This window comes from Balaenoptera acutorostrata, chromosome 10, assembly GCF_949987535.1.
Source record: "Balaenoptera acutorostrata chromosome 10, mBalAcu1.1, whole genome shotgun sequence".
NCBI classification, from domain to species: domain Eukaryota; kingdom Metazoa; phylum Chordata; class Mammalia; order Artiodactyla; family Balaenopteridae; genus Balaenoptera; species Balaenoptera acutorostrata.
In genome coordinates this window covers 64601664-64745842 of record NC_080073.1, presented here as the reverse complement: position 1 = coordinate 64745842, position 144179 = coordinate 64601664, and the positions used below count along the sequence as shown (strand labels likewise).

Sequence of the window (144179 nt, the reverse complement as noted above, 5' to 3'; positions counted from 1 at the left end):
ATAACTTGGGATGGACTCCTTTCCTGCTCTGCCAACATGGGCCTTGCTAGTGTGGCTGTTCACAATTACAGGGAATTTATTTTTTTCGCTCAATATATACTTTGAAATATCTACTATATGCCAGACGCTGAGCTATATCCTTGAGATATAGTCAAACAAGACAGGATCTGTTTTCTTGCAGATATACAATGGAGCAGAATATGAGATAGACTATTCTTCAGCTTCAGAATTAAACACCAATATATAAACATATTTATATTTAAAAATTATCTCTTGTTTCAGATTATCCATGCCATCATTTCCCTCCATTGGTGCAGAAAATTGATCAGAGTAATTGAGGAAGATAAAATCAATTAGATGTAATGCTAAATAGTATTAAATACAACTTAAAATCATTAAAATATTAATTTATCAGTTTATTCATTATTTATTCAGTAAAATATGTCTTTCCAGGAAATCCAAAGTCATGTATTGTAAACAAGCAGAATTACCTCACCTGTCAGTCAAATGCATTCAACTCAATGAAAAAATATGCCAACTGTCTTCCTATGTTCATCAGTCAATCAACCAAATGGAGAGTATTTGTGGGGGGCATGCAGTGTATATGAAATTTTGACACTTTCTTTTTTTTATTGGTACCACTGGAGGTATTTGAATTTTCCAAATAGAAAATAACTAGGATGTAACCCTTTTTTGGAACATCAGCCATCATGAAACAAAAATGGCATAAGAGCTAGAAAGGCCACGTTTTACCATAATCTCAATCATAAAAGTAAAATTATAATCCCCTCAACATTAACTTATATGACCTACACTAAGCAGACTCTAAGTCTTTTATAAAATATTTCATATATTCCAGGGTTTTGCTGAAAGCTTTGTAACCACTGATGCCAGATCCATCCTACCTTGAAAAAGTTAATTATGAAATTAAAGCTTAAGAAGCTAAGCCTGTCAGCATAGTCATAGTCATGTGGTATCATGATGTCACAAACGTGCAACTGAGCTTTGGTACTTATGACTCATGCTAATGTTCCATAATGAATCAGGCAGGCAGGGCTATTTCTAAAGTCATTTAGTCAAAAGGTTTTTTCCTTCATTGCTGAATGTTCCTGAAGAAAATACATCTCATATGTATTAGACATAGTTCACATGAATAAGGCTCACTTTTAAAATGTATGTTCCTAAGAGGAACGTTATAGTAATCAATGATTGATTGGGCTTGAAGGACCATATTTTTTTTTCTTTTAAATATATACAATAATTGAAAGTAATAATATTAGTCTCAGAAAAATTGATACCCCTTCCTTAAAATTGTGGATAACAATAAAAGTAACTATGGCTTATAAGAAGATGTAAAAGTTAATTTGAGTTAAAATGTGTCATTATACTCTGGAAATATATTATTCTGGAAGAAGAGGTCAATGGATCATTACAGGGACCTATAATGGCAAACTTAATACTTGGCAATGCTACTTCATTCAAGCACTCTGATTTCACATGCAGAGGTAAATTCTCTCCAAGTATTGACCTACCATGATTTAACAAAAGATTTATATCTATAATTTATTCAGAAAAAACATCATGACTATAAAGATTATGTTTAAGTTCTTCTAATTCTGCTGTTCTCCCTGGTCTTTCTGTAGGACTAAAGGATAAGCCAGTAAAGTCTGTCTTTGTTAAAATGAGGTTAGTAATATGGCGCTGCCTAAAAAGAGTGCTTGAGGATTAGCTAAGTACTTGTTTTAAGTGCACGAAATATTTCAAATAAAAGAGTCTAGACCTTCATGTAATTTAGAAACCACTGGAAAATTACTAGTTATATATATATTTACATATAATTTTTATATATAATTATAAAGACCAATATCTTCTACTCTGTCTTACTTGATAAGGGATTGAGAAGAAAGATTCTATCCTACTGTACATTTTGCATAGTATTAAAGCAGGAAAGTTCCAACACTGAAGCCAGGTCTTCCCTTGGTGCCTTTCTACCTCTTCCTTCACATCACCAATATTGCTGAGATTGGCTCTTGTTTCTCTGTTTACTATCAAAAGTCCTAAGACTAAGTCATTGCAGGTGGATCCTTGGCTGGGGCTGAATACAGTCTGCCCTCCGTATCCGTAGGTTCCCAATCTGCAGATTCAACCAAGCACAGAAGGTGCAGAATCCGCAGATACAGAATGCCCACAATGGACTAGAGCATCCGCGAATTTAGGTATCCATGGCAGGTCCTGGAACCAATTCCCCGCAGATACTAAATGTTTTTTGATTTAAAAGGATGGAACAGTCCTGCTGCCAGAAATACCTTTATGGTACTGGAAAGGCTAGCATTCAAGTCACGGTTTGGATCAAGCGCTCTTCTGGACTGGCTTCTAACACAGTGCAAGCAGGTTACGCGGTGAGGCAGAGGGGCCTGGGGAAGCGGCGCTCATTACCTCGCATTTTGACCACAACCTTGAAAGAAGAGCAGAGCTCTGGGTGAACATGACACAGAACCACAATTGGAGAGCCTGGTTCATCTAACTGTACTTGGGGAAGGCAAAGCTGCTAGAGGCAGGTAGAGGTTTGGCCACAGGCAAGCAGGAGGGTAACGTGGGAACTATGGGAGATAGAGCCAACCATGCAGAGAAGGCACTGGAAAGAGAATTAATTCCTTAGGAAGTCGTCTAAGAATTATGGGAAACTCACCATCCACATATCTGTGCCAATTCTCACTTTCTAAAGGGTGTAGATTTCATCTGGATTCAATCCCTTAATTAGAATGGATGTAATTAAATTCTAACAAAGGAAAGGAGATTGTTGACTAGGAATAGAGGTGTGACTTGACTTTGGGTAGTAAATGAGACAGTGCCCCTCAGGTTCTTTCAGACTTTTAAAATAGTGTTGAGTTTTGTATAGTTAAACTTCATACGTAAGTATTAACATGATGCTGATTTGCTGTAAATTATTATTTTACAAGTTAAATACGTTTCTCAAGTATAGCAAAGTTAAATAATAATACAAGCCAGTGCATGATTCAGGGCCAAGCAGACATAGAAGTAAGGTGACCTGATATTATACAGTCAGATAGACCAGAAATTGATCCTAATTCCACTCCTTAGTAGCTTTGTCATATGGGGCAAGTTGCTTAACCCGTTTGAGTCTCAGTTTCCTCTTCTGTAAAACAGGTAAAATAAGATCTACCCTCAGGGTTAACAATATATATGAATTGTCCAGAAGAGTGCTCAGTAAAATGGTAACTTATTAAACAGTGATTATTATTATTATTATTTTTAACATCTTTATTGGAGTATAATTGTTTTACAGTGTTGTGTTAGTTTCTGCTGTATAACAAAGTGAATCCACTATATGCATACATATATCCCCATATCCCCTCCCTCTTGTGTCTCATCCCCACCCTCCCTATGCCACCCCTCTAGGTGGTCACAAAGCACCAAGCTGATCTCCTTGTGCTATACAGCTGCTTCCCACTAGCTATCTATTTTACATTTGGTGGTGTGTATATGTCAATGTGACTCTCTCTCTTCATCCCAGCTTACCCTTCTCCCTCCCCGTGTCCTCAAGTCAATTCTCTACATCTGCGTCTTTATTCCTGTCCTGCCGCTAGGTTCATTAGAACCATTTTTCTTTTTCAGATTCCATATATATGTGTTAGCATACAGTATTTGTTTTTCTCTTTCTGACTTACTTCACTCTGTATGATAGACCCTATGTCCATCCACCTCACTTCAAATAACTCAATTTTGTTTCTTTTTTATGGCTGACTAATATTCCATTGTATATATGTGCTACATCTTCTTTATCCATTCATCTGTCAATGGACACTTAGGTTGCTTCCATGTCCTGGCTATTGTAAATAGTGCTGCAATGAACATTGTGGTACATGTCTCTTTTTGAATTATGGTTTTCTCAGGGTATATGCCCAGTAGTGGGATTGCTGGGTCATATGGTAGTTCTAGTTTTAGTTTTTTAAGGAACCTCCATATTGTTCTCCATAGTGGCTGTATCAATTTACACTCCCACCAAGAGTACAAGAGGGTTCCATTTTCTCCACACCCTCTCCAGCATTTATTCTTTGTAGATTTTTTGATGATGGCCATTCTGACTGGTGTGAGGTGATAGCTCATTGTAGTTTTGATTTGCATTTCTCTAATGATTAGTGATGTTGGGCATCCTTTCATGTGTTTGTTGGCAATCTGTATATCTTCTTTGGAAAAAGCTTTATTTAGGTCTTCTAAATATTTTTGGATTGGGTTGTTTATTTTTTTGATATTGAGCTTCATTAGCTGCTTGTATATTTTGGAGATTAATCCTTTGTCAGTTGATTCATTTGCAAATATTTTCTTCCATTCTGAGGGTTCTCTTTTCGTCTTGCTTATGGTTTTCTTTGCTGTGCAAAATCTTTTAAGTTTCATTAGGTCCCATTTGTTTATTTTTGTTCTTTTTTCCATTTCTCTAGAAGGGGGGTCAAAAAAGATCTTACTGTGGTTTATGTCAAAAAATGTTTTTCCTATGTTTTCCTCTAAGAGTTTTATAGTGTCTGGCCTTAAATTTAGGGCTTTAATCCATTTTGAGTTTATTTTTGTGTATGGTGTTAGGGGGGAGTGTTCTAACTTCATTATTTTACATGTAACTGTCCAGTTTTCTCAGCACCACTTATTGAAGAGACTGTCTTTTCTCCATTGTATATCCGTGCCTCATTTGTCATAGATCAGTTGACCATAGGTGCATGGTTTTATCTCTGAGCTTTCTATCCTCTTCCATTGATCCATATTTCTGTTTTTGTGCCAGTACCCTACTGTCTTGATTACTGTAGCTTTGTAGTATAGTCTGAAGTCAGGGAGCCTGATTCTTCCAACTCCGTTTTTCTTTCTCAAGACTGCTTTGGCTCTTCGGGGTCTTTTGTGTTGCCATACATATTGTGAAATATTTTGTCCTAGTTCTATGAAAAATGCAATTCATAGTTTGATAGGGATTGCATTGAATCTGTAGATTTCTTTGGGTAGTATAGTCATTTTCACAATGTTGATTCTTCCAATACAAGAACATGGTATATCTCTCCATCTGTTTTTATCATCTTTGATGTCTTTCATCAATGTCTTATAGTTTTCTGCATACAGGTCTTTTGTCTCCTTAGGTATGTTTATTCCTAGGTATTTTATGCTTTTTGTTGCAATGGTAAATGGGAGTGTTTTCTTAATTTCACTTTCAGATTTTTCATCATTAGTGTATAGGAATGCAAGAGACTTCTGTACATTAATTTTGTATCCTGCTACTCTTTCAAATTCATTGATTAGCTCTAGTAGTTTTCTGGTAGCATCTTTAGGATTCTCTATGTTTAGTATCATGTCATCTGCAAACAGTGACAGTTTTACTTCTTCTTTTCCTATTTGGATTCTTTTTATTTCTTTTTCTTCTCTGATTGCTGTGGCTAAAACTTCCAAAATTTTGTTGAATAATAGTGGTGAGAGTAGGAAACCTTGTCTTGTTCCTGATCTTAGGGGAAATGGTTTCAGTTTTTCACCGTTGAGAACGATGTTGGCTCTCGGTTTGTCATATATGGCCTTTATTATATATATGATTATTATTTTTGTTGCTATTACAACTGCCATTATAGACAATAAAGGCAACAGGTGTTCAAAGAAACTATAAGGTTCTGGGAACTTCAGCATTCTGGGACACTTTCATGAAAGAGACAGGTCTCGTGCTGATATTTAAATGTTGAGTAGATTACGTATAGGCAGAAAGGATTCTGTGAATGGCAGGAGGCTTCATTGCATTTCAGGGAGAATGGTATAGTTGTGCAGACAGAAATATCTCTGACATGATCTAGAGAGACAGTGAGTACACTGATGTAATAACGACTCCATTTTAGGGAGATATGGGTAATAAAGGAAGAAAGGTTAAATTGGGACCTAATTATAGATGATCTTGAATATCTGCCAGCCTTTGGGCTTTTTTCTGTGGATAACTGATAATAGGCTGGGTTATGATTAATGAACCAGTGTCAACCAGAAGAGAGATGTGTGGTCATAATCTGTAGGGCTGTCCTCATAGCTGACATTTTAAATGGGTTATCAAAGACCCAGCCTACATAATTAAGTCAGAGGCTTTCTCTGGAGCAAGGGAATTGAGGGTTCCATTCAATTCCTCACTAAGCAGACCACAGTTGAAATAGGAGGGCATCTCCATAAATAAGTAAACATAGTAACTAAGAGACTAGAAACCTTTGTCACTGAACAATAGAAAGGTCTATGTATCATCAAAGAAAAAGCTCATAGACATTTTTTGGTAGCTGAGTGAAGGTTTTTTTCTTCTTCTTATGACCATATAGCAAAACGCAGGGGAATCCAGCTTTCAAAATAACTGGGGTCCCAAAATAAAAAGAGAAATATTTAAAGTATTTTTACTATAATACAAAATATAAAGTATTTTGTATTTCCTACAGCTAATAGTATAGTATATTATAGTAAATCTGGTCTATATTTATTCTTCAAATGATTATTTAAAGTAAAATAAATCTAGTTGGTTAATGTTTCAGTCATTCTGATATAGGCCAGGCATTCCTGTGTTTGATAACAAAAAAAAAAAAGGAATTTTCTGGCTTGCAGCATCATCCAAAGCTGCCTGTAAACTGTGTCTTTCAGGAATGCAAGGCATTTAGAAATGTAAATCTATCTGATCTATGGAATGTAGCAAGCTCTCTGTCCAGCTAGGGATGGCCTAAGCTAACAGCAAAACATCAGTCTTACATTAAAAAAGAATTCTATATGTTTAGCTTGAGGAAAAAGAACACTCAGGAAGACCATGTTAGCAAATGTTCAAGTAATTAACAGGCTGTCATGTGGAAAAGGATAAATGTATTCTTTGTAGTGTCACAGCACAGAACTAGTTCTGTGGGTTAAAGATAAATAAAAGCCAGTTTTAGCTTTACATAAGAAATATTTTATAGAGTTGGCTGCAAATAGCATAGCCTCCTTCATGAAGATGGAAATATTCAAGTGAAACATGGATGATCGGTCGTTTGTGAGGCTAGCTATTAACTCAGAGATTTTCTTTCAGTCTTCATATTAGCATCACCTGACAGTTGTTTAAAGCTTCACTGACAACAGAACCCCAGCGCAGATCAATTCACCAGAAACTAGTGGTAAAGCCCATGGGCATTATTATTTTTAGGAAGCCGCAGAGTTGGGAGTCACTACATTAGCTAAGTTAAGTCTACATGGACCCACTGCATCCACCCTGTCTGTAACGTTAATTAGGAGAACGCCAGGAAGAATCCTCATTAGCGTGGCTGGTCAGGGGACAGTGTGCAGAATGGATTGAGGATGATCCAATTTATGGTCCAGCAGGATAAGTAAGGGGCTGCTATGGGTCCAGCTCAGATCATGAAGTCTTCTACAATGAATATGCAGTGCTTTTATAAACACAAAAGAAAGTTATTTTGAATTAGCAATAATATTAATCTTTAATACTATAAAGATTATATAATATTGTATTATATATTATATTATAAAGGTTATTATAAATATTATAAATAAATGAAAATTTGAAAGCATTTTCCAGCCTCATCTTCAGTTGCTCCTGTGCCCCCACCCCTACCCCCAACATATGTATATATACTTATGTTCTGGCTACAATCCATTCTCTCAAGATTCCAGGAACATGTTAAATAGTGTCCCACCTGCACAATTTTCAGTCATTGAGACCAATCTCCTAGAGTCACTTTCCTCTCTTCTCTGCTGGGTGGAATCATATTATCTCCAAGATCTTGTTCCACCATCACCTCCTCTGAAATTTCCCTGAATTTCTCCCAATTCATTATTTTCTCTATTCTATTTCTGTAGCATTCTGAACATAGTCCAAGAGCTGTATTTATCACATTGTATTTTAGTTGTTTTTACTGATGGTTGTCTCCCTAGATTTTCTGTTAGTTCCTCTGAGCAGCAAGGAGGAAAGAGAGATCAAAGAAAATTAAGGTTTTCTTCAGGAAACTGTAGTATTGCTGATGGAATCACAGAAGCTAATTGAGGCTATTTTAAGTTTGAAGTACGTGGGTAAGGACCATACCCATAATTTAGGGTAATTGACAGACTTTTATAATTCAAATAAAATCCAGAAAGATAAACTGACTACTTTAGGATAAAATCATTGGGTGAGAAGCTTGCCTTCTCACTGAGATGAAAGGACTGGTTTTATTGAGCTTCACTCTGAAGTTACTTTCTTTTGTATCTGGCATTCATCAGACATATTCACAGACCCTTCCACCTCCTTGGGGTAAAGTTTAAAGGAACTGAATAGTTTACATTCCAAGTGAAAGGTCTGCATTAGGACCAGAGAACAGCAAGTGTGTGGAGGCCAACAAGGTCATTTATGTGGGAGAAGAGGAAGTGTCACTACAAAAAGCCTTCCCAAAAGATCTGAAAAGGGACATTCAAACAAACTACTACTCCAAGTATCATAACAAAGGCTGTTCATGGAATGAGCATCACTCCTGATTCCCACTTAACGTGGACTCTCCATGGATCACAATAAAGGTTTTGATCTTGAAACAAAGAATGGTTTAGCACAGTTTTCTGGACTAAGTGTTTGGTCACCTAAGGGTGTTTTGGTTGTTTGGGGGTTTTTTTGTTTGTTTTTTAACCAATGCACAACATGATTTGGCCATATATGTTAAGGAAATAGTAAAGGGATAATACTTCTTATCAGGAGATACTGATTATCTAGCTTTTTAATTTAAGATCATTTCACAAAAATAGTAGTGGCAAATTGAGTAGTATTAATACTATTAAGATATTAATACAGTTTGGTATAAAAATTTTAAACTATTAGTAATTTCTAACTAAGGATCTGCTATTTATTCCTCATTAAATGAGTCATATTAAATCCAGTTACATTCAAATTAAGCATTTATGGCTTCTGGCCAGAGGAGCAATATAATATGATGTTATGTAAATCAAAAGTCCTAGATTTTAGCCCAAATTTCAGTCTTTTACTCTAATTAGCTGTGTGATCTTTGGCAAGGTATTTAATATTTCTTGAGATTTTGTTCCCTCGTGTGTAAAAAATAATATCTTTTTGCTCATTTTGCCAAAAATTTATGCAAAAATGTTATGTCAACTGTAGAGATCTCTAGAAATTTTATTATTTCTATTATTATAATAAGTAATGTAAACTATATATTAAAATATAGAATATTTTCATACATATTTTAAACTACTTATTCCAGAAAGATTTTCTATTTTAATGTGAAAAAGAAAAAAATTTGCCTTCTGATAAAAGCCTAGAGGGAGTTAAATGCTCAAAGATGGCTTCATTGGTTGCCTTAACCAGTTCACTTTTTAAACATAAATGCTTCATATACTGATTAGATAACCATCTGAAAATGAGGGTTTAATATCATTGATCTTGGAACTCAGGATTTTTCTCTTTCTAGATACACAAGATCAAATATACCTTTGGAAAACAAGTTTTATTTCCATCTATTCCCTTATTTATCTTTTACACTATTACAAAATTATATTACTTGTTCATAAACTAGTCCTTAAGTTTTCCTAAATGCACTTCATTCTCTATCTAATATCCTCTCCTTTTCTGCCTGTCAAAAGAACTATAAATTTAATCACTATGTTATTTTTTTTTAACATCTTTATTGAAGTATAATTGCTTTACAATGGTGTGTTAGTTTCTGCTTTAAAACAAAGTGAATCAGTTATATATATACATATGTTCCCATATCTCTTCCCTCTTGCATCTCCCTCCCTCCCACCCTCCCTATCCCACCCCTCCAGGTGGTCACAAAGCACCGAGCTGATCTTCCTGTGCTATGCGGCTGCTTCCCACTAGCTATCTATTTTACATTTGGTAGTGTATATATGTCCATGCCACTCTCTCACCCTGTCACATCTCACCCCTCCCCCTCCCCATATCCTCAAGTCCATTCTTTAGTAGGTCTGTGTCTTTATTCCCATCTTGCCACTAGGTTCTTCATGACCTTTTTTTTTCTTTTTTTTCTTAGATTCCATATATATGTGTTAGCATACTGTATTTGATTTTCTCTTTCTGACTTACTTCACTCTGTATGACAGACTCTAACTCCATCCACCTCATTACAAACACCTCCATTTCATTTCTTTTTATGGCTGAGTAATATTTCATTGTATATATGGGCCACATCTTCTTTATCCATTCATCCGATGATGGACACTTTGGTTGCTTCCGTGTCCTGGCTATTGTAAATAGAGCTGCAATGAACATTTTGGTACATGACACTTTTTGAATTATGGTTTTCTCAGGGTATATGCCCAGTAGTGGGATTGCTGGGTCGTATGGTAGTTCTAATTTTAGTTTTTTAAGGAACCTACATACTGTTCTCCATAGTGGCTGTATCAATTTACATTCCCACCAACAGTGCAAGAGGGTTCCCTTTTCTCCACACCCTTTCCAGCATTTATTGTTTCTAGATTTTTTGATGATGGCCATTCTGACCGGTGTGAGATGATATCTCACTGTAGTTTTGATTTGCATTTCTCTAATGATTAAGGATGTTGAGAATTCTTTCATGTGTCTGTTGGCCATCTTTATATCTTCTTTGGAGAAATGTCTATTTAGGTCTTCTGCCCATTTTTGGATTGGGTTGTTTGTTTTTTTGTTATTGAGCTGCATGAGCTGCTTGTAAATCTTGGAGATTAATCCTTTGTCAGTTGCTTCATTTGCAAATATTTTCTCCCATTCTGAGGGTTGTCTTTTGGTCTTGTTTCTGGTTTCCTTTGCTGTGCAAAAGCTTTTAAGTTTCATTAGGTCCCATTTGTTTATTTGTGTTTTTATTTCCATTTCTCTAGGAGGTGGGTCAAAAAGGATCTTGCTGTGATGTATGTCATTGAGTGTTCTGCCTATGTTTTCCTCTAAGAGTTTGATAGTGTCTGGCCTTACACTTAGGTCTTTAATCCATTTTGAGTTTATTTTTGTGTATGGTGTCAGAGAGTGTTCTAATTTCATACTTTTACATGTACCTGTCCAATTTTCCCAGCACCACTTATTGAAGAGGCTGTCTTTTCTCCACTGTATATGCTTGCCTCCTTTATCAAAGATAAGGTGACCATATGTGCGTGGGTTTATCTCTGGGCTTTCTATCCTGTTCCATTGATCTAAATTTCTGTTTTTGTGCCAGTACCAAACTGTCTTGATTACTGTAGCTTTGTAATATAGTCTGAAGTCAGGGAGCCTGATTCCTCCAGCTCCATTTTTCGTTCTCAAGATTGCTTTGGCTATTCAGGGTCTTCTGTGTCTCCATACAAATTGTGAAATTTTTTGTTCTAGTTCTGTGAAAAATGCCTGTGGTAGTTTGATAGGGATTGCATTGAATCTGTAGATTGCTTTGGGTAGTAGAGTCATTTTCACAATGTTGATTCTTCCAATCCAAGAACATGGTATATCTCTCCATCTATTTGTATCATCTTTAATTTCTTTCATCAGTGTCCTAAAATTTTCTGCATACAGTTCTTTTGTCTCCTTAGGTAGGTTTATTCCTAGATATTTTATTCTTTTTGTTGCAATGGTAAACGGGAGTGTTTTCTTAATTTCACTTTCAGATTTTTCATCATTGGTGTATAGGAATGCAAGAGATTTCTGTGCATTAATTTTGTATCCTGCTACTTTACCAAATTCATTGATTAGCTCTAGTAGTTTTCTGGTGGCAGTTTTAGGATTCTCTATGTATAGTATCATGTCATCTGCAAACAGTGACAGCTTTACTTCTTCTTTTCCAATTTGGATTCCTTTTATTTCTTTTTCTTCTCTGATTGCTGTGGCTAACACTTCCAAAACTATGTTGAATAATAGTGGTGAGAGTAGGAAACCTTGTCTTGTTCCTAATCTTAGTGGAAATGGTTTCAGTTTTTCACCATTGAGGACGATGTTGGCTTTGGGTTTGTCATATATGGACTTTATTATGTTGAGGAAAGTTCCCTCTATGCCTATATTCTTCAGGCCTTTTATCATAAATGGGTGTTGAATTTTGTCGAAAGCTTTCTCTGCATCTATTGAGATGATCATATGTTTTTTCTCCTTCAATTTGTTAATATGGTGTATCACGTTGATTGACTTGCATATATTGAAGAATCCTTGCATTCCTGGAATAAACCCCACTTGATCATGGTGTACAATCCTTTTAATGTGCTGTTGGATTCTGTTTGCTAATATTTTGTTGAGGATTTTTGCATCTATGTTCATGAGTGATATTGGCCTGTAGTTTTCTTTCTTTGTGACATCTTTGTCTGGTTTTGGTATCAGGGTGATGGTGGCCTCGTAGAATGAGTTGGGGAGTGTTCCTCCCTCTGCAATATTTTGGAAGAGTTTGAGAAGGTTAGGTGTTAGCTCTTCTCTAAATGTTTGATAGAATTCGCCTGTGAAGCCATCTGGTCCTCGGCTTTTGTTTTTTGGAAGATTTTTAATCACAGTTTCCATTTCAGTGCTTGTGATTGGTCTGTTCATATTTTCTATTTCTTCCTGGTTCAGTCTCGGTAGGTTGTGCATTTCTAAGAATCTGTCCATTTCTTCCAAGTTGTCCATTTTATTGGCATAGAGTTGCTTGTAGTAATCTCTCATGATCTTTTGTATTTCTGCAGTGTCAGTGGTTACTTCTCCTTTTTCATTTCTAATTCTATTGATCTGAGTCTTCTCCCTTTTTCTCTTGATGAGTCTGGCTAATGGTTTATCAATTTTGTTTATCTTCTCGAAGAACCAGCTTTTAGTTTCATTGATTTTTGCTATTGTTTCCCTCATTTCTTTTTCATTTATTTCTGATCTGATTTTTTTTTAATTTGAATGGTTCTTTATTTCAATAAATTTTAACAAACAATAATTTCTCCTCCTGAAAAAGCTCATTAAAAAATCATATAGGTGGGCTTCCTCCCCGTTGTATTTTAGTTAGGAAGGTAATCACAAAAAGAGGGAATATAAAATATCTTACAGTCATTCTGAGAACCTCTGGTTCCATGCTATAATCTTGATTTTTAAAGTTTCAGTATCTGAACTTTGTAAATTAGTAACTTTTAGCTGGGAAATTATAACTGATCTGATCTTTATGATTTCTTTCCTTCTGCTAGCTTTGGGGTTTTTTTGCTCTTCTTTCTCTAATTGCTTTAGGTGCAAGGTTAGGTTGTTTATTCGAGATGTTTCTTGTTTCTTGATGTAGGCTTGTATTGCTATAAAGTTCCCTCTTAGAACTGCTTTTGCTGTATCCCATAAGTTTTGGGTCGTCGTGTCTCCATTGTCATTTGTTTCTAGGTATTTTTTGATTTCCCCTTTGATTTCTTCAGTGATCACTTCGTTATTAAGTAGTGTATTGTGTAGCCTCCATGTGTTTGTATTTTTTACAGATCTTTTCCTGTAATTGATACCTAGTGTCATAGTGTTGTGGTCGGAAAAGATACTTGATACGATTTCAATTTTCTTAAATTAACCAAGGCTTGATTTGTGACCCAAGATATGATCTATCCTGGAGAATGTTCCATGAGCGCTTGAGAAAAATGTCTATTTTGTTGTTTTTGGGTGGAATGTCCTATAAATATCAATTAAGTCCATCTTGTTTAATGTATCATTTAAAGCTTGTGTTTTCTTATTTATTTTCATTTTGGATGATCTGTCCATTGGTGAAAATTGGGTGTTAAAGTCCCCTACTATGATTGTGTTGCTGTCGATTTCCCCTTTTATGGCTGTTAGTATTTGCCTTATGTATTGAGGTGCTCCTATGTTGGGTGCATAAATATTTACAATTGTTATACTTTCCTCTTGGATTGATCCCTTGATCATTATATAGTGTCCTTCTTTGTCTCTTGTAATAGTCTTTATTTTAAAGTCTATTTTGTCTGATATGAGAATTGCTACTCCAGCTTTCTTTTGATTTCCATTTGCATGGAATATCTTTTTCCATCCCCTCACTTTCAGTCTATATGTGTCTCTCGGTCTGAAGTGGGTCTCTTGTAGACAGCATATATATGGGTCTTGTTTTTGTATCCATTCAGCCAGTCTGTGTCTTTTGGTGGGAGCATTTAATCCATTTACATTTAAGGTAATTATTGATATGTACGTTCCTATTCCCATTTTCTTAAATGTTTTGTGTTTGTTATTGTAGGTGTTTTCCTTCTCTTGTGTTTCTTGGCTAGAGGAGTTCCTTTAGCATTTGTTGTAAAGCTTCTTTGGTGGTGCTGAACTCTCTCAGCTTTTGCTTGTCTGTAAAGGTTTTAATTTCTCCATCAAATCTGAATGAGATCCTTGCTGGGTAGAGTAACCTTGGTTGTAGGTTTTTCTCCTCCTTCATGACTTTAAGTATATCCTGCTAATGCCTTCTGGCTTGCAGAGTTTCTGCTGAAAGATCAGCTGTTAACCTTATGGGGATTCCCTTGTGTGTTATTTGTTGTTTTTCCCTTGCTGCTTTTAATATGTTTTCTTTATATTTAATTTTTGATAGTTTGATTAATATGTGTCTTGGCGTGTTTCTCCTTGGATTTATCCTGTATGGGACTCTCTGTGCTTCCAGGACTTGATTAACTATTTCCTTTCCCATATTAGGGAAGTTTTCAACTATAATATCTTCAAATATTTTCTCAGTCCCTTTCTTTTTCTCTTCTTCTTCTGGGACCCCTATAATTCGAATGTTGTTGTGTTTAATGTTGTCCCAGAGGTCTCTGAAACTGTCCTCAGTTCTTCTCATTCTTTTTTCTTTATCCTGCTCTGCAGTAGTTATTTCCACCATTTTATCTTGCAGGTCACTTATCCTTTCTTCTGCCTCAGTTATTCTGCTATTGATCCCATCTGGAGTATTTTTAATTTCATTTATTGTGTTTTTCATCGTTGCTTGGTTCCTCTTTTGTTCTTCTACGTCCTTGTTAAATGTTTCTTGCATTTTGTCTATTCTATTTCCAAGATTTTGGATCATCCTTACTATCATTATTCTGAATTCTTTTTCAGGTAGACTACCTATTTCTTCTTCATTTGTTACATCTGGTGTGTTTTGACCCTGCTCCTTCATCTGCTGTGTGTTTTTCTGTCATCTCATTTTGCTTATCTTACTGTGTTTGGGGTCTTCTTTTCACAGGCTGCAGGTTCGTAGTTCCTGTTGTTTTTGGTATCTGTCTCCAGTGGGTAAGGTTGGTTCAGTGGGTTGTGTAGGCTTCCTGGTGGAGGGAACTAGTGCCTGAGTTCTGGTGGATGAGGCCGGATCTTGTCTTTCTGGTGGGCATGTCCACGTCTGGTAGTGTATTTTGGGGTGTCTGTGGCCTTATTATGATTTTAAGCATCCTCTCTGCTAATGGATGGGGCTGTGTTCCTGTCTTGCGAGTTGTTTGGCATAGGGTGTCCTGCACTGTAGCTTGCTTGTCGTTGAGTGAAGCTGGGTCTTGATGTTGAGATGGAGATCTCTGAGAGATTTTTGCCGTTTGGTACTACGTGGAGCTGGGAGGTCTCTTGTGGACCAGTGTCCTGAAGTTGGCTCTCCCACCTCAGAGGCACAGCCCTGATGCCTGGCTGGAGCACCAAGAGCCTTTCATCCACACAGCTCAGAATACAAGGGAGAAAAAAATAGAAAGAAAGAGAGAAGGAAAATAAAATAAAATAAAATAAAGCTATTATAATAAAAAATAAGAAAAAAAATTATTAAGAGTAAATGTATTCAGAAAATTTTTTTAATTTTAAAAAATAGATTTATTAATTTTTTATAATAAAAAATAAGAAGAAAATTATTAAGAAAAAAATTTATTAAGAAAGAAATTTTAATTTTTTAAAATAAAAAATATGGAAAAACTTATTAAAAAAATTTTAAAAATTCTAAATATAGAAAATAAGGAAAACATTATTAAGAAAACATATATTAGGAAAAAAAATTTTTAATTAAAAAAAAAAAAAAGAAAACGGACGGACCTAACCCTAGGACAAATGGTGAAAGCAAAGCTATACACACAAACTCTACCCAGAAGCATACACATATACACTCACAAAAAAAGGAAAAGGGGAAAAATTAATATCTCCTGCTCCCAAAGTCCACCTCTTGAATTTTTTTTTTTTTTTTTAAGGATTTTCTTTTTAATTAATTAATTAATTTATTTTTGTCTGTATTGGGTCTTCGGTTCGTGTGAGGGCTTTCTCCAGTTGTGGCAAGCGGGGGCCACTCTTCATCGCGGTGCGGGGACCGCTCTTCATCGCGGTGCGCGGGCCTTTCTCCATCGCGGCCCCTCCCGTTGCGGGGCACAGGCTCCAGACGCGCAGGCTCAGCAATTGTGGCTCACGGGCCCAGCTGCTCCGTGGCATGTGGGATCTTCCCAGACCAGGGCTCGAACCCGTGTCCCCTGCATTAGCAGGCAGATTCTCAACCACTGCGCCACCAGGGAAGCCCCCACCTCTTGAATTTGGGATGATTCGTTGTCTATTCAGGTATTCAACAGATGCAGGCACATCAAGTTGTTTGTGGAGCTTTAATCCGCTGCTTCTGAGGCTGCTGGGAGAGCTTTCCCTTTCTCTTCTTTGCTCGTACAGCTCCCAGGGTTCAGCTTTTGATTTGGACCCGCCTCTGCATGTAGGTCGCCTGAGGGCGTCCGTTCCCCACCCAGACAGAACGGGGTTAAAGGAGCAGCTGCTTCGGGGGCTCTGGCTCACTCAGCCCGTGGGGAGGGAGCAGTACAGAGGAGGCGGGGTGAGCCTGTGGCGGCAGAGGCCGGCGTGACTTTGCAGCAGCCTGAGGCATGCCGTGTGTTCTCCCGGCGAAGTTGTCCCCGGATCACGGGACCCTGGCAGTGGCGAGCTGCACTGGCTCCCGGGAGGGGCGGTGAGGAGAGTGACCTGTGCTTGCACACAGGCTTCTTGGTGGCGGCAGCAGCAGCCTTAGCATCTCCTGCCCGTCTCTGGGGTCCGCACTGATAACCGCGGCTTGCGCCTGTCTTTGGGGTCCGCACTGTTAGCCGCAGCTCGCGCCCGCCTCTGGGGTCCACTCTGATAGCCGTGGCTCACGCCCGTCTCTAGAGTTTGTTTAGGCGGAACTCTGAATCCCCTCTCCTTGTGCGCCGCGAAACAAGGAGGCAAGAAAAAGTCTCTTGCCTCTTCGGCAGCTGCAGACTTTTTCCTGGACTCCCTCCCGGCTAGCACCGAATCCTGAGCCTCAGCTCCCAGCGCCCCCCCCCGCCCCGGCGGCTGAGCAGACAAGCCTCTCGGGCTGGTGAGTGCTACTCAGCACTGATCCTCCGTGCGGGAATCTCTCTGCTTTGCCCTCCGCACCCCTGTGGCTGCGCTCTCCTCTGTGGCTCCAAAGCTCCCCCCTCTGCCACCCGCAGTCTCTGCCCACGAAGGGACTCCTAGTGTGTGGACACCTTTCCTCCTTCATGGCTCCCTCCCACTGGTGCAGGTCCCATCCCTATTCTTTTGTCTCTGTTATTTCTTTTTTCTTTTACCCTACCCAAGTACGTGGGGATTTTCTTGCCTTTTGGGAGGTCTGACGTCTTCGGCCAGCGTTCAGTGGGTGTTCTGTAGGAGCAGTTCCACGTGTAGATATATTTCTACTGTATCTGTGGGAAGGAAGGTGATCTCTGCATCTTACTCTTCCTCCATCTTGCCCCTCCACTATGTTATTTATGTTACTAAAAGACTGAAAACAAAATAGGTGTCAATCACAGAGAATATAAATTATAGTGGGTTATTTTTTTCTCCACTTCTTCCTTGATAATGGAACCCTTAGTTTTTTGTTGGGTCTCAGTTGCCTGAATTGAAGGCTGCTTTGCTCAGATTCTCTTGTAAGTAGACATGGACATGTAACAAAGTTCTATGCTTTGGATATAAATAAGAATAGTAATGTGCAACATATGGGAAAGTTCTTCCCTTTGCTTAACTTTACTCCATCCTCCTGAAACTTGAGAAACAGATAGGGTCTGGGATTCTACATTATGTGGCTTCATCCCAGCTCAGAAGTTCTTTCATGCATGTAAGAAAAAATTCTGCCATGTTTAATCTACTCTTAGGCTTGGTTTTCTCTCATTTGCAGCCAAATCTAAAACTAACAAATACAGATTTTTACTTTGGGGAACTGGCTAAAAAACTATTCAGACATTAAAATGATGCAAAAGAATAGAAAGTTGATCACAATATATTGAGTGATAAAATCAGATTACAAAATAGCATTTACAGTATTATCTGAAAGCATAGCAAAGAATGTATTAACTATTGACAGCATTAAATGGAGGGGATAAAAAATTGTGACCAATAATTTAATCCTCTACAGTTGCAAAATTACTTTTGACTGACTGGCTTATGGGTAGTTTTATTCCCTTCTATTTGAAATGAATTTTTTTCTAATTTATATGAAATAAACAGTTTCAATATAGAATAAATTCATAAAGTTTATTTTAAAACATGATGTTCATGCATTAAGGCTCAACTTAAGGCCACATTCTCTTTGAAGACTTCTTGGAGACACCAACAAACACTTGTACTTTCCTCCTCTGAAGTACAAATTATTTATTTATATCTCTCATATCGACTTTCTCCTATATCTTTTTATTTTAATTATTGTTGTCTGTACTCATTTCCCATTAGACTGCAGAGCAGAGATTATACCTTGTTCATAAATGCATCTACTTAGCCCAAGTTTTGCACATAGAAGGTGTTCAAGAAATATTTAACAAATGAGTTGGTGAAGTACAATTGAATAAAAAATATAAGACATCTTTTATAGGAAAATATTTACAAATATTCACAAAACAGATGTTAACAGGTCACACACAAAATATATGAAACAAACAAAAAAACAATATTCATTAGGACAGACTCCCATGAGAGATGCTGTTTACTGGTTTGCACACTCTAATGACCTGCATCTTGACTCTTGTGGAGAGATAGGTTACATCCATTTTAGATAACCAATTTGTTAACTTAGGACCTTACACACATCACAAAAAGATTCAGTGAAAATGACTGAGAAGAATGTGAGCTACCCTCTGGGACCACTCCAGGAACTCCCGGTAATAACTTAGAGAGACTTAAAAGGTGGAATTGAGACCCTGCTCTCACATAGCTGGAGGCTACACTATTTTGAAAGTAATATTAATGGACCCTTGTTCATTTCCACTAGTTGGTAAGGAGAAGCTTATACACATATAGTAAATTCTACTGAATAAAGAATGATTACGTTTTCAATCTCTAGTGCTTCCTTATAGTAAAGCTTAAGAAAAGTCTCACCTAAAGTAATAGCCACATCCAACACAATTCCCTTTTCCAGATGTCTCATGTAATTCTTGTTCTATGCCACTTGGGCCTTTCAAGGTATGTCACCTCTTTCTTTTCAGACCTTTATGTCTAAATTATAAAACAGACTTAGTCAAAGTATTAGTGCTCATTAGCAGGTTTCTTCAGAAGTCTTTCCATCTCTCCAAAATCTGACACATGCTGTGTGTTACTGCAGCTCTCCGTATCTCTGAGAAGAGGGCTCTTGAGTTGTATTCCACAATGTAGGATAAGGAGGATACAGCACAAAAGAAACCCTAATCTCCCTTTGGCTGGGTGATTCACTTCCTGGTAGAGGTGTAATGGAGCAATCTTCCCATGAGAGACCCCCATGCCCCATGTCCTCCATCTGCCTCTTGTATGTAGAAAAACTTTACCCAAAGAATAAATTTAATCAGAGAAGTGAGAAAGTGCAGAAACAGAGGAAAGTAGTCAAACAAGACCAAATAATAATAGTTTAGTCATTAAGAAAAGTCAAGGACCTTTAGTTCCTCCTCAAGGGCTACAGCTAGTATTTTGAGCCATGTCTTTTGAGCTGTTTTGTAGACACTGAAGCTTCCACCAGGTGGAAGAAGTTAACTACATGATGACCAGACTGTAGCCTTGACATAAGCTGCCACAATTCCAAGAACTGGCCTCAAAGAAATGGTAACAAACCAACCATGGAACTGAAGATTAACTGTACTTAAAACAATCAAGATGACAGTGGTCAGGCCACTGCGTAACTAATTTCAAGATGATTGTCAGAACTGACTGTACTGTTTCTGCAAGTAGCCCTCTCCCTTCGCCTATACACCCCTGAACTCCCCTTTAAAAGTTCTTGCCCCTTGATTGGCAATGGGGAGTTTGTTCTTTGGGGCATGAGTCCACCTTCACCCCAGGATTGCTAGTTTTCTCAATAAACCTATCTTTCTTTTTATCCAACACTTGTCTCTCAGCATTGGATTCTTGAGCAATGAGCCTGCAAACTTGAGTTTGGTAACAGAAGTGGCACCTGAAAACAGGTGTGTCACTATGCGAGACCAGGACTCCACAGACACTGTATAAGACTATTAGAGCATGGTGATTCATTGTAGATTTAACATAGCAAGTTCATGTAATGAACCATTGAAAAATTAGCTTGGTTTTACTTTTCATTGCTATGTGCCCTTCAAGAAGGAATGACAGCTATTCTCCTTTACCTTCTCAAGAGGACAGACAGATCTTATTTGTAAAGTATAGATTCTCCTTCTTCACATGAAGATGTCAGGGAAAAAGAGACTTTTGTGTTTCATGACTGTGATGAAATTTCAAATGGGGATTGAAACCCTGATGACAACTCTTTATGACCTTTGGAGCAGGTAGGCATCCCAGAAGGAGAAAGTTATGGTAGCTTTGCATTTAGAGATGAGGTGTGTATGTGGGAAAGATCATAAGAAGAGGGGATACCCATGCAGGGACAGGGGAGAGTGTCAGGACTGAAAGTTTTGTGAGAGGTACAGGGGCCTGAGAAATCTTATTTGAAGTCTCTTTCTTAGGAATCAAGATCTGAAAAAAAAAACAAAAAATCCCAAAAGCACAGCTTTCTGGGTAGCTGTGAGCACCAAGGATGTGGTGGAGAGTGGAGGAGGGGGACACTAAGTAAGCAGCACAGCCTGAGAGCACAAGCAAGGGGCCCCCATGATAGAACTTGGACCTGAGGGAAAAGAGTCACAAGTGGAGCTGTCCAGCTGAAAGGGTTCCTCTGTTTTGGAAAGGAAACTGGGAAAGACCCCACATTGGATGATACTTCAGCATCAGACAGAGACAGCAGACCAGAGCCCACCAAGATATTCTACTTCCATTAGGAACTGAGGTTGCTGTGGAAACTGTGGAATTTTTTTCTGAACCAAATAAGCATATGAGCTTGCATAGGTGTTTGTATAAACTTAGGGATGGAGAAGGAGCTCCTGGAAAAACGTTGATAGAGGTAGTTGAAGCTGTATTAAACTTGATTTGGGCAATCCAAAAACTTGTGAACACCACTTTCATTATTATTATTATTATTATTATTATTATTATTATTATTATTATTATTATTATTAAGAGCACTTAACATGAGATCTACCTTCTTAAATTTTTAAGTGTCCAATGTAGTATTATTAACTGTAGACAATAAAGCAAAAGATAATAGGAGCAGCATTTATGCAATAGCCAAAATTCTCTTAAATTAATTACATTACTTAAAAGGAGTTTCAATTGCTGTATATAATCCATGCATTGCCTGTTGTGAGAGCCCTCCACAATTTTAGCAAAGCTAATCTGACTGATGACACAAATATTAAAATCTCCTTTCTCTTTATGATACACTTAGGTCTGACAGCAATAATCCTGGAAATGTTACACAGATGAGTAGCCTTTCCACAGACTGTTAAACACAGGCTAGGCTCTCTTGAGCATTTTCTATATGTTTTAGGACTTGGGATAGTATTGATTCTATTAGTAATATATTATATATACATTCATAAATAATATTATAATTTATTGATTATGTATCTATTGTCTAGTGGTATCAAATAGAGGTTAAAATGCTGGTAAGCAGATAGAAGTATAGCAAGTACAGCCCTGAGGGTCTTCCATCAGTGGGTAATTTATGGCTTTCTCTAGTCTAGTTAATCCCTTCTGCCTTTTTTCCCCTTGTAAATTTGAGATAATAATATTCATTAATGTCTATAGACTGTGCTTTGGGATCCTCAGTTGAAAGATGTTATTAGATGTATATTTTACAGACATAATTTAATTAACCATCACTTCACTTCTTGGGTTAAGTGTCTCTAATTATTTCTTTGTGAATGTGGAATCTAAGATATGATGAGGGCAAGTGATGTGCTGAAAGTAATATTGTAAATTAGGGACAGTGTTAGAAATATAGACTAATAATTATAAAACTAACTAGTATAAATCTGAATAGAATCAAATTCAAATCAGGGAAGTTCCCCAACTATATGTTTTATGTAGAATTTAATGACAAGTTTGGTAAATTTTAAAAAGAATGCCACTCATGTTTTAAAGAAGAGTATTATGAAACATTTTTTAATCTAAAGTTTTTGTATTTGATGTTCACTACTATAGGTGTGCCAAAATCTGGGAAAATTCTATAGATAGAATGAGACAGTGATCAGAGAATAAAGTTAAAATGAAAATGCTATAGATGCTAAATTGAGACTTGAGTATAAAATCTAACTTCACTTCCTTTGGTGAAAGATATTATGAGTTTTATAAATCCTGAATTAAAACATTTGTCTCCATTATTCTCATCTCCTGAACTTCCTGAAAGTCCAAAACTTTTTCTCAAACTTTATTCTGTACACATTTTGCAATATCTCTTTTAGGTGTTACATTAGTTTTCTATTGCTGTTGTAACAATTACCACAAGCTCAGTGGTTTAAAACAACACAACTTTACTGTCTTGCAGTTCTGGAGCTCAGGAGTCCAAAATGGGTCTCTTTGGCCTAAAATCAAGGTGTCAGCAGGCCTGTGTTCGCTCTGGAGTTTCTAGGCAGAGAATCCTGTTTTCTTGCCTTTTCCAGCTTCTAGAAACTACCCACTTTCCTTGGTCCATGGTCTACTCCCATCTTCCAGTCCAGCAATGGCCGGTCTAGTCTTTCTCACATTGCCATCTCTCTGCTTCTCCCTCTTTTCTCTCCCCCTTACATCTATCATAACCCTTGTGATTACATCCCCACGCACACACACAATAATCTAAGATAATCTCCCCATCTCAAGGGGAGATTATCACCCTCAATCCCATCTGCTACCTTAATACTTCTTTGTCATGTAATGTAGCATATTTTCAGGTTTGGGCGATTAGAACATGGACATCTTTGGAAGGTCATTATTATTCTGCCTACCACAGATGCTAAGAATTAAAGGCCCTCAAATGAGTAGTAGGTATAGGAATAGTTTTCAAAAATAACCATATTAATCTCAGAAGTTCCAACCTCTTTTCAGTATGCCTAAATGTCACCTTAATTACTTAGACAACTTTTTTTTGAAAATCAAAGCTTTTGCGTCTTCAATATTTTTCTTATCATTAAAGAAGATGAAAATATTCCTGGCTGATAGTTATTTGAAAACACACAACAAATTAAAACATGTAGTCATATATGATCAGTAACAACATCACCCAGTCAACATAAACACACACAATTTGTAAATCTGCATGGTAATAGAATAGAAACTCAATCCAGGAGAAATGCATTTGACCATTTTAAAATAGAAACACAACCTTATAATAATAGTGAATAGTTCCTTTCTCATAAATTTATATTTGGAAGTGATCACACATAGTTTATTCTCCTTGAGAATTTTGTTCTTCTTCTTTTTTCCCCTAATCAATAAATCTCTGCATTACAGCTAGAGAGAAACTTTGTGACAGGCAATTAGAGACTCATTTTTTGTTGTAAGTATAATTTGCATCATATGGTTTCCAAAAATATTGATTTAAATAAATACGTTTCCAAAAGAATTTGCCAACTTCCCCTTTTGAAATATGGGTTCTTTCCTCATTACTTGTTTAGGACACCACTCTTCCCCAGTCACTCAGCGTCATCATTTACACTTTTATTTCCTTTATCGAGATATCAAATTCTGCTATTCTTCTCTTGAAATAATACTCTCACTCTTGTCTACTGGAAATCCTAATCAATCCATACCAAGATTAGTATAAGAACATATCCTAAGGATTAGTCCACATTGATTTTTTTGAAAGGTAAAGAGAAAAATCAGCTCACATTTACTGTCCAAATGCTTTAAAATGTAAGGCTCATTTGGTTCCCACCTTGACCCTCTGAGTTGAGTACTATTTTAACCTTATTTCCCAATTAAGAAAACTGAGATGTGGGGAAGTTAAATAATTTGCCCAAAGTTAGGTAAATGGAAGTAATAAAGCCAGAATGCAAAATCAGATAGTCTGGGCTGAGTTTCCACAAACTTGCTCAGTGCACTGCCTGGAACGTTTTATGGGAGGCATGTGAACTCCCTTTGTGCCTGGGGGCTGTGTGACCCACCATACTAATTCTAACATGTTCTCACTCTGACAGATTCCACTGGGAACTGGAGGGCATATCTGATAGACAGATAGACAAGGAACCACTGGGTGTGAGAGCCTCCATTCCCAAAGGGAGAAGAGAAGGAACAAGTCTTACCAGCCTCAGACAGAAACTAGCACAGTCCTGTTTCCTTAGTCCTGCCTTCGTCAGCCTAGCTAGACAATGCTGCCAGTGCTCCAACAGCACCTCTTACATCATACTGCTCTCCTTCCCAAGGTCTTAAAGCAACTTTGTAATGCTTACAGGAGCAAGCCCAGACGACTCCATCTGGCACTGAAATGTTCTTTTATCCTACTTCATTGTGTCTATCTAATCTTCCACTTGTTCCAAATATAGATGTCCTAATTCCAAAATCTCAGACTCATCCTTGACTCCTCTCTTTCTCCAACAAGTTACAGCCAATCTATGAGCAAATTCCACTGACTCCAACTTCGAGACATACCCCAAATCCAACCATTTCTCAACAACTTTCAGGCCACCACCCTAGACCACGTAACCCTCATGCCTCATTTGGACCATTGACATAGCTGCATGACTGATCCAGCTGCTTCCACCCTTACCTTTCTACAGAATCTTCCAAACACTGCAGTCCAACCTTGGCTTTCGTATAAATTACTCCTCTGCTAAAATCCCTCTAGTGTCTCCCTGTATCACACTGGATAAAAATCCACAGGCTTCACCAGAATGTGCAGGGCCTTACATAACCTGGCCCCAGAAATCTCTCTGACTTTATCACTTTCCACTCTCACACATGATCACTTTGCACCAGCCACATGGGACATAGTACTGTTAGTAGGTGTGTATTTAGAGTAACTTCTAAAATTTTAGTATCACTCCCTGAGTGTTAAGTTAAAATAAGATGGAACCCTTGGATTTTATATAAAAATATTGGTTGAAATTCCTGGGGGAAAACAATCATCATTATAGTGGAAGTTGTAGTCTTTGAAGAAATACAGTTTATTTATTTGAAAAAAAATAAGCATTAAAGGTCACCCTTAAATTCTCATATGAGTTTTGAAAAAAATTCATTTTAACTAGATGTTAATGTACCGCTAATAAAACCATAACACCAGAGATGTTACTAAATTGACATTTTCTAAAGGGGGAGAACTTATGAAGATAAAAATCTGACCCTGACTTATCTTTTAGTATGATTATCCAATTTTAATTTTTGATAATACCTAGCAAAAAAATGAGCCTGCAAAATAGCCCCTCCTTTTCCTTTCTTGAAGTAGAACTAATAAAAGCAAGTTTTACTTTATCTTCTATTTAAGTATACATTTCAGGAAAGTCTCCATAATGTGGTTTTTATGAGCATTTAAAAAATAAATTCCATTTTAATAATAAACAAACTAGTATAAAACTGAATAAGTAAATGGCTTCCTATAAACTTTTCTTATTTAAAATTGACCTGGTTCTTGCAACCGGCGTCCAACATGAAGTGAAACTACAAAAGTATTAAATGACATAATGGAATATTTTTTTTTTTAAATTATGGTACAATATACATAACAAAAAATTTACCATTTTAACCATTTTTAAGTGTACAATTTAGTGGAATTAAGTGCATTCACATTATTGTGAAGTCAACGTCACTATCCGTGTCCAGATTTTTTTTTATCATCCCAAACTGAAAGTCTGTATCCACTAAACAATAACTCCCTATTCCTCCCATCCGCAGACACTGGTAACCACTATTCTACTTTCTGTCTCTATGAATTTGGCTAATCTAGGTACCACAAACAAGTAGAATCATATAATATTTGTCCTTTTGTGCTTGGCTTATTTAACTTAGCACAATGTTTTCAAGTTTCATCCATGTTGTAACATGTATCAGAATTTCACTCAATTTTTATGCTGAATAATATTCCATTGTATGTATATTCCACATTTTGTTTACTCATTCTTCTGTTGAAAGACATTTGAGTTTTCTCCACTTTTTGACTCTTGTGACTAATACTACTTGAATTTTGTTCAAATCCCTGCTTTCAGTTCCTTTGTGTATACACCTAGAATTGAGATTGCTGGATCTTATGGTAATTCTCTGTTTAATTTTTTGAGGAACTGCCATACTGTTTTCTATAGCAGCTGCATCATTTTGTATTCTCATCAGCTATGCACTGTAGTTTCAGTTTCTTCACATCCTAACAGTTGTTATTTTCTGTTTTTTTTTTTTTTTAATAGTCATTTTAGTTGATGTGGGGACAATTATTTTTTAATCTCAGAATGAGGAAGGCTTTTTCCAAATATGATACAAAAACACAACAAAACAGAAAGAGAAGCCATGAAATAATATATTGACAAATCTGACTACTCAGAAGTGAAAATTTTTAAAGTTTCTGCATGGCTGAAATCCCCTTAAGAAAAATCAGTATAAAGACAAACTAGAACGTAATTGTAACTTTCAGACAAAGATTTAATTTCCCTAGTTTAGAAAAATGCTCCTTCAAATAGTTAAGAAAATAGTCATCAACCAATGAAAAGTGGACAAAATGTATAATTAAAAATTATCAGAATAAGAAAATGCAAATAGATCTTAAGTATATGAAAAGATAGTATGAATCTTAGGTTATCCATCTTCAAAATAGGCTAATTATGTCTACTTCATTAAACTGGTATAAAGATTCAATAGTAAGTACTCAATGAATAAATTTCATATATTTTCATTAACTATCCAAAATCTGTAGGAAGTAGAGCAACACAATCCACATACAACTAAGACAAAAGGAAAAATTGTTCTTAAATTTGAATTCAGCTTAAAAAAACTAATTTCTTTAAGACCAACCAGGCTAAGGCATTAAAGTATAAATGAAGTTATTGAATTAGATTGTCAGGTTAGTTCAGTACAATAGTAACTTACAGAATGGAGACTCGAAAAAATATAGGGAAAAATTTTAACCAAACATCTATTTCTAAGGAGAAACCTTGGAATATTTTGGATACTAACAATAGAAAATTATCAGAGGATCTCTTTCAACACCCTCATCATCAGAGGTTGAAATAGCTAATCACTTTATTCATACACATGAAAATCTCTAGAACTCTTCACTCACTGTGAAAAATTTGGCTTCAATGAGTCTTGTAACTATTTAAGTGTAATTCTAAGATGCCTCATTAACTTTGATTCTTCCTTGAGCAAAACTCCTTGGTAAGGAAAGTCTATTTAAATTTCATGAACATTTTATATGGGATGTATTTAATTGTCATGTTTCACACCAGGGGATCAGAATGATCAAGAGCATTTATGTAGCAGCACTTCTAATGTTCCCTATGAAGCTGTCAGGGAGAAAGACATTTTCCTCTCCCCTTCTAAGTTCTCCTGGCTGGTCTAAGAATTAAATTGCCATGAGACAGATTAGCTACAGAAAATCAAATAAAAGTTTAATAACATATATATATATATATATGACTCAGGAAAACTGAGTTACTCTCCAAAATGAACTAAAACCTTTACCTTAAAATACCACCTTCAGCTAAAGACAAACGAGGATGTTGTGGCAAATTGTTGGGATTTCAAAGGGGAGGAAGGCAATTCACATGGAGATGGAAAGGCAAACGTTTGCTGGGCTAGGCAGGGCTCACAGGGTGCAAAGTGAACTCTGATTTCTAGGCTTTGCCAAGTTCCCCCACCAAACCCAGCCCATATTCTTTCCAGATATCTCTGGTAATAGCTCTGTCCTAGGAACAGGTCCTTTGTCTAAATCCTTTTAGGCAGTTAAGGGTGAGGTAATGAGAAGAACTTCCTGAGTCTTGTTTTTAAAAACAGCCTAAATTAATTCTCATGCCAAAGAGACATATTTTGGGGTGGCAAAACTGCTCCCTTATAAAACCATTATTAAATGAATATTCATATAAAGGGATACAGAAAGCTAAAGTTAATGAACTCAAAAAGTTATTTTCTACTCTAGATATTAACTTTTTCCCAACTCGTATTAATAAATATAATTTACTCCTTATTATATATTGAATGCCTTCTGTGTGCCAAATGCTATTCTTGATGCTTTTAGATACAGTTGTGAACAAATATGATGAAATCTCCACCCTTGAAAAGACTACATGGTGATAGGAAGAGACCACAAAAATCATAAAAACAAACAAACAAAAATGTATAGAGTAAGTGTTGCAGGAAGGGGGACACCTTCCAAGGTCCAAGACTGGGATCTTGTCTAACACTTGGAAATGAGTTGTCTGAGAAGTCACACCTGCTGACAAAGCAAAAGACTTTATTGGGAAGGGGCACCCAGGTGGAGAACGGCAGGGTAAGGGAAACCAGGAGAACTGCTCTGCCACGTGGCTCACAGTCTCAAGTTTTATGATAATGGAGTTAGTTTCTGGGTTGTCTCTGGCCAATCATCTTGCTTGGCTCATATTTGGTCTGAAGCAGGGTCCTTCCTGGTGGTGCATGTATCTCTCAGCCAAGATGGATTCCAGCGAAAGGATTCTGGTAGGCTGGTAGAACATATTACAGGCTGGCATCTCCTCCTTCCTTTCAGCCCCTCCTGAATTCTCCTGGTTAGTTTTCCATGCCAGCACCATGTTCCTTATCAGGACCTCCTGTTGTGAGACAACTCATGAAAGTGGTTATCATCGTGCCTGGCCAAGGCAGGTGGTTTCAGTAGATGAATAAAAATTAAAAGGGTAAAAGGGGCTATACAATGACTGGGGGAGTTTCTCTTGTGTAGAGCAGTTGGGGAAGGTCATGTCTGATAAACCATAAGAAAGCTGAGGAAAGGATATCTTGGAGCCAGAAGGAATAGTGAGTGAAAAGACCCTGCAGCAGGACTATGTGTGAAATACATAAGTAACAGCAGCAAGGACCACATGTGCAGAACAGTGAGCATGAGGGAAATTCAAAGTCAATGAAATCAGAGATGTAGCCAGAGGAAAATTTGTACAGGACTTTGTAGGCTATTGTAAGGATGTTGGATGAGTGGGATGATATGCCATTGGACAGTTTTATAATGAAGAATGATAATGTTAGATATATTTTTAAAATTTCACTCTGGCTGCTCTGTAAGAATAGACATTATGGGGCAAAGGTAAAGAAAACAGCTAAGATGCTCTTCCAAGAACTAAGATAAGAGTCTCTTTCTAGTCACACAGCAACTAGGGGCCTGGATGGTTCTTCTTGTTGAAAATAACTGCAGGTGCTGAAGAATACACAATGGGAAAGTGTGGCAGAAACTGCTGGATCCTTCCCAGTATTTACTTTCTTCTTATTCTCTGGTAACAGAACACTGATGATTAACTCAACACATTGATGAGAACATCTCCATACTTCCCCACTTCTCATGGTTAGGCATGGCCAAGTGACAAAGCTCTGGCTAATAATAAGTATAAATTTTATGTGAAGACTCCCACTGAGACTCCTTAAAGGATGAAAGAGACCCCTTCCTTGTGTTTTTCTCTCCCTTCACTTCTCAGAATGCAGACAGATGCCCGAGCTGGAGCAGACCTCTTAGATTAGTGCAGTGGGACAGTTAGATAGAAGGATGCCAGGTCCCTAATGACAGTGGATCCTCCTGGAAATTTCTATCTTGTTCATCCTACTGCTTGTGTACTCCTATTAAATAAAGCAGAATCTAAGCTTAGCAAATGTGGGAGCAAAGGTGAAAGCAGGTTAACAAGTTTAGAGGTTTCTGCAATAGTCCAAGGAAGAAATGACCAGGATTAAGCAGGGGTGGAATAATAATAAATGGTGAGATTTGGGATGCATTTTGAAGGACAATTTAATAGAATTTGTTGGTAGGTTGAATGCAGATTATGTTATAAAAAGAGAAATCAAGCATGCATCCATATTTTTTGCTGAAATAAAAAGGAATAGAATTACTATTTACTGATTTGGGGAAGATTGCAGGTGGTGCAGAATTGTTTTGTTTTGTTTCATTTTTGAAGGCCAAGCCTCACCAAGACTTAACTTTGGATATGTTAGTTTTAGATGTTATTATACTTCCAAGTTAAAATATGGTGGGAGCATCTGATGAATGTTTCTGCAGATCAAGAGAGAGGACTGGGTTGGAGACTCATCAGGGATCACCTAAGGAATACATATGGATAAAGAAGAGGTAAAAGGACAAGCTAAGGGACACCAGTGTTTATAATCCAAGAGATGACGGTGAATAAGCAAAGAAAACTCAGAAGGAGCAGTCAGTGAGGTGTCTTGGAGGCCAAAGGGCATGGAGTAGGGAGTTGTATTTCAAGAAGACCAGAGTGATCAACTGTGACATACGTTGCCCATAGATCCTGTTAAGTTCAAATCAAGAACTGACCATTGGATTTGGTGATATGAATGACACACATATTTTTTAAAAAAGCTGTTCATATCAAGTGGGTGGGGGGATGGGAAGACCTCATTGGAATGGACTCAAAGAAGAATGAGAGCACAAGTATTAGAGATTCCTGAAACAAACAATTCTTCTTTAGAAACTTTGTTGTAAAGAGGAACAGATAATTGAGGAACTAGATTTTATATTTTTTTCATTTTCTTTTAGATGAGAAATACTATAACATGTTCGTATGTTCATGGAAAAGATTCAATAGAGACAATTAGTGTGTGAAGCAGGAGAGAGGAAGCCACGTCCTGTCTTCCAGTGGGTGACAGGGAACAGAATCTAGTGCACGTTTGGAGGGGATTGGCCTTTCCCAGGAGTTAGGATAGTTCACCCAAAGGTGGAAGCAAAATTTCATTTTTAGGTTTTAATATTTGGTGGCTGGAATGTCAGGACATTTTCTTCTGATTTCTTCAGTTTTCTCAGTAAAATAAGGGACAAAATCATCAGCTGTGAGTGGGAGGGTAGAGGAGACATTAGAGGTTTGGGGACAGAGGAGAAGCTGGGAAATAGTCATGAGGAACAGTGGGAGAGTAAAATGAACAAGGGAGGTGCCGTGGGGTGGGCTGCTGGAAGTTAGTGATCATAGATGTGAACTGGGACCAGGCAGCATGGTGGTGAGTTTTCCTCCAGTTCTAGTCTCTCCTTGGGTGTATGTGCAGAAGAGATAGAGAGTTATATTCACTCAGAACTGGGAACCTGGCTAGGAGAATACAATGGAGGGAAAGAGGGTTATGGGAATCGAGGGTATAGACAAGGGAATGATCCTAGTGATGAACCTTGAATCTAAGTCAGGTAGAAGAGGAATGAGGAATGAGGGAGGCAAAGAGGAGTAAAAAGATGTCAGAGTTGAGGAATTGAAGATCCATGGAGTTAAGGTTTTAGATATTAGAGGTCTAGTGGGAACAATGAGAAGAATGAAGGTGGTGGTCAGAGAGGGATATTTGAAATGAACATCACAGAGAGGGTGTCATTATTGGTAATGGCCAAGTCCAGGGTATGACCGTGGGCATGGCTCCTGAGGTAGGTTGTAGGCTAAGATTATTGGAGGAGAGATTAACAAAAGGAACAATAAAAAACTAGTAACCAGGGTATGTTGGAAAGATGACCTATGTGGATTCTGCACTCACCAGAAATCAGAGAGCTAACCAGATGTTAGAGTCTTCAAGGAATCTTGGGTGTCTAAGAAGTCTGTAGATGACACCAACAAGAAGACATACCAGATGGCCAGACTACTTGTGTACTCCTTTTGTTGAGTGCCCTGGAACCTTGGGATAATCATATGTTGGATATATTTTACCTATTTTTACTGAGTGCTCACAATGTATTAGGCACTAAAGAAAGAAGGTGAATAAGGATGGCACAGTCTCTGATATTAAGAAAATCCATCTAATAGGGGAGCCAGACATGAAAACAAATGGTAATGCAGTGAAAATGCATTCCAGTAATCTGTGGAATATTAACAACAGGAAATTATGATAGTGGCAGGTTTTTGAAATGAAATCATTCTGGGTCATATACAAGTCATCCCTGGATACAGTTCAAAATTGGATCCACCTCACATTGATTTTCTCAAAAATATGTAGTGAGTGCTACATAAGAGTGTACGCAGTATGGTAGAAGATACGTTGATATATTAGATTGAAACTCTGTCTTTATATTAAATTATATTATGATAGGTCATGCCATAGGCAAGATTTCCCATGGTTAATTTTTTTCAGACATTTGATTTAGGCAGCCACGGAGTTTCTGTTTAGCTAGGGGCAAAGTTGCTCTTTCATGTTACATCAAATAGTCTGAGTCATGTAAGCATTTGTTTAAAATTTAAAACCAGAGCTTCAGCTGAGAAAAATATCAGGGGAAAACAAAGCCAGATCCTGAAGACACAGTGCACTATGTGTTATCTCTCTGAACATAATCACAAGATTTTCTATGAGAACTTTAAATAGGGTCAGTATCAGTGGGGTATCATTTTTGTTTGTTTGTTTTGGGGGACTTTTGGATTAAATTATAGTATCTGTCAAGATAACTCATAATGCCACCTGATGGTCGTTATTTACTTCTTAATAACTATCATACCATGCTAGTGAATAACCACTATCAAAAAAAGAACTGAAAAAAAAAAAGAACTACTCTCTACCTGGGATAATTCCTCACCTTTTCTGTTGGAAGTTTTATATAATATCACAGTTTATTTAGAGGAACCCAATATTTATTAATTCTTTAATTTTTACTAATAACTTGCCTGAATATTTTTCAATTAAAGATGTAACAATATATGCTAACATTAATTTTATCATATTTAAATTGGGGAAAATAATAACATCTATCTCATAAGGTTATAGTGAAGATTAAATAATATGTCATATAAAGTTATGAAAAATGTTTGATTAATGTTAGTTAACATTATATTACCGTTGCCATCAAAGTTATTGTTATAATGGCACAGCTGTTTTGTTTTGAAACATACAGTTGCAAGTGAACAGAACACAGCTAATGGTTGGGCAAGCACACAATAAAGCTTAATTGAATTTGCAGAGATGGAGAAGCGACATAAGGGGACTGGAATGACGTTGAGCCTCAGAAGACAATGGGATTAGGCCCAGGAGAGCCATGAAAAGTCTCTTTCCATTTCTCTTGTTTATCTCTGCACATCTGCATCGGTTTTTCCATTTCTGCATAATGGCTTTCTCTGCTTCTCATCTTTAAGATGAAATGGCATTGCCACGGCCACCGAGTTTACATGTTGTGGTTCCAGTCACATGCCATGAGTAACTAGCTCATTCTCAAAACCATTTCTAAATAGAGAGAAAGTGGGATCGGTCCAGCTTTGTTCAGTAAGCTCTTCCTGACATTGGTAGGATCTAGGAGTTGATGCAATTTAAGGATGGCTGCCCTCTCACCCTCCTGATGCTTGGGAAGTTCCCAGAGGAAGGACGATTATTGTCAGCACTACAATTGTCTACACTGCAAAAAAGACATGCCATGTCCTACTCTTGACTTCTCAGCTCATCTATGTCTTTCTTTCCATATATCCAAAGATATCCTATCCACGATTCAACCAACGAGTGCCTAACAACAAACACTTAACAACTCCATAATTGGAGTAATCCTGAAGTAATAGTCTTTACACAGAGCTATACCATAGGGAATAGATCAGGACTTTTAAGACAGGAACAACTCAAACTAACTTAAAACTAAAAAGGAAACTTATTAAATCATTAATTTGGAAGTTCTTGACTCTAGATTAGATTCAACTAGATTTTAGAGTTCAAAAAATTTTCCAATATGTGTACCTCTACCTCCACTGTTTCCCTCTGTATGTAACCTTAACATTCCCAACTACTGAGGGATTTTCTCCATGTGTCTGGGGAAGATGGGTCACTATTAGATTCACGGTGTGCTATCCCAGTTTTTTCTCCAGTATCCAAATATATAATCCAGTGGAAGACTCATGAGTGATCTTATTTTGGTCATGGGCCCACCCATGGCCAATTGGTCTATTAAAGAAAAATACAGTTCAATCTATTTGCATCATACGTTTTGTTACCTGCAGTATTCTTTTTTAAGATACCAATTTATATGTGAGTACTCCTTGGGTTGCAAGGGACAAAATCCAACTCAAATTCTGTTTAAAACAGGAGCCGGATTGATGGTTTTGTAGTTAGCTATATCCAGCACTCGATCATCTTACTAAAATGTCCTCTCCCTCCACTTTCCACCTGTTTCAACTTTTTTTTCCCCTCATAAATTGGCTTAATTTCCTTTTTCTTCATCATTCATCCATACAGTTAGGAAAGGAAGAGGCCATCCTTCCCCACCTCAGCTTAACAATCTCAGCAGAAAGACAGCTTCTAACTTCTCTAATTGCATTATGATATATGGATATCATTTTAAATTTTACAAAATAATCCTATATATCATTTAGGGGTACATACATAAGTAAAGAATCAAGTATCAGGACAGACATGGGAATGAAAACTGGAGAGAATGATTAACTTTCCAAGATCATAGAATGGCCTGTGGTGAGGTATGTAGGGGCTGTATTGGTTACATGGATCCTTGTTGTATTATTCCTTATACATTTTAGTATGGCCAAGACATTTTATGATTAAAAAAATTTAAATGTTGGGATTTTGATTCTAGAGACAACCTCTGGTTGGCCCTATGTAGATGATTCGAGCAACCTGGCTCTCTCTCTCTCTCTCTCTCTTTTTTTTTAAATAGTAAACATGGAAGGCTAGGTCATTCGCTTACCACTGTGGTTGTGAGGAGAGTGAGGAGGTACTCAGGTTCTCAGACCCATTAGATCCAAAAGGAACAGGGAAAATATGGTTTTCCCAAGAGGCGGATGTTGTTGGACAAAAATATCTGAGGGGCATTTTAGTAGGTTAGTTTTCTGTAAGTGAAACTCATTCTTTCTCGAGTTCATTTTCAATTTGTTCTTATATACTGCTACCTGAAATTATAACCTTAACCATGGCCAACACACTTAAAATAGATAACTAAAAAGGACCTGCTGTGTAGCACAGGGAACTCTCCTCAATATTCTGTAATAACCTATATGGGAAAAGAGTCTGAAAAAGAATGGGTATATGTATACATATAACTGATTCACTTTGCTGTACACCTGAAACTAACACAACATTGTAAATCAACTGTACTCCAATAAATTTTTTTTTTAAATGGTGGGGGAAACAACGGAATGAATCTTTAATGAAACAAATCTTGAACTTTTCCTTGTGCAGTGCTCTTCAAGGCCTCCCCTGGGAGGAGTATGAGGAAGGCTCCTCTTTGTGGGTGTGGGTATGCACATACACATAGGTATTCGGGCACCCCTTACTTCCTAGTGCTGTTTGATCTTGGATGTGAGGGTGACCCACGGGGATAATACTTCTTACACTATTTGTTATCATGGGTGACTGTTCCTCAGAGTTTTACACTGCCTCTGCCCTGAAACTTCCTGGGCTGTCTTTTGACTTTATCTGGGGGAACTGAGATTGCTAAAAAACATTTCCACAAGACACTGCCTATCAGGACACTTTCCAAACCCTATTTTACCATGAAAGTTCCCTTCCTGTGATTATGAGTTGTGACCAGTGCTCACCATCCTCTGCTGATTGACCTCGGCCACAGACCATGGATGGGTAACAGTAGAATGAGGAAGGAGCCTTTCTTAACCGTGACTGGGTCCTGTGTCTTCCTCCTGACAATGTAGTGATGAAATGAACCTTACAATGAAATGTAAAGATTATTACTTCTGGGAACAAATGTTAGAAGACTGCTTTAAAGACATGGAAAGGGAGGCAGGTGGCCAGGTTTAATATACATATACCTCAAATTTCAATTCTGTACTTTGAAACAATCGGATCAATCTTATCCATAGTACTTGGTGTATGCACCAACTGCAGTTCATGTGACTTATGGTAAATTGTTTTGTCTAGATCTCAAATATTTTTAATCATCGACCCAGATTTTCTTTATCTGCTTACAGACGAATGCAGGATTGAAGTATATCCTGTGCTAAAACTAAACATCTCAGAGTGCAAACAGCACACTTTCACATATATCTTTATTTGCTACTATTTCCACTAATGTTTCATTTTTGGTAAGCACTCAGCCTAAATCTCAAGAGCCAACGCATATTACTTAATCAAATACTTCTCTGTGGCATGATACAGATTATCAATTTCTCTCTCTGGGTTGAGAAATCAACCTGACCCTCTCCTGAAAGCCAGTTCCACATTCTCTGAGGGTCTGTTATTCTCAGCCCTCCACCTGATACTAAAATAGGTGATTAGTTAGAATTCTTTAGACCGTGAGTAACAGAAACCAGCTTGTATTTACAAATGTAGGAGTGAAGATACAGTAAGAGGATCTATGCATCTCTCCCAAGCCCAAGGACAGGATTCCACTCAAGCCCACAACAGAATCTGAGCCTAGAAAGTGGAAAGCAATTAAGACTCAGTTTCATCTTCCCTCTCTACTCTGCCGTGGGCTTTTGTGTCCTCATTCTCTTTGCAGACCAGTTCTCTTTGCTTTTCTGTCTCCATGACTAAATATGGCTACTCGCGGACTGATTTTATAGCTCCAGACAGATGCTGAAGTTGTCTCTGAATTCCAAGAAAAACTCTGATTGGCTTCCCCTAGTCTGTAGGTTGTGCTAGCTGAAAACCTAATGAGGGGGGTGGTTATTTTGAAATATCAGTTTGTCTTTTTAGAACATGATTATACAAGGTGAAGCATCAGAATGGAATTTTGCCATGCAGAGAATGAGGCTCTGTTTCTGTCCTAATTCATCTTAGAGCTTGTCTCGGCTTTGCTGTTTGAAATAGGTGTGGAATGTCTGCAGTAATGATAACCATAGTCATATTGGACTTTTGTATGGTAATTGTAGGCTTTCTAATCTACCTAACATCTCTTTGAGGTTGGTCAGTATTATTATAATTATACCAGATTTAAAGGTATGGATTTGGAGACACAGGCATATAAGATGCCATGCTAAGGGTCATGACAAATCCAGGATTTGAATGAAAATCAGCTGGTTCTACAACTTGGGCTTATAAACTTTGGTAATGTTATTGGATTTCAATTTCTGTTCCATCCGATTTCTATTTTCTTCTCACCATTTCTCATTCCAGATGCCCTAATGTCCCAACTGAATTTCATAATAGATTTTTAAAATTAAAAATAAAAAGCTATGTTCTTTATATAATAACAAAGAGCAATGTAATCTGACTCTCTACAGCAGTAGTATCCTATAGGTTTTTATAAATTTTTTTTCTTTGTTAAACATTCTCTCTTAACTCCTTTTGTTCAACTAATAATCATAATGATGGTGGGGTTTATTTTGCTTATGTTTGTAAGCAGAATTGGAACCTTAGGGAACATCTGCTTAAATGAAGTCTAGTGTATTTAAAATAATCCCCACTGGGGAAATATACTTTTGGTTGGAAGACTGTTGGTGGTGAAGGCAGAACATGGCACTGTTCAAAAGTGTGTCTGTTTGTGTTTATATAAGAATAATTCCAGTCTCATAATTAGAGGAGAGATTAAGAGATACATTTTGATATTTGAAGTCTGATATTGAGCAATATAGAAGTCAGGTCTTTGAAGCTCACAATCCCTTACATTTGCTCTTTTCAACACCATATCAACTCAATTTTCAGAAGAAGAGGAAATGTCGGCTACAGAAGTTGCTAAGAGACAAAAACGTGAGTATGCAGGCACCACTTGGAAGAGTTAAAGAGAAGGTGCTCTTGGGTATAATAGTTCATTCACTCTCTCATGCATTCTTCATATATTTTTAAGCCCCTGCTATGCACTAGGGGTTCAGAGGTGGACAGAAAGAGATGGATGTTTATTCCTTGTGAACTAGAGGAGCTGAGTATTTGCATAAACTTAAAATTATAATTACTATAGTTTTAAGGAAGAAAAACCACATGAAAATGTATAAACCTGGAAATGACCCAGTCTGAGAAGCCAGGAAGGCTATCCAGTGGAAGGAAGGGTAATGTTTAACTCTGAAGGAGGAGTTCATATTAGACTCTTTTCTTAAATGCACAAGGATGTTTATTGCAACGCTGTGAATCATAGAAAAATAGAGTAATCCGGATATAAAATTGTAATCCATAGAGAAATGCCACATATATAATATAGAACATCCTTTCAAAAGGTAGCATGTCTCAGTTAAAAGACTCAATTAGAGCTTTGCCTTTTGACACAGAAGGATTTCCATGAAGTAATATTGAGCCAGAAAAACAAACTAACAAACATGCATTAAAAAAACATGGGAATAATTCTAGAGAGTGGTTTCCTCAGGGAAAAAGAAGGAAAGCCTGGGGAAGACAGTGAGCTTTCCAGGCAGAAGGAACAGCATTTGCAAATGCCCTGAGGAAGAAGAACGTCCAGGAAAACAGATGAACTGGGAGGAGGTTGATGGGGCTGGAACTCAGAAGGTGAGAGCAGGGGGTACAGCATGAAGGGAGGTGGAGATACCAGGTGAGTAGCAAAGTAAGCAGGCCAGTGCACGCAACAGGCCATGGTAAGGACTTTGTTGTTATCATTCAGTGTATGTTTTATGCCTTTGAACTATTTGCTCTTTCATCACTTAGTGGTGGCAGCCATCACTGGGTTGGTCCTGCAGTGTTGTGTGTATATTAGAATCTAAGACACTATGCCCGATACAAAGGAATTACTCAATAAATCCTAGTTTTCTACTTTACTTTACTTTACTTTACTCCTCCTTTCCATCCTGCTATTCCCACAAAACGGTATAATCTGGTTCTGTAGGTCTCAACTCTCAGACTCAATGTCCCTCTATGTTTCTGAACCAATAAAGTTAATGTCCCCTCATTCTACTGAAACAAACTGAAAATTGTTGATAAAATAACAACCTACACACATATTTTTAAAAAGGAATATCATGCCCTCACTTGTAATATAAATACAAGCAATTTGTAAAAAAAAAAAAAAAAAAATACTGTTTTTTTAATATATAAATATTCACACAGAATTCTACCAGAAAACACGAAGAGGCCATCAGATGCTTGACCTACAGTTGCCTAGGAAGACAGATATGTTTTATTGGTAACTGATGCAGTTCTGCTAGTGCTGTGATTGACAGAATAAAGAATAATTCTTAACAAGTTTCTAAATTAAGCAAAATATATTGTAACTAGATTCCTGGAATTCAATGTATGTTAAAACTGTTTTTACTTGTAAAAGATTACAAGTAAAAAAGAATTACTTACTTGCAAAAATTAACTTAGTTGCAAACAATTCTTGTATGTAAAAGGAAGAAATTCTAGTCTTAGGTAATAATTAATGGATTTTTCACCCTCATTATGTGGCAGGACTGCAGTTACTTGCACAGTACAGGGGGGAATTTTCCATTGTGCTGGACCCATTGCAGGACATATTCCTTTCCAGTTTCTTGCCCACCAAATGCCAGGAGAGCCCTCAATCATTGTTAACACTTCCCAATGTCCTCTATGGATTCGTATTCCTTCTGCTGAGAACCACTGATCTGATTGGAAGACAGGATGCTGGGAAGGTTAAATTATACCAGAAGACTTCAGTAACAGCCCTGGAAAACAATGATAGGTATGTTATAAGGTCTCATATTTTTGACAGAGAAGTAGTAAAGGGATTAAGTCTTTTGCATTTTAAAGAGCCTACACTAGTCAAAGCTAGAATTAGACAAAGTAGGAATAGAGATGGTTCTTGAGCAATGTTTATCCTGCAGAGAGGCAGAAAGGAACAAGGAGGGCATCACAGGCTGGGGATCCACTGAGCAGACGTGGGCAAAGGCATGAAGTGCAAATAAACATTATCTGTGAGACAGTGATATAGGATTGCAGACATCCCCAAATTAGATCTTCCAGAAAAGGCAGTTGGAGTTGGCAATTAGCTGCTGCTCCTCTCTCCTCTCTCTCTCTCTCTCTGTCTCTGTCTCTCTCCTCTCATTGTTTTAATTACAAAAGCACAAGTTATATCCCAGACCTCAGCCGACCTCTGTGAAATCCAATCCAGGTAGTGAGTGACGCTGAGGACAACTAAAATGATCGCTACTGTCGTATCTCTAAATAATTCATAAAACGTAGGATAACGATGGATGTCTGTGATTATGTTAATAACATTGGTGATCATGGCTGTTGCATACTGCCACTCTAAAATGCCTTTGAAGACAGCTATTCATATTCATCCATAACAATGATAAACAGCTAATGACTTTTCAGAAGTTAGGTGAAGCCTTTTAAAAGATATTTAAACTGGACAATTTTCATATACCTTAGCAAACACTGGTAACAAAACACTAATGGAAATTTATTAAAAATTAGTAACTCTAATAATTAGTAGATTATATCAAATATCTTCTATCAGCATCACTACATGTTCTGTCCTTCTACTTCATTGATGATTATGTGTTTTACTAGTAAATACTGGCAAGATTTTTTAAGTTATTTGTGTGTGTCATGAAAAACGTAAGCAACCTAATATTTTCCCATATTTGATCTGCCCAAGAGGAAGAGAAAATGCATTCATGAGACGGTAGGATCTAATGAGTTTAGCGATTTAAAAATAAAAGATGATGGTTTTCTGTGTTTTAATTACCATTTAATTTCTCTTTACCTCATTTACTAAAATAATTTGTTACAATTATCTAAACTTGGACTTCCCTGGTGGTACAGTGGTTAAGAATCTTCCTGTCAATGCAGGGGACATCGGTTCCATCCCTGGTCAGGGAAGATTCCCACATGCCACGGAGCAACTAAGCCCATGAGCCACAACTACTGAGCTGGCGCTCTAGAGCCCGCATGCGGCAACTACTGAAGCCCGTGCTCCGCAACAAGAGAAGCCACCAAAATGAGAAGCCCGCGCACCGCACCACAAAGAAGAGTAGACCGCACTCACCTCAACTAGAGAAAGCCCGCATGCAGCAATGAAGACCCAACGCAGCCAAAAACAAAACAAAAAAATCTAACCTTTTATAGATACTTCTAGATTAAAAAAAAAATTACACAGTAATAAACATTAATTTTGAAGAATGAAGGAAGCAAAGTATAATAATGTGTTTCCCATCCTTTTGAAAGAATTTAGCAGTGGAAAAAAAACCCAGAAAAAACTATTATTAATCTATATATGTACCTAATAATATTTAATTATATTTGTTTCCGTACCTCTTTTCACAAAGAATCATACCATCTTTTTGGACTTTAAATTGTATTTAAGTTTTTCCACCTTTACACACACATGAACACACACACACAAACATACACACAAATGTCAAAGATTCAGATAAACATAGATAATTCCAAGGCATATCTACTATGCTTTATTAACTTTACACCATCTGCCCTAATTAGTGCCTGACATGATGCCTTTCCTACAGAAAACTCTTGATAAGTATGTGTTGAATTAATGACACTTACATAATACTTTATATAACAATTTAAATGTGGCACATAAATAAAATGAAGTTCATTTCAATGATTTCCACAGTAGTCATACATGAAATGTGTCTTAAGACAGTTAAACTGATGTGATGATTCATCCAGCTGTAGGTTTTGTCAACACTGATAAGGAATTTTGCTTCTTAACATTCCCTGAGGTACTTAGGGAAAATGTTATTGATAAGCACAACTTGTTTTTTTATTGTTAAATGTGACATTCTTTCTGTATCAACGGCTTTATCTGCCTGGAAGACATTGCCTTGAAGTGCACTAAAATGTTTATTTTAAAGCTCTTGAAAGGACCAGAAGCTTAGTGCTCCTTTGGTCTACAAATAATGACTGAAATCTGGTAACCCACTGAAATAGCTTCTTATCATTTTTCTAAGAAGTTTTGAAGTTACATGTGTTTGTTAAAAGCAAAATAAACAGTCAGAAAAAAAAATGTCACCAAGAATATAATTCTCTTTTCCAATAAACTTTATTTGCTTTTTCTCTTCTATGATTTCTATATCTTTTATTTTTATGAATGTTTTTGTGCATCTATATATTACTCTGTGTTATTCTATTTCATATATGTATAGTTTGTCTTCTCAATTAAATTATAAATATGTTGAGGATCAGAAAAAAAACTGATACTGCTTTTGAATCTCCTTGTGCATGTGAACTCAATGTGGGAGATAGATCAAGATCTGTTGAGTGTAATTTAACATTGCCACTATTTTGTTCTTGGACTTCAGTCTAAATTTTGTCAAATGGAGTAAAGAAGCAATGAAGATGGACTTGCTGTCTGATCAATAAATATTGTCTTGGGAGCCTCTTAGTCAAGCATGCCATCTTCTCACTCATCTTTTTAGTAAAAGTATTATTTGTAAAATTCTACTTTTAGTTCCTGTTTTCAATCGAACCTATCTGTTTAAAAAAATCATAGAGGTGAGAATGTATTAGGCACAGTTTTCATATGGAAAGACTGAGGGTTATGTGTGCTTTCCCACACTATCTGGCTCTTGATCCTTACCACTATTCTTTCTATCCTTTGCTATTTCCTTTCCACAATCTTTCCCTGAGTGCCTATAGACTTAGAGAGGTCCCCAACATCTCAGAAATAAATTCCACGTGGCCCTGTTCCTGCCTCTGCCTACTTTTCACATACATGGCTAGTTCCTTTCCTTCCCTCCACTGATAACTTTTAGCAGCTCCAGTTATTTCTTATTTCAAACGCTTGAACTTCCACATCCACTCTGACCCCAAATTATATTGATTTTCAGTCTCATTGGCTGTCAAATTGGTCTCTCTGTTGTCACTGCTGCTACCCTTGTCACCCTTTTTACACTACAGCTGGCCTAGCCTCTCTTCCTCACACCCTAGAATTTATCCTAAAGGGCATCAACTGTTAGATTCGTCATTATTTCACCATCAGTCAATACCAAGTCTGTGCTTTGCAGCTTTGCAATCAGGGCTCTTCACAATCTGAGCCCAAGTATAATAATAGTGGCCACTTAGTATCACATATCAGTGCTATGGTAAGGGTTTTACACGTACTATTTCTAATTCATAATTCTTACACCAATCCTAGGCAGTAAATAACACTGACATCATTCTGTGGCTGAGGAAATATCTCTAAACTTTATTCCTAAACTTACCTTCCAGTGCAGCCCTGCCACACCCATGGCCACATGTGGCTATTGCTGTGTAGGGTCCCAGAACTCGCTTTTACTTTCTCACCTCTAAACTTTCGTCTGCGATTGCAACATCTAGTTATATGTCAACTTCCATCTTCTGCCAAGTCTGCTCGTCAGTCAGGACCCAATTCAAACTCCAACATTTCTATTCTGTCAGCATTCCCCAGTAATCTAAGCAGGTAATCATTTCTTCCTCTTACCTGTAAAGCACACAGAGCCTTTCCACTTAAAGTTCTACTGCCTTGTGCTAGTAGCTCCCTTTCCTGTACATGCATCCTCTCTCCTCACCTAGCTTGCAGGATACTTAAGGTGTCAGGTCAATTTTATACATTCTCTCATCCCACTAAGGATGGAAAGCCCTTAGCATAGCGCCCTTAATGGATTCTTCCTCTCTACTGATACTTTCCTCTCTTTTGCTTTGAATAATTAACATTTTAGTAGATATAGATTGCACTTGATTTATGCACGAATGCATATGTTAATAAAATTCAACTTCCCACGGGCCCCTTTTAATTTTAGTCTAAATGTTCTTGTTGTTTTTTAAATAGGATAAGCATATATTTATGAACATAGTTTCGAAATGCTCATAAATATTGTTCTTTTAATGCAGCATTATTTTTGAACACCAGCAAATGAAGATCCACACAGAGAACATGGATTGAGTGAGTCAGAAGATTTCATGCCAAAAATGAAGACCAGAATTGCAAAAATATTAAAAGGTGAGACATGGAAATTAGCAGAAACAGAAGAAAGAAGTTAAATGTGTAAAACAAGAATATTCTGCACATGCCGTTGAAGAAACTTCAAGTCGCAGATACCACAATCTGGAAATTTAGCTTTGTGATGTGCTGGAACTTACTTTTACTTTCCACCTTTGTCCTTTGCTCTGTTTCAACATCTAGAATATGTACATTTCATTCTCCTGTGTCTACTCATCAGTCAGGACTTAATTCAAATCTCAACAGTTTAGCATTTTCCTCAAGTGTTTTATTCAGGGCAGAATAGCCATAAAAGTCATTTAAAAAGTCAATTCCAGCTTATGATAATTGACACATCATGCCAGAAGTTTAAAATACGCCTATTTTTCCTAAGTTTCATTCTTTCCCTACTAGGCTGCATTTTTAACATTTGCTGCAAATGACTAGATCTTGAAGACGACGTGATTATACAATTATTAAAAACACTCGAGGGCTTCCCTGGTGGCGCAGTGGTTGAGAATCTGCCTGCTAATGCAGGAGACACGGGTTCGAGCCCTGGTCTGGGAAGATCCCACATGCCACGGAACAGCTGGGCCCGTGAGCCACATTGCTGAGCCTGCGCGTCTGGAGCCTGTGCCCCGCAACGGGAGGGGCCGCGATAGTGAAAGGCCCGCGCACCGCGATGAAGAGCGGTCCCCGCACCGCGATGAAGAGTGGCCCCCACTTGCCGCAACTAGAGAAAGCCCTCGCACGAACCGAAGACCCAGCACAGCCAAAAATAAATAAATAAATAAATAAATAAAATTAAAAAAAAAACACTCGAGACAGATTTACTGAGATGTAGAAGAAAAAATATAAAATTAATTTCATTAATTGCTGCAGTTATTTTATATTAAAACCCAATGATAGTATCTCTATGTCCATAACATTGCTCCATAGCATCCACCTAGTGACCTGCTTTTCGTGCAGGTATTCCTTTCATCCAAATCAGTAATCAAGACAATGCAAAGTCAGTCCCACATCTTTGATGATACTTAAAATTCTTTCTTACAAAAAGATAAATTCACACGCAGTGTGTCTTCCACCTTTCCACTTCCTGCTCTCCTCCAAGCCCGGACACACTCGGGCGGTGGGGTAGGGTCTGCATTGCGGGCCGCGGATGGGAATTATCTCCCTGAAGCTGAGTCCATCCGCTCCCTGGGGGTGGTACCACCCCGGCTCTCACCCTGCCGCCCTCCCGCCCCCGCGCATTCCTGAGCCCGGGACGCACGGGGGATGGGAGCTGAATGCTGCTCCGTGAGCCCACCCCCTGCCCAGGTGAGCGCTGCCGCCCTCCGGGTTCTGCTCGCCCGGCCGGTATGTCGCGACTTGTAGTTGCTGGTAGCCCCGAGGGCGGACAGGAAAGAAAGGCTTTCTATTTTGAGGGCCGAGGGTTGGAGGTCTGAGTTAGACAGGTTCCGGGGCGCTGGCTGGCTGCGCGGGCTTCGGTGCGACCCGGCTTGGGACCTGTTGCAGCCCGTCCCCACCCCGCCCTCGCTGGCTCGGCACCTGGGCCCGGGAGGCGCGGCCCGGGCAGGACCGAGCTGCCCTACGCGCCTGACGCGCAGGTGACTCCGCACCTCCGCTTCCTGGGACGCAAACCTTTGGCGCGGGCGCGGCTGCGCGCGGCTCGGGACGCTCCCGGCGGTAAGTGGGGTCCTGGCTCCCCTCCCTTCCCCTCCCCGGCGGGCGGGGGGCCACAGGGGTGGGGACCGCGGCCAGCCCGGGGCCGGCCAGGAGGAGGGCGCGAACCTCCCCGGGGAGCGCGCGCGGGATCGGACAGTCGCCGGCGTGCAGAGTTCAGCCTCCTGCTTTTATCTGCTTTTCTTTCGTTAGCGTGTGGGTAAGAGTGAGTTGGGAAGTTTGAAAAGTTCAGTCTTGTGGAAGTTTGAAAAGTTCAGTCTCAGGCGAGCTGGGTTCCGGTGCCCGAGGGACAGGCCCCGCTCGCGGTGTTCTTTGGATCATTTTCCTCTTGGCTCTGGGGTCGGCGGTGGGGAGAGTCCTGGAGGCCTCCTTGGGAGGAAGGCGGCTGGATGGAGGAGGGGAGCTTGGGAAAAGGTGGGGACCGCGGCTGCACAGGGCGTGGGTGTCCTTTAGACCCAGCGTGGGGAACAGAACTCAAAAGGGAAAATAAAAGTTTGTACCTTGACACACTCTCCTATTTGTGTCCTATCCCACTTCTGCTCTCAGATTAATCCAGACTTGTGCTTTTCAAACTTTAGTTCCCCTGAGCCTGGGTCTGTGACCTTGATTAGCTCGCCCGGTCATTCTGGTTCCTATCAGATTTTAAGAACCACTGCTCCGGGGTGGTGGTGGCCTTAAAAGGAGAGGGGATTGCTCCTGGAAAGTCACATGGAGACTTTAGGTCTGTTCTTTGTGTCGTGTTGGGAGAATTATTACCTATATGGCCGGGGTGGGGGGTGGGGTGAAGAGGAAGATAAGGTATGTATGTTAGTAGCTGGAATCACGGGTATGTGAAGAGACAGTGGTGCTTTATAGGGAAGAGACTGGAGATTTGGGAACACAGGACCGCATGGAGACTGTGCCCGGAGGGATGTGCTTATAAATTATAGCGTCTCAGCCCCAGCAGTGGAGATTAGAGCTAAGGAGGCCAGAACACTAGGAAAGAGTGGGGCTGGTAGCCAGCAGTCAAGGCCAGACGCTGATATCCAGCAGCTCCTTTCCAGATTCCCACTTGATAGACATAATGCTAGGTTACCAGCAGGCACCTCCCCTCTTTCCCTTTCTCATCCCAAACACAGGCTGGAGCCCCAGGGAAATCCATGACTGAGGCTGAATCAGTCCTGACAAGAAATACGAAAGGGAACAGGGATGAAAGGGGCTCAGAAGAGGAAGCTGGTCTTTTTGGTTTTCCAAAATAACAAAAGAACAAGAGTGGCGTGGATCCGGATGGGGTGGGGGTGAGGCGGGTCTTGGTTCTGTTTGATTTCTCCCTGTCTTCCTGCAGTTCCTAGCATGATAGAGGCCCCCACGCCATCCAGTCCAAATTTCACCCCTTGCTTTTGAGCTTACGGCACACGTGGTGTACATGCCTGTGAAGGATGCTGGCGGCACCCTGCAGAGCCTGCCTGAGGGGCTGGGTGGATCCTGCCTTTCAAGCTGGCAGGTTTTAGACCCCAGACGCTCAGAATGTATTGTGGGAAGTATCACCCATTGAACAACTGCTGAAAGGGGTTGCGTACATGGAGACAAACCACACCTCTTGCTGCTGACTCAGTGATGTTTTTTGTGGTTACTCTCTGGAGATTGTTACTTTAACTGTAACTGACTAAACTTTTGGGGGATGGTTATTCTTTCTAGTACATCCCCTCCTGCTAGCAGACCCCTTACAGTTTATGGTGGAGCTTTTCTTGACCATGACTTAACTGAACAGAAACAACTCACCTTCTTGCTTCCGGTTCCATTACATTATACACCTGTGAGTTTCCAGGATGTAACAGGGCCCTGTGAATCTTGCAGTGAAAATGTGATTCCAGTAAATCAGGCCTCTTCTGTAATGTAAATCTGGTTGGAGGAGACCTTTTGAACAGGCCCCACACTTAGCTTAATTTAACTAATTATTTGTAAAGTTACAAGTTGCCCTTGTTTAGCTAGTTAGGTAAGTTCATGTGTCTCCTGTAACTTGCCGAGTATGTGTGTCCCAGGGATGTTTCACAATTTCACAGCGTCTGTTAAACACAGTGTTAAAAATGTCCTTTTGATTACTTAATTATATCTAATTTGAAAGTGAAGTGTATTTTAGAACTTTGTTGGTGAATTTATCATTTGAAAATCAGAATACACTCCGCAACCCCCATCACCATGGAAACAGAATTCTAAATGATGGATTTTAGGGGTTCCATGGGTTAACTTTTATACAAATAGCACCTAAGCTCCATCAAGAATTAAATCCACTGACCACCAATTTCTCTGAGAAAATTTTCTGGAGCCTTCAGATGACTCTTCCTTCCTCCTGAGGTGGGCCAGTGGGCTTTGGCACTGTTTGCGGTACCTATCCCAGCCCACAAGGTAGAGTCGGGAACCCATGGGGATTGGCATTGCCAATCATGGGAGATGAGTACTGTGGGCAGCTGACACAGGACGGGGTTGGGGGGGGATGGTGGGCTCCAGTAGAAAGGGTATGTGTGGAGGTGAACTTGAATGGGAGCAAGTTGGCTTCCATTTGGGAAGGAGGGTTTTTAAGGAGTCAGGATGCTAGCATGCGTAGGAGGTAGGGGCGGGGGATCAGGGAGGTAAAAGATGTTTTGAGTAGCTGTGATGCTTTGAGGAAGATGAGCCTGGGTTGGAGAGATGATACCAATATAAGGGATATTCACCCATTGGACACATCTACATTGCAAAGTGCTTGAGTCACATGATCATGGCTTAATATGCAGAACTTTTCCTCGGGGGACATCTAATTACTACCCAGTTTGTATTTTGTTTTATTTTTACACTGTCCTTTGGAGTGAGCACAGATGTTCCCCAAAAGGCATGTGCCATTTATCTTTTGAGATATGTGTCAAATAATTTGTAGACTCTGCCCATCCTTGGGGAAGGTAAGGTGGTGGTAGTGGTCAGCCTCTGACATAGGTACTGGCATAGGATCTGGTGTAACCTCCATGTGCATGTATATAAATGACAGCCAGTAGGCAGTGGCCTATTTTAAAGAGTTTATACAAAAGCTGTGCAGTCATGTTGTGTAAAGGTTATAACTTTGTGCTGTTGTGCCCTATCCATTCATTCAACATATATATATTGACAATTATGCACCAAGCAATGTGTTCTACTCCGGGAATGTAAGGGTAACAAGATCCTGTTCTTGGATCTCAGGAAGCTCACAGTTAGGAACCTAATAAGTACAAACAGATATTAATGGATCAGGTCCCTTTACTTAGTATTTCCTTCATACTGTGAAGATCTCAGCAGATATTGTATATGTTCATTAATCATTTGTGAAATTGAACATTAGCAGACCTGAGTTACTGGTGATTTTGGACGGAGTATTTAAATTCTCTCAACCTCTCAAGTTTTTCACTGGTGTGAAAGGGCTTGGATACATGATCACTGGTGTATCCCATTGTGCTCTGAAATTCTCTGTGATTGCTTTTAAATGAGGGTACCATAAAATAGTGTTAACTAAGGTCTCCCCAAGGTATCACTGGAATCTCGTTATTTCCACTTCTATTGTCCAACTTTCATTTCAAAGGGTTTTAGTTCTCTATTTATTATCACGTTGCTTCTCAGATTGTATAAGCATTACTCACTTGGGGAAGAATAGGCAGTTTTCAGAGCACTAAAAAGTGGCATCTTCCACCTCAATGGCTGTAATAGAGTCGTTCACCGTGGGATGTCTGTCTGGGCTGTCTTTTATATACATGCACAAGCAATGAGGGCTTCACTTCAAAACAGCGCGTTGCTCCAAATACTCAGTATCATCTGACTCATTCAATAGCTGTTTCCTGATGTTTTTTAAAAAATGTATTTTTCTCAAATAAACGTAACTCCTGAATTATTGGTTTGAGAAAAGTGAAAAAAAGGTAAGGTGTTTTTAGAGTAAGGGACTGTTGACAGTGTTTCCCAATGATTTCAGGGTTTTTTTTCAGTCTCAACCGTTCCTTTGCTTTCCAGTCTTACTGTCCATTTAACCTTTTTGGCCTCTCTTTGTCCCTTCTCGTTCCTCCTCTTCCTTTTCTTTCTTTTCCTCAATCTTCTCTTTCTTTCTTTGCTCCTCCATCTTATTCTTTCTCTTGTCTTCTTTTGCTACCTCACCTTTCATCTTTTCTCTGTCCAGCCCTCCCATTCCCTACTTCTGTTTGTCTGTTTCTCCATTTGTTCACCTATTTATTTATTTATCTTTCTTCATTTCCATCTGTCATCTCCATCAGTACAGGTCTCTACTTTGGTACATTATATGTTTCTAAAAATCTGTAAAATCAAATTATATCAAAAAAACACATTACAAGGGAAATTTTATTCTCTGACAACCAAAATATAAATAAAATTGCCAGTTACACTTTAATGTTAAATACAATATTTAACAATACATTTCTAGCATTTTATGCATTTAAAAATTTGTTCTTTTCCTTCCTAATGGAACAGGTGTATAATGATCATCTGTTTAAAACTAAAGATTTGTCTCCTTTGGCATATCCAATCATTTCCGTCTTTGCCTTGATTATATTCCATTTATTAGATAAGCATTTTATCACTACCATGGAGACTTTCATTATCTATTTTTCAAAAACTTATAAGTTCAGGTTGGAATAAAATATTCAAATAAGAGTGCAAATAAGACAGTAAAAAGAGGGTAACGATGTTTTGAAACTGCATATTGACATGCTGACAGCCTTACTGGGCAGTAAATTGAAATATTTCTTAGTTGATGGATTAAGACTGGATTTATCACAGAAGAGTTACTTTGAGTGTCAGTGTCTAATGCAGAAAAAGTCACAGGTCAAAAGAACTAAGGGGCCACTTATACATATAATTGAATCTTTCTTTTTAAAATCTCAATAGAAAAATGATACTAAAGAAAATTGAAATGATAGCCTATGTCTACAATTTCCATGTCTATTAATGTGAGGCAAAAAACATCAGCCTCTGAACATTGAAAGTAACATGAAAAGTGCTTTATTACAAAAGCATTTGTTTGTGCAATTGGCCAGTTCTTGTACACTCACATCTAAAGGTATTCCCTGAGAAATCAGTCACATCTGGTACATCCTCAAAGCCTTAATTCAGAGCCCTGTTATTAAGACAGTGTCTTCAAACTATATTAAATCCCGTGTTTTGTTTATAGAGTAGACTTACTCCCAGTTAGCAGGTTGCATCTTGTATGTAGAAGAGTTAGGACAAGAAACCTAAAGGGAAAAGAGCATAAAATCTATTCAAGGCCATTGGATCCCAAATATGATTCCCCAGAAATTTGGGACAGGAGCCCTAGATCATCTTAAGTAGGTGTGTACACAAATCACATGTGGAGTAAGTGACTTGATAAAATCATTAATGATTTGAATTAAATAAACAAATTGTTACTTTTGATTTTAATATCACAGCATAGTAATACCATTATCTGGGGGACACCCTCAATAGTTGTTTATTTTGTATACTTTCCATGTGAATGACTTTCTTGATTTGTACAGAGGATGGTTACAACTGAAGCACAGAGAAGATAGCTTTTGCTAATGTAACCAGTGATAACACACCTTCAGAACAGTGCCAGGGTCTTTCCACTTGAAAATGTACATTGTTGTAGGGGTTGCTTGTCATTACAGTTTCCCAGGTTAGAACCACGGTCAGAGAGATTAAAGCACAGTTATGAAGAGAGATCACAGGGAACTCAGGTTACTGTTTCCCTGAAATCCACAAGACCTAGAGTCCATTATACAAATCCAGCAGCATTTTACACATTTAAAAAATGTGTTTCTTTATTTAGACCTGATTAATTTCTATGTGTGCAGTTGTTTTATAAACAAGTTAGAGGAGCCAATGAAGAAGCTTAGTGAGAAATCAGTAAAAGGGCTGAACTAGCATGGGCCAGTTTTCCAATCACATTTTTTTGGGGGGAATTTCTGGGAGAAAATAAAAGAGGATCACTTTATTTCAACTGTGATATAGCTAGCTAAGCACATCCGGTGATGTGTTTTGGGGTGTCTGTGAGCTTATTATGATTTTAGGCAGCCTCTCTGCTATTGGGTGGGGTTGTGTTCCTGTCTTACTAGTTGTTTGGCATAGGGTATCTAGCACTGTAGCTTGCTGGTCTTTGAGTGGAGCTCATCTTAGTGTTGAGGTGGAGATCTCTGAGAGAGCTTTTGCCATTTGATATTACGTGGGGCTGGGAGATCTCTGCTGGACCAATGTCCTGAACTTGGCTCTCCCACCTCAGAGGTTCAGGCCTGACACCCAGCCGGAGCACCAAGACCCTGTCAGCCACATGGCTCTAGCTTCTTCGTAACGTAGACACATTCTCGTAAATATTTCAAGGTATCTAGAAGAAAGTGCTAGTCTTGTACTGACTAAGCCCGTGGATCTCAGCAACCTCAGCACACACCTTTTTTTCTTTCCTGATGAAAAGTACAGAGCTTTCGCCTTTTCACTCAAAGGAAGCATTTTACATCTTCTCTCTGGCGTTTCCGAATTGCCATCTTCACTCCTCTTGCTTTGGGGTGGTTATTAAGTAAAATAAGGGTCACTTGAGCACAAGCCCTGTGACACCCCAGTCGGTCTGATAACCCAGAGGGCCACCAAGTGACTCATGTGCAAGTTTTACGTACCTTTAGAATGGAGAGATTTACATAATCCTCGAAACCATAATCTGGCTTTGTAACAGGATAATTTATTGGATAATCTGAAGCCTCACACTGTTGTGTTTTATCACGTTGTTAAAAAAAAAAAAGTGGATTTTTAAACTTCTCCAGGCTGCTCTGGAATATATAGTCCATGCCAGTTTCACCTTAATGATATACCAAATGTCTGTAATCATAATTCATTTAAACACAGAATGAATCCTTTCTTCCTGCTGAAATAAATCCATTTAATAATAGAACTAACATTAATAACAGAGGTGAAATGAGTCATGCTTTACAGCTAATTTGTATCACTATTTCCGTTGAAAAACACAAGACTTTAAACTTTGAAATTAAAGATGATATAAACAGATGGAGAGATATACCATGTTCTTGGATTGGAAGAATCAACACTGTGAAAATGACTACACTACACAAAGCAATCTACAGACTCAATGCAATCCCTATCAAACTGCCAACGGCATTTTTTCACAGAACTAGAACAAAAAATTTCACAATTTGTATGGAAACACAAAAGATCCTGAATAGCCAAAGCAGTCTTGAGAAAGAAAAATGGAGCTGGAAGAATCAGGCTCCCTGACTTCAGACCATACTACAAAGCTACAGTAATCAAGAGAGTAGGGTACTGGCACAAAAACAGAAATATAGATCAATGGAACAAGATAGAAAGCCCAGAGATAAACCCACACACATATGGTCACCTTACCTTTGATAAAGGAGGCAAGAATATACAATGGAGAAAAGACAGCCTCTTCAATAAGTGGTGCTCGGAAATCAGGACAGCTACGTGTAAAAGAATGAAATTAGAACACTCCCTAACACCATATGCAAAAATAAACTCAAAATGGATTAAAGCCCTAAATGTAAGGCCAGACACTATAAAACTCTTAGAGGAAAACATAGGCAGAACACTCTATGACATAAATCACAGCAAGATCCTTTTTGACCCACCTCCTAGAGAAATGGAAATAAAAACAAAAATAAGCAAATGGGACCTAATGAAACTTAAAAGCTTTTGCACAACAAAGGAAACCATAAACAAGACCAAAAGACAACACTCAGAATGGGAGAAAATATTTGCAAACAAAGCAACTGACAAAGGATTAATCTCCCAAATATATAAGCAGCTCATGAAGCTCAATATCAAGAAAACAAAAACCCAATCCAAAAATGGGCAGAAGACCTAAATAGACATTTCTCCAGAGAAGATATACAGATTGCCAATAAATACATGAAAGGATGCTCAACGTCACTAATCGTTAGAGAAATGCAAATCAAAACTACAATGAGGTATCACCTCACACCTGTCAGAATGGCCATCATCAAAAAATCTACAAAGAATAAATGCTGGAGAGGGTGTGGAGAAAAGGGAACCCTCTTGCACTGTTGGTGGGAATGTAAATTGATACAGCCACTATGGAGAACAATATGGAGGTTCCTTAAAAAACTAAAAATAGAACTACCATATGACCCAGCAATCCCACTACTGGGCATATACCCTGAGAAAACCATAGTTCAAAAAGAGACATGAAGCACAGTGTTCACTGCAGCACTATTTACAATAGCCAGGTCATGGAAGCAACCTAAGTGTCCATCGACTGATGAATGGATTAAGAAGATGTGGCACATATACACAATGGAATATTACTCAGCCATAAAAAGAAACAAAATTGAGTTATTTGTAGTGAGGTGGATGGACCTAGAGTCTGTCATATAGAGTGAAGTAAGTCAGAAAAATTTTTGTTAGAATCCCCAAGTGACACTTGATAACATCTCCATTCTCCTGACAAAGTGCTCATTTGAAATAAGTGTTTGTATTTTTTGATAGAGATCTCTAGATTTATCTAATGACTTACAGCAGTCACTGGGTTTCTAATTATTTTCTTAAAAGTGCTTTACAAATGGGTAATATTTTGTATTATGAAAAAATTAACCTCTAGTTAATATAAACAAGTAGTTGCTTCAATCTTTAAAAGTTCTGCATGGGTATTATCATTTTATAAAAAAATTTATACTTTGGCATTTTTTGACCTATCATACTTTAATTAACTCTCATTCTCTTACTTTGAGTTATTAAGGCAGTATGTGATTAGCTTATTATTTAACAATTATGTCCATCCTGAGCATTAATGAGTGTGCTAAACAGAGAGTCTCCCCTATCCCAGAGCTCCTAGTCTAGTGAAGGAGGTATAGCAAATAAGGCCTTTGATTGATGCATCAGATGTGATAACAGGTGCCATGAGTGCTGTGGCACTCCTTGCCCTGGTTCTGGTCCTGACCCCTGAGAGTTGGGGATGACACTGTGCATCTCTGAGCTACTTACTAAGACCTCGTTAACCACATGTAGTTATTTTAATTTTATTTTTTTCTTTGTGGTCCCTGTGACCATAGCTTTATTTTCTGGACATTTTGTACTTTTTCATGTGTTGCTTTGTAATAATTATTAGACTTCAGAGTCTAATAATTATTATATGCAGCATTTTAAATTACCTATTACAGTCAACTTAGCACATGACTGAAACAAAGAGGAGGACATTCTAAAGTCAAAAATAACTGTTGAGATACTTCTTTTATCAACTTTCTTTTTCCCCAGTGCCAGCAATACATATTCATTGATACACATCTGGCAAATACAAAAACGTGTAAAGAAGTTTTAAGACATCGCCCATAGAACCTCCACTCTAAGACAAGCACTCTCATTTTTAGGTGTGTGTTCCTTTTGGTTTTGGATGAATTTTCTTTAGTTATAACTTTGCTCTTATGTAGTTTGGTAACCTGCTTGTTGTCCATATAGCATCATAACAGAAGCATTTTTACCTGCTATTAAAACTACTAGAGACACCTTCTGACTTTCTTGGTTTTTTTGTTCATTTGTTTTGCATTTGTGTATAACGTTGTTTATTTAACTTCAAAAAAATGAAGCTAAACTGTGAAGGCTGACTCTGGAGAATCCAGGACAGGGCATAGTAGGCAGGTCCTTGTTACACCTGACTAAGAAACGCTTTCCTAACCACTTCCTTGCTTCCAAACAAAGTTCGCGGGTTTGTGGGTATCCCAGGTCTCTTCAGAAGGCAAAATAAATATCATCTTAAAATTTTAAAGCAAAGGGTCCCCCGGGAAGCCAATTTGTGACACATTATAGGACTCTATCCAAAAATATGTCCTCTGTGTGATTACATACAGAAAGAGGGTTCTCAGTAAGAAAGAGAAAAATAGAGCCTTATTACTAAATAAAACTCCTTCCTATATGACTACCTCACCATTTTTAGCAGTTTTTATGGCTGATATAGAGTAAAGCTTTTATCTCATTTAGTCTTTATAGAAACGCTTGCTGTCAGTACTGTTATTTTACCCGTTTTCCTGGTGAGGAACACGAGGTTTGGAGCCCTGAAATAATGAAGACCTAGGTCTTTCTTACAACCAGTATGTGGCAGAGCAGAAGTCAAATCCTGGGCCGTCTTTCCCACTCTGGGTCACTGAGCCAACTTGTGATTTGTCATTTGCCTTTAAAATAATTCTGCTTAACCATTTCTTGTAATTAAAGACTACCCTAATATGCCTATCTTTGTGTTCTCTTTGGACTAAACATTCCAATTATTCAACTATTCTTTATGACGTAATCTGCTCCCAAACCCTCCTCCATCCTATACTTGTATAGCTAGTTTTAAATGTAAATTCAAACTTTAAAATTTATTTTATTGAGCTTAATCCTATCCAGTTGATTTATTAAATTTAAATAAATTTATATTTCACTACTTAAGATCATTTTGAATTCATTTTGAATATTGATTCTGGCATCTAATATATATGCTATTGTTCAATTCTGTAAACTGTATCAATGCTTTTCTATTTATTGGTCCAAATGCTTGTTACACACATTGATCAGGACCAGGCGGAGATGGAGCATTTTGGCACAAGTTACAACCCATCAGGATGACCTTGTTCCATCCATTGGAGATTCTGGTGTACTAATATCATAATAAAACACAGTTCAGGAACAAGTTAGATATTGGTCAAAGAGTAATTTTACTCTAATTTCTCTTGCATTTTAAGCCATGCATAGAGTAATCCTCTGCAGTTTGACTATTAAGTATATGTTCTCTCAGTAAAGTGTTTATTCTTTTTCCTACAAATTTCTTTACAGGAATTACTCAATAAATCCTTCCAAATGGTAGTGAATGATTATGTTTTAATGTCATTAACATAAATTGGTGGCCTTTATTTTCTTACATTTGAACTATAGTTTAGACTGGGGGTGCAAATATATTGAAGAGCAGCCAATATAAACAAACCCTGCAATTATTTTGATATGAAAGTGATCATCTTTCTATCCCCAGTTAAAAGAGATTAAGGAAACTAATAAATGATTAGATATTGAGCAAATGGAGTTTTCATTTGGGATTTATAAAATGAGTTGGAGCTGCTTAGTTTTGTGCTTTTCATGAATTTGATAAGATGGGTGATTCTGTTGGTGACCCACATATGGAGACATCTACACCCACACTCTGATTGCATGTGCCACGCAGGCACGTATTCCTTGGCCTGCTCTGTGGAAGCCTGTGACCTGTGCTCTTGGATACTGGACCATTTTTTTGTAAGTGTTATTATGAAGCCAGTTTAGAAACTCCTAATACATTTGGATGCCAAAATTAGATATCAGATTGTCCTTGGCAGCTTCAGTATTATAGTGAATTTTTAATTTAACAGTAACTTCTTTAATGTTTTAATTGTCATCTTAAATTTCTGATAATCAAAGTCAAACTTATCTTGGCAGGTACAAATTTGAACAAAGAAGAGATATATGATTTTGAACAGTGGTCCATCATAGATTATGATTTTATAAGACAGGGATGTTCTGAAACAATCCTTTTTAAAACATTTTCTCATCTTCTGTAAGTAGACATTTTGATACACATCATAGAGTCAGTTCTCACCCCCCCCAAAAAAGAGTGATATGAAGCATTTTTTCCTCAATATTTGAAAGACTATAAAATGTCCCTTAGTGAAATTTACCTAACATTGAAGTTATGTCAGAGAACTGGTTTTATAATACCACATAAACTAGAAAAACACTTGAAATTACTTGTGGAGGGTAAATTAATTTTTTATTAAGTTCCTTTATTTTACATTCTTTAAGGTTTACAAATAAAGACAATCAATCCTATGTGTGTTTATATTAGCTTCCTTGTGTTGCTATAACAAGCTACCCCAAATTTTGTCCTGAAACAATAGAGTTTATTCTCTCACAGTTCTAGAGGCTAATAGTCTGAAATCAAGGTTTCCTCAGAACCTCATTTTCTTAGAAGGCTCTAGGGGTTAGTCTGTCCATGGCTTTTTCTTAGCTCTGGTGTTGCCAGAAATCCTTAGCATTCCAATCTGTAACTCTGTCCTCCTTTGGAGTTCTCCCTGTGTATTTGTCTATGTCCTGTCTCTTACAAAGAAGACCCTATTTCCAAATAAGATCACATTCACTGGTACTGAGGGTTAGGACTTAAACATATTTTGTTGGAGGATACAGTTGAATTCATAACAGCATTCAATAGCTGAATAGAAACAGCCTAAGACGGAAGTTGGGAAAAGGACCTCAGAGACACTGGCAACTCTGATCTGTTTGGTATTTTTCGGTCAAAGTCCTGATTTGGAGCCAGCTGTTTGCACATGAAATAATCATAACCTCAGACTATCTGTCATTTAAGAAGCTTGTAATTTCTCCTTGGAGCATTTTTTCACTGACCTCTTATTTCAGAAGTATTTTCAATGAATTTTCTTAGATCAGAAACCATAAACAAATGGAGACTATTTTTGACTGTTTGCTTAATACTGCAGTTGACAAAACAGTGCATAACATTGTTAATGGGATGACAGAAAACACTACCTGTTTTTGAATCCTAAAAGACTCTTTTGAACAAATTATTTTTGTATCTTTATAGTGTTTATACTGTAACAGATTGTTAAAACGTAAAATAGGAATAGTAGTATAATAATAATTATGGTAAAAGCTAAATATTTTAAGGGTATTACCTCATTTATTCCTTAGAATGACCTAATGCCACTAACATGTAACTGAGCAGGACCCTATGGGGCCTTCCTGGGACAGACCACTCCCCCATTATCTTCTGCTTTAGCTCCTTTCTGAAGTACCCCCCCCATAATAGCATCTCATATTTCCTGAGTTTTTCAGATGTTAAAAACCACCACCAGATAGAAGAAATTAACTACTTGATGACCATGACCACATAGTCCCTAGACCTATTGGAGCCTAAGGATTGATATCGTTATCCCTTGTGACACCACCCTGGTACCTCACCATCAACCAATCAGAGAACTGTGCATCAGATGGTCACATTCCCTGAGATGTCCCTCCCTCACCTGGTCTTTACAAATGCTTTGCTGGAACCCGGTGGGGAGCTTGGGGATTTTGAGTGTGAGCCACCCAAGCCGCAGTTCTCCTTGCTGGGCCCTGCAATAAGCCTTTCTCTGCTCCAAACTCTGATGTTTCAGTTTGATTGGCCTCACTGGGGGTCAGGAACTTGAACTTGCATTCGGTAACACACACAGACTGAGGCTTGTGGACATAGGTCACTTGTCCAAGAGCTTCACAATACAGTAAGTCCTCTACATATGAATGAGTTCTGTTCCGAGAGTGCATTCCTCAGTCCAATTTGTTCGTAAGTCCAACAAAGTTAGCCTAGGTATTCACCTAACACAATCAGAGGGCAAGCTGCAATTTCACTCACGCCTGACATTGATGGAACCCACGTTTGCATCTCGACACAACTTGAAGGTTCGTTATGTAGAGGACTTACTGTAATTTGGGAAGCAGGCTTTGAACATGGTGGTGTGAGCCTGCACACAAGCTCTCACCCTCCCAGCTATGTGTTATTTTTGTTTTTGTTTTCTATTCAAGGCATATGAAATTGCTCATCAGTATAATTTGTTTTGAGGTAATTGTAGATTCACATGAAGTTGAGAGAAATAATACAGAGGAATTCGTTGTTATCTTTTACCCAGTTTCCCTCAGTGGTTACATCTTGCAAAAACTGTTATTCTGTGTCAACACCCAGTATAATGACGTGGATATTGTCAAGATCCAGAAAGTTTCCATCACCATGAAAATGCCCCTTGTTGCCCTTTTACATCCACCCCTTCTTTATGCCCTGGCATTCGCTAATCTGATCATTTTTATAACTTTGTCATTTCAAGACTGTTTTATAAATGAAATCAGGCAGCGTGGAATCTTTGGGAGTTGGCTTTTTTCACCCAGCATAATTCTCGTAAGGTTCATCCAGGTTGCTGCAGGCATCAGAATTTAGTTCATTGTATGGCTGACTAATGTTCTGTGGTCTGAGGGTACCACAGTTTGTATAATTTCACCTGCAAAGGACATTTGAGCTGTTTCCAGTTTAGAGCTATTATGAATAAAACTGCTATGAACATTCATGTACAAGTTTTTGTGTGAAGATAAGTTTTCATTTCTCTGGGATCAACCCCAGAAGTGCAATTTTTATCTCATGTGTTAGTTGCGTATTTATATGCAGTTTTATAAATGAACCTGCCCAACTGTTTTTCAGAGTGGCCCATGCACTGAAATCTATTCTTTTATACCTTGTTTATAGCTTTTGTATTTACAGATTTAACATTTGGAATTTATACTTCCCACAAGTTAAACTAAAGATTTGATATCAAATGCAGTGTGTAGTGGTTTGGGGGCCTGGATTTGAATCATGTATTTTCCAAGGCTCTTTTTCTGGAGTGAGTCACTTAAATAGCAGCCGAGCCTAGCACTCTGCTCAGCTTTTATATCGTGGTGAGATTTTATTTTTCTCTACTTATTAACTCTATCCTGTATGTTGAAAGAATATACTTTCTAGGAGTTTTTAATGGTTATGGATTAAATAATGCTTTTTGTATGTTTAAAGGTACACCCAATTCATTTTATCCTCAATTATAGCCCTTCCAATATTTAATAATTGAACTCTCGAAAATATTATATTAAGTCTATAACTAAATACTGGTGCTATTTTATTGCAGTAGCCGTTTATGTAGGTACCATTACCTTGCTCTCCTCCATTAAAATTTGTCCGTAGATGGCTCCTTTACAAGTATCCCTTGTAAACACCTCTTGCAATAAATGGATATCTCTAGGCATTGAAAGATAGCCTCTCTCCAGCAGGACAAATCAAGTGTATTTATTTCTTAACCCTTATAAATCATATCTCAACTTCAGTGCTTATGGCTGTTGCATTTTTCCTTTGGTGTGTTTTTCTGCATCATTTCTGGCTTTGCTATTTGATTAGTCCTGTAGTGTTTTGCTTTTTTTCTCATTTTCAATTGTTTTTTCCTTCATAATTAACTTTTCACTTTATCCTCCTAGTTTTATTTTACTTTCCAAATCCCTCTGATCTTTATGATTTCTCAGCTTACACATAGTTCAAGAATAAATTTTTTATAGTTGCAGAGTACATATTTGCATAGGTAAAGCTCAGAAATGAATATAGTTTTTTAAAGCACTTTATGCATTTTAATTTCTAGATAAGTCATAGGCAGTTAACATCACAAGTTATAGGAATTCAAAAGTTAAATTTTAAAAGTTTAAAAATGAGTGCTCAAAAAACTTGGGATTGTTATGAACAATCAGCAGTTACCTACTGTTTTCAACAATTACAAATAATCTGTGTGATTTTCATGTGATCACTGGATATTTGTCCCTTCATGGACTGGAATTATCAAATGAGAACCACACCTCACTAAACCTTAGGGAACTATACTTTCATCAAATGGATTGATCCTCTCAAGCAAATAAAAACCTTATTTCTTTGTTAAAAATGAGTGTTATGTGCCAAAGAAAACTGTAATGAACACCAAAAAGTCATCAATTAGTAGTATGATATCATGCATAGGAAGTGAGCAACTTGACAAAGAGTTCTCAGCCTTGGCACTATTGACATTTTGGACCAAAGAATTCCTTACTGTGGGTGGCTGTCCTGTGCATCCCTGGCCCCTACACACTGAATGCCAGTAGCACCCTCCCCACAAATCCTTATAATTAAAAACATCTCCAGACATTGTTCTTGTTTGGGATGGGGGTGGGGTCAAATCTCCCCTGTTGAGAACCACTGGACTCAAATAAAATGTCATTTGAAAGAAGATGGCACCTTATACAAGATTGAGACATTTATGAAAGTTTCCTCATTGGCTTCCTGGTGCATGTCAGTAAATTAAGTTAAATGTAATTAGGTAATAAAAGAAACAAATTTTACTTCTTCATACCATATCTCTCACACTAGCAGACAGCTTGGTATTTATTCCTCCTTCTGCCCATGGCAGAGTGAGAGTGTGTTACCCAAAGCTCCACCATAATACCATGTGGGGCAGGAAGATGGTATTGCCCAGAACTCAGATGCCACATTGCACAGCCTGATGGTCTTGGGACCCAGGGACAGGTCCAGTCGCCTTGGCCTGGATCAAGTTATGGCTCAAGCTGAGGACCCTCCAGGAGACCGAAAGGAACATGTTCTGTTTTTATTTTTGTATCAGATTTACTCTTTAGGCTTTCATTACTGCTAGATTTTCTCTGTAAAAACTCTGAGCCTAGGGATGGACATAGGCTTATCTGCACTAAAATAGTAACGTAAGGTACTGTGTATCTTCCTCACTCCTCATCTCTGCCTTCCTATATGCTGGATCTTTTTCTGATCTTTTCTCCCCCAGCAAAACTTATGGCCCTATTTATTGTCCATTCCTTCATGACTTCTGTCTATGAGTAGTGACTCTTGTTACATATTTTCAGGTAAGGAGTTGATAAATGATAATGGCTTCCTGGGTTACCCTCCCAAATCAGATTTGATTTTTGGTAAACCTGAGACCAAAAAGTCTGAGTGAAGTGGAAAATTGTAAACTAGGGCAGGGCCACAGACAAAAATGTTTTTGGTCAAATAAGCCCTTTTGTGCTTGTAGCACATCATAGGGTTGTACTTTGTTTGAATCCACACAATGAAGATCCTGACTTCAGAAGCCTGGAAAGTCCCTTATTTGATTGAGATAAGGCCCAGTCCAGTATCTCATGCAGGGAATTATGGAACAGATAACATTTTGTGGGCATGAGGGATGGGGCGTGAGCTCAGATAGGCAGATTTTAATTCCTAAGAGGAATCTGAATTGTCTTTGATGTCCTGAATTTCTTTATCACCTATATGTTGTCAAGCCATCAAATTTCAGGAGTTCATTCTTTGAACCATCACTTGAATATTCTTGTCACGTCCTCACTGAGAGTTTGAACTCTGAAAGACTCTCCTAGCTACTTGTCTCTCCTCCACTCCCCTGATACTGCCAGACTAATTGTTTTAAACACAAGTTTTGCTAAATCACAACAGTCTCCAGTGGCCCTCCACACCTGGCTCCGTTTTGTCTATTCAACTTTATCTCCTACCCCTAATACAAGGATCCTCATTTCCAGCAGACCAAGATTTTTTTTTTTTTTTAATTAACTCCTAAATGTACCAAGCACATACTTGTTCTGTGCTTTTGCTTATGTTTTACATTTTTATGTGGGATGAAAATATTCCTTCTTTCCACCTGATCATATTCTTACTCATTGCCCCAGGTTCAGCTGAAGCCCACCTCCTGTGCAAGGCTATCCATAACTCTTTTATTCCATATTGATCTCTACTTGCTTTTATTCTGAAAGCATTGACTACAGACAGTACTCATTTTGGCCCTTAGCAATATATGTCTTTGTTCAAAGTGGTAACAAACAGTTTTGTGTATACATTTTGCCTCTTCATCTAATTAATAAGTTCCTGGAAGACAAGTGTTCTGTGCTTTTTATATTTCATCAGGATATATGTATAACAAGTACTCAGTAAGATTTATATAAATGGCTGATCAGACATTGGTTTTCTTCTAATTCTATTTTAAAATATTTTAAAACCAAAAAGAAACTGATCACACCATGTGTAATCCCAGATTAAAGTTAAGAAGGCTGGACTTTCTGGATATCAGAGAAGGAAGGTGTATTTCCTTAGATGAGAAACTAAAGTTAGAGGTAACTTGGAAAAGGAATATCAGCTAGCAGTCTGAATGGGATTCTGTTTAACTCATTTGTGATAGATATGTGAATTATGGTATTATTATTGCCACTTTGGATATGAAATGTATGTCATATTGAGCTACTGGTACTCATTTTTATGAGTAAATGTAAAAATAACAGTTGACATGGATTATGAAACATTTGATTACAGAATTCTAACTGTTCTTGATTTCCTTCTTTTTAAATACCCAGATACCTCTCATCCCTGCACGAATGGGCATTTGAAAGTGCCACTGTCAAAGGTTTGCAAGTATGGAGAACTCATCAATTCTTTCCTCCTTGAATGACGAGTGTAAATTAGACAATTACATTGAACCTCACTACAAGGAATGGTATCGAGTAGCTGTGGACACGCTGATTGAACAGGGGTTAGATGCATACCAAGAATTTCTTGCCAAGGAACGAGTGCCAGACTTTCTAGCCGAGGAAGAAATTAATTATATTTTGAAAAATGTTCAAAAAGTGGCACAAAGCACAGCACATGGTACTGATAATTTCTGCGATGATACCTCATCTTCAGGGACTTACTGGCCTGTTGAGTCTGATGTGGAAGCTCCCAATCTTGACTTGGGCTGGCCGTATGTGATGCCTGGACTCTTAAGGGGGACCCACATTGACCTCCTCTTTCATCCACCAAGAGCACAACTACTTACAATTAAGGAAACCATTCGGAAGATGATAAAAGAAGCAAGAAAGGTAATATTTCTATTTCTAAATGAAAAATTCGAAATGTGGAAAATCACCATAGTATAACAGACATATGTTAATAAAAGAGTCTCTATATGTATAGACCATGCCTGTTTCAGGAAATATATGTATGGATACGTAGGAAGGTTGTACTTCCCATATCTTGTAAATATCTGAGAGAGTGGTGTTGGGTTCCTGCTACAGGTGGAGATTTCCTTCTCTTCGTCACGTACATGAGAGAGCTTCACCCATGAAGGCTGAGGTGTATGGACCGGAAAAGAGATGATTTGATGTATTCATAGCCTAAATCACTTACATTTTCCTTAATCTCTGAAAGGAAATATGTGGTTGGCAAATCTGGTGAATTTTTCTTTGTTCTTAACAGGACTGAGCCCTAATTCTTGCTCTGGATATAGTTTATCCTATAAAATAAAGCATAGATTTTCTTATTTATTTCCTAAGTTATGTGAAAACAGTAAAAAATCAGGCTTGATAATGTAAAATTCTGCAGTAAAGTCCTGAGGTGCTTAGCATTTTAGGGCCTCTGTACTCTCTCTTAAATATTTGTATTGGTTTATAAATCTCAGAAATTCTATTTTAGAACTGAGGTAAAACTGTAGAAATGTTCTTTTAATCAATCTAATAAAGCTTCTTGCGAGTTTTCTATGTACTCACCACCATGATGGGTGTTTTGGAAACTACAACAAAATTTCCCAGGCTGTTTATTGAGTTTTAAAATGTATGAACAAGAAGTTATGATTGTTAACTACGAAGTGTCTATTTCTTAGTTACGGATACTATACAGTATAGAAATTTAGATCTAAAAGGGGCCTTGGGATGCACACATACACAGCATTGCTTTCTTTCATGTCAACAAGACACAGAGATGCTTGGGAAAGCATGCTTTTATGAAGTACAGACATATTAGACCCTTGAAACCCACAGGGACATGGTAGTTTGGAAGACAGGCAACTAAGAGCCTCCCTTTCACATTAGGAAGACACAGTGTTCCAAGGCTACTGTCAAACTCAGGCTTTGCAAAAGTAAAGTGATTTTTTTCCCTGGACCTTTTAAGCTCAAATAACCTGACCTTGTAACCATATTAACTCCTTTAGCAGGGTTACATCAAGGAAGCACAAATCTATTCCAGTTGTTAAACATTAGCTATAGAATCAGGTACACGGTAGGTGTCCAAACTTTCATTGAATGAATTGAACTGTCAGTTCAATTCTATGAATTGAACCATGAGGATTTTTAAAACTGGACTATCCTATGCTCTGAGAACAAAGTATACAATTGTATTTTGTGAAACAACAGAAGTCAAGAAAATATATGAGTCCTTGTAAAGGTAAAACAACAAATATCAAGTACGAACATTTGTGAATTTCTGTTTGGGGAGACAATACGTTTTTGAACTACAGTGTTAACTGAAAATTGAAAAATACGTCAGTGAAGCTTAATATTTGTTATTATGGTAAACAGTAGTTATGAGTTCATCAGCCTGCACCACAGTTAATCTCCTATGGGGCATTGCATTTCTATGGCACAAAATGAAATTCAGGAGCTAGCATGAGTTCTTGGGCTAGAACTCACTGGAAACTGAACATTAGTCATGACCTTCTGATGTATTTTTCTTTCTAATGTGGCAGCTATTTATTTAGTGAGCCTCTAAAAGTAATATCCTCTGCCTGGTCATCATCTGCTTAGAATTCCTACTTGAATTAGCAAGCTGAGGAACTCAAAGTCCAAACTGTAAAACAATAATGTAATGCTTTGCTTCTCTTTCACCAAATCTAAGTGGCATAAAATAAGAAAGAATTCTACCTTTATACACACCCAAGGTATGTATATTACCTTGTATATACATATCCAAGCTGAATTCAAAGAAAGAATTATTTGAACTTTATAAGTTGAGTATATTGAAACTGAATATAAATCATAATAGATTACTTGGTGGTTTTCTTTCCTTTTTTTTTTTCCAAAAGCATTGGAGAATGTGTTTGTTTCTAACCAGATGCAATAAATATTGAGGTTAAATGGGCTATAAATGCATGGGATGTATATTTTGCAAATATTTTGGAAATTTCTTCATATGTCACTATGTTAATTTAAAGATTTTTGAAGGATCCAGTACTCCAGAGAAGAAAAAGTTATTGACCACATTTTTACAAAATTTTAGACTATTTAGCCCATAACTGAACTAGGTCCTGTGAAAAATGTTAAAATAAGAAGAGGAAATATTATTATGAAATACCAGCTTGTTGGAACACGTTGCCTTTTAAATATTCTGCCTGCTTTTCATGACTATCATTTATTCAGCTGGTAAGTTAGGCTCTTGTAAACCTTCAGAATCAAGCCTGTTAGTTATTATGATAAACTTCTTGTTTCTGAACTATTTTCAGAGGACAAATTCTCTTTATTGGTAACTCTCAATGAATTGTCATGACAGGATGAAATGTATGAAGAGGATGATCTTTTTTTTTCATAAAGTACTTGAATAATGTTTATTTTAGTGAATAGAATAAAGGTTTTTGTCTCTGTGAAATTCTTTTGTTAATCAACATTATGAAACTCTATAGAGCTATGAGGCCGTAACAAGTAGACCTAGGAACCAGCAAAGCAGAATCCAGGAAACGATCTCAGAGAAGAACTTAAATTCGTTTTCACTGCTCTGTTGCAATTAAGATAAGGTGCTTATGAAAATAAATGTCATAAAATGGAAAAAAAAAATCTTAAAATAATAAGAAGCCAAAAGCAGTTTTCTTAGAGGTCTAAACATTTGAAGTCTGATCATAACCACTGAAAATATTTTGTTTTTGAATTCATTAATTTATATGCATTTGTTTTATTATCTCTGAATCATTCTGCTTTTATAAGCAGAATATAATCTTTATAGTATTTCAAAAATCCATAGATTTGTTTGTATTTGTTCATTTCATTTTTGCCAATTGTCACTTACAGGTTATTCAGAGAAATGTTTTTTCTTCTTCTTTTGTTTCCTTTTTCTTTTTCTTTTTCTTTTTTTTTTCTTTTGTATATTTGCTTATTTGGCTATTTGAGAATTTTCCTTTGGGAAAATCAAATTACAGGTAATACCTTGTGCCCTAAAATGGTCTTATTTTTATTTACTGGCTCTTTCCTAACCTCCTTCTATTTTTCACTATGTGGTTGACATAATTAAATTTGGTTCAACTTTATAAAGTCTGATAGCGTCTAGCAAGACTTTTCCCAGGTAATTATCTGTCTCTCAAGAGGTGTTCCCAAGATGATATATGAATTTATTCCTAATTACTGCGACTACCTCTTATGAAAATGTCCCCTCTAATTACTTTAAAAAGTCATCTTTCATTAAAGTCATTTTTCTTCTGTCCACTCAGTGATAAATATCCCTAAAGCAATCATTTCTGATAATCTTGAATATGTAAATGTTTAACCAGAATGCTGTTGGCCTCTCTGTTTCCTAATTCTAGGCTAGCATCTTCCATGAGATGTGACTCTTACTCTTGTGAAATATGGAGTTGAGAAGATACATAAGCAAAAGTCTAGTGAGAATTAGGGCAGAAGTGATTCCTTAGGTGCTCTGTTCTGCATCTCCTGAGTTCAGGTCTTGGTTGCTCCCCGAGTCAATGTTCCTAGGCGTGTCTGTTATGGCCTCAGAATTCTTAGTAATACAGAGAAACATTCACTACCAGGTGGCCCATTGCCACAAAAGGGAAGTTGGACTAATGATGGGGGCTTCTCCTGGGATTTGATGGGTGTTTTAAAAGTAGCACTGGGCTAGAGGCTTGATAGCTAACTAGTTATGGATTGAACAAGTCATTGTACACCACAGGTATTATCACTTGTTTAATGAAAGACATGAAGCAAAGCATTTTAGGGTTTTTTAAATCGAATGTTCTTATCCAAATCTCTAATAGCGCTTACCACCTCAAGATTATTTCAATATGTTATACTGAATTAGTTCATTATATGAATAATATTTATTGTGTCATAGTATGTCACTTTCATCACTATTACTTTGCAGCCATATCCTGCCCAGCTAAGCAATATTTATGTGTTTGTCAGTGCCCTTATTAGACTAGGGTTATCTCTCTCCTGATATTCCCAATTTTTATTAAGAATTTCCTCTCTGCACCCTCCCTATTCCAACACTCACTGTGAATATTTCTTTGTTTAAATTTGAGTCAAAATTAGTTTCTTCCAAAAAATAGCTTTTGCTTAGTAAGATTTAATGACATTAGTATCCTGTGACATTAATTTGAACAGCTTTTCTTTGAATAAAATGCATTATATGTGTGTGTGAGTGTGTGTGTGAGAGAGAGAGAGAAAGAGACAGAGAAAGAGAGTGAGAGATCTTGTTAAAAATCTTTTTAAAATTGTACTGACTTTACCATGTTAACTCTCACTGTGTCTGCATGGGAATACTCTCTCTATGCCAAACTCCTGGGTCTCTACTCCTATCCTCCACTACTAACAATAACCCTGATGATTTTAACACAGTTACTTAAGGGAGAGGAAAGAGGAAATAAGATGCTCTTTACCCTTATTGCAAAATAGAGTTTTGAGTTTCCTTGATTGACTTGATGACTTTCACAGGCAGGAAGCTGCAGCCTCTTTTAATTGCCAATTTCAAATAATGCTCTTTTTCAAAGAGACTTCATGGAATGGTATGAAGGCTCTGAATCTTAGGGTCAGTTAGGGCTGGGTTGAATCCCAACTCAAACAGCTGTTTGCACTAGACATTATACTACAAACTCTCTGAGCTTTAGTTTTCTCATCTGTAAAACGGAGATGCTAATACTCCATAGGATCTTTGTGAGAGTGGAATGAATCGGCTGACATATCTACCATGACACCTCCACATGTTTAATACCCTGCATGTGGTGTTGAGATGATGGCGACCCCTTCTTCTCCTCCTTCTACTTTTCCTCTTACTACATTACTCCAGACCTTTATTTTGTCAAAAAATCCATCAGCCTGTATTTTTAAAATTAATTTTTATTGGAGTGTAGTTGCTTTACAATGTTGTGTTAGTTTCTACTGTACAGCAAAATAAATCAGCTATACATATACATATATCCACTCTTTTTTGGATTTCCATCCGATTTAGGTCACTACAGTGTATTAAGTAGAGTTCCCTGTGCTATGCAGTATGTTCTCATTAGTTGTCTATTTTATCCATAGTATCAATAGCATATATGTGTCAATCCCAATCTCCCAATTCCTCCCACACCCCCCCTTCCCCCTTGGTATCCATACATGTGTTCTCTATGTGTGTCTCTATTTCTGCTTTACAAATAAGATCATCTATACCATTTTTCTAGATTCCACATATATACATTAATATACGGTATTTGTTTTATCAGCCTGTACTTTTGCATCACTGTGATTTGGCATTTCTTCTTTAAAAGTGAGAGCAACGAATGACCAAGTCCAGTATCTAACAAGACAGCATCTTACCAGGAATGCCAGCCATAGTTATTAGCTGTTGGTGAAATGACTCAAACCCATTTCTGAAGTATTGTGGTGATTATGTACACTACATTAGCGATCTACAGAGCATTTTCCCAGTATTATTGCTTAGAAAGTTCAAAATGGGAAAATTTTGATTCAACATAAGTATGTATATTTGAAAATAAGACCCACTGTGAAGACAACTTAGATGTATGAATTTTATACTCAGGATGTGCAAAAAAGGCATCTCTTTTTTTTTTTTAAACATCTTTATTGGAGTATAATTGCTTTACAGTGGTGCACCCGTTTCTGCTTCATAACAAAGTGAATCAGTTATACATATACATACGTTCCCACATCTCCTCCCTCCTGCGTCTCCCCCCCTCCCACCCTCCCCATCCCACCCCTCCAGGCGGTCACAAAGCACCGAGCTGATCTCCCTGTGCTATGCGGCTGCTTCCCACTAACTATCTATTTTACGTTTGGTAGTGTATATATGTCCATGACACTCTCTCACCCTGTCACATCTTACTGCTCCCCCTCCCCATATCCTCAAGTCCATTCTCTAGTAGGTCTGTGTCTTTATTCCCGTCTTGCCACTAGGTTCTTCATGACCTTTTTTTTTTTTTTCCCTTAGATTCCATATATATGTGTTAGCATACTGTATTTGTTTTTCTCTTTCTGACTTACTTCACTCTGTATACAATGGACTATTACTCAGCCATAAAAAAGAAATGAAATGGAGGTATTTGTAGTGAGGTGGATGGAGTTAGAGCCTGTCATACAGAGTGAGGCATCTCTTTTATGGACAGCTATTCAGAGTTGAAGAAAAAATTCTAAACCATGCTTTCTTACATAAAGATCCAAAGATCTGAAAAGGTATAGAGTTCTGGTGAAATGCTAAGGTGGAGGTAGGGGAACATTCTGTAGACCAAGAGGAAAAAAGGTAGTCATTCCATTTTCATCTTGAATTTTAAAAGTGATAATTTTATTAGATTTTTAAATAAAGACATTATACAAGGGTTCCATATTTATAAAAAAGAAGAGCAAGTTTTTGTAAGTTTTTAAAGTTCATATTTATTAAAGACCTGCCATTTAGGGTCAAAAGTTGGTTTAAGTAACTCTGAGTTTATGAACTATTATTACTTACTAAATATTCTGATGTAATTCAAGAAGTAATATTAGGTATATTATTTAAGGTCTACCATAATTAGTCTTAGATTAAAAAACTTTGCTTTCCTGATAGAGGGGCTGTTTTTCTGCTCTGTGGAAGCAAAAAATCTGGTGTATGAAAAAATAAAAAAAATTGTTATATAAGACCTCCAGCTTGGTTTGTATACTAAAGTCATGTGTGATTTATGAGTTTCAGATGTTTTACCAGGCTATGTCTTATCAGGTAAAGTCTAAAATCACCCATGATTTTCATTTTTAACCGATTTTTGTTTGAAAGTGGCAATTTGGGAAAGAGTTTACTTTTTAAAAGAAAACTTAGAATTATTTAGAGGGGCCAATAAACTTACCAGAAACTCTGCCTTGGTGATATTAACCTATACCTCTGTTAATAGTTGGAAAGAAACAATTTAAAATTTGAATTATTTCAGAGTGTGCATGATTTATCTGATTAAGGGAAATGTTTTTAAGACCATTTTCTGTTCTCAGTTTTTACCCTTTGGTACTCTTTAATTCTTTTTCTTTTCTTTTTCCAAAATAAGCTGTGAGAAGCAATTCCTATAGGGACTGCATGTGGTGTGTACAATCTTTCTCTTGAACTTTGAGAGAGCCTGTTATTGACCATGGGACAAAATTTAGTTCCTTGTATTCTGGGGTCTCTGAAGTAGACAGTTTATTTTTTATGATAATTTGTTTACTCATTTTCCTTCCTGTGATAGGATTAAAATTTTAAAAAACCACTTATTTATTTACTGAAGTGTGTAATATTTTTCTGATAATACACCTTTAGTAGTTTGTTGGAATGGCAAAGCTAATCATAAAACATGATCGTAAAACATTCAGTTTTCCTAATGTCTAAATAATACTTAAAGTTCATAGGGATAGAATTTAGCAATTTTGCAAACTCAGATGCCTTTAGGGGTAAGCCAGAAAAATAACCCTGCACAGGAGAACAGGGCAAGTAGTATTCCAATAGGAAGCCGAAGGAACGTGGATGAAGAGAACTCTGTAGGCATCTTTGTTTAAAATGTTATACATAAAATGTAGTTTGCAGCTGAATGGGATGATAAGCTTAGGACCTCAGGTACACATTGAAGCATCTTATCAAATGTTAACTTCCATGAGAATAAAGGGATATAACTTCCTTTAGCTTATCTGTCCTCCTAATGAGATATGAAATGTAATGGGGGGTTGTTATGGGGACCCTTTTGAGATGAGGGTGGCTCTCACACCAGACTGATGTTTGTATTTCAAGGATTCTGCCTATTCTCCTGTAGTTGCCACAGATTCATCATGTGACATATACTTGTATATCAATCATTCATGTCTTTTAACTAGTCGCTTTTCAAATTATCTTGAAAAACGTTGCTTTTATTATCAGGACTGGAACTAGCATCTGATTTTGAGTAAAAGATTTATCTTATATAATCTAGTAACAGGAACACATAATTTATTGAGCACTTAAGTGTCATGTACTGGTCAGCATTTTACATGCAGTACTTTAAACTGACCTTCATACCCCCCTGTGAAATAGGTACTTTTATTATCCATATTTTACTGATGAATAATCTGCTTTCTTGTGATAGGTATGACTAAGTCAGTGGTAATGATCTAAAAGGGTCATAACTGGAAACTATTAATGGCTGCATATTCCCAAGTGGAGGTTTTAGAAGACCTGGTTGAGAGGGTCTGGGATGGAGACCAGTTGGTGGGGATGTGGAAGCACTAGTTTCTAAATGGGCCAAGTACAAAGCCATTGTGGGGTTACTATTAGAGATCAGAAGTGACCTACTGGAAATGACAGAAGGTTATGATATATAGATGAGGTGTAGCACCTAGAATGCAGACTAAATCAGGATGCACTGAAAAGAAACGGGTTCTCTGAGTTTCAAATAAAGGAGACATTCAAAGAAGTAAGAGAAGGGCAGTCAATGAGGTTGTCCTCTGGCCTCTTCTGGGTTCAACTATGACTGTGTCAGCCAACCTTTGGCCAGTCTTAACAGGTGACAAGTATGGCAAGCTACTTACTCATTCATTCAGCAAATATTTATTTAATGTCTGCTGCATGTCAAGTAGAGTTCTAAATTCTGAGGATACATAAGAGAATAAAGTACCAAAGAAACCCTATCTTTGAATGGAGCTTACTGGCAAATAGGGAGATTTAGATTTTAATAAGCATAATAAATGAGGAGTGCTATGGAGAAAAACAAAACACAAATATGGCTGGGTAAGGAGGGCTGATTGAGAGCGGTGGCAGAGGTTAGTTTGCGATTTTAAATTGGGTGTTCAGAAGAGGCCTCATCAAGAAAGTGACATTGGAGTCAAGATTTGAGGAAAGAAGGAATGAGCCTTGCATCTCTTTGAGGGCAGAGCAAACTAGACATAGGGTAAGCTTTAGGGCAGGGACATGCCTTCTTGTTTGTTAGAGGAACAGTATGGATGCCAGCTCCTGGACCCAAGAAAGCAAAGGGGAGATGAGTTAGGTGAGTTCAAAGAGGTATCATGGAGGTCCTCATGGACCATTACAAAGACCTTGGCTTATGCTCCATGTAAAATGGGGAGCCACTGGAGAATTTTGGGCAAAAGAGAGACATGATCGATTTGAAATATGCTTTATTTTAAAAGGACACATCTGGCTGCAGTATTGAAAATTGACTATAGGGGCTCAAGAATAAGCATAGCAGAGGCTATTACAATAATTCAAATGTGAGATGATATTGTCTTAGATTACCAGGATGGTAGCAGTGCTGGTCAGATTTTGGATATATTTTGAAGGCAGTAAAATGTGGGGTATAAAATAAGTTGAAGAATATAAGATGACCCCCAAATTTTTGGCCTGAGAAACTGGTATTATGGCATTGTCCTTTGAGGTTGGCCTCAGAGTCATGAAAGAGTTGCAATCAGGAAGCAGGCAGAGACCAAGGCACAGAGGCTTTTAAGTTATCATTTTCACCAGAGCCCTGAGATAGTTGACTGGTGACGGCAGCCACCAAGACAAGAGCAACATATGTGTCTAAATAGAGATTAAGGTTCAGATTAGAATCTACATCCAGAGCGGCTGGACTTGGAAATAGTTCTGGTCCTGAGCTCATTGGTGAGGGACGGCCTAGAAAGTACCTGGATAAGACTCAGATACAAGGAAGTAGGTAAAAAAAAAAGTGTGAGATAAGAAGACTGGCTGGATGATGACCCAGGACCTGATAAGGCAGGAGGTTATATAACCTGCTGAGAAGCAGAGCCTCCCAAATGCAAGTGTTAAGCAACCCCATGTGCTGATCAGGTGAGGGGAAAAACAAGAACTGGGAGGGTGCCTTTGGGACCTCACTTTCTTCAGAGGTCACCTTGGGGCATACATGTTGAGGAGTAGAAGTACCGTGGAGAGCTTGATATTTTAGACAACAGGGAATGTGGGGAGAGTAGAGTGGGGCTGGAAAAAAAGGAAGGCGGTGGGGGGTGTGTGTTGAGATCAAATTGTGAAGGTCCTTCAGTCCGGCTTTGTGGATATGGACAGTGGGAGGTCATGAAATGTTTCTGAGTAATACCATTACATCCAATCTTGGACATATTAACATTTTGTTGGTTAGTTAAAACGTAGAGGGAAATATGAAACAGTTTGTAGCATATGTTGGGATAATGCTCACCAACAGGCTGATAATGGCCTGGAGCTGACAATGTCTTCTTGAAATGAGAATATACCTTCAATTTCCTGCAGGAATAGAAAACTATAGCTACTTAATTCTGTGTCCTAAAGAAGGTGATTTGGGGGGGGGGGCCCTTAAAGCTATTTTAAAATGTCTTAATATTTTAAGTCAATAAAATTTATTTCTGTATTATAAGTTTCAACTACATACTATACTATATATAGTTTATATGTCCTTATTGAATCCCTGCTATGTTCAAGACACTCTGTTAGGTCATACAAGTAGAAAAAGAAACACTTCAAGTGGTTTAGAGTCTGATATTTGGGGGATGTGCTAAAAGATTTGTGGGAGATCTATAGATAAGAGGTTGAGGGTGTATGGACACTATGTGAGTGACCTATGTATTACAAAGTGTCTGGATTTTTTCCCCACCTTTTTACTCTATGTATCAGAGTGTTATAGAGATATTTCCTGAAGTTTCAAAGTAGAAAAGTTTTGATGTAGTTGAAATGCCCTCAAAATATTTGCTGGCAGAGACAGATTACTAGTTCAATGATTGCATAGAATAAAGGTTTATTTTTTCTTATTATCAAAGTATACCTATTCCTTATAGAAAATATGGGGGAAAATAAACTTTAGAAAATTTCTTCCCGCTAAGATATAAATAGATGGATAGAGAAGTACATGTGCACACAACTGTGTGTGTGTGTGTGTGTGTGTGTGTGTGTGTGTGATCTCTGAGCACCCAATATTTGATCGCTGAAATAGAATGTTTGCATGTAATATAGTTGAGATCATATTTGAAATTATGTATAACAATTTGCCTCCTGCTTTTTCCACTTAGGATTTTTCCCATAATAAAATACTTGATTTCCTGTGCTGATAAGCAAAGGCATATAGAACAGGGGCAGTGGAGGCTGCTTGGGTACAGGTAATAAGGAAGTTCATTGTCTCTTGGGAATTTGAAAACAACAATAAGTCTGACTAAAAGGCAGTCTGCTTTTTTATGACACCGAGTGCTGGCGGTTGTAAAGATTATCAAGGATAATGTGCTCTTTCTCACCAGGGCAGCCTCTGCTGCAGGCAGGGCGGATCCATGCTACCTGGACCTGTACCTACCCTCCTCCCACCCCTCGGCACACCAGTGCTGATATGATGAGCACCTCCCAGTAATATTCCTTTAGAAAGCCTTTAGAATTTAGAAATGAAGAAAGCCTCATAACTACTTTTGCATAATTATTAGCTACTCAATAATTAATCTCGAAGCTTTAAAAGCAGAAAAATCAGTAAGTGTACATTTTCTTTCCTTTGGTCTGTATTAATGTCTTATTAATCATCACCTATCAATTTTCCCCCTAAGAAGTCAAACAAATATTTTAAACAAGTAAATAAATGTGAAAATGCAAAAACATTGCCATTTGGCTAAATATCAATCCAATATGTGCTACTGGAAAATCCATAATCATGGGAAAAAATCAGTATCTGAGTCACAGTACATAGTCATACTCAAGCCTGCTGAAATTTGGGAGCAGTTACTTAAAAAAAGAAAAGAATCTCGGGTTAGTGACCATGTGGTCTTTTTACTAATGAGCAGTTGGAAATTGAGGAAGTCCAAAAGTGCAAAGTCACCCAACTGATGAGTAACTCTCAGTACAGATCATATTCAGGGGTCTTCCATTCCCAGACTCATATCATGTTGCCTCTCTACTGGGAAGGAGAACTAAATTTGTTCATGACATTAATACTATCTAGCATTTATTGGCTGGTATGTGCCAGGCAGTGTGCTAAGCTCTTTATATGCATTAATATTTATATTCACAACAGCTCTCTCAGGTAGGCACCTCTGTTGCCTCCTTTCATTGGTGAAGAACAAAGAGGTTAAATAATTTATACTAGGATGTGAAGTAGGCATTGCTGGTACTTGAGCCCAAACAGAGCACCTGATAGACCTTCCATGCTGGTACCAGGCAAACCACTGAATTCTCAGGACACTTTTGTACAGGTCCTATTACATTCGGGTCCTGATGATGTACCAGATAGAGTCCAGGTCGACAAGCATGGCGTATATGAGGCTTCTCCTGTTAAAGGTGGCTCCTGCTGCATCCTCACCTTTGTGCTTTATCTCCTTCCACCTCCCTCCTGTCACTTGACCCTGCAGTGTTACTTACTGCCATTCTGTGGGCCTTCCATGGCAGCTTATTGCTTCCTAATTTTCTACATGATTATTCCCCTCCTTGGAACATCCTTTTCCATATTCTTTGCCTCCCATTCATCTTTTAAAATCCATGTTCAATTTTACTTGCTACATTGAGCCCTGATCAATTTTCTTGCCAGATGTTGATTAGTTGCTCTTATGATATTGTCACCTTTATACTTGTCCTTTGGATTTTAGATGAGATATGTTTTGCATTCTGTCATAGGGCTCAGGGTTCTCTACCCATTCTTTTCTTATTTTTTAAACTAGATTATTTGTTTAAGATTGATTTCTAAGAATTTTTTATGCTGTATATTAATTATTTGTCAAATACATGTCTTGCAAATCTCTTCTGTGGCTTACTTTTTCACCCTGATATGGGATGTTTGTTTGATAAACAGAGGTTCTTAATTTTAATGTAGCTCAATTTTTTATTTTTTATTTTAGGATTAGCTATTTTGGAGTTTCATGGAAGAAATATTTTTCTACCTATGATCAAGAAGATGTTCTCCTTTGTTAGCTTTTAGAAGTTTTATTTTGTCTTTCATATTTGGGTTTACAAATCCTTCTGGTATTGATTTATGTGTTTCATATGAGGTCAGGGTCCATTTTAATTTTTGTAGAAATACTATCTAGTTGATCTAACACCATTTATTGAAAAGATCATCCCTTCTATGCTGTACTGCAGTGACACTATTGTCATAACTTAAGTGACCACTTTGATATTAGTATATTTCTCACTGTATTCTGTTCCTTTGATCTATTTCTTAACCCTGTTCCAAGACCACAGTGTTTTAGTTTTTATAGCTTTACAGTAAGCCTCTCTATTTGGTAGCGTAAGTATTCTAGTTTTAGTTTTTATAGCTTTATAGTAAGCCTCTCCATTTGGTAGCATAAGTATTCTAGTTTTGTTCTTCTTCAGTATTGCCTTGGCTATTCTAAATCCTTGGCTTTTCTGTAGGAATTTTAGAATCATCTTGTCAATTAAAAAAAATATATATGAGCTTTTGATTGGTATTATATTGCATCTGTAGACTATTTGAACAGAATTAAATGTTACAATATTGAATCTTCCAATCCATGAATATGTTCCTACATTTATAGTTATAAATAATTTATTTCAGTGAGATTTTGTAGTTTTCTGTATATAGGTCTTACATATCACTTGTTTGATTTATTAATGGTTATTTGTTTTTTTTCTGATATTAGAAATAATATTTGAATATTTTTGTTCTAATTTTTTCTTCTTTGCTAGTGTGTAGAAATACAATATATTTTTCATATTTTGACCTTGGATTCAATGACTTGATAAATTCACTTATTAATTCCAATAGTTTATGTATAGATTATTTGGAATTTTCTAGATATATCATCATATCTGTAACTAATGCTAGTTTTATTTTCCCTTTTTCAATCCATGTGACTTTTTATATTTTTGATTTACCTTACTACATTGCTAGGTCTTCCATTACAGTGTTGAATATAACATGAAATACAAACAGTACTTGCTGTGAAATTTTCTTTAAACAAACTATCATTGCAGTTGTAAAGACTTTTATTGTTGCTTATTTAGAGATAATATATCTTTTTTCTACATCTGCTTTTAAGACTTCCTTTTCATGTCTCATTTTCAAGAGCTTTAATATGATGTACCTGGATGAGTACTTATTTTTTAATTTTTTTTTTCCTTGACATAGTAGAGCTTCTTGAATCTGTCTTGTCTTTCTGTTGCTTTAGAAATATCTCAGCTAGCATCTCTTCAAATGTTGATCCTCCTGTTCTATTTCTACTCCTGTCCTAAGAATTCTAATTGCTGGTGTATACATCTTTGTTGATTTTTACTTAAATACATCCCATATATTTCATATTCATTTTTGTAACTTCCATAATTTTCTCTCTGTATATTTCATTCTGGATATTTTCTACATAAGTATCTTTAAGTCTTAACCAATCCTTTCTTTGAGTATTATTTATTATTAAACTCAATTGTTGAACTCTTAATTCTGATGTTGGTATTTTTCAGCCATTTAATTTTCTTTTTTTTTTATGTTTGGGATTTTTATTTATTTATTTATTTATTTTTAACACCTTTATTGGAGTATAATTGCTTTACAATGGTGTGTTAGTTTCTGCTGTATAACAAAGTGAATCAGCTATACATATATATACATCCCCATATCTCCTCCCTCTTATGTCTCCCTCCCACCCTCCCTATCCCACCCCTCTAGGTGGACACAAAGCACTGAGCTGATCTCCCTGTGCTATGAAGCTGCTTTCCATTAGCTATCTATTTTACATTTGGTAGTGTATATATGTCCATGACACTCTCTCACTTCGTCCCAGCTTTCCCTTCCCCTTCCCCGTGTCCTCAAGTCCATTCTCTATGTCTGCGTCTTTATGCCTGTCCTGCCTCTAGGTTCTTCAGAACTATTATTATTATTTTTCTTTTTAGATTCCATATATATGTATTAGCATACGGTATTTGCTTTTCTCTTTCTGACTTAACTTCACTCTGTATGACAGTCTCTAGGTCCATCCACCTCAGTACAAGTAACTCAATTTCATTTCTTTTTATGGCTGAGTAATATTCCATTGTATATATGTGCCACATCTCTTTTATCCATTCATCTGTCGAAGGACACTTAGGTTGCTTCCATGTCCTGGCTACTGTAAATAGAGCTGCAATGAACATTGTGGTACATGACTCATTTTGAATTATGGTTTTCTCAGGGTATAACAGCCATATAATTCTTGAATGCCTTAATAATAGTTATTTTAAAGTCTGTTTCTGATGATACCAGTATCTGGATCACCTATAAATCTATTTATATTATCTGTGTTTTGTTTTTTCCTCTTGGTGTTTGGTCATTTGGTCCTGTCCTCTTACATGCTTGGAATTTTTGATTGAATGCTGAATATTTAGTATGAAAAGTTGCACTTGTAATCTCCACTAAAGAGGATTTAGTTTTCTTTAAGTTGACAGTTAAAGTAAGGGTAAATCAACCTATTCCATACAGGGATTGAGGTATGAGGATGACATTTAGTCTTACAGAATAGTGGGCTATCTCCAGTTTTCATCTACTTCTAGGGTAACTCTTCTGGGATTTCACTGGAGGTATTTAGAGGAGCCTCTTTTTCTTGGAAGAATCTCAACTCTAATTTTTATCTTCCTAATGTGATTTTCAAAAGCTTTCTTAAACTCTTTACCCTCTTATCAACTTTCTTCTCTTTTGTTTCTCATCCTTTTACTCAGTGAGCAATTTAAGATTTGCCAAATGTCTTTAGGGCAATAACTGCATGGAATCCTGAGTTCAGTTTATCATGATTCCCCTTTCTCTGTGATCAGGTGTCTGTAAGTCCTTTTTGCATTGATGGTACTAGAATCCAGTTTCTGTTTTCTTCATCCCTTTGAAATTGCTAAAAACTCTTCACCACAGCTTACTGCTTTGGCCTCAGTGCCTTGCTGTGTGAATTGGCAAATGTGAAAAAATATTAGGTGAAAAAGTGGCAGGAAACACTTGGTTTTCCTCATTGTTTCTCCTTTATCTATGATCTTGGCTCCACAAATTCTGGCTGCCTTTATTTTTGTTTTTTAGCCTTTATTGTTTTCAGTAAGAATGTTGGTCTAATATAAGCTATCATAGTCTTGTATTAGAGGACTCCCTTTCATTTAATTTAGAATGAATTAGTATGATTAAATATCACAAAATCTGCATGTGAGAAAAAAATTACACATATCTTAGATATATATTAATGGAATTGAAGATAAAAATAAAGGGTAAGCTATCACTATTTTAAAGTTTAGAAAAAATGTTTAAAATTTATGTCTAGTACTGAAATATAAATATTACTCATTCAGTGAATCAGTTAAAGACTTTTCATTTTACTCTTATTTTAAGAATTTCTAACATGTTTATAATGGAGACCTTCCTATATTTTATTTTTCCTCCTCATGCCTTACTTTTCCAACATTTTCCCATGCAGTACACATCATCAGACTCATTATTACAACCATTATCTTCATGAAGTTTTGTCTATCTGAGCTGCAAATGGTAGTCTTGTGTTTAAAATACTACTTAAAAATAGTATACACGTGAGAATACATTTATGTATAAGTGTTCTATCTGTGTAAGGATAGATGTTCATATTTACATATGTTTTACATGTACATACTTTTCATCATGTTTAAAATCTTAGAGACTTCTTAAAGCACACTTATAAATGTTTAACTCCATGGGAAATTTAATAGGATTTAAGTGCTCCTAGGTTTAAAGCCTTAAAAAAAATAACTGTGTGTATCTTTTAAAAATGGCTTTATAAATATTATAAGTATCATGTATAGCAATATATTATTTAAATATATTAAGTAGCGAAGTTTACATATAAATTTTATACATATAACTTTTATATTTTAACAATTTCTGTTAAACTTAATTTTTTAGTGATATTCTCTCTTTCCCTCTTTTTTATGGCTGTGCCGCGTGGCTTGCGGGATCTCAGTTCCCCGACCAGGGATTGAACCTGGTGCCACAGCAGTGAAAGCACCAAGTCTTAACCACCACCAGAGAACTCCCTAAACCTAATTTTTTAAACAGAAGTATATAATGCCAGATTCTATTCAGAACATCAAGAGGGAAATGAATGGCCCTGAGTGAAACTAAATACAAGAATTTTATAGCATTATATTTGTCAAAGTTATATTCTAGAAAGCATAAAGTTTGGGAACATGTAGTGTTAATTTTTTCAGATGTATGTTCATTTCACCTGTTTTCAAAAAACATCTGCCACATTCAAAAAATAAGTGTATTAATTGAGCCAAGTACACCAGTCTTTTTCTCTTTCTAAGTTACATTTCAAATAATTTATTTCCATTAACAATCCAATTTGGAAAACCATGAAGCTCACTTCTAAAATAAAAGGTTATCATGTCAGCTGTCTTTTTATGTGTTTGTAGAAGTAGACCCATTCTGATTCAGTCATCAGGGCTTTTAGGATTTATTTGCATAGTTTCACAGTAGCAAAATCCCTGGAGCTCAGAGTCACAGATTTCCCGGAGCTTATTTTCACGTTTAACGTGTGTGTCCACACAGTTTTATTTTTAAGGGTAAGATCAAAGGAATTGAGAGGCCAATTATTTAAAAATACCACTTCAGGAAATGTGACCCAAAGAGTGCACTCACTGATTACACATGTGAAATTCTCCCTTCAGCCTGGAAGTAGAAAAAGTCCTTTTTTTCTTTTTTCTTTTTCTTTTCTTTTCTTTTCTTTTTTTGTTTCCTGGTTACTGCTGAAGAAACTGCTTCAGATTGCTGTTACGTATGTCACAGTATATTCAACTCATGTAATCTCATATTAAGAAGAAACAGTGACAAGAGAATTTTTTTAATTACACATGTTTATTATGGGGCTTAGCCTTTTTTTTTTTTTTTAGCTGTGTTGGGTCTTCGTTTCTGTGTGAGGGCTTTCTCTACTTGTGGCAAGTGGGGGCCACTCTTCATCGCGGTGCGCGGGCCTCTCACTATCATGGCCTCTCGTTGCGGAGCACAGGCTCCAGACACGCAGACTCAGTAGTTGTGGCACATAGGCTTAGTTGCTCCGCAGCATGTGGGATCTTCCCAGACCAGGGCTCGAACCCGTGTCCCTTGCATTGGCAGGCAGATTCTCAACCACTGCGCCACCAGGGAAGCCCCGGGGCTTAGCATTCAAAACTGTGTTGAACAGCTTTACTACTCAGAGGCCAAGAGCTGCTTCCCTGGATAAATATCCCTGATGTGAAGACTTTCTAAGTGAATCACTTTCCACCTCCAGCTTTTCCCCCTCAAAAGCCTAATATCAGCTGTCCTCTCTCCTAACCTCCTGTTTTCTTCAGACAAAAAAAAAAAAAATCTGTGATCTTAACTGTCCCCTGCAGTTCTATTACTTTGATTTCTATATCTTTATTTTGTGTTTATAGTTATTTCGCTCTGCTTTCCACTACAACACACTGAGTGGTTGCTTGCCTCCATCCTGTTACCATCTTGTTACCATTCTCTCTTACTTTTTAATCATTTTACTTTCTTAGGGAGTATTTTCCATCAAGGGTCTCTGTTTCTTTATTGCTCTTTCCTCTAATCTCTGCAGTCTGGGTCTGTCTTCCATTCCTCTCTAACCCGGTGCCTCAGAGGCCACTGTTGTCCACATGGTCAAGACACGCCAGCCACTTTTTAACAATCCTCAGCCTCCTCCACTTCTCTGTAGGCAGTGGTCACCTTTCATCTCTTACCATTGGTTTCTATGATATTTCTCTCTTCATTCTTTTCCTGTACTTCTAGTGTTTCTTTCTTTCTTTTTTATTTATTTATTTATTTATTTATTTATTTATTTATTTATTTATTTATGGCTGTGTTGGGTCTTCATTTCTGTGTGAGGGCTCTCTAGTTGCGGCAAGCGAGGGCCACTCTTCATCGCGATGTGCGGGCCTCTCACTATCGTGGTCTCTCTTGTTGCAGAGCACAGGCTCCAGACGCGCAGGCTCAGTAGTTGTGGCACACGGGTTTAGTTGCTCCGTGGCATGTGGGATCCTCCCAGACCAGGGCTTGAACCCGTGTCCCCTGCATTGGCAGGCAGATTCCCAACCACTGAGCCACCAGGGAAGCCCTAGTGTTTCTTTATGTCCTTTGGTAGCTCTCTTTCCATCTCCTGAAAGTGAACGTTTTAAAGGTTTTAGCCCTTGGGTCTGTTCTCTGCATTTTACTCCTTGGTGTCCCTTTCCACTTCCACACCTCCTGCTCTTTATAACTCTGGTGTGGACTGTCTTCTGAACATTGCCCTTTAATTCTAGTCGACTGTCCGACATCTTTACCTACACGGCTCACTGTCCGACATCTTTACCTACACGGCTCACTGGACTTTCAAATGCAATTATGTCCAAAAGAGTAGCTAGAAGTTTATGAAGCTCCTTAAATGTGTTCTCTTGTCTTCTCTCTCTGTGAAAGGCATCATCACTTTCTTAGATACCAAGGCCACAGTACCTTGGAATCACATATGATTCATCCCTCTCTCATGTTACGCTTCCAGTTTTGTCATCGGGCACTGAGGTTTGGACCTCGGCCACGTCTCCCTCCTCCTAATTCTCTCCATTGCTACCGCCCAAGTTCTGCTCCCAACTTTTCATGGTTAATTGCAACAGTCCCTTTAACTTATCTTGCTACCTAACAATTCTGCTTTCTCCAGTATCCCTACGGTTTCTTGCCAGAAGGATCAATGTCATCCTTTTCTGATTACAAACCTTTGTGTCTTTGCTTTCTTCAAGTGCCACAGAAGCAATGACCACATCCAGAATCTGCCTTCTAGATTTGACATCTGCCATTTTCTGCCTTTAAATATTTGCTCTTGTCCTTCCCTCTTCCAGAACTACTGTTCTCCATCTCTACCTACTAATACTGTGTACATTTTGGGCAACACATCTTACTGTTACATGTGCTAATTTTAAAATATGTCCACAACTCTTCAACAGTCCTCCCTCCAAAAGTGGAGCTTGAATTCCCTTCTCCTTGAGTGTGGACTAGATTTAGTGACTCCCTCTAATGAATAGAACATGGCAGAAGTAAAACCAGGTTTTAAAAGACATCTTGCTTGCCTCTCACTCTCTTTTGATTTCTTGCTCTGGGGTAAGCTCTGTCACGAGATCCCCCAGCAGTTTATACAGAAGCCCATGGGGTCAGGAACCAAGAACCCCCTTGGGAGCAGATACTCCTTCTCAGCCAGGCTCAGATGACTACAACCTTAGCTCTGAGTCAGAACCACCCAGCTAAGCTGCTCTCAAATTCTTCACCCATGTAAACTATGAGATAATAAACATTTGTTGTGTGAAGCCACTACCTTTTAGGGATAATTTGCTAAGCAGCGATAGATAACTATTATAGGAAACCTGATCTGAACTAACAAGATGAGATTACTCCTGAGAATTCTTTTGATTTATACCTCTGAGATGTTCCTTGACACACACTGTTCGTATCATGGTTATTTGTTAATAATATTTTATAGTTGGTGTATTAGGGCAAATTTTTACAAGTCTAAACTGTTTAATAAACTGTGTAAAATACATCAGCACTTACAAAATGAACCAAATTTCTGATATCAGTTCAGCCACTTAACACTTTATATCTTGGTTCTAGAAATGATGTTTGCCATCAACTGGTGGTTCTTAAAAGACATTCTAGGCATCACAAGTTTCACATTTCCAGCTTTGATATATGCCCAACATCTATGGACCAATTAAAATATTCTGCTTCTACTAAATCAAGTTACATACAAAACCAATTTCTAAATTAAATCAAAGCTCAAATATCTGAACAAAGTGATGTAGATGGAATGTGACTTTTTATAAACACCTTCTAAAGTTTAACACCTAAGATTCTCCTTTGATAATATTTATATGAAGAGAACTATAAAAGGAACCTCCAAGCAGTCTTTTCTCATGCACATGTGAATATATGTGAGGCCTCAATGTTTATTCCTGTAGCCATTCTACTCCTGTCCATTCTGGAAGTGATTTGACATTCTAATTACTTTAAGTGTTTCAAGTGCTAAAAGATAATTGGTTTCTTGTCACCTTACTCAAATCTGAATCACTGTGTTTTACGGTGGTCAGAGAACAGTAGTCTTTAATTATTCCATGAAGAAAACTGTTCTTTTCCATTTGGACGTTTATATTTGTCTGTTAATTTAGGGGGTTAATTTAAGGGTGAGAGAGAAGAGTTCTTTCCAGGCTCATATTTAATTGCGTGTCTTTTGCACTTGAATCCTGTAAGTGTTGTGGCGTATGTAGCCAATGGTTTTCGGTGACTGGTGTCCAGTGATTTAAACGGCTCTCCCAGTGTTCCATATCTAAATTCAGGAAGCAATGGATCTGCCCAGAATTTACAAACTCCAAGTCCTAGAAGCACTTTTTTTTTCTGATAGATGGTGTATGTAGTCTATTTCGATACTGATGCGTCTCTTGATTTTGTTTAGGATGTTAGTTATAGGTAAATTAGGGAAATATAATCTACTTTCTGTAACTTAACATATGCGTGTGATGTCTGCCAATAAAAAAAAACACACATATGCCAAAAATGGTACAAATACAATATAGTTTATGCAAGTGTCATGTCTTATATTTGAGAGAACATACTTGAAGAGATTTTAATTAAAAATATGTGTCATCTTACGGAAGCTAAGAAACAGAACTCTACAGGGATGTGCCTCAGCCATCTGGTGTTTCAATTAACGTTTTTGTTTTTTACTGGAATAGAATACAAAACCTGTTTCTTCAGTTTTCAGTAGACATATTAGAAATGGTAGTAGACCCTTGGAATTTAGGCTGCTCATGAAGAATGGCTTTGTTTGGCCAGGAAACTATTAGAAATAAGCAGGGGCAAATCTGATGTGATACCTTTCAGAAAGAAACTTCAGAATATGCAAATGTATCTGGTAGCTTAGGGCAGGGATGATGAACATGGACGTGAACCCTGGATCCCGACTGCCTGGCTTTGAACCTCAGCTCGACCACGTAGCCTTTCCTATGGGTTAGGTATGATGCTACATGCCTAAAAGACTACTTTATTTCATCCTTGAAAAGACTGGGGGGTATGCTTTATTTTCACATTTTCCAGATAAAGAAACTGAGATTTCAAGAAGTGAAGTACTTTGACCACGGCTAGCATGGTAGTTCCAAGCCTGGAACCTAATTATTGCCAGGGCATTTACAAATACTTTATTGCCATGGACTCTGTAACTGAGAAGGGGTGTGGGAAAACAACAACAGTAACATCCAAAATGTGGGTGAGTGAGAATGCGCATTGCAAAGGCATATTGAAGAGATGATCGTGTGTTTTCTTGGGAACGGACCTGGGAATGGAGAGATGCGATACCACATCAGGATCCCTTCAGTTTTTATCATTTTAGCCTTGCATAAAATACTATTATACTTTGTTGTACTTCCTTGAGATTTGTACATATCTTTTTATAATACACGGGTGTTTTTTTCCTATCCTCAGGTAGATGTACCAGTTTGTGGTTCTGGCTTTTACCTTCTCAGGCAGTTTGTGTTCAAACATGATTGTTGCATCAGAGAATTTTAACACACACCCACATATCAAGGCATCATATATTCTGAAAATAAATGTGAAGTTCACGTTCATAGTTTTTACTTGTGTGTGTTGTAAATGTAGTGTATAATGGTTGTTTCTGTTGAGAGAGGCTTCATCAAAATTAGGGAAAAATGGGTTCTGAAACCAATAACCAATTGCAAAGACTAAAAAAATCACTGGTTAAAATACTTTATACTTTATCAATTGCTTAAACCTAAAGTATACACCAACATGTTACCTTTCCAGATGTGGCCGCCTGTTTATACCACCATCTAGACTGACGCAGAGAACCAAGAAATAAACAAATCAGCCCTGGAACAGCCAAAATAGACATGGCAAAAATGATAGCTTTTTGGTTGAACAGGCCTCCTAGTCCCTTATATTATACAAAATTCAAATTAGCTCTTGGATCTTCTTTCCAAACCGAGATCAAATTACAAATATCAAGTTAGAATACAAGGAGCCACACTGACAAGAAAAGAAAGTGTTAGCTTGACATCCTGATAGCAAGAGAGAAACAGTAAGAAGCATACAAACGAATACCATAAGCATAGCCTCATAAGGCCTTAGACTATAGCAAGTGTCTCTGCCAACAACCTTTAAAATTGTCATTGTCTTAGGGTACATTTAAATAATATCAGATTTAAATTATATTCAGTATACTATGCTTGAGAAGTCAGGGAGGATTTATTCTTTTAACCATTTTTAAAATTGAAGTAGAGTTAATTTACAATGCTGTGTTAGTTTCAGGTGTACAGCAAAGTGATTCAGTTTTATATATATATATATATATATATTCTTTTTCAGATTCTTTTCCATTATATATATATAATGTTATATATATATTCTTCTCCATTATAGATTATTATAAGATATTGAATAGAGTTCTCTGTGCTATACAGTAGGTCCTTATTGTTTATCTATTTTATATATAGTAATGTATATATCAGGGAAGATTATTCTGTATTTAAGAATGCTGTCAATTTAAAATTGATAGGATAAAAACAACAAAATATGTTGGTATTTAGTCACATTTCAACAACTATCAGGAAAATTTACCTGGTTTGAATTTATACATGTTACCCAAAATCCTTGGAAGGATCTTCTTTAATAAAAATCAACTGCATTTGTTAAGAATTAAACTTAATTTAATATTGTAGTCAAGTCTAGATTCTAAGAGGTTGTATGGAAACAGTACAAATGCAAAATAGTATAAAATTACATTTGACATCATCCTGTTAGTATTTAGTTAGATGTTGTCTCTATGTTTCCTTCACTTGAGTCTTTGTTGTTTTTGTTTTTATTGTTATTATTTTCCTAGTCACCACTGCTACATTCTTTCCCAGGTCCTCTCTTTGAGACCCTTTAGGCTACTTAGTACCTTCAGCAGACCTGGGACAGCTTTACCAGCCAATACTGCTGCTGCACTGGTGTGGAGTAACCCATCACATGACCTGATAATAGAAAATTATCAACACCACCACTATTATCAATAGAAAATAAACAACACCACCTGGAAAGTAGGGAAACCACAGATGGGAAACAGCTTTGGGTACCATGATTAATCTGAAATAATATTTGTAATCTTCTTGCTGATAATGAAAGCCTTGATTGCATAGCTGTGTATTCTGAGTAGTTTAAATGCTATAAATAGGGAAGCCATTAGATGAGATTAAAATTTATGACATGTACTTATGTATTATTGTGTTCTCTACAAATAGAATATAGGGACAGAAGACTCAGAAAATTTTCTTACAGCTTTTGACAGAAATTCTAATAAGAATTTTCACGTTAAAAAATTCTACAGATGTCTGGAAAAAGACAAAAGAACATGAAAACCTAACTGTTAAGTTAGCTGTCAAATTCAGGTCAAAGTGTTTAAGCTTTCGATTGGTGAATATTCTGGAACTTCTAGTCACTCTCTTTTTGTCTGAACTAGTAGGATAATGTGACAGGAAAAAAAAAAAAAAAAAAAAAAAGACATGCAAGTAACACTAAGGCATCTTCCAGAAGAAGAATTAAGCAGGTCACATGCCTACCAGTTCACAGCCAGCAATGATTTTGGCTAGCAGGTAGGGATTAGACCTGCATAAAATAGAAATAGTACCTGTACTATTTTCCTAATTAGCAACCTTTAAATTTAAGGAATTTTGGTGTTGTAATTACAACATACTCAAGGAAAATAATCAATTATTTGGGCCCGAGAGAAGACCAGAATAAAGAAAACATCCTTCCTTCCTCTACTCAGGGTGGCCTTTCTTAGAGAGGCTAATGTTATTTTCTTCCTCCCCCTTTGGATATTTAGCGAAATGTTTTTGTCTTAAAAAGGGTTTCCAAGGATCCAATATGGCATTCGCTGTATATCCCCTGGTAATTAAACCTGAAATGAACCAGAAGCTTCTGACATAGTTAAACCTGCCTATTGCTTCTGTCTGGTGCTCTTTCCTCCCAGGCTGTCTCTAGCTCAGAGAAGAATTCTCTGCCAGCCCCGCAGCAGTGCAGGAAGAACAGGAGTCCTTGGGAGGCTCATCGCTAACTTTGTTCAGGTGTGAAGCAGGCTCGGAGATGCTCTACACTTGGCAGAGACTCAGACACAGAGATGGCTGGTCTTGGTAGGTCATTTGTTACCTGTGGAGAATTGGGAAAAAGGCCAGAAAGAATGACATGCTGCCCATCACCAGTTCACACCAGCGTCTCCAGACATTGCCACCTGAGTGTCCCATGCACCCCAAACTTAGTACTTCCCCAGCTGAACTCCTATCTCTACCCCACTTCCAGATCAGATGTTGCATTTATATTTTCTGACTGTATCACCATCTTAACATGCATTCAAAACAGTAACTCTATACTCCAATATAAAATAAAAATTTAAAAAACCCCAAAGTACCCAAAATAGTAACCTTGAAATCATTTTAACTCCTTCTCTCATGTATCTTTCCCTACCCCCATCCAAATTTTTATCAAGACCTGTTGGTTCTTTCACCAAGATGTGCAAGTGCCCAGTGTCATCTGCTCAACTCCAGGTTTGCATGGTCTCTTATCTGGACTGATTTGGGAACCTCTCTTCTGTTCTTTTACAGTCGGCTCTCCTATCAATTTCCTCTTTACCTTCATGTTTGAGTTAACCCATCTCTGCTAAACATTTCCTGAACTTCCCAGGTTCTCTTAGTATTACTTTCCATGCTCCCATGCACATCTTTTTAGCCCTTAATCCTGCTGTGATTCAAATCTTTGTTTATGCCTCTGTTTCTCCAACTAAACTTTAAAGTCTTTGAGAAAGGAACTTTACCTTGTATACTTTAAAATACCTAGCACATAGTGAATGTGCAGCATATTTCTTAAACAAAAATGAGAAATAGAAAGGTGAGTTCTGATTTGCCATGAAATCCAAAATCAGCGGTATAAATTGATAAAGTACAAATTAGGAAAGCCTTATTATTATATTTTAAATAGACATTACATACAGCATTTGTGTGAATGGGAGAATAGGTTCAAGGTTTTACCAAACATTTCTTTTTTTCAACATTTTAGAAATTGCATGCAAGGATAACTTGCACTGAGATCTTAGGATGTAGTAGTAAATGCAGCAACTGGAAACCTGATTCAAAATACACATTTTATCCTTTGTCATACCCAATAATTCCAGTGCCGTCTTTACTTGGGTCTGTCAGTGTTCTGTTCAAAAGCTCAGGGAAATTGCCAAACTGAATGCTGTTCAAATGTTCATGCTCATATTTTGGTGACTGAAGACAAATTGAGCTCCAGGGCCCAAATGACCCAGAGCACACTTGTTAATCATAATGAAATGAAACGATTTGGGTTAAAACAAACAAAAATCAAACCTGATATATAAAACAGGTTAAAAGAGTTTATCCCATGATAGTTTATAAATGTTTACAAAATGCAGTATCACATTTAAAATCAACCAAGATTTTGTGAAAATGCACATTTGATGTGTACAATGCAATTATGTACACAAAGTTATTCATGTAATTAATATTGTAACATACTCCACCTTAATGGTGGGGCTTACAGCTTCTAGCATCTTCATGTAAATACAAGGCACAACTTGAAAGCAGGAGCAAAGAACTTACCTCTCTTTAGATTGTTGCCTTTCGGTGGATGGAGAGATGGGAAGAGAGTGAGGCATCCCCAGCCTTATCCCACCCCTGTGGCAGCAGAGCAGAATCTGTGGGGGACCTTTTCAAAGTGCTCATTCACAGCCTGGGGAGGGAGGACTCTCCATGTGTAAAGCAAGTTTTCACTTGTTGGGAGTGTGGTATTCTTGAAGAATATTGAGGCAGAAAAAGTGAGAGTGCTATTGAAGAACGAAGTCAGCAATTGGTATGATTTCTGTTTCATACTTCAAAAGCACCAAAAATAAAACAGTTTTTGTATTTTTACATACTCAAGTGAAGCATTCATAAAAATAATAGTTTTGGTGCCACAGATTCTGTCTTTGCTGTCAATCAAGTAAATGTTGATGACTCAGGGGAGAAAAAGGACATGTCACTGACAACGTATGTATATATTTATACATGTGTATAACAAATATACATAGCAAATAAAATGCTTGATTGTGGAGGCTGAATTGACTCTGTGCTTGCAGCTAAATGGCAGCATGCCTCAAATAAGTTCTTTTAAAGAGCAAGAAACTGAGAGATGCCAAAACTGATGAGCATGATGGGCCATCCCATTGACCTGGTAAGAATGGCTGGGAAATGTGTGTGCAGGACCACACGTGTAACCGCACTGGCATACTCAACACTCAAAGCATCTCTAATTGTGTATTAGGATATTAAAGGGCAATCATAGGTCAAAATTTAAATTTTTCAATAGATCATGACACTTCTTTGGCACTTGTCAACTTTACTGATTTACTGAGTTGCTGGCAACAAAAGCTATCGTTGACACGTGTGAAAAGAATTGGGAATCTGCCTATATATCTCACCAAATCAGTATTCTTGAATAGTCTACAAAGAAGAAGCCTGAAGGTTAAAGATGACATGTCTCAGAACTCAATTTATATTGATCCTGCTTTTTAGGCTATCCTCCTCGTGTTCTGTTGCTCTCCTCTTAATACATGTACCACGTTTTCCTAGACTGGAAATACCACCGGGACTGGGGAATTGGGTAACTATGTAGCTCAATATAGAATCTCAGTCAGTAATACTGTATCAGGTTTACAAGGTTGCTCACCGTTATGAAAAAAATGTGTATTGTTATCCTCTTGAAACAAATATGGTGAAAGTCTGTTACAATAAAGCAAGTAGATGATCAATCGTCTTATCCCCTGTAACCGTTATGTTAAAAAATTCCTGTCATAGGAAAGAATATATAACACATCATATACTCAACTGAAGAAGTTTTTAAAAATGTTGTGGTGACACAGCATTGCCATGATATAGAAAGTTAATAAAATGACTTATGTAGGTTCTCATAAAAATAGCATTGCTTTCTTTATTCAGTCCTTTAATATTGAACATAAAGGAAAGAAACAACAGTTGCTGCTGAAGTTAGGCTGTTGAGGCACTAAGTTCTACCTTGGAATGACTTTTAAGAGAAGTCAGCATTTTACATTCAGCTCATTTTTATTAGCCAGATTTATAAAGAAATTATTTAAGGTAATTAAGCACTTTAGCTCTGACAGGCTGATGCTGTTTAGTGACAGGTGTGTCATTGGTGAGGCAAGTCACCTGATTTGACAGACTATATTTCAGTCCAAGAGTCATCCCTCCTCGGCCTCCTTTTCAAGTCTTAGAAGCCAGCTGTCTTCCCAGCCCTGGGTCTTTCTTATTTAAGGAGGTTAAGACTGACTTAATTTTCATTCATGATTTGTGAATTTGCCACCATTTGCTTGAATCACTTTCAGCACAGTTTTTGGTTTTGGTTTTGGTTTTTTTGGTGTAAAATGTTTCTCTTTTTTTTGTGCAAAAATTCTCTTCATAGTTTATTAGCATTATTTTTTCTTATACCTTTTTTTTAAAATATTGGAGTATGGTTGATTTACAATGTTGTGTTAGTTTCAGGTGTACAGCAAAGTAATTCAGTTATACATATACCTATATCCATTCTTTTTCAGATTCTTTTCCCATGTAGGTTATTACAGAGTATTGAATAGAGTTCTCTGTGCTATACAGTAGGTCCTTGTTGATTATCTATTTTATATATAGTAGTATGTATCTGTTAATCCCAGTCTCCCAATTTATCCCTCTCCCTACGTTTCCCCTTTGGTAACCATATGTTTGCTTTTGTGTTTCTTCTTTCATCCACCTCCTAGCAAAGGGGTTGCCTTATTGGGTCAAACATTGTGTCCTGTGTCTGTGTCTTGTCCCTGACATTGACATCCAAGTGCATGATGTGACATAAAATAATCCTGTTCCCCAAAATGGAAGACAATGTCCCCAAGTGCCCCCCACCTTCTATTTCAGAGCTCTGAATCTACAAATCATGAATTCACTTTTAGGAATCCTGGATCATATTTCCACTGTTTTGACTCTGCCAACTTCCAGAGGTAGACATTTCTTAAGTCCAATATCTATCATACGGGATTTCTTCTTATCTGGGGATTCATTAGTAGGAATTGACTGCCATGATTTAGTCTTCAGCTCTACTATGATCTTAGTCTCTCTGAGAATTCTGTCAGTTTGTCATTATTATTGGGGAGGCTACATGCCCTTCTTAATCATTATAGTTATCTTGTTTTTGACAATTTCCAAAACTTTTGTGTGGGTTCTAAGATAAAAGAACTGTAGAATTCTGGGCAAACCTCCTTTACTTTGTACAAGAGTCAAATTGTCCTTTCATTTTATTTCTAGTTGTCTACTAGTGATGTCCAAAATCTTATCTATGTATAACCTGTAGCTCACACACTCAGGCAGAAATAAGTCTCATTAGGACAGAATTTTTCAAGGAGTGCTGGTTACTATATTTGTTCTCTCTGTACACAAGCATCTTGAGGGGCTCTTTAACTTCAGCCTTTGGGATAAAACAAGACGATTTGTTCAGAATGACTGAACTCCCACTATGTATGGTGAAAATTATATAGTTTGATTTCATAAATATTTAAAACAAATACATTTTGATAATCAAAAAATAGAACTGGTCTCACTTATAATAATACAGTACCAGAATAAGAGGAAGATAGAAGACAATAAAAATAACCTGAAATACATTTGGTGATTATAATTGTAGATTTTTTTCTATGTATATATTTCTCTATATTTCAGTCAATGGGCTTATATCCTACAAACTGCTTTGAACCTGGCTTATTTTCACCACTGTTTTCCATTATATGGATGTACTATAATGCCATATTATTTATTGGGCATGTAGGCTGCTTACAGATGTGTGTAGTCATAGTGAGTGCAGGGTTTAACATGAAGGTGTACATCTCTATCTTTGAGTACCGTCTCTCTTAGGATGAGTCCAGGGAATTGCCCTGGTGGGAAAAAGGATGTGGTTTGGTACCCATTCACTGTTAAGACCGTTACCAGATTGTCACCTAGGAAAATTGTCTCAATTTACACTACTGCTGAGATTTTCTCTCACCACCTGCCGACATGGAGTGCTGTCAATCACTTCAGTTTTTTTGACAGGCTGACAGGTAAAACATGACAGTTTAATTTGTAATACTGTCTGTTACTGAGATTTTGTGCTACATTTCATATGTTTATTGGCCACATGTCTTGGTTTCAGTCATTTTTCTATTGGGATATTAGTCTTTATTTTCTTATTTTCTAACCCTATTAATGTAATAACATTGTTCTTTCTTAACTGTTTGAAAATCATCTTTAACAGAATCTTGATTACAGTATATTTTTTAACTCAGTCTTCTTTATTTTTCCTCCGTTTCTTTCTACTGGTCTAGTTTTTATATGCCAGTAGCATACTTTTTATTCTAGCATAAGAGTACACTTTCAATTACCCTTTTCTTTGAATTTTTCTATGTACTCACATTTTATTTTCCAGGTGAATATTAGAATCATTGCTCTATATGCTTATGGATCGTGCATGCATAACATAGGTTCTAATGTCACTTCCCAGCTCCTCCTCACTGAGGAATTAGTGTCAACCCTTATCCTGTGTGACGGGAAGAGTTCTTTGTTAGGCTGAAACTGTCCTGGGCACCCTAGGTGGTTATTGTCTCACTCCATTTGGCAAAGATATTTGCTTCTTATTTTAAGGCTCCTATGACTAATCACAAAGTTTAAAGTCTTTGTTTGCATATTGTTCAATGTCCAATTGTTAAGTAATAAGTCAGTGTTCTTAAAAAATTGTAAGTAAAAGACTATTTCTCTCTCTTCTAAAATGTCTATGATTAGCTGGTCTTCTCAGATATTTAATGGTGTTAGGGAGTGATGGTCAGTACATATGCTGATATGCAGACAGTTATCAACAAGTCCAGCTGAGCAAACAAAACTTGTCCAAAGGCAGTGAGTAGCATTATCTTCCAAAAGTCCTAAGGGACCCTGTTGAGTGAATTCACAGATATTACCATTTCTACCTAGAAGTACTGTTGTCCAAAGATTACATCTTGTTCTAACCTTGATTATTGCCTCCCCACTCCTTTCTAAGATAAGATAAACACTCCTCCACTGGACCCTGCCACCTTCCTCCAGCCTGGATTTAATGCCTCTTGGAGTCTGTCAAAGAATGAGAGCTCAATGCACTTTTTTAAAATTAAAAATAAGCAGATGGATGACACCCCACCTCTGCTCATTTCAGACTTCAGTGTTTGTTCCATGGGTGGGCCAAAGAGATTCTGGCTGTTAAGACATTAGACTGAGGTTCAGAGACAGAGTCAGTAGACACCTTTAACACTAGAGCCGTGGTGCCAGGAAAGAGTGAGAACCAGAGTGTAGCTCTGGCTCCAGGAGCCTCACGCAAGCCAATGTTGGCAGAGTGGCTGTGGGAGGCAAAAACTGACTTTTGGGGAAGCCAAGCAGTAAAAAGAAGCAAAGAAAATGTATATCCAAGGAAACAGAGAAAGAGGGAAAAAGAGACCAAGAGAAAATGAGAGGTTCCACATATAAGCAATGTCATATGATATTTGTCTTTCTCTTTCTGACTTTATTCACCTAGTATGGTAATCTCTAGGTCCATCCATGTTGCTGCAAATGGCATTATTTTATTCCTTTTTATGGCTGAGCAATATTCCATTGTATACATGTACCACATCTTCTTTATCCATTAATCTGTTGATGGACACTTAGGTTGCTTGACTTTTGTAAACAGTGCTGCAATGAACATTGGGGTGCATGTCTCTTTTTGAATTATAGTTTTCTCTGGATACATGCCCCAGAGAGGGATTGCAGGATACAAATGAACTTATATACAAAACAGAAATAGACCCATAGACATAGAAAACAAACTTATGATTACCAAAAGGGAAAGGGAAGAAGTAATAAATTAGGAGTTTGAGATTAACATATGCACACTACTATATATAAAATAGATAAACAACAAGAACCTACTGTATAGCACAGGGAACTATATTCAATATCTTATAATAACCTAAAATGGAAAAGAATCTGAAAAAAAAAAAAAATATATATATATATATATATATATATATATATATATATCTGAATCACTTTGCTGTACACCTGAAACTAACACAACACTGTAAATCAACTATACTTCAATTGAATAAAAGAAAATGAGAGGGAGGAAGAGAAAAGAGGAGGGGGACGGTGGAGGAGGGGACATTAGTGACCTGTAAGGAGAATGAAGGACATCCTGGGGAAGCCTGGAAAAGACCCCCAGAGGCAGCAGCCACATGGGAAGCAGGAGTGGCAGAGCTGGGGAGTGACTGCCAGCCATGCTCCAAGGTCACCTGCTTCGGAGTAAAGTTCTGTGCTTCCACCCAAAGTGAGAGTGAGAGGTGGAGAAAAGGGCAGGTTATTGGCCACAGACAAAATGGAAGGCTGTGAGGCAGATTGAAATCACTGTGGGCTCCAGCTGTGCCTCTCCCAGCTTGTGCCACGATGACCAGGTGCCTGGGATTCTCGCCTCAGAAAACAGCTTCCCTCCCTTGTTCTAAGATGAAGCTCTCCGTGGGTGTGTCTTTGTGCTGAAAGGATTAAACTGAAAATCTGAGACTTGTTTCAACTGACGTTCCTGTTTTATCGCTATGGAGAACTGAAATTCCATTTAAATGGAATTTTCAAAAGATCACAAAGTACAGAATGTCTGGTTCAGTTTAGAAATAAGCTAGGTCATTTATTCTATTAAGAGCAGAAAAAAGTACCAGAACCTGTGACAATGATCCCATATAGGTAACGTACATGGGCTGAATTAAGCTGGTGATTTTGTTACCAAATCAGGTTCAGCTGCTCACTGCTCAAAAATCAATGGGGGTGTGGGGGGGAGAGAGAGAGGGAGAGAGAGAGAGAGAGAGAAATGTTGGTAGAAAGGAAAGTTTCTTTTAATCAGAATGCCGTCAGTCTGGGGAGAAGGTGGACTCGTGTTCCCCAAAAACCAACTCCAAAGATTCTGCTCAACCTTGAAAGTTTTAAAGGGAAACAGGAAGTAATCTCAGTTAATCACTGGGATAGGGCATCAGATTGGTCACCATACCCCACTGTGTATAGGCATGTATGCAGGCTTATTGCCTTCTTGTGATTTTTCTTTAGATGCTATCTTGTTCACACTGTTCATTCTCGAGATTACTAAAGGGGAAGCTAGGGAAGAGATCTGGTCATCTGTTAATTACTTATTCTTCATTTCTACTTCTTTGATCTATGGAAAGAACCAACAGATTGGACAAAGTATTGTGTGATTAAGGTTTGAAAGGTGTGCTAGGGCCAGAGATGAGTAGAGCATGGGGGTGCCTGGTGTAAGGTTAGTGACAAGACAAAAGGGGCCCCTGTAGAGAGCTCTTTCCTGCCAGAAGCTGCTTATACTTCCTTATCTGTTTTATCTGATTGTATCATCTAAATTTAAATTAAGAAAAAAATCAACTTTTTTCTAGACTTAGAATTCAATCTAGTATAGAGTCAAAGCAAAACAAGTTATTGATTATTCCCACAGTTAATAGGTGATTTTATATATATGGTGATTTGGTATAATGTTGTTAAGAATTATCTCTAAGACCTGGTAAAATATTATAACTAAATAACCACATACTGAAATATCCATTCACAGATATGGCAAGTATTATGCAATCTCTTTCATTCAATGTATATGTATGAACCTTTTTGATTAGACATTCTTTTCTGGTTATATTAAAATTCATCCTGTTTTATGAAGTGACCATTTCCATTATATTCTATTATTGTAATGTGTTTAGGGTAAACAGGAGCATCAAATATAAAGCTCATTACAGTTATGAGCTTTACTCATAACTGTAGAGTAAAACTTACTTTTTAATATGTGCTATGCATCTCTTTTCAGGCAGTGCCTTTTCTTGAATGCTGGTTAATGGTTAAAAAATCCACAAATGTTAGAAACATATTCCAGCCTTTTTTTGTTGTTTCTTCTGAGTAGTAAAGCCATTATCTAGATTAGTCTTATTATATTTTTAATTAAACTGAAGATTATTCCCATCATTGTTTTATTCAATCAAATGCTATTTAAGAATGTGTTATTTTTCTTAGATAGCGTAATTTTATTTACTGATCTCAATCGTTTGGAAACATTACCATGGAAGACCACCAAATGACTCCAAAGCATTGTTCAATGTTACTGAAATATACAAGTAGAAGACGCCAGTGTGGCTGACATTTCTGAGTGATGTCATAGCCCAGTGAAGTTCTCTTCAGTTCCTTATTCTCTTTACTCCCATTTGATCTTGATTTTCAACTTCTGTGTCTAACGTCTCATTAGCTTGCAGCATGAGGAGCCGATGGCATGAGACGGAAGAAGTAGAGAATTCTCAGTGATATTTTCAAAGGGAATCTTTTATGAAGTTTTTTTTGTTGTTGTTGTTGTTTAAGAAGCATAGTATCTCAGAGTTTGAAAGCACTTCAGAGGTCAGAGTTGATTTAATTCATGCCTTTGCTCAACAAATGATTTTTTTTTTTTAATTCTATGCAAGGTTCCAGTTAAACACAGGACCAAACTTCAGAGAATGTATTAAGATTTGAAGGAATCTCAGAAAAGAGACCTAATGACATAAATGTTATGATGGCATATTTAGCTTGAGTCACCATATGATTTTTATCAAAGGAATGACATTGAACAGATGTGACATAAAACCTGTCATGAAAGAAAATCCACTCGAGGGATAAAAAAAAAAATTACCATTACTTATTTAAGGCTCTCCTTTACCAAAATTTGGAGGAAGAAAAAATTAATGGACTTTGACACTTGTGAAATACGAGGCAGCTGTTGCTACCTCATTTATTGACCAAATGGAAATCTCTGCCTTCTTGGCATTTCATGAGAAAAAAAAAAAAAAAAAAAAAAAGCCTGGCAAATGCTGGCAAAGATTCTGATAAAAGATAGTCTACTAATAGAATTGTAGTCAGTGATTTCATTGACCTTCAAGTCCCTTATACCCTCATCCCACTTTATTTTTTCTTCCATTTCTTTAGTAGAAACTAAGCAATTTCTTTCATGAGCCATTCTACTTTTACTTTTGCAATATGGTTCCTTACTTGGCGAGATTCTTCCATTTTGAGAAATATCCCTAGAGCACAGTTCTGCCACCAAGAAGAACTCCTTTAAGCGCTCTGAAACCTGTCTTATTTAAAATATTCTATATATTTTATTATGGATGAACATATGATTTATTTTGAATACTTGATTTTTAATTTTTAAATTAATTAATGAGATGGATTTTTCAAATAACCACTTTTTGGCTATACTTTTTAAGAAAAAAAATCTAACCATAATTTTCATATCTCATATAATTTATGCATGTATTGAAATCATCCATAGTGGCTTATATACATTTTCCTTTCAGTTTTACTGAGATAGAATTGATGTACAGCACTGTATAAGTTTAAGGTATACAGCATAATGATTGGAGTTAACATACATCATGCAATGATGACAATAGGTTTAGTGAACCCATCATCTCATATAGATACAAAATTAAATAGAAAAAAAGTTTTTCCTTGTAATGAGAACTCTGAGGATTTACTCTCAACAACTTTCATATACAACGGACAGCAGTCTTAATTATATTTATCATGTTGTACATTGAATCCCTTATATTTTTTATCTTATAACTAGAAGTTTGTATCTTTTGACTACCTTCATCCAATTCCTCCTCCCCTCTTCACACCCCATCTCCCGCCTCTGATAACCACAAATCTCATCTCTTTTTCTATGAGCTTTTTTTTTTTTTAAACATCTTTATTGGAGTATAATTGCTTTACAATGGTGTGTTAGTTTCTGCTTTATAACAAAGTGAATCAGTTATACATATACATATGTTCCCATATCTCTTCCCTCTTGCGTCTCCCTCCCTCCCACCCTCCCTATCCCACCCCTCTAGGTGGTCACAAAGCACCAAGCTGATCTCCCTGTGATATGCGGCTGCTTCCCACTAGCTATCTATTTTACATTTGGTAGTGTATATATGTCCATGCCACTCTCTCACCCTGTCACATCTTACCCCTCCCCCTCCCCATATCCTCAACTCCATTCTCTAGTAGGTCTGTGTCTTTATTCCCGTCTTGCCACTAGATTCTTCTTGACCTTCTTTTTTTTTTTTTAGATTCCATATATATGTGTTAGCATACTGTATTTGTTTTTCTCTTTCTGACTTACTTCATTCTGTATGACAGACTCGAACTCCATCCACCTCACTACAAATACCTCCATTTCATTTCTTTTTATGGCTGAGTAATATTCCATTGTATATATGTCCCACATCTTCTTTATCCATTCATCCAATGATGGACACTTAGGTTGCATCCATGTCCTGGCTATTGTAAATAGAGCTGCAATGAACATTTTGGTACATGACTCTTGTTGAATTATGGTTTTCTCAGGGTATATGCCCAGTAGTGGGATTGCTGGGTCGTATGGTAGTTCTATTTTTAGTTTTTTAAGGAACGTCCATACTGTTCTCCATAGTGGCTGTATCAATTTACACTCCCACCAACAGTGCAAGAGGGTTCCCTTTTCTCCACACCCACTCCAGCATTTATTGTTTCTAGATTTTTTGATGATGGCCATTCTGACCAGTGTGAGATGATATCTCATTGTAGTTCTGATTTGCATTTTTCTAATGATTAATGATGTTGAGCATTCTTTCATGTGTCTGTTGGCAATCTGTTTATCTTCTTTGAAGAAATGTCTATTTAGGTCTTCCACCTATTTTTGGATTGGGTTTTTTGTTTTTTTGTTATTGAGCTGCATGAGCTGCTTGTAAATCTTGGAGATTAATCCTTTGTCAGTTGCTTCATTTGCAAATATTTTCTCCCATTCTGAGGGTTGTCTTTTGGTCTTGTTTATGGTTTCCTTTGCTGTGCGAAAGCTTTTACATTTCATTAGGTCCCATTTGTTTATTTGTGTTTTTATTTCCATTTCTCTAGGAGCTGGGTCAAAAAGGATCTTGCTGTGATTTATGTCATAGAGTGTTCTGCCTATGTTTTCCTCTAAGAGTTTGATAGTGTCTGCCTTACACTTAGGTCTTTAATCCATTTTGAGTTTATTTTTGTGTATGGTGTCAAGGAGTGTTCTAATTTCATACTTTTTCATGTACCTGTCCAGTTTTCCCAGCACCACTTATTGAAGAGGCTGTCTTTTCTCCACTGAATATGCTTGCCTCCTTTATCAAAGATAAGGTGACCATATGTGTGTGGGTTTATCTCTGGGCTTTCTATCCTGTTCCATTGATCTATATTTCTGTTTTTGTGCCAGTACCAAACTGTCTTGATTACTGTAGTTTTGTAATATACTCTGAAGTCAGGGAGCCTGATTCCTCCAGCTCCATTTTTCATTCCCAAGATTGCTCTGGCTATTTGGGGTCCTTTGTGTTTCCATACAAATTGTGAAATTTTTTGTTCTAGTTCTGTGAAAAATGCCAGTGGTAGTTTGATAGGGATTGCAATGAATCTGTAGATTGCTTTGGGTAGTAGAGTCATTTTCACAATATTGATTCTTCCAATCCAAGAACATGGTATATCTCTCCATCTATTTGTATCATCTTTAATTTCTTTCATCAGTGTCTTATAATTTACTGCATACAGATCTTTTGTCTCCTTAGGTAGGTTTATTCCTAGATATTTTATTCTTTTTGTTGCAATGGTAAACGGGAGTGTTTTCTTAATTTCACTTTCAGATTTTTCATCATTAGCATATAGGAATACAAGAGATTTCTGTGCATTAATTTTGTATCCTGCTACTTTCCCAAAATCATTGATTAGCTCTAGTAGTTTTCTGGTGGCAGTTTTAGGATTCTCTATGTATAGTATCATGTCATTTGCAAACAGTGACAGCTTTACTTCTTCTTTTCCGATTTGGATTTCTTTTATTTCTTTTTCTTCTCTGATTGCTGTGGCTAAAACTTCCAAAACTATGTTGAATAATAGTGGTGAGAGTGGGCAACCTTGTCTTGTTCCTGATCTTAGTGGAAAAGGTTTCAGTTTTTCACCATTGAGGACAATGTTGACTGTGGCTTTGTCATATATGGCATTTATTATGTTGAGGAAAGTTCCCTCTATGCCTACTTTCTGCAGGGCTTTTATCATAAATCGGTGTTGAATTTTGTCGAAAGCTTTCTCTGCATCTATTGAGATGATCATATGTTTTTTCTCCTTCAATTTGTTAATATGATGTATCACGTTGATTGATTTGCGTATATTGAAGAATCCTTGCATTCCTGGAATAAACCCCACTTGATCATGGTGTATGATCCTTTTAATGTGCTGTTGGATTCTGTTTGCTAGTGTTTTGTTGAGGATTTTTGCATATATGTTCATCAGTGATATTGGCCCGTAGTTTTCTTTCTTTGTGACATCTTTGTGTGGTTTTGGTATCAGGGTGATGGTGGCCTCATAGAATGAGTTTGGGAGTGTTCGTCCCTCTGCTATATTTTGGAAGATTTTTGAGAAGGATAGGTGTTAGCTCTTCTCTAAATGTTTGATAGAATTCGCCTGTGAAGCCATCTGGTCCTGGGCTTTTGTTTGTTGGAAGATTTTTAATCACAGTTTCAATTTCAGTGCTTGTGATTGGTCTGTGCATATTTTCTATTTCTTCCTGGTTCAGTCTCGGCAGTTTGTGCATTTCTAAGAATCTGTCCATTTCTTCCAGGTTGTCCATTTTATTGGCCTAGGGTTGCTTGTAGTAATCTCTCATGATCTTTTGTGTTTCTGCCGTGTCAGTGGTTACTTCTGCTTTTTCATTTCTAATTCTATTGATTTGAGTCTTCTCCCTTTTTCTCTTGATGAGTCTGGCTTATGGTTTATCAATTTTGTTTATCTTCTCAAACAACCAGCTTTTAGTTTTATTGATCTTTGCTATTATCTCCTTCATTTCTTTTTCATTTATTTCTGATCTGATCTTTATGATTTCTTTCCTTCTGCTAGCTTTGGGGTTTTTTTGTTCTTCTTTCTCTAATTGCTTTAGGTGCAAGGTTAGGTTGTTTATTCGAGATGTTTCCTGTTTCTTGATGTAGGCTTGTATTGCTATAAAGTTCCCTCTTAGAACTGCTTTTGCTGCATCCCATGGGTTTTGGGTCGTTGTGTCTCCATTGTCATTTGTTTCTAGGTATTTTTTGATTTCCCCTTTGATTTCTTCAGTGATCACTTCGTTATTCAGTAGTGTATTGTGTAGCCTCCATGTGTTTGTATTTTTTACAGATCTTTTCCTGTAATTGATATCTAGTCTCATAGCGTTGTGGTCGGAAAAGATACTTGATACGATTTCAATTTTCTTAAATTTACCAAGGCTTGATTTGTGACCCAAGATATGATCTATCCTGGAGAATGTTCCATGAGCACTTGAGAAAAATGTGTATTCTCTTGTTTTGGGGTGGAATGTCCTATAAATATCAATTAAGTCCATCTTGTTTAATGTAACGTTTAAAGCTTGTGTTTCCTTATTTATTTTCATTTTGGATGATCTGTCCATTGGTGAAAGTGGGGTGTTAAAGTCCCCTACTATGATTGTGTTGCTGTCAATTTCCCCTTTTATGGCTGTTAGTATTTGCCTTATGTATTGAGGTGCTCCTATGTTGGGTGCATAAATATTTACAATTGTTATACCTTCCTCTTGGATCGATCCCTTGATCATTATATAGTGTCCTTCTTTGTCTCTTGTAATAGTCTTTATTTTAAAGTCTATTTTGTCTTATATGAGAATTGCTACTCCAGCTTTCTTTTGATTTCCATTTGCATGGAATGTCTTTTTCCATCCCTTCACGTTCAGTGTGTATGTGTCTCTAGATCTGAAGTGGGTCTCCTGTAGACAGCATATATATGGGTCTTGTTTTTGTATCCATTCAGCCAGTCTGTGTCTTTTGGTGGGAGCATTTAATCCATTTACATTTAAGGTAATTATCTATATGTATGTTACTATTCCCATTTTCTTAAATGTTTTGTGTTTGTTATTGTAGGTGTTTTCCTTCTCTTGTGTTTCTTGCCCAGAGAAGTTCCTTTAGCATTTGTTGTAAAGCTGCTTTGGTGGTGCTGAACTCTCTCAGCTTTTGCTTGTCTGTAAAGGTTTTAATTTCTCCATCAAATCTGAATGAGATCCTTGCTGGGTAGAGTAAACTTGGTTGTAGGTTTTTCTCCTTCATCACTTTAAGTATATACTTCCACTCCCTTCTGGCTTGCAGAGTTTCTGCTGAAAGATCAGCTGTTAACCTTATGGGGATTCCCTTGTGTGTTATTTGTTGTTTTTCCCTTGCTGCTTTTAATATGTTTTCTTTATATTTAATTTTTGATAGTTTGATTAATATGTGTCTTGGCGTGTTTCTCCTTGGATTTATCCTGTATGGGACTCTCTGTGCTTCCAGGACTTGATTAAGTATTTCCTTTCCCATATTAGGGAAGTTTTCAACTATAATGTCTTCAAATATTTTCTCAGTCCCTTTCTTTTTCTCCTCTTCTTCTGGGACCCCTATAATTCGAATGTTGATGCGTTTAATGTTGTCCCAGAGGTCTCTGAGACTGTCCTCAGTTCTTTTCATTCTTTTTTCTTTATTCTGCTCTGCAGTAGTTATTTCCACTATTTTATCTTCCAGGTCACTTATCCGTTCTTCTGCCTCAGTTATTCTGCTATGCTATTGATCCCGTCTAGAGTACTTTTAATTTCATTTATTGTGTTTTTCATCGTTGCTTGGTTCCTCTTTAGTTCTCCGTCCTTGTTAAATGTTTCTTGCATTTTGTCTATTCTATTTCCAAGATTTTGGATCATCTTTACTATCATTATTCTGAATTCTTTTTCAGGTAGACTGCCTATTTCCTCTTCATTTGTTAGGTCTGGTGTGTTTTGACCCTGCTCCTTCATCTGCTGTGTGTTTTTCTGTCTTCTCACTTTGCTTATCTTACTGTGTTTGGGGTCTCCTTTTCACAGGCTGCAGGTTCGTAGTTCCCGTTGTTTTTGGTATCTGTCCCCAGTATCTAAGGTTGATTCAGTGGGTTGTGTAGGCTTCCTGGTGGAGGGGACTAGTGCCTGTGTTCTGGTGGATGAAGCTGGATCTTTACTTTCTGGTGGGCACGTCCACGTCTGGTGGTGTGTTTTGGAATGTCTGTGGCCTTATTATGATTTTAGGCAGCCTCTCTGCTAATGGATTGGGTTGTTTTCCTGTCTTGCTAGTTGTTTGGCATAGGGTGTCCAGCACTGTAGCTTGCTGGTCGTTGAGTGAAGCTGGGTCTTGCTGTTGAGATGGAGATCTCTGAGAGATTTTCACCGTTTGGTATTACGTGGAGCTGGGAGGTCTCTTGTGGACCAGTGTCCTGAAGTTGGCTCTCCCACCTCAGAGGCACAGCCCTGATGCCTGGCTGGAGCACCAAGAGCCTTTCATCCACATGGCTCAGAATAAAAGGGAGAAAAAATAGAAAGAAAGAAAGAGGATAAATTAAATAAAATAAAACAAAATAAAGCTATTATAATAAAAATAAGAAAAAAATTATTAAGAAAAAATTTATTAAGAAAATTTTTTTAATTTTTTAAAAATAAATTTATTAATTTTTATAATAAAAACAAAAAAGTATTAAGAAAAAAATTTATTAAGAAAAAAAATTTTTAATTTTTTAAAATAAAAAGTATGAAAAAACAATAAGAAAAAATGTTTTTAAGTTTTAAAAATAGAAAATAAGGAAAAATTATTAAGAAAACATTTATTAAGAAAAAAAAAATTTTAAGTAAAAAAAAATAAAAGACAGACAGACCGAACCCTAGGACAAATGGTGAAAGCAAAGCTATACAGACAAAATCTCACCCAGAAGCATAAACATATACAGTCACAAAAAAAGTAAAAGTTGAAAAAGTAATATATCCTGCTCCCAAAGTCCACCTCCTGAATTTGGTATGATTTGTTGTCTAGTCAGGTATTCAACAGATGCAGGTACATCAAGTTTTTTGTGGAGCTTTAATCCGCTGCTTCTGAGGCTGCTGGGAGAAATTTCCCTTTCTCTTCTTTGTTCGCACAGCTCCCGGCATTCAGCTTTGGATTTGGACCCGCCTCTGCGTTTAGGTCGCCTGAGGGTGTCTGTTCTTTGCTCACACAGGATGGGGTTAAAGGAGCAGCTGCTTTGAGTGCTGTGGCTCACTCAGGCTGGGGGGAGGGAAGGGTACGGATGCGAGGTGAGCCTGCGGCCGCAGAGGCCAGAGTGACATTGCACCAGCCCGAGGCGCGCTGTGCGTTCTCCAGGGGAAGTTGTCCCTGGATCACGGGCCCCTGGCAGTGGCGGGCTGCACAGGCTCCCGGGAGGGTCGGTGTGGATAGTGACCTGTGCTCGCACACAAGTTTCTTGGTGGTGGCAGCAGCAGCCTTAGCGTCGTCTCATGCCTGTCTCTGGGGTCCGCGCTCATAGCCACGGCTCGCGCCTGTCTCTGGAGCTCGTTTAGGCGGCGCTCTGAATCCCCTCTCTTTGCGCACCGCGAAACAAAGAGGCAAGAAAAAGTCTCTTGCCGCTTTGGCAGCTGCAGACCTTTTCCCGGACTCCCTCCTGGCTAGCTGTGGTGTGCTAACCCCTTCAGGCTTTGTTCATGCAGCCAATCCCAGTCCTCTCCCTGGGATCCGACAGAAGCCGGAGCCTCAGCTCCCAACCTCCACCCCCCCCACCCCAGACCGGTGGGTGAGCAGACAAGCCTCTCGGGCTGGTGAGTGCTGCTCGGCGCCAAGCCTCTGTGCGGGAATCTCTCCGCTTTGCCCTCCACACCCCTGTGGCTGCGCTCTCCTCCATAGTCCCGAAGCTTCCCCCCTATGCCACCCACAGTCTCCGCCAGCGAAGGGGCTTCCTAGTGTGTGGAAACCTTTCCTCCTTCACAGCTCCCTCCCACTGGTGCAGGTCCCATTCCTATTTTTTGTCTCTGTTATTTCTTTTTTCTTTTGCCCTACCCAAGTGCGTGGGGAGTTTCTTGCCTTTTGGGAGGTCTGATGTCTTCTGCCAGCGTTCAGTGGGTATTCTATAGGAGCAGTTCCACGTGTAGATGTATTTCTAATGTATCTGTGGGAAGGAAGGTGATCTCTGCGTCTTACTCTTCCACCATCTTTCCCAGCTCGAAAATCTATGAGTTTGTTTTTGAAGTATAATTGACCTACACTACTATGTTAGTTCCTGGTACACAGCATAGTGATTTGATATTTCTATACATTTCAAAATGATCACCATGATAAGTCTAGTTACCATCTGTCACCATACAAAGATGTTACATAGTTATTGGCTGTATTCCCCACACTGTACATTTCATATCTGTGACTCATTTATTTTTTAATTTAAAGTTTGTACCTCTTAATCCCCCTCATCTATGTCCCTCCTCTCAACCCTAACCTCTCTGGCAACCAGGTGTTTGTTCTCTGTATCTATGACTCTGTTTCTGTTTGGTTATGTTTGTTCATTTATTTTGTTTTTTGGAGTCCACATGTAAGTGATATCATATGGTATTTATCTTTATCTCTCTGACTTATTTCACTTAGCCTAATACCCTCTAGGTCCATCTATGTTATCATAAATGGCAAGATTTAATTCTTTTTTTATGGCTGAGTAATATTCCATTGCACGTGTATATCACACCTTCTGTTGATGGACATTAAGGTTGTTTCCATGTCTTGGCTATTGTAAATAGTGCTGCAAGGAACATAGGGATGCATATATCCTTCTGAGTTATTCTTTCTCTATTCTTCGGATAAATAACCAGGCGTGGATTTGTTAGATCATATGGTAGTTCTATTTTTAATTTTTTGAGGAGGCATTTGTCTAGAATGACAAATATATGGCATACACATTACATAAATAATGTCAGTTTTGTAAAAATATGTATATACCAAGAAGAAAAGAAAATGTCATTGTCCCTGGCATAATTGTGAAATTGTTGCAATTTTTCCTTTCTTAGTCTGTTCTTTGTAATTTTTCCCCTGTAGGTAGAGAGAATGAGACAGATAATCGATCAATCTCTCTCTCTCTCTCTCTTGCTCTCCCCTCCCCGTGTGTGTGTCTAATTATGAAAAATATTTTATACATTCTTTTCATGTCATAAGAATGTTGCTAACCACTTGTTTGTTTACTTTCTGATCCAGATACTAGAATTGAAAGAAATGCTCCTAAATTTTACTTAGGAAGTTTGATTTCAAAGTAAAAAAGAGTAATCTAACATAATGTCTAAAAAAACTGTGAGATGATCTTTTAACTGAATAATTAGCCTATCTGAGAAAGTGTGGTTGGGAATCTTTTCTAGATGCTCATGAAACTTTAATTTCTTTAATTTAATTTAATTTAATTTGAAACTAAATATGTCATTGACAGTGTTCTCTCCTATCATTTCATTAAATTCACGAGAGCGTTCTGCATACCCCTTTTCTACAATCCTCTCAGAGGACAGATTCCTTTGGTCTCCTTATCAATCGGCAGGCTTTCTATTGCCTTTGATCAGCTCAATAATAAAAGCTTAAGTTTAGATTTCTTATTGAACTGCTTCACATTTTAATGATTTGGATAATTTTTTTCTTTATCTGAATGTTTTAATACTTATCCAGTGTACTTTTCTTTTGCCATTTGATCTATTTTCAAAAATTAAGTCTCAAGAAACCTAAATTGCAGGCATATTTAAGTTGTTTCAAAAATATTTCACTGGGCCAGGGCTTCCCTGGTGGCACAGTGGTTGAGAATCTGCCTGCCAGTGCAGGGGACACGGGTTCGAGCCCTGGTCTGGGAAGATCCCACATGCCGTGGAGCAACTAGGCCCGTGAGCTACAACTACTGAGCCTGCACATCTGGAGCCTGTGCTCTGCAACAAGAGAGGCTGCGATAGTGAGAGGCCCGAGCATCGCGATGAAGATTGGCCCCCACTTGCCGCAACTAGAGAAAGCCCTCACACAGAAACGAAGACCCAACACAGCCAAAAATAAATAATAAGTAAATTTAAAAATATATATATTTCACTGGCCCAGATTAAAACTCCAACTTGAATTTTGTTAGAATGGAAGTACCTTTTTAATATTATTTGTGTCCTTATATGTAAAAGATGAAATTATTTGGCCTTTGGAAATACTTAGAGTTTAAATGACTTTTCAATTGTCATTTTACAAATTTGATATAATAACCAAATTTAATGTATTACTCCAAGAGAATTTTTGTATAGTTCTTCTCCTCTTTTGTCCTCATCTCATTCTATTCCTCTTCTTTAATCATTAATTTCCATTTTGCCAAAATCTATAGCTTTACCAGCTGCTTGAGGATATAGTTATATGAAACATATTTTATTTTTCAATAACATATTTATGTAGAATATTAATCAAGGGTGATATGTAAAGACATGGATCTTCCTTAATTTTACAGATAAACCAATTTGGTTTAAGTTAATAAAAATGTGTGGAATAAATGTGGCTATTTCAACTTTTGTTAAAGACAGTTGCCTTTTGATAAAACCTCAAATTTCAGATATAAAATATGTAATAAAGTGAAACAGACTTTCAACCTAGAATTCTGACAAGTTCTTTCTTCTGAGCCTATATAAGAAAAATAAATAAATTATACTTTAGAATTTTCTCAGCAGAGAAAAGGAAGATTCTCACAATGAGATTTTTTTTTTAAATAGTAATCTTTATTTATTTTTATATTTATTTTTGGCTGTGTTGGGTCTTCGTTTCTGTGCGAGGGATTTCTCTAGTTGCAGCAAGCGAGGGCCACTCTTCATCGCGGTGCACGGGCCTCTTCACTATCGCGGCCTCTCTTGTTGCGGAGCACAGGCTCCAGACGCGCAGGCTCCGCAGTTGTGGCTCACGAGCCTAGTTGCTCCACGGCATGTGAGATCCTCCCAGACCAGGGCTCGAACCCGTGTCCCCTGCGTTAGCAGGCAGATTCTCACCCACTGCGCCACCAGGGAAGCCCTCACAATGGGATTTTAATCATATTAATGAAAACTTGAAAATGACATAGTTGCTAGTAAAACAGGAAATCTGTGTCTTGTTTCCGTAGCCCAACTGAAAAACATTTGCTGTTTTGTGTCTGTATATTGTTTATCTGAATAGAATGAGTATTATTAGGTGTTCAAAATACTTAAGAAACCTGGAGTGTGTTGGAGAGGGATTATTCAGCAAATATCCTAGGTAATGTGGTTAACGTTTTTCAATTTAGCTTGATGAGCCCCTGAAAATTAAATTATTTCCCCTGTCTCTTAGCTTTTAGAATGACTCTTCTCTACCACCAAAGGTATGTGGGCTTTCAACTTTCAGGCATCAAAGTGAAAAATAATACACAATTCTCAGAAGCTAGCGGTGAAAAAAATTATCCAAGAGAGAAAAGAGAGTAGTAGAGTTAAATAAACAGAGGATTAGGTGCATATAACTTGACTATAAAGACATAGGAAAGAGTTATACTAAATACAAAAATGCTACTGCAATATTTCATAACTTCTGTGTAACTCCTTGATACCTTGATATTCAAGTTTCTTATCCAGATAGAAATTACTATTGAATAAATAGGACCTGTGGTATTTTTGCCATGTGGTATGTTTGATTTTTTATGTCAGGTTAAATAATTGTTGACATTAAAGTAACACAGTTATCGCTCAAGTAAAGAATGCAGCCTCTTAAAACATGAATAAGAAGTTTTGTTCTGTTGTAATTGTTGTTTTAATTATTGGGGAATATTTGGTTAAGGCCAATGCTATAAATTAAGAAAATAATGGTTTGAAACATGGGAAACACTTTACTCATCTCTTTAAATTAGGGACTATAAAAGTTTACTCAAATATAACAGAATGTCTATTCTTCAAGCTCTGTTATCACCCACATTTTTATTAATAGTAGCAACTATTCAGTGATCCTTTGCCATGTTCTTATACTGTGTAACATCCTATGCCATGGGCCACTTATTACAGACTTGATATACAGCATCTCAATTTTCCCAACATTCCTACAGAATAGGAGTTATTCACTTGATTTTATAGATGAGAAATTTGAGGCTCAAAAAGGTTATATTCTTCTCTTAGTCCACCTCGCTAGAAAAATGACAGAATCAGAGAGATATGTAGGGACAGATATTTGTGGAAGTAAAGGAAACACTGAAGAGTGACTTAGGAAGAAGGAGTACAAAAATAAAGGGGAAATTTAGCAAGGATGATATCTGACCTAAAAAGATAAAAATAGAAAAGAGTGAGAAGAAGGAATACGATGGGTGGAGTGAAAGATTAGATAGTTTCTTGATTACATATCATCTTGCTTTGGAAACTTTCAAACGTACATAAAAGAAGAGAGAATATGATAATGATTCCTCATGTACCCACCACCCTGTTTCATTAATTATCAACTTGTGTTCAATTTTGTTTCCTCCGTATCCCCCACTGCTGCTGAATTAAGTTGAATAAAATCACATGTAACAGATTATTTCATTTCATCTGTAATTGCTTCAATATAATTCTCTAAAAAATAAGGGCTTTTTTAAAAAAAATAATCAAACCTAAAAAAAGCATTACTATTAAATACCTAGTCAGTATTGAAATTTCTCTGTTACCTAAATGTCTTTTGACATTTGTTGAACGTTGATGGAAAATTTCTCAAAAACTTGCTAAAAAGTCAATTTCAAGTTTACATTAAAAAAAAAAAAAGTTCAGTTGGCCTCTCACTGTTATACTGCATAACTTTTATTTTCCTGTTAACTCTGTACTGTATTCCTCAGAGCAACTGTTCTGGACCTTCTTCATTCCCATGCAAGCCCACAGTCTGAGCGTTCACTAACCACAGCCCCAGAGGAATGCTTTACCCCCAGCCATGAAGTGTATGCTGAGGGCATCCAGTGACAGTCACCTAATCTGTTTCCCTTTCCTCCTCTCACAATACCCTATACACCATCAAAATGTTTCTTGCAGTTAGTACTCATTCTCTTCTTCCCTGTAGTCTTAGCACATCCGTAGAACCTAATTCTAAGGCAAACTCTTCCTCCTCTGCTCATGCCATCCCATTCTGACTCCACCGAGATTGTATGCCATCAACTGTATTACCTCTTTCCTATTTTATTCCTTTGAGGTCCACCCAACTTTTCCTGTATGGCTAAAAACACTTAAGTTTCAATGGTTAATTTTAAAAAAGTATGGATGAAAGGATGGATGAATAGATAAATAGGTAGATAGGAAAAACATAGTACAACTTTTTAACGTGGTGTTTATCACGTTGTTTTGAATTTCCTTATATACAAAATACTCCTTTCAAATTTTAAATTTTCTTATAATGGTACAATAATTTTCCATGTAATTTAGGTCTCTAATACCTGATGAGCCCTGACTAGCCTCTCTCTGTTGTCTTTCTCAAGCACTCAGCCACTGAGTCTTGTCAAGTCATCCTTTGCAGCTTTACCTCCCTTCCTTCTATTCCTGATGCCTTCATTCACATTGGGATCTTACACATTTATGCTGCATTAAGATTGAAACCTCCTAACTCCTCTACTTGCTGGTAGGTGTTCCAGTTTCTCACTCATCCCATGTATACTAACATATTAATCTTCTTAAGTATTTTTCCAATTACATAATTCTTTGGTGAAAAGCTTTACATGCTTCCCCATTGTGCCTTGTGGAATCTGTAGTTAGCCTGGCGTGCAAGGGCTGCCCTCTACAATCTTGGCCAAATTGACCTTTCTAATCTTTCTAGCCTTATGTCTAACTCCTCCTCAGCAGATTTCCATGTCCCAACAAAATGGGTTCTAATGCTGTTCCTGGTGAGTATTCTTAATGCTTCAGATCCTGTTACCCAAACGTTTCCTCCCCTTTAAGTGCTACTCTACAATTTTCCCAACAAAACTAGTAATAGATTCTTATTCCTTTCTTCCCTCTTTGTCTTTCCACCTGCAGTGCCCTTCACTCCTTTCTTCCTGACAGACATCCCTTTATATTGGAAAAATTTAAATAAGATAATAGTTATTCCAAGCCAATGGATAGTTATGCTACAGATTAAAGGAGATCTCCTAAGAGTCTCAGGAAAACAAGTTACTTTGGTCAGTTTGCCAAGATCTAGATTCTGACACCTTGGCTTGGGGCCCCATGCTCAGGACCCTTGTCAGGCCAAGTTTCAGGAGAAGTCACTTTTTGGAAGTGCTGGGGAAATGAGAACTTGTAAGAGGGCTGAACTGTGAAATCAGTAAAAGGACTATGGCTCTTCTAGCTGTTTCTTTTAAGCCTGATCAGGATTTCAAAATATGCATTTTTGGAAGATGCAAACATTCAGTCCATAATACTGGTGTATAAGTACTTTCAATCATGTAACACAATGCAGAAAGGGAGGGAAATATCCATAATTATGCAAGTCTTCTGAGTTGACAAACATATGTACTACTTCTACAGATTTATGTTGTAGCCATAACACAGCCCAAACATTCCCTCTTACATCTTCTATTGAATTTTAGTACAATACCCAGGATTTTTGTTTGTTTGTTTTTCACTTTCACCAGGTCGTGGTAGGTGAGATTTTTACAAGCTAAGTACAATGCATGTTTTAATCCAATTGTTGGGTAATTGGGAGTGAATGAATAGTTACTGAAACATAGAATTTTAGAACTTGGTACACACACGATCGTCTGTGATTTATTTAATATATAATAGAGGTCCGTGAGACTCAGAATCATTTCACGACTTTCCAAAGGTTACACAATTTATGGCAGACCAAACCAGTTGATATCAATTTAGCTACTAGTATCGATGCTTATATATGTGCAGAAATTATGGCATTCATAATGTAAAGCTGAAACTTACTAAACAATATTACAGTGCATACAATATATTATATATGAAATTTCACACAAAATGGATACTTTTATTTAAGCTGCAGAAGGATAAGGACCAAAAGCACTTATTCTTAATATCAGGCTCTCTTTTTTCTGAAATCCATTTAGCACATTGCTTTTAACAGGCATTACAGACTCAGAGATACATATTTCCTAAGTGATCATTTCCCTTGATTTCTATTACTCAATTCTTAAGGTTTTCTAGTTGTGTTGAATTTTATTATAGATACGGTTATTAAAAAGCTTTGTTGATTTTTTTTTTTAATTTGAACTCCTTATTAGAGTCCCTTCTGTTGGAAAAAGGTAAATCCTCCTGTATATATGTAGGCAATTACCAAGGAAGTCCAAATCCTTTCAAATGGTGCTTAGTATTTTGAAGCATAAAAGGTATAATATTCACTTTTTCAATTTTGAGGGTATTACTGACAGTTCTGTGACTACAGATCATTAACCCAAGGTATACTTACATTTCTTTAAATATCTAGGTCATATAAAAACATATTGCTAATAGTGTTCTATCTTAATGGATTATAGTGGAAAAAACAGTATGGGTTTCAAAATTAAAATTCTGAAGATGGTGAGGCATATTTCTAAGGAAATGCAAGTAATTCAGTGTCAACATTGTGATGAACATTTTCTATCAAATCTATCATACTTTTCATTTTTCTTGTCATTGGTTTCTACCTCACATTCTAAAAACTATTTCACTGCACTTATAACATTATCATAAAAAGAGGGCTTCATGATCCTCTTTAGTCAATATGATTCATTAGAGTTTAGATATTTTCAATATGAATGTTGCTATCAGATACATTTTCCCAAGATACTATTTTGTGCACATATTTTCCTCTTCAGGATTTATATTGCTCTCAAGATCAAATCTAAACATGTGTCAGATTTTCAAGATCCTTCATAGCAGTTATGCAGATAAACCCTAAGTAAGTTTGTTCCATATTCATAAGTGTGATAATCTTTGTGTTTAACTTTAGGTTAATTCAATAAACATTTATTAAAATATTACTGTTACCATCATTCTAATTTTTGCCTCTATTTCTATAATGCTAGTCTTCCAGCTTGGATGACTAAAAATAATCTTTATTCATTATTTAAGGCTTATTCATGAAGCCCTGGTAGTGTATTTCATTCTACTGGGTACCCACCCTAACAACCTTGTACAATTAGAGCTTTTTCTCCCCTTTCTCTGAATTACATAACAACTTATTATTTACTTTCCTAAATGGGCTTAAATTGTATCATGAAGTTATCATAAATTTATTGTCATTGTTTATATTATTTTAATTCAGTATGTCTAGGTCACTTCAGGAAAATTTACTACTCTGAGAAAAATACGTGGAAACTCATATCCTTGAATCAGTTTCTCTGAAACTACTAAAAGATGCAAAGTTTCACTCAAATCTTAAAAGTCACTCAGAATATCTTCCTGAAAGTTTTCTAAGTCTCATGTTGCTGATGAATGCATTTGCTTGTTTACTTTTTCAATTTATCAAACAAGAATAAAACAGTAATTAATGAAGAAGCAAGAGAAGAAGTTTAAAATTATATAACATGGTAGTTTAATGAATACCATTTAATGCAATTGGTTTCTGTATTGACTTATGAAATCAATTAATGTACTTTTTGAAAAGCCTTGTACTAATCAGGTATATCATTTTTATTTCATTATATATAGTCATTGTGGTTATTTCTACAGCACAGTGTGATTTAGTTAACTAGCTGAGAGTGTAACACCTTCAGATCAGGTTTGGCATACCTCATTTCTAATTATCATTCCTTTCCATGAATGTAACCCACCATTAAATTTTTAAAAAAAAGGCTACATTTTATTTTGTCTTTCTTGGCACAGCTGAAATTTTCTGTAGACTTTATATAAGTTTTCAAGATATCTACTGGGTGCTGGGAACCAGAAATCCTGATAAGGTACCTGACTCCATTGACATCACATAAACTTATCAAAGATGTGTAATCTGGTCTCCTGGATCCTGATGCATTGTGTTATCTGTCATGCAAGAGAGACTGTCATTTGTTCTACCTTTTATGTGTTAGAAGATTCCATTGGCTGAGTGACTTCAATTACTTTTTACAAACAAAACCCTTTATTTATCTGGTCATGAGTTTTTGTTCATTTCCAAAGTCTCAAGTAATTTGTTACAGGAGACTATCAGACAAATTAAAAATAAATTCTTTAGATATACTGATTAATTTTTTACAAAGAATACCATGTAGTATAAGAATGTTTCTTTATTTTAAAAAATTCCTTTCTAGTTAAAAAAAAAAAATAGTGCTAGACTGCTCCAGACATATGTTTTTTAAAGTTATTTTGTAAAATAAATTTATAAAATGGACATTTTCATTTCTTTATCTCAATGTCCATACATCACATCACTCATTATTGTATATAAATGCATTCATTAATAACTGTGGATGTGATTGAAGGTTTTTTGCATGTTTGATTTTATAGAGAATATGCACAAGACACAGGTGAGGCTGTTCTCACTAGCTTCTCCTTTCTCCTGACACCTCATACCATTTATAAATAAGGAAATGATCACATGAGGCCATTAGAGTGATTGAAATTGTTCTTCCTAAAGAAAATCTGATTGAAGTATGTTTCACTGGTAGTTTAAAGAATGTCATCATCTTGTATAATTTGAACATGGCCCAGTATTTTGTTCTAACATCTTATTGGATTAAATCATATATTATCCATGACCTTCTTCATGTTCTAACATACTTGCAATGTATCCAGTACATTATCCTAGCTATTGTTGCCGTGTGTCTATTCCCAGGACATTTCTTCCCTTCTCATTTCTTGAAAATTTTTGTTCCTTGGTGAGAGAGAACAGCTCTCAACCACATTGACTGGTCTGATTTTAAATTTATGACTTGGTGGGTCCTTAATGCCACCCTGCAGTCACACTATATTCTGTAGTCTGTTCCCTCTCCTACCCTCCTAGCTGACTACTTAACCCCCTTTCCTCATACTGCTAATGTGGCTTCCATAATCCAAGGTCTTCTCAGTTGAAGACCTTGCCTCCCATTTCACTGAGAAAGTGGCATTATTCAGAGGAGAACGTCCATAGCCCCTCCACCACATCTGTACTTCCACCAGCACCTGCACCTTGTACCTGGCCTTCTGGCTTGGTAGTACAATGATCTTTTGCAGATCTTTATTCCCTTTGCTCTAATTATTTTTTGCACTAGATCCTTTTTTGTATTGCCTGCTCAAAGGCCTTCCTCCAGAAATCCCTTGTTTCCCCATCCCACCTCCCACCATCTCTTGCATCACTGATTTTCACTCTTTACTGGAGCATTTCATTAGCACACAGACCTGCTGTTATTTCTCTCACCTTAAAACAAAACAAAAAATACAACTTCTCTTGACCCAGCTTTACCCACAGCTACTGCTCTATTTTTCTGCATCTCATTGTAGCCAGATTACTCAAAAAGAGTTACCTATACCTGCTACTTTCAGTATCTGTCCTCTCAAACCCTATTAAACCCCTCCCAAGAAAGCTTTTGCTCTCACCACTCCACTAAAACTACACTGTGAAGTCATCAATAACCTGTATATTATTAAATCCAATGAATGCTTAATCCTCATGTTACTTGGCCTTGCAGTAGGGTATGACACTCTTGAGGACACACTTCTTCTTGATACCCTGTCTTAACTTGCCTCTCAGGATGCCCCTTCTTTTAGTCTTCCTTTGCTAGCCCCTCTTGTACTAGATCTCCTAACTATTCATCCAGTCTCCCTGGATGACTTGGATTTAATTGTCATCTCTACACTACAACACCCAGTTGACAGCTCTGGCCTAGACCTCCCTACTCAGTATTCCACTTGAATATCCAAGTCCCTCAAACTTAACTTGCCTTTTCAGTCTTTTACCTAAAATTTAGTGTAGCTGTACCCTCCCCTATATCAGTTGATGACAACTCTGTCCTTCAGGTTGGTGAGCTGAAAAATCTTACAGTCATCCTCTTTTTCCCCCTCTTTCTCCCACATCCCATATTCAGTCCATCTAGAAGTCCTTTTGGCTCAAAATATCCAGTGCTGACCATTTCTCCTCATCACTGATAGTGGCTGGTACCAGCACCGTCTGGTCCTGGCCACCGTCACCTCCCACTGGAATTGCTCCAATAGTTCTAACTGGCCTCCCTGTTTCCACCCTGCCTTCCAGCCTTAAAGTCTGTTCTTAACACAGTAGCCTGAACAATCCTTTTCTAACATAAATGAGACCATATTATTACTTCAATAATAACCGTCAACAGCTTACACTCTTATTCAGGAAAAACCACTGAAGGCTTTATAATGCCTTCAAGGCGTTGTGATTAGTTTCTCCCTTTCTTGTTTTATTTCTGCCCTTTCAGTTTCTTGAACCTGATATAGGACCTTTGCATTGCTGGGTCCCCCTGCCTGGGACACGCTTCCTCAGGATATCCATCTTGAGGACTTCCTCAAAGGACATTATCTCAGAAAGGCTTACCCCGAAAGCCCCAAACCCCTACTTCTCAATTTCCAGGGAACTGTGATTCCCCCTTATCCTGCTCTAATTTTTTCCCAATAAACATCATCTTATAGTTTATCACATAATTTACCTCTTCTCTGTATTGCTTGTGGTTTCTTCCCCCACTTTGTAAGCTTCACAAAGGGCAGGGATTCTGTCCTTCTCATCTGGCATATAGTCAGTAGAATGATTTCCCTTTCTTTCAGCATCATTTCACTCCCGCTGCTTCTCGAAGGCAATAATGGTTCTGTTTCCAACAGTTAACTTGGACTCTCTCCATTTTAGGGGCCTGTTCCTTAGGATATTTCTCTCTGCATTTACCTTTGTAATCGTATCTTTTGTCCATTTTGTTTTCTTTTACTTGTTCTGTCTGCTAAGCTAATTTTAAGCATATGTATTTAATTTTCTGGTCTTCAAGTCTTCTTATACCCTTTCTTATCTTTGGTCCTTTCTTAGCTATATTTCAATTTCTAGAAGATATTTTTTCTCTGTCCTAGTTCTCCAAGACTTTTATTCTTATCAACAAGTTACAGAAATCTTGCTTTTCCCTGGAAATATTTCCCATGAAAACTGTAGCACCAATTTCTGCCCTCTATCTACCTGTCCCCTCCATTCACCCTACAGGCAACCTTGATTGCCATGATTTGGATCTGCCCTTCACTCAACATTCTACTGAAATGAAGATTCCCTTTGACTTAAAGCTAGTATGAAATTACTTAGTGTTACAAATATGTATATAGTTTGTTTATTTTCAATATACTTTTCTATCTTCTATTTTAGAAAACTGCACAAATATTTGTGTATACATATATATATATATATATATATATATATATATATATATATATATATATTATGCATTGAACTATTTTCTGTTTTGTCTAATTTTTCCTGAAAGCAAGCAATTTCTAGATCTTTCTCTATTGGGTACCTAAAATTGTTTCATTTTCTTATCTTTAATAGGTCATTGCTTTAGTGATGGATATATTTACAGACGTGGACATTTTCAAAGAAATAGTGGAGGCATCATCTCGAAGGATATCTGTGTACATTCTGCTTGATGAGTCAAACTTTAATCATTTCCTATGTATGACCGAGAAACAGGGCTGTCAAGTTCAACGTCTCAGAGTAAGTATTTTATGCTTTGTTTTGTTTTCTTCAACTATTTTATCTTTATCTCAGTCATTGAATGTAAGGCATGTTAAGTTATATTACTCTAAATGTACACCATATATTTAAGGTCGTGACCACATAAGGGGTCCCTTGTACTTTTCAGACTGTGACTTCACCATCTTCGTGATGGTTTTATAGGATGCTTTTCTTGATGGTGGGACACTTAAGCTTCTGAGTTAACTTTGCTGCCAGTCATAATTAATTTACAACCTTGAAACGACTGGCTTGAGTGATTCTTTCATTCAGCAGATATTGCTTGTCACAGTCATTTAGCATAGTGTTTTCAGTGATGTTTGACTTATTAAAAGACAGGTGGATTTTAATCTTAGTTATTTTGTTATCATGCTACTATAACCTGAGAAGGGCTCTTGCAGTAGGACCCTAAGTGACTTATAGAACCATCCTGTGCAAATGATATAAGTTATGTTAAAATATATTATTTTAAGTGACCATTTTCCTTGAGTACTTCTTTTTTGGGTGGTGTTTTAAAATGTGCTTTTCACTATTTTTGTTGTTGTTGTTATATGTTTTAAAAAATTATTTCATGTGTACTTTTTTGGTTACTAAGTTTTTATGATGACATATTTTACTTTTCAAAATATCCCCTTTCTAGCCATAATTTTTACTTTATATTTACATGCAATTCTAGAATATCCGAGTGCGGACAGTAAAAGGCCAAGATTATCTTTCCAAAACAGGAGCAAAATTTCATGGAAAAATGGAACAGAAATTTTTGTTAATTGACTGCCAGAAAGTTATGTATGGTTCCTACAGGTAAGATCATTGTGTTTACTTCCAGTATTATCAATCATTTATAGAATTTATGAGTTTCAAGTTTTAATGTAATCTGTTTAGTTATTTCTTAAAAATAAAAGAAGAACCCTTGCATGAAAAGCTTGGAAACTTGAATTTCAGTTCTGGCTGTGAAGTAGTTGTGCAAGTCACATAACTTCCTTGGGCTTCAAGTTCTTCCTCCCCAAAATGAGAGAGTTGACTAATATCTCAGGTTTCCTAAAGCTCTATAATGCTAAAAGTGTTTTTGTTCCTTATGAAAACAGTATGAAGCATAATAATTGTTCATAAAAATAGAAGCTGTGTATCACCTTGAAGAACCTGCCTAATGGATTGCTCTTATTTTAGTATTATTGAGACTCTGATGATTATCATGTTGTCATCATCGGACCACTGAAAAATCATTGAAGAGTCTGGCTGTTAAAATGCCATGGTAGACACTAGGCAAGGTTTTTCAGCCCCAGATCGACTCTCTGGCATCTTTCTAGGGTACCACTGGTGGAATATATCTACTTCTGTTCTAGCTTGGCTCTTATGTTTCATTCCCAGTCCTTACAACTTCTCTGTAAGGCAGTTGTTTTTATCTACATTTTATAAATGATGAAACAGAAGTTCTAGAAGGTTCAGTGACTTGCCCAAAACATCACAGCTAAGGGTCAAAAGACAGTTCAGGTCTGGCAACCCAGTCTAGGTCCGCTGACTCCAGAGTAAAAGTGCTGCCTTCAAACTCCCTTATAAATTCCAGGCGTTGGTCCTGAATGGGATACACAGTAAGGCTATATCAATAGGCAGATAAAAACACCAAAAACACATGAACTCCTAGGTCACTCAATACTAAAGACTGCAGGAAGAAACCAGGAGAGCTGTGGATGTCAACAGGACAATGTGAGGGCAAATTTTGCCTCTTCTCTTAAGAACTTAAAAAGTCCACAAGAAGGAGGCAACACATTGAATGGGGTGGCCATGGACAAGTTACTTAACTTGGTTGCCCTTTAGTCTCCTCCTCTCTAAAAGGAGGATAATAAGAGAACCTACCTTGTTTCGTGAGAATTAAATGAGTTAATTCATCCAAAGCCCCTAATGTCAGCTGCTATTTTAGGCCTGTTTTAACTGTTAATATTTGCTAAATTTCTCTTTGAGCTCAGGGACCCTATATTGAAAATCCTCTTTGGAATTTTAAAGGAAAATGTGTTAAGAGCAGAAATTACAACTAGTGCTTGAAATTAATGAATTCTTTTAAAGACTCATTATTTGTGTTTCTATTTAGTCAGACCCACTTGTTTTTAGAGGGGTTTTAATTGAAATTTTAATTAAAATGGGAGTTCACTTGACTTATAGAATGGTGTTTATTAATCTCATCATAATGAGTACTTTCTATTTTTATTATTTAACTTGACTTTGAAGATTATCTTCAACAATAAATTCACATCAACTTTGTCTTACTAGATATTAACAGGTGATATCTGTTGAGATGACTGTAACTGAGCTACTTTAAAATTGGTGTTGGAAAAAACAAACAAACAAACAGCAACAGAAACTCTTTATCTTATCTATATCATAAGCCAGAGGCAAAATTTAAGTTACTGTTTGTGTAAGTGAATATGGAATACATAGGATCACAGATTATTAAAATTCATCAAAACAATTATCTAACAACTCTACTCTCTTTATTATTTTATGTTAATTTTAAATATACTTCTTTTAAAAAAATTGATGGTTTTCAGCCCTTGTCATTTTTGCTTTTTTCTGACTAATAATTATGGATTTTTCCTATTGTTACCAAATGTAAGAGGATCTGGTGGAACTGTTATGAACCAGTCTTTGTAGAAACTGGTTAAAACTGTACTCCCTTTTGGGTAAAGGAGTTTTGGCCTTCATCTCTCCTGTTCTAGTATTGCCATTGTTTTCCTTGTAGGCAAATTCAGAATGCCTTCTTCTTTAATTCAAATTTCTTAGCCACAAAACTTCTTGAAATGCTAAATGCCCATCATTTCTAGAGAGGTTTGGCATCTGCACTCACCACGTCACACAGTGTGTGACAGCTCACATGTCACAAGGACAGTTTTATCAGGAAAACACAACAGGTGTTTTGCTACATCATGGTACTAACAATGAGGAGATAAAACACGTATACTTTTTTTGAATTGGATACCCTCATTTGAAATTGTCATAGGAAACCTGGAAGATACTTAGTATTGTCCACAGATTTGACTAAGAGAGAAATTTGTATGTTTTTTAAAAATCCTGTGATCTCCCTGCTTTGCTTTCAAGATTTCCCCCACTAGTTCATCAGTCTCTTATATAGCTTCTTATTTCAGCTAAATATAATTTGTTTTCTGTGTTCAACCAAAACATAGCCACTATTGCTTCCTTCTTTTTTCCATACATTTCTTCTTCGACACAAATTGTTTTCCCACACTTTTCAAGTTTGAGCTTCTAGGCTTCTAGTCTCTGTCAAAATACTGCTAAACTCTTACCGTCTCTGGGGATTTTCTTCTATTTGATAGCTGATTATTTATTCTTTACTTGCTGTTTTTAACAAACTTTATATTCATACCTTCAGTTGGATTGAAAATTCCTCGAATGATTCACTTTTGTACTATTTCTTGTAAGTCATCCTGGTGGTCCACACATCTGTACATAAAAATATTCTTCTCATACTATGCATTCAGTAAGCATACTGATAAAATTAAGCATATCAGAATAAGAAGATTTTTAAGTTATACACTGCTGCTTATGGTATTTTATGTATCTTAGATTATTGTTCTGCACATTCTTTTAATATTTCCATCTGCCTCTGTTATTATCTTCCCTGTATAAATAGTAAGCTCCTTTATTGTGGAGAATGGCTCTGTCTCCTTTTTGTTTCGTATTAACCCCCATTATATCACGTACATTTTTTGAGACATAACATGTTAGCAATGGCCTTTTCAGCTCAGTTACTCTGTATGTTACATTTTCAAGATTTTCTAAAATAAGATTTAAAATTATATATGAAACTTCAAGATAACTGTTGCCTCTAAACTCCAGGAGAGGGATTTGAAGTTCCACAAAGTACTATAAAGTAATTACAAACTTCAATCCCTTAGCAATTGCATTCTACATGGAAAGGTCTTAATTGGCATTCTGATTGGCATGGTTTGTAAGGACTGAATTTACTGTATATACTGAGTGAAGTGAAGGATGCCCTTAGTGGCTGAAGCTGCTGCCACAAATCCTGTCTGTTTCCAAACCCTGGCACCTAAATTACACTTACACTTAAGCCACAGAGATGGAATACATGCATTAGCACAGACGATCTTGCATCATGACATGCTAGGACCATAAGGAATTGTAGGGATTTTGCTGTCCTTATCCTCATTCTGTCCGGGAGGAAACTGAGGTCCAAGTTCATGTGGAATAGACAGCTTGGCAGAGGCCAGGTCTCTCAACTTTTCCTCCAATACCAGCTTGCCTGCACCCTGCCAGGATGCTGTATATGGAATATAATGTCATATTTTACTCCATAAAATCTTAGTAGGCAGAGATGCAAAATGCACACCAGGCTTTTCTTTATACTTCTTGAAATTATGGATGGATTGAAAGCCAGGACTTGTGTTGCTTTGTTATTTAGCATATGAATATGGGAGTGGGGAGACATGTACTGCAAGCATGTAATGACTGAACATGTTCTAAATTATGGTAGTTAAGGAAAATAAACAAAAATACTCTTTTGTCAACATTAAATGACACATTTTTCTTAATAGAGCTAAATATTGTCAGCACAATTAAAATTTGCCTATCTTGATTTTTTTTTTTTTTCCCAGCTACATGTGGTCATTTGAAAAAGCGCACCTCAGCATGGTTCAGATAATCACAGGACAACTTGTTGAGTCCTTTGATGAAGAATTTAGGACTCTCTATGCCAGGTCCTGTGTCCCCAGCTCATTTGCACGGGAAGAGTCAGCAAGGGTGAAGTACAACAAAGTGCTCTGGGAGAATGGCACTTTCCAGCGTTCAGTGTCTTCCTTAGCTTCCATTTCCAGCCAAAGAAACCTTTTTGGTAGACAAGACAAAATTCATAAACTAGATTCTAGCTACTTCAAAAAGAGAGGGATATATACTCTCAATGAACGTGACAAATATAGCATAAGAAATCATGCATACAGACCTCATTTTCTTCCCAACTTTAATGATCCAATCCATCAGCATCAACACAGTCAGATAAATGAAAATTGGAAGAGGCATAGTTATGCTGGGGAACAGCCAGAAACAACACCATACCTGCTGCTTAACAGGGCTCTGAATCGAACCACTAATGCTCCCTGTAATTGGAAAAGGCCTTCAGATAGTCTCAGTGTGGCATCCTCATCACGGGGAGGCTATGCAGGCCACCAGAACACACCTGCCCAGAGTTTTGCTGACCGACTTGCCCAGAGGAAGACGACAAACCTTCCAGAAAGGAATTCCAACGTGCGGAGGTCTTTTAACGGGACAGATAATCATATTCGCTTTTTGCAACAACGCATGCCAACCCTTGAACATACCACCAAGTCATTCTTGCGTAACTGGAGAATTGAATCCTACTTAAATGATCATTCAGAAGCTTCCCCTGATTCCAATGGATCGGCTCTAGGTGACCTGTTTGAGGGCTACGAAGGACCTGAGAATTTGAAAGCCAATACCGTTTATACTCACTCTCGGCTTCGTTCTTCTTTTGTGTTTAAACCCACTTTACCTGAGCAACAGGAAGTTAACAGTTGTACAACTGACTCCTCAAATTCAACAGTCATTGGTTCCCAGGGAAGTGACATGCCTAAAAAGATCCCAGACACCCCAACAGGCGCACAGCATCTGACAGACAAACCCTCGCAGGAATCAACCCCCAAGCTCCCGTTGCAGTCGGAGGCATCAAAAACGCACACCCTACAGGTTCCCGAAAGCCACCTGGCAGTTTTAACCCCAACTACAAATGGCCCTACGGACTCAAACAACTATTTATATACAACCTTGTCTGTAAATAAGCAGACAGAAAACCTAAAGAATCAACAAAATGAGAATCTGCTTAAAAGGCGAAGTTTCCCATTCGTTGAACACTCAAAAGCCAATTTAAATCATGGAAATAGTAAGCATTATGTGTATAGTACATTTACCAGGAATCCAATTAGACAACCAGAAAAACCTAAAGAGGATTTGTTTAAAAGTTCTAAAAGCATTCATAATGTGACCCATGCCATGGAAGAGGATGAGGAAGAGGAGGTTACCAAGAGAGACCCTCCGAGTGGCACTGCTATCAAATCAATTTCCATTGCTGCTTTGCTTGATGTGAATAAAGAAGAACCTAACAAAGAACTCACTTCCAAGAAAGAAGTGAAGGGTTCCCCAAGTTTTTTGAAAAAGGGATCTCAGAAGTTAAGGTCATTACTTAGCCTTACCCCAGAAAAGAAAGAAAATCTATCCAAAAATAGAGCACCTGCCTTTTATAGAATGTGTAGTAGTTCTGACACTTTAGTTTCTGAGGCTGAAGAGAATCAAAAACAAAAAAAATCAGAACCCAAAATTGATTCATCTCCTAGAAGAAAACATTCCTCTTCATCCAGCTCTCCAGGCAGCATCCACAAGGGTAAGGAAGATGTAGCAGTTTGTTCATCTCAGGGGATACATTCTTCACCTGATGAAAGTAACAAAACTATACCTTCTTCAGGTCCAGTTGAAAGCAAGTTCTTGGAAAGAGCAGGAGATGCATCTGCCCCAAGATTCAACACTGAGCAGATCCAGTACCAAGATTCAAAGGAGATTAAAGCAGTTGTTGTTCCTGAACGAAAACCAGCTTCTTCTCCAAGACCAAAGCCCAATGATAAGCTTATAAGAACTCATTCAATTGACCGGCGTGTTTACAGTCGTTTTGAGCCATTTTGTAAGATTGAAAGCTCTAGTCAGCCAACAAGCAACATGCCAAATACCAGTACACACCACCCAGAAATGAAATCCTCAACTATGGGCAATAGTTATGGCAGGTCCAGCCCAATGCTTAATTACAACACTGGTGTTTACCACTCATATCAGCCAAATGAAAACAAGTTTCGAGGATTTATACAGAAGTTTGGAAGCTTCATACACAAAAATAAATGAAATACTGTAACTACAAATAGACTTTAAAATACAAAATGAATGTGGCTATAAATATTTGTCCAAAGAACATTGTAGATTTTTTTTGTAATATCCTAATAGATTTCTATGGGGGAGGAATTTTGGGTGTGAAGTATGTGTTTACCAACTTACTAATGTATAGTAAAGTTATTGTTCTGTGTGATAAATTTAGTTGTGCTTACACTATGGATGGAATGTCTATAAATACATGATTTTTAAATGGTAATGGTAAGACAAATGTAATGAAATTGTTTTCTTCAGACTGAAGATCTTCTTAAGTCTTAAATGGAAACTTTGGTGGAGAGATGGTATGTGGATTTTAACCATTCATTGCAAATGCTTTCCTTATTAAAACGGATCATAACGCTGTCAACGGTCCTTTATAGTATGTCTTTATGGGGTTTTCATATCTTCAAATTATGAGAAAAATAGGACAAAGCCTTTGTGGTTTTTAATTACCTTTAAATTCTACAAGATAACTTGTATTTTATTAATGTTTTATTAATTTTTCTGTGGAACTGGTTGGGCAGCAACAGTACAATTTAAACCATATAGCACAGCACATTTTTTTTTTTTTTTTTATCTGAGGTGTTTGCAAAGTATCAGCCTCAGGTAGTTCAAGTACACCATAGAAATTTATTTTCAGGATGTGCTTATTTCCACTCTGGACAAAGGGAGCCTGTACTGCACTCCAGTCATCAGCTGCTGAACTTTTATTGTCATTCTTTCCTTCAAACTTATAGCAAGCCAGCAGGAATTTGGAAAACCTGAATTATTCCTCTCTTTTTTCTAATACAAAGAAGGTTTTTGGAAATGTAAACTTCTACATAAATTTTTATCTTAGATTAGTACGACAGTGCTTAGGTGTTTTGCTTGCGAAAGTCTTTGCTCTTTTTTATACTGTGTCAGATACACTCTGACTGCATAGTGTTTTCTTGAGAGAACCCTGATGAAAATGAGGAGAAGTGCTACCTGGCCTGGTTCTTCAATGACCTTGAGGCCTCATTGAAAGTTTTAAATCTTTCTATATCTTAATTTGATGATGATATGCAGTTCATAAGATACACTTTGCCTTTCTTAGAGTAATGAAATAAAAGCTCCATATCCATTACAGAGACATTAACTTGGCTTTACTTCATCCACAAAGAACAGAATTCAAGAAACAATGCATCGGGGCTTTCCTGGTGGCGCAGTGGTTGAGAGTCTGCCTGCTGATGCAGGGGACACGGGTTCGAGCCCTGGTGTGGGAAGATCCCACGTGCCGCGGAGCAACTGGGCCCATGAGCCACAATTGCTGAGCCGGCGCGTCTGGAGCTTGTGCTCCGCAACAGGGGAGGCCGCGATAGTGAGAGGCCCACGCACTGTGATGAAGAGTGGCCCCCACTTGCCGCAACTGGAGAAGGCCCTCACACAGAAACGAAGACCCAACACAGCCAATAATAAATTAATTAATTAATAAAAAAAAAGAAACAATGCATCATTTGAGAAGTGGAAAGTGTTTCTATGAAACTTTTTTTTTTTTAGTTCCCTGACCAGAGATTGAACCCATGCCCCCTGCAGTAGAGTCTTAACCACTGGACCACCAAGGAAATCCCCTATGACACTTTAAATATATCGTTTAACACCTTCTAAGTTGCTATATGAGGCAGCATGTTGTTTTCAAAATTCAAGATTCAGTCAAATATTAATATCTATGTCATTACTAAGTAATTAAAATAATGACATTGAAATATCTATGTCATTAAAATAATTTTCCACAGTATTTTAAAACCATGGTAAGAAACATGACAGGAAAATACATGACAGCAGAAGAAGAAAACCTAACATTCATAGACCAGGTCCTGAGCTAGAATCTAAAGTCCCCACGGCACTATTTTGCAGCTACCATTGTCCTCATTATTTACAGGTGATAATTGCGACACTGAGACTCATAGAGGTAATGCCCCAAACCACATCACCAGTGAGTCATGGTACTAAAGTGTCTATAACACTCTGTCACATCCTATTACCTCCCCAATGTGTTCAACACCTGCCTCACCCAAACTGTTGAGAATTAAATGAGACAATGTTTATATTTCCTGACTCAACAACAATCAACTAAGAAAGGTTTCGTTGTCTTTCTCTTTTGCTCTCTCTTTAAGAGTTGCAGAAATATACAACTAACTGTACAGCAATAGCATTTTATATACACAAATCCAGAATATAGTACTCAATTTCACATCATTCATAAAAGTAGGTTTTAAAACTCCTGTTATAACATAGGGAATTTCCAAGTACTATGACATGGGATTTGTTCATTTTGGAAAGCTGAGTGTAAAAGATTGGAAAATTTGCACACTTCCTAATAATTTAACAACATAAAATAAACATTAAGAGTGAACAGTCATTTTTCACAGGAAAAGTAGCCAAATATATTTACAAAAAAATTTGAATTTTTTAAGAAAACGGCCTTTGGAATGTGTAGTTCCTTATAATCAAATAAGGAATTCATTTACAATAAGAAAAGTGTTTCTAATTGTTAGCGTTTTAAATTTTAGAGTCATCTGGCAATTGTACGATCTTCACAGATTAGTATCAGATTATTAAAAAGCATTAGAACTGAGGTTTAATGAGTGAGAGAGATTTTTCATTTTGCTCTTAGAAAAATTCACTTCTGTGATTCTGGACCATAGTCATTTACTGATTTATCAAAGGAGAATCTGGAGTTAACCAAACCAGATTGATTTTAATATTACCCATTCTTTGTTATAGTGAGATAAGGCATCTTTCAGAGTGAAGGGGCTAATGGGCTGTCGTTAGGCGGCTCTGAAATTGGAAGTCCTGAAATGTACAGCAATGCAACTGAAAATGCATAAAGCTGAAATTACATAAAGACTATAGAGTTTTAATCAGTTTAATTATATGCAAAAGCCTGTTGCCTTTTTGTACAACAGCTGCCATCATTTCAGGAAACACAGATAGCTTTTAAGTAGTTCCTGAGTTCCTCCTCTCCCTGGTAGAGTTGGAAGCCTAGGGCTTCATTCCATCCACCTGTGACGGGTAGCTTGGGCTTTTTCACGGCAGATTTATTCCCCTCTCCCTCTTTTCTTTTCTTATTTTCCTTCTATTTTTTTCCTCCAGAAATGTCTATATGTCAGCATCTATACACAGTAACTTTCCAAAGTTTCTGAGCCTGAGAAACTCCACAGGGTTAAGACTGAGCAAGCATACAATGCTTCAGATAATTTACTCAGGGTTTTGAATTTTCAACAGACACACCCAAGCTTCATGGATGTAATCATTTCAAGCAATATATTTTCTTTTTCTCCCCATGTTAATTTTGGTGGAAAGATAATGTCACTTAGATGCAATTTTATATTAAAATTTGGTAAGGCAATTTTTACTCTCTACATAGGACATTAGTTTGTAAGCAGAAACTCAGAAAATTAGGTACGATTTCAAAGTAGTTCTTGACAGTTTCAGAATAGTTTAAGTGCCTGTATCCTGAACACACTGCTGTCCCTCTGTTTCAGGGATTGGGATTGGCCACAATTCTGATGCGTTGTGTTGAGGTCTGGGTATATGGTGGCCATCTACATTTGTGGAAGCAAATATCTTATTTAATCTAGATGGCATCTAGTGTGACCCAGATGACGTTGAACTATGGCTGCACTCAACTATAACTTTACTCAAGATTTTCCAATTATTCAACTGTTATCCCACAGATATTTGTCTTTTGTGGATATCTGTTGATTCTTAATGTGCCTATGGCTAAGAGATATAAATTAGAATCATTGTTTTACATAATGTGTGACCTATGTGTGATGCTGTTTTTTTAAAAAAAGTTTATCATAAGATTCATTTGGTTCTAGAATATTTAAAAAGAAAAAGATGAAATTATAAACCAAAGAGAGTCAACTTTTTATATACGTGCAATGTTAGCAAATATTCTTCCAAATTCACTTTTGTTACTAGATTTAATAAGTGAATATTAAATAATTTTGTACAAAATCTATGCATCAAGTTGTTTATTTTTTATCTTCATACCCTGGATTTCACCACTGACACTGATGTTTTTCACTTAGTTATTATATAATGAATTTAGATTTTTACACATTTTAAAATATTTCTCCATAAATTTTGAAATAATCTGTTAAATGCTTAACTTTTTTGGATTAACAATTACATTTCATTTAATAATTTATCCACATTTGATATCCAGTGACAGTATTCTTCCCTTAACAGTATCACATACACTCATTCTCTTTCTATTTCTACTGGAATATAGTAGTTATTTTAAATAACTTGTGACTTTGAAAAACAGAGACTATTTTGTTAAAATATTGATAGCTGACTTTTTTAGAATTTTGTAATGTTTAGTTTGAGTAAAATATTCTGAAGGTGCATTTGTATTACATCAGTTAGTGACATTATACAACCTGGAATCTGAAATTTACTTATAACTCAAAATGCATTTTCCTTAGGGAAAAAAAAAATGTCCCTTATATCACAGATTAAGATGTCATTGAATTAAATACTGGCCTTTTAAAGGCAAATGTGATTTTTAAGTAGGTAACAAAAATTTTAAATAGTTAAGTAAAAACAAACTTTGACTTTTTTTGCATTCACCATATGTGTCGCTGTTTAAGAAAATTCTGGTTCAATGGGATAGTATGAGACATAGATGAGGTTTTACTTTTGTGGCCATCCTAAAGGAAACTTATGAATAGGCTCAGTTGATTTGAGGAGCCAAAGACCATCCTGAGGTAATTGAACTAGAAAAAAACAGAACGACCTTAAAAGAATTAAGTTTGTATCCTGCCTGAGGAAAAGAATTACCTGAGGTAGGATTACCTGAGCTGAAAACATTAAAAACAGAAAAGAGAAATATACAGAGGAATACTCTTGAGCTAACAAAGAAAAGTATAACACGTCTGATTGGACATTTCTCCCATAACTGTTTCAATAATCTAGCTCATTTATTTATTCACCACTCATACTGGGAACCTACTTTGTTCCAGGTATGCAGGTTACAGTAGACTTTATGTAAGAAGAAAGAATGTCAGGATCATCAGGAGGTGCAGCAAGTTTTCATGAGTGTTTTAAGAAACATTGTTTGTGCTTGATTTCTTTCATATTAAATGAAAATGGTAATATTTTGTACTTCATAGGAGTATGTAAATATCAAACACATCTACTTTGTAATTTGGTCCCCTCGAAAGAAGAGCACAGGTAAATATTAGCATAATACGATTATCATTCCACTAGCATTGCTTTGAATACTTTTTACTTGGATAAAGTCAGTAATAACTTTTAATTTCTTAGTAGTTCTCTCCAGTGAACCCCAAATTTGACAAAGTCCAATAAAATGAGTTATGCCTGTCTACAATCACAAGCACTGAAATTGAAACTGTGATTAAAAATCTTCCAAAAAACAAAAGCCCAGGACCAGATGGCTTCACAGGAGAATTCTATCCAACATTTAGAGAAGAGCTAACACCTATCCTTCTCAAACTCTTCCAAAATACAGCAGAAGGAGGAACACTCCCAAACTCATTCTATGAGGCCACCATCACCCTGATACCAAAACCAGACAAAGATGTCACAAAAAAAGAAAACTACAGGCCAATATCACTGATGAACATAGATGTAAAAATCCTCAACAAAATACTAGCAAACAGAATCCAACAGCACATTAAAAGGATCATACACAATGATCAAGTGGGATTTATCCCGGGGATGCAAGGATACTTCAATATATGCAAATTAGTCATTTTGATACACCACATTAACAAATTAAAGAATAAAAGTCATATGATCATCTCAATAGATGCAGAAGAAGCTTTAGACAAAATTCAACACCCATTTATGATAAAAACTCGCCAGAAAGTAGGCATAGAAGGATCTTACCTCAACATAGTAAAGGCCATATATCACAAAAAAAAAAAAAAAAAAGAAAGAAAGAAAGAAATACCTGTTCTGAGTCAGGAAAACGATTTTATGATGTCATGAATTGTCTTTCCTAGGTTGCCTTAGCTTTATCCATGGCCTGCCTTAATCTTCATCTGTTTAGACCAATTCTAGAAAAATTTTCTACAGCAGACTTCGTGACAAGAACCATGTGTCAGAATTAGAGCAACATCAAGAAGATACGATGTTTAAGATGCTGGGCAATTTATGAGGTGGTTACTAATTAATGTGGAATATAGAAAACTCTTAGAGGGAACGTTGGACAGGGGGAGACTAACATATGAAAAATTATTCCACTGTGTAACAGAGTGTTTGCCATTACCCACTATCAAAACAAATAAATTTAGTGGTCCATAATTATATTTTTAAAAATAGAATAGGAGAGACTAGAATAGAAAATATCAGAGTGCCTCACAAATAGCAAGAACAAATATTTGATGTCACTTTAATTGTTCACAATTGTGGAGGCATTGGTCACGATGGAAAATGTATTTTTTTTAACTTATTGAGAAAATTTCAAACATATACACACCTGGACAAATATTTTAATGAATACCCATCACCCATCAACTCATGGATAAATGTATCATCCACACTCTTAACTGTTTCACCATTTCATATTATTTTGAAGCAATATCAGATGTCACTTCTGTGTTTTCACTAAAAGTTAAGGATGTTTTTTAAATATCCTTAATATTTAAGGATATTTTCTATAATATCCTTAATATTTAAGGATATTTTCTATAATACCTTTATCAATTATTCCTTAATATCATCAAAGATCCGAAATGTGTTTCCGAAATGTGATGATCACCATCTGCATTTCCTTTAGAAGACGTAATGTCCCTAACAGTACACGTGGGGAATTGACTCAGTATTAGGTGTGGAAATTTATGACATCATTTCTGAATTAGTTTTTGATAGGGATGTAAAGTAGAATTCACCGGACTGCTTTTAAATGTAGAGTCAAATTTTCCTTCATTCTGCAAGTAAAAAGAGAAGAGAAAATGGTATCTTTCCAGATTTTTCATCCTCCCTAAAATGTGTATCTCCTGAACAATTTACTACTCACTGATTTGTTGACCGTATCCTAACATCATTAAGATCATTATTTATGGATGTAATTACTATGGATGTTGCCTTGGATTTATTTAAATAGTCATTCACTGAAATTAAATGTCTATTATTTGCTGGATACCTATGGTGTATGCACAGTCTTCTCCTTCCAGAAGCATAATTTAGTGATCGAGTCACAAATAAACAATTAATATCCCATGTGAAAAGCCACAGTGGAGTCTCTTTATGCTAGTAAGATAAAGTGGAGGATCTACTCTAGGCAGAGGAAAAGCATATACAAAGATAGAATTGTATAAAAGGTGTGGTGTTTTTCTAAAACAATGGAGAGGTTTGTGTGGTTTGATTTTAGCGTTTATGGGGGTGCAAAGAAGAAACAGTAAATGTCAGAAAAGAAGCTTTAGAGCCAAATTATAAGGCATCCTATGTGCCAAGCTAAAGTCTAGACTGTATCTTGGAAGCAGTGAGAAATCTTTGAAGGCTCTTGAGCTTGGAATGACCTTTAAAATTGTTTTTGTAAAAATTAATCTTAGGAAGTGCTACTAAAAATGGATGAGGAGGAAACGTGGAGATCCAGAGTCCAACTAGGAAGCTACTGTGGAAATCTAAGAAATTTTTAATGGGTGACGAACAAATGCAGTGGCCTTAGGGGATGAAGAAGAGGGAACAAAATTGAAAAGGTTTTGGAATTAGAATAAAATAGTTGATAACTAAAAATATGATTCTTCTTAAAGGAAAGAGATGAGTTTTGATCATTTGAGTCTTTTAGCTTGGAAGGCTGCAGAGTTTCCTTACCTGAGGTAAGGTATATAGAAGAAGAGGCAGGCGTGGTGTGTGGTGGTGTGTGGAGGGAAGGATGCTGAGTCATTTGTAGTTGTTATGTTTCAGACACTAAGTTGTAGGCAGCCATTAATGGTATATATCTGGGGCTCAGGGGAGAAGAGTCAGATAGTTGTGGAAGTAATCTGCATTGAAGTGGATAATCGAAGTGGATAATTACACCGAGTAAGATTGTCCAGGGACAGGTAGAAAAGAGAAGAGAAAAGAAATCAAGAGAAGAGAGAGAGGAAAGAAGAGCAAATGGCAGTGATTTTAGCCTTATTTTTTTTCACCAGTGACCACAAAACAAATGAATCTCCCCTGCTGAAAATATGTTTATCTTGCTGTTTATTGCATGTTTTAAATAGTCGACGAGAGTTTTCCTGAGCACTTTCCTGGAAACCCCTTATTTAAATCCAAGATTCTGTCTGTGTATCTTAAATACTTCCTCCACATTTATGATGAGGATATAAATGTGTATAATACACACCAAAATTTCTCAAGATGGTAGCAACCAGAAAACTGCCTTAGGCTAAATGTAACAACAAAGGAAGGCTTTGATGACTTCCTAAGTATGTCATCTCTTGAATTTCTCTTTATCCAGATGGTTTTTCATGATAGAAACACAAACTCAGTGGTGAAGCATTTTCACAAAGGATCTCTTCTGTCCTGATATTATTTGCCAAGTAAAGTCATTATATTTCAAAATATAAACAGACATGGACTGAGTAACTATAGCAGAATTGTAAAAGAAAGATCTGCTTAGAGCTATAAACTAGAATCGCTTCTAATGAGGCATGGGGAGAGTGCAGCTACTCCAGCTGGAAAGAGGAGAGGAAGGTAGAACTTAGAATATTGGAGGTGTAACAAGGGACCACAACAGATAATCCAACACAGAACTCAGTGTTTTGTGGTACTAACAAGGAGTATGATGAGGCCCCCATAGGTTGGTATGTGAACCATATAAAGCATATAAACTGCTGATTTAACTGGGAGTAGTTGGCATAGAGAGTTATGGCTAGCTAAGGGGGTTCCTCCATAGAAATTTCCAGCAACTTTGGGACTTATTAAAACAACTAAGTTCCTCTAAAACTGGACATATTTGGTGGGTATCCAAGCAAAACTCTGGATTCAGAGAACAAAATAGGAAAACAGTGGAGGGGTCTGAGAAATTAGGATTTAGGGGAGTGAAATTTTAGTGTTTGAATTCTGTGTTTTATTCCTTGTGCCTTCTAGGGTTCTTTGATAAGGAAGTACCTGACATGCTGGCCTTGGTTTTGTACCACACTCAGGGCTCGGCTAAGAAGTAGGGCTAAGGCTTACATCCAGGGGGATGTTGTTTGCTTCCCACAGTCCTCCTGCCTCTCTTTGCCCCCCTTTCCTGCCCCACCATGTTTCATCCTCATACAAGCACACAGTTTTTTGCATGCTGGTGAAAAGTGGCCTGTTTATTGGCTTCATCTCTGATTAGTCTTCTTACTAATCAATGCAGCCTTGAAGAGCAGCTAATAAGAAGGGGGGTCAGAAGAACATGCTAGGGTGGACATTCTGTCCTCTGGGATAAGAGGTGGAAATATAAGAAGAGGTGCATAAATATTAAACTGTTTTCCAGAAATAGGGAAATGATTTGATAACCAGATAAAGTAGAACTAGCCAGTAGGGTGAGTCAGATTGGCAATGAGCATCATGACACTGACCCTCAAAGGGAGGGTCTGGAGTTAGCTGAATATCACTGACCAGAATTAAGATCCATCTTAAAGACCAAAATGAAGCTGAGCTTGAGCTTGTTAAAGAGAGAATGGGGAGGAGGCATGGCGGCGTACAAAATGTTCCCTAATTGAGTCAAAGGAGTAACATAACTAGACAGGACTTGAAAGGCTCTAGAAAAGGCATCAGTGGCAAACATTCTACTTAAACTAATGATTTTTGTTTGCTCCAGACTTCTTGGCACATATGTCAAATTGCTCCCGTTTGTGAGGAATTGATTTAGACAAGAGGTGCTCAAATGTTCATGTGCATCTAAATGTCTTAGAGAGTTCATGAAAACATAGATGTCTGGATTTTACCCCTAGAGTTTCTACATTAGTAGGTCTGGAGGGGGGCCTAAAATGTGCATTTCTGAGTCCCCATATGATGTTCGTGCTGCTAGCCTAGGGATAGAAATATGAGAACCACTGAAGCTAAATTTCTGTGCTTCTAAGAAGATTCTTAAGCCTCAGTAATTTCAGGGACGTTTACACTGCCAGAATTTAATGTTGAAATCACAACATTTAACTATAGCATATTCTACCAAAATAAAATATTAAAACTTGTTTCTTTAGGATTGGTTTGCCTCCTTCACCTCGGTGCACACACATGCTCACCCGCTTTCTAGGATCTATGTTTGATGAATGACATTATGTTAGAGAGAAATCATGCTTGCTCCATCTTTAAGCTTAAATAGTTTTCCACTAAAATGGTTCTCTCTTCAACCTGTTGAAAATTAGTTAATATCCACCTAAGCCAAATTTGAAGGTTTGCTTGCTCAGCTGTTAAGAGATATTTTTATCTGTACATATTAGAAGGGGAGAGGAATCGGATCTATACTACTTTGCCTTATTGGGACAAATGTTATTTGTATATTATTTTTAATAAAAAATTTGGAATTATGTAATCTATATCATTTATAGGTCATCAACATATAATTTATTTTGCCATTTGAGAAAGAAAACTTTTTCTGTTTTACTATATTCAATAACAAGGGAGCTCATTTGCTATTGCTATGGAGTTCTGTGACTGTGATCATTTTGATCTGACTACCTTACAGAAAGAAAGACATCATTAAATAGCCTGGTTGTCTATATAAATAAATAAATAAATATTATATATAATGGTGTGTTGATGCCATTATAAGACATTATAAGACTTAACACTAAATAAGAACTAGATTTTTAAAATGTACTGTTGGTTTATATATTCTATTCAGGTTTAATTTAAATAAGGAATGAATTATTGATATAAAATACACTTGAATACATCTTGCTATTTAGAGCTAGATAAAAAATTAAAATAAAAGTAGAAAAGCCATAAAATTGGTGATTCTGTGCTTTGTTAAGTATGGAGAGAGAGTACTGAAGACTCATGAGCTTGGCAGAGTGCGCTTTATTTAATGCATCCTGAATGGACAAATATTAGCTTACTGAAGTCCAGTTAATTCAAACCTTATCAACATTAATTATTCATTCAAAAATGTCTGCCCCAGAGGTCAAGAGATCCATAATAGGGACAGCTGCACAATAGATCAACACTAATTCTAATAGTGTTAATAGCTAGTATTCATTGAGTGCTTATAATGTGTGGGGATTTTAAATGCATTATTTCAACTGATCCTCACAGAAATTTTTGTGCTAAATTCTACTATCATCTCTCTTTACCCAATGTGGAAACTGAAGCTTACAGGACTTTCTTAATGATCTCAAAGGACAAGAAGCTAGTAAATGGTAGAATCAGAATTTGAACTGAAACAATTAGCTTTCAAAGCCTATGAAAGAAAAATATACTATGTTTCAGAACTGACTCATCTGTCACTAGATGAATTGATTATGGTTCAAAACTCATTGCATGTCCATTAGTGTCTGAACCACAAAGCCTGTTCAGGCCAGATTTAGGATCATCAATTAGAATAAAGAATCATGCTTATCTATCAGCTTCAGCAAAATTAATTCAGGGCACTTAGAATACAAAATATTATGGTTTCTAGAATAATGCTCTACCTATACTAAATGTTTAGTAAGTATTAGAGACAAAGAAGAAAGAGATGAACAGGCTTGGATGCTGTGACTGGACCTAGAAGGAAGATAATACTAAAAACTCTACTCAGATTGGGCACTCTCTCCAACTCTCCTAATATGGTATCTTGTACCTTCCTTGCATGGGAATTGCAAGTCCTTTTCAGGTCTAATCTTCCTTCTCTCTGGAGTTCACCCTTCTTCTTATTTACCCTCTCATAAAAATAAATTCTCCTCTCCACTTCATATTTATCTAATATTTGTCTTTGCAAATGATGAAAGCAAATCAGACATTAAAAGTGGACAGGTTTTCATTAGTTTAACGCAAGAAACTGTGTAGCACATAAAAATCTCTCTGTGCCTGTCAAACAAAAGCACACATCTTTCTTCATAATGTACTTTTCCACAAGTACATATTTTATTCAATTTAAGTCAATGATTTTTCATTAATCCCCTATAGCAGTAAATGCAAATACCTTTTTAAGATTCAGTACCTGACTTCAAAGAGTTTACAATATACGAACCAGCAGAATGACTCAAGTAAATAGAGTGATAATAAAAGCACAAAAGAGTCATGCAGAAAAGTATTAAGAAGACTCAGAAGAGAGGGGAAGTATAATGAGGCAAAGACTCATGTGCTTTACTTACTATATAAAGATAGCTTAATTTTGAAACATTTTGTCCAGAAAATGAGATAAATATACTAAAAGTAAGCACAGTTTAGGAATATGTATTTATTTTATTTTTTCTTATTTAAAAAACTTTAGTTTTTTAGAGTAGTTTTAGGTTTATAACATTAAAAGTTACAGAGATTACTTTTTTAATTTTTATTTTATATTGCAGTATAGTTGATTAACAATGTGGTGTTAGTTTCAGGTGTACAGCAAAGTGATTCAGTTATACATATATATGTATCTATTCTTTTTCAAATTATTTTCCCATTTAGGTTATTACAGAGTATTGAGCAGAGTTCCTGCGCTATACAGTAGGTATATCTAGTTGGTTATCTATTTTATAGTAGTGTATACAAAAGTTACAGAGATTTCTCACATACTCCCTGCCCTCACACGTGCATATCCTCCCCCATTATCAACATCACTCACCAGTTGTTTTTTTTTTACCAAGGATGAACCTACATTGACATCCACCCGAATTCCATCCCATTAGGGTTCACTCTTGATGTTGCACACTCTATGGGATTGGATAAAAGAATAATGATATATATCAAACATTATAATATCATCAGAGTATGTTACTGCCCTAAATATCCTTTGTCCTTTACCTATTCATCTCTACTGTCTCACCACCATCACTGCAAACACTAATCTTTTTTACTGTCTCCATAGTTTTGCCTTTCCCAGAATGCAATTTTGTTGGAATTATACAGTATGTAGCATTTTCAGCTTGGCTTCTTTCACTTGATAATAAGCATTTAAGCTTCTCTATGTCTTTTCATGGCTTTGATAGTTCATTTCATTTTAGCACTAAATAAAATTCATTTTCCTGGATGTACTGTAGTTTATTTAACTTAACCATTCACAAACTGAAGGATATCTTGGTAGCCTCCAAGATTTGGCAACGATGAATAAAGCTTCTATAAACATTCATGTGCAAGTTTTTGTGTGGACATAAGTTTTCAACTCCTCTGGGTAAACACCAAGGGGTGCAAAGCCTGGATTATATGGAAAAAGTAAGTTTAATTTTGTAAGAAAATGCCAAACTGTCTTCCAAAGTGACTGTACCATTTTGCATTCTCATCAGCATTTGGTTTTGCCAGTGTTCTGGATTTTGCCCTTTCTAATAGGAGTGTAGTGGTACAGCATTTTGTTTTAATTTGAATATCAGTTTTATTGATCTTTTCAAAGAACCAGCTTTGGTTTTGTTGATTTTTCTCTATTGATTTCCTGTTGTCAATTTCATTGATTTCTGCTCTCATTCTTATGATTTCTTATCTTCTTATGATTTCTTGTCTTCAGCTTACTTTGCATTTGATTTGTTCTTCTTTCTCTAGTTTCCAATGATGGAAACTAGATGATTGATTTTTGATCTTTTTTCTTCTCTAATAATATATGCATTTAATGTTATAAATTTCCCTCTAAGCACTGTTTTTGCTGTATCCTACAAATTTTGATAAGTTCTGTTTTCATTTCATTTTAGTTTAAATATTTTAAAATTTCTCTTAGGATTTCTTCTCTGATGCATGTGTTATTTAGAAATGTACTGTTTAATCTTGAAATGTTTGGGGATTTTCCAATTATCTTTCTGTTATTGATTTCTAGTTTAGTTCATTATGGTCTGAGAGCAGACATTGTACAATTTCTCTTTTAAATTTGTTAAGATGTGGTTTACAGCCCAGAATGTGGTCTATCTTGGTGAATGTTTCATGTGAGCTTGATAAAAATGTGTATTCTGCTGTTGTTGGATAAAGTAATCTATAAATGTCAATTATATTCAGTTAATCTATGATGTCATTGTTTACCTATGTCCTTACTGATTTCCTGCCTGCTGAATCTGCCTGTTTCTGATCGGTGTTGAAGTCTCAAGTTATGATAGTGGATTCATCTGTTTATCCTTGCAATTCTACCAGTGTTTTTAAATATTTACTTATTTATTTATTTTATTTTTGGTTGTGTAGGGTCCCAGCTCTGGCACGTGGGATCTTCATTGGTATCTTTGTTACGGTATGTGGGATACTCCACTGAGGTGCACAGGCTTCTCTCTAGTTGTGGCACACGTTCTCAGTAGTTGCAGCATGTGGACTTAGTAGCCCTGCGGCATGTGGGATCTTAGTTCTCCTACCAGGGATCTAACCCACGTCCCCTGCATTGGAAGGCGGATTCTCATCCCCAGGACCACCAGATAAGTCCCCTATCAGTTTTTGTCTGGTGTAGTTTGATTTTCCGTTGTTAGGTGCATACACATTAAGAATTTGTTTTCTTGGATAACTGACTTCTTTAACATCATGTAATGCCTTTCTTTATCCCTGAAAACTTTCCTTACTTTGAAGTCTGTTCTGTCTTAAAATTAATATAGCTACTTCTACTTTCTTTTCATTAGTGTTAACATGGTGTATTTCTCTCCATGCATTTATTTCTAATCTATATGTTTCTTTGTATTTAAAGGGAGTTTCTAGTAGATAACGTATAGTTGGGTCATTTTTTTTTTGATTCACTCTGACAATCTCTGTCTTTTAATTGATCCACTTAGAGCATTTATATTCAAAGTGGTTATTGATACAGTTGGACTAATATCTACCATATTTACCACTATTTTCTCTTTGTTGCCCTTATTCTTTGTTCCTATTTTTGTCTTTCACTCTTTTTTCTTTTTTTTTTTGGCTGTGCCGCACAGTTTGCAAGATCTTAGTTCCCTGACCAGGGATTGAACCTGGGCCTGGCAGTAAAAGCACCGAGTCCTAACCACTGTACTTCCAGGGAATTCCCCTCCCTTTTGTGGTTTTAATGTAGCATTTTATATTACTGCATTTTCTCTCATTTCTTAGCATATCAATTATACTTCTTTTCTTCCTTTTTTTTTGGTGGTTGCCCTAGAGTTTACAAAATTCCTTTACAACTAACTAGTTCAAATCCACTTTCAAACAACATTATATCACTTCACATGTAGTGTGAATACCTTATAATAACAAAATAATTCTAATTCCTTCCTCTTGTCCTTTGTACAATTGCTGTCATTCATTTCACATATATATCGACATATATGTGCATCTGTAATTGAATACATTATTGCTATTATTTTGAACAAACTGCTATCTGTTAGATCAATTAAGAATAAGAAAAATATTTTTATTATACTTTTACTTATTCTTTCTTTGATACTCTTCCTTTTTTATGTAGACCGAAGTTTCTGACTTATTATTTTTTCTTCTCTCTGAAGAACTTCTTTTAAGGTTTGCAAGGCAAGGCAGGCCTACTGGCAACAGATTCCGTCAAGGTTTTTTTTTGTTTGTTTGTTTGAGGAAATCTTTATTCTCTTCACTTTTAAAGGATAATTTCACAGGGAACAGAATTCTAGTCTCCTGAGGTTTCTCCTCTCAACACTTTATTTCAGTCCACTCTCTTCTTGTTTGCATAGTTTCTGAGGTAAAATTGGATGTAATTCTTATCTTTATTCCTCTGTAGATAAGGTGTTTTTTTTTTTTCTGGCTTTTTATCAGAATTTTTTCTTTAACTTTGATTTTCTCTAGTTTGAAAATGATATACTGAGGTGTAGTTTTATTGGCATTTCTCCTGCTTGGTGTTTTTTCTGAGCTTCCTGGATCTATGGTTGGGTTTCTGACATTAATTTTGGCAAATTCCCAGTAATCATTGTTTCAAATATTTCTTCTGTTTCTTCCTCTCATTATTCTCCTTCTGGTAATCTCATTATGCATACGTTATACTTTTTGTAGTTGTTCCACAGTCCTTGGATATTTTGCTTTCTTTTTTATAATCTTTATTTTCTTTGCTTTTCAGCTTTCTAGGATTCTATTGATAGATCCTCTAGCTGAGAGATACCTTCCTCAGCTTTGTCCTGTCTGCTAATAAGCCCCTCAGAGGCATTCTTCTCTTCTGTTAGTGTTTTTTTATTTCTAGCATTTCTTTTTGATTCTTTCATAGGATTTCCATCTCCCTGTTTACATTGCCCATCTGTTCTTGCATGTTGTGCACTTTATCCATTAGAGCCCTGAGCATATTAATCATGGTTATTTTAAATGCTCAGTCTGATAGTTCCAACAACCCTGTCATGTCTGGTTATGATGCTTGCTCAGTTTCTTCAAACTGTGTTTTTTGCCTTTTGTACACCTTGCAATTTTTTATTTTCTTGATAAGGGACATAATGTACTGGGTAAAAGGAAGTGCTGTAAATAGACCTTTAGTAACATGGTGTTAAGTTGTAGGGAAAGGAAATATTCTATAGTCCTGTGATCAGGTCTGAGTGTTTTAGTTAGACTGTACCTCGGGACTGTAAACTTCATAAGTGTTTCTCAGTTTTTCTCTCCCCTGAAGGTGAGACAGGATGGCTAGAGTGGGCTGGATTTGGGTAAATCCCTTACACAAGGCTCTCATTATACCCCAGGAGGTTGGGCTCCTGACCTCATTTGCACTGAGGGCAACCTTGTTAAGAAGAACAGAGTGCTCTGGAGTATTTCTAAATGGTTCATTTTCCACTCTCCCTGTGGGAATCTGGCTGAGCTCCTCTAGGAAAATCTTCCAATATTGTCAGGTCTCCCCTGTGACTGGGTGCCCCTGGAATTTTTAACTCTCACAGGTATCCACACTGAGGCTTCAGCAAGTCTTCAATTCCAGTTCAGGTTTTCCTACTCGGGCGCTAGTTGCCATGGTGATCTCTGCTCCCCTGAGGCATGGCTTCTTCACATGGTGTGCACCTCTGTGTGTCTCTAACCTTAGGGGCAGTGGTTTTTCCAGCATCTTCCCCTTATTGTTCAAGAGAGTTTGTGACTTTATCCTTTTTTAAAAAGTTATTTATTTTTTAAAATTTTTACTGGAGTAGAGTTGATTTACAAGGTTGTGTTAGTTTCTGCTATACAACAAAGTGAATCAGTTATACATATACATCTATCCACTCTTTTTTGGATTCTTTTCCCATATAGGTCATTACAGAGTATTGAGTAGAATGCCCTGTGTTATACAGTAGGTCCATGCTGGTTATCTATTTTATATATAGTATTGTGTATATGTCAGTCTTAATCTCCCAATTTAATCCCTCCCCATCTCACCCCCATCAATCGATGAAGATTTTTAACTGTTTTTAGGATGGAGTGGCAACTTCTAAGCTTCTTGCAAATGAAATTGGAAGTAGGATGCACAGCTTTAATTTTTAGAATATTACTTTACCCGTTATAATTTTCTAATACATATGTCTTTTCTTCTTACCTAGAAAAAAAAAGGCCTTGTCTTTTTTA

At 37.0% G+C, this 144179-nt stretch overlaps 1 protein-coding gene across 1 annotated transcript; it reads left to right on the top strand.

Annotated features, from left to right (window-relative positions):
• The first annotated feature begins 45414 nt into the window (after positions 1-45414).
• FAM83B (family with sequence similarity 83 member B) lies at positions 45415-127057 on the top strand. Its single transcript, XM_007186947.2, has 5 exons — positions 45415-45680; positions 63624-64127; positions 119517-119681; positions 120376-120500; positions 124325-127057. The coding sequence occupies exons 2-5, from the start codon at positions 63684-63686 to the stop codon at positions 126627-126629; spliced, it is 3039 nt and encodes a 1012-aa protein (XP_007187009.1). The 5' UTR covers positions 45415-45680; positions 63624-63683; the 3' UTR covers positions 126630-127057.
• The last annotated feature ends 17122 nt before the right edge of the window (positions 127058-144179 follow it).

Coding starts and splice junctions, on each gene's coding strand:
- FAM83B (XM_007186947.2), top strand. CDS start 63,684: ATGGAGAACTCATCAATTCTTTCCTCCTTGAATGACGAGTGTAAATTA. Junction 64,128..119,516: donor TGATAAAAGAAGCAAGAAAG/GTAATATTTCTA, acceptor TATCTTTAATAG/GTCATTGCTTTAGTGATGGA. Junction 119,682..120,375: donor GTCAAGTTCAACGTCTCAGA/GTAAGTATTTTA, acceptor ATGCAATTCTAG/AATATCCGAGTGCGGACAGT.